This window comes from Amaranthus tricolor, chromosome 10 (assembly GCF_026212465.1).
Source record: "Amaranthus tricolor cultivar Red isolate AtriRed21 chromosome 10, ASM2621246v1, whole genome shotgun sequence".
NCBI lineage: Eukaryota > Viridiplantae > Streptophyta > Magnoliopsida > Caryophyllales > Amaranthaceae > Amaranthus > Amaranthus tricolor.
In genome coordinates, this window is record NC_080056.1 from 5,761,234 (window position 1) to 5,901,782 (window position 140,549).

The following is a 140,549-nucleotide window of genomic DNA, read 5'->3' on the forward strand; positions in this document are numbered from 1 at the left end:
TTGCTCTTGATTAGTTTTGTTTATTAATTTAAGAGCAGAGTTATTAGAAATGTATATGAAAATATTAATTAACGGTAATATTAGAATATTAATTAACAGTAGTTTAATTGATAGATTTAGGTTAACTGATATATACACATGATCATTAATAAGAAAAGGATTAAGAGGAATAAAGTACTTCCACCGTTTTCTAGCGGCACTTAAGTTTATTTTAGTACTTTTTTATTTTGAATTGTGGTTAGTCTATGAGAAAAAAAACATAGTTATGTGGGAGCTTATTTTATTCATTTATAATATCAAGCTTCTATAAATTTTAGTTGTGTATAACTCTAAATATAATGAATTGAAAAAAGCGTAAAAAGGTGATTGACTGCAAGTAAAAAAAACAGATGAAGTATATAATATACTACCATTTTATATAATATAAACTTAATCTTTTACTTAAAATGGTTAATTAACATTATTAGATGCGTTACTAATGTATTTAAATCTCATTTACCCTTAATTTGAAATGAAATATTAAGCGTTACGCATAAGAAAAACCAACAATATATTTTAAGGATATAATCATCATGTTAACTTTTTATTTGAAAGTCGGTTTACACAAAGATTTTTCGATTCTGAGATGGTAGTCTAATAATAGTGTGTTATATTTTTGATGAAAGTCTTCTTCTTCATGTTTGAAAGGTATAAATTATGCGAGGAATATTTACTTTTCCAGGTCTTTTAAAAATCAAACTTTTGTTGATTGAAAGATTATGAGTCATTGAGTCAACTAAAAAGTTGGCATACAAAATTACAAATATACAATGTGCATTTTGGATTCAAAACAGCCGTATTTAGAGGATAATTGGAACTTGCAAGTCAACTTGACTCCTCTTGTCGCTTTTTTCAATTCAATTTACGTAACTTCCAAGTTCCAATTCACGTATCAATAGGATTTGGTATAAATTAATATAAAAAATATAAATATTAATTAATAATCCAATTAAGTATTATCGTAATCTTATTCAAATATTTCTATTCAAATGTAGTTATCAATAAGATAATATTATAACAGGATAATTGCAGGCTTCACTCTCATTGAAGATTCTTTCTTGAGTTGAGGAACTCTTTAACCGCACTCTCTTTTATAGTATAAGTTGTCGTCTTTCTTCTCTCTCCAGACCCTGAACATAGTTTTTCTATATAAACGGGATGTATTGGGTATGATGATGATGATGATGACATATATAATTTACGTAAAATCTCTAAAAAAAACAAAAGGGAATAATATATTCCCTCGGTTCCTTTTTGTTTGTCTACTTTCAGTTTTTCCACTTTAGCAGAGGGAAATTTAAAATCGATTTTCAAAGTATAAATTGAAGATAAAATATATTCATTTGAGATTTTGTTGGATTTATCTTGATGCAAAGTTTTTTATTAATATATAATTTTTACAATTTTTATGATGCATACTTAAAAATATTACGACTCAAAATTTGCTTTGAAAAGCGTGTAAAAAATAAAGTGAACAAACAAAAAAAACGGAAAAGTATATAAAGTAACTCAAATTTTAATGTTAAACAACATTTAGGAGTTTTGAAAGACCTTATATGTACAATATTTTCAATAAGTAGACTGATTTCATCATTTTATTACTTATGAGAATATTCAGTCCTCTTTTGAGAATCACTCTAAAAATTGCGACATAAAATTATTAAACATGCTTAGTTTGGAATAAACCAACATGTGATATTGTGATAATTAATGACTGCCCTTGACTCTTATTAATCGTTATGGCAAAACACAAAGATACATGAAACCACCTTCTTTGGAGAGCAACAAGGAATTTAGGGGGCGTTTGGTATGTAATTTATCAATGCAGAAAGTGGAATCATTTAACCTTATCCTTTACAAGTTGTTTGGTATGAGCTGAAAGTAATTGTTTCCGTTTCTAATAGATTAGCGTTTCCACTCTATTGTTACCGCTCAAAAGTATACGGAAACAGTTAACGTTTTCAAGCCGAAACACAGTAAACTCTGGCTCTCACGCACTCATGCTTGTAAGAGAAGGAATAATGTTGGTAGTAGAAAGAGTTTGATTCTGAACTGAATATTCATATCTTAATCCACTTTTCAGCAATCGCAAATTTTCCATGGATACACGAAAGCTTATATACGCTATATGGCATTAACATATTAATTGCACAGTTTCCAATAATGCATATGATAATTTGGGAAATTTAAGTATTTAATAGGGTGTGATAATTAATGTAAAAGTGTATTACCCCTGAATTTCCGACCCCTTATACGAAATCAAAACCGTAAAGGACCAGAGGAAATTCGAGTGTCACATAAAAGAAAAGGAAAATAATTTGGATAAATGTTTAAATATTAACTTTAAAAAGGTGAGTGGAAATTTCGGCAACATCTACCCTAAAACTGTGCGCCTTTGTAAAAAAACAAAAGTTATTTAGAATCTAATAAAGTAAAGGCATCAACGGCCTATCAAAAATATATCACGGCGGAATGATTCGTCACTGGCTTCTGAAATCAACATGCCAAGCATGGATCGTGGTTCCAGTGTCAACGCTTATGTTTTAAAATGACTTAACTCCTTATACCATACAAAGTTATAAACTACGAAGCGAAAATACAAATATACAAGAGAGGACACGAGGCCTCATAACAAAATATATACAACCAAAGTTTACAAAAGATAAACAAGAGCTATAAAACAGTACTTATACCAAACAATAAGTAAGGGAAACGTAAATAAGTGTTTCCTTACAATGTTATACCAAACAACATATAACCATAACCCTTACCTTTACCCTTACCCCTCTTTATTAATTCCCTTTCCCTTACATTTTCTCTTTCCATACCAAACACCCCCTTAGAGTTATCTAAAGGTGTTAGTGTAACCTTGGAATGAAATTTTATCACAAATGTTAGATTCGAATATAACAGCTGCTTTTATAACTTGATCGTCCAAATGATCAACTAATTAATTAGCGTATACCATTGGATAAGCCAGCTAAATGATCTTTGTTTATGAGCATTATTGTTGGAGGCTGAAGCATCAAGTTTTAACAATAACTTATGTTTTGAGAAATCTATATGCACGTATTGAGTTGAGAAACTCAATTAAAATGCATCGTCGTTGCTATAACAGTTACAGTTAGAGTTGGATATTGAATCTGAACACACGTACAACCTATCTTTTCCTGAAAAAAGGGACACTACATGTTCATTATCCTTATCAACAATTCTATTTGTTGGTGCTTATACTGCCATCTCGTAAAAGTACGAACTGTCAATTGAGCCCTCACGAATTCCAAGATAAGCAAAATCGACAATTGCATCCATTTGATCATATGCATCTTTAATCAATAGATCTTCAGGTATGTAGATAGTTCTTATCCATTGTTAGGTCCTCCAAGCTTTCTATCTACATCTTTTTGAGAATCCAATATTCAAGATCTCGTAGTTCATAAACATTGTCTAATCCCGATCGTATTCTCATGGACGTAATACCTTGCAATCATTCCAAACCTTTGAAAAGTTAGCGCCGAAGACAATATCTTGTCTTGTACCCTTCGAAATGATTGACAAAATAGCCTAAAATCACCACCGAAAACAATGGCCTTGTATCTGAAGCTTAATTTGGATGCCTTGTCGTAGATAATGAATGTCATCGTGTACACTCATGTTTAGGGCTTTCAATGCAATGCTTATGAGTCATTGGAGCTTTGTTCTAAATGTTAAACTTGGTTCTTTAAGTAGGCCTATCAACTTACTATTAGGTTCTATGCTTCTACATATTAAATCTTTAGTAACATTAAGTGGTATTCTAAATATTGAATGTGTGGTCCTCCCCTTTAGAAATCACAAAGATGCAAAGCCACTTGAGCATATTTGATGAAAATATCACTTAGGCACATCTCAAGACATATATTCATCAAATAAATTTCATTCTTTCCAAGCATCTCCTTAATAGTAGAAATAGCATAATTCTTTAATTGATCATCCATGAGGTTCAAATTTATCATGTAAGTGCATAAATTTGATAAAAATTTATCATACAATTAACTTACATTTTAAGTAAACAATAAGCATAAAAGACCGTGAATATATATTACCTGGCATTTGTAATAAGCTTCTTTGTTTATTTAACATATATTCAGAATGTAACTTCCATGTGTGATCCCATACATATGCTAGCCTTGATATGCTACTGGACATAAAAAATATTATAAATAATTTCTTCAAATAGAATGTCGATCCTCAAAAGCTTGCTTTGGTGAATCCATCAATATATTTTTTATCATCATCAAGTAGAATCAAAAAATAGCAAGCATCCTTAAAAGTAGAATGAATGTCCATCAACAATTCTGATATCTTTAACTTAGTAGTTCAGTTAGCAAATCTTGAGTATTATTTCAAGTCTTGATTCTATTATGATTTATCTATTATTGCTATAATTATGGGGGTATTACCATCTATTATTTTATTATTATCCATCACTTTTTCTCATCCAGACTCTATTTACAAGAGGGATATTGGGTTGATGTTGATGTTGATGATGATAACAATAACAATAGTCTCTCTAAATCAAAAAATCCAATCTCATATATTAATTCATTAATCCCAAAAGGCTATACAATTTAACACCCACAAAAAGGGCAAATGCTTTCTCCACTTAAGAGGTTATATTAAGTCTTAATTAGATATATATAACATGAACGGATGTGTTTTTGTCATAAATCCACAAATCATTACTATAATAGAAAGTGCATTAATGCTTTTAGTTATATGTAGCCTCTCAACAAAACCTAAAAGGAAAACCAGATCGATGAAACATAGCAAACACTTAATACATGTAATTTGTCACACAATTTGACAGGTTGACTTAAAAAGGTAATACTTTGAATCCCATGTAAGCACAACTAAAGGAAAATTCACATTGGATTGTTTTAGTTAAGCTTATAACAAAAGCTACTATAGCATTAGCAACACTTAATACAATACCAAAGCCTTAGTCATAAAGATTTAGTTCGGCTAGATGAGTCCTAGACGTGATTCTCTTCCTAACTTCATTTCGATTTCCTACAATCTCGACCCAAAAGTCTAAACTTTCTAAAATCCTTTTCCACTCGTCCCCGTAGTGTAATAATGCAGTAACGATCCTGTCCGATTACAGTGATGTTGATGTGATTATCATAACGCCTAAATATCGGTTGAAACCCTAAAATATCCATTGATACAGACTAAAACGTAGTTTTTCTACACCTTTACAACACGGGAAATTTCGGTTCATTATAATAGATGAGATGCGGCCTTGTTTTTACATTACGCTTGTCCCCTCTGAATCACCTCTCATCTTCCTAGTCCTCTTTTATAATTGCAAAGTTCCAACTTTCTACTATAGCAACATTTAATACAACAATAGACTTTTGATGGATGCCAAAGTAAAATCCAGTTTCACAACAGTAACATAATCTATCAAGGATGGAAAACAATTGGAAGGAATCTTTTCAATTAAAACCAACTCTAAAGGATGTGAACATAGCAAAAAGTCAACAACAAAATGAAAAAACTTCAAAATAATTGAGAAAGATAGGTGAAAACCTTAGCATGAATTGATTGAGGGTTCCTCTTATGAGACCAAACGCTACCATTTTGATCAACAACAGTTCTAACACCACCAAAACTACTCCTCAGAGAAGAAAAACCAACTAATTTTCCTTGTTTTCCAACAGAAACTGAAAATTTCATGGGAAAATTTCTACATTTGTTATGATCATTATGATGATGGGAAATTGTAGAAGAGAAAACACTATACTTGCTAACAACTTTAGACATTGTCATGAACACTAAAAACCCAGAAAAAAATTGAAAACAAATATAGGGTTTATTCACAAAAGATGAAAAGGGTTGCAAATTGCTTTGAAAAAAATGAAAAGGGTGGAAATTAGATTTGGAAAAGAATACGAAAAAGTCTCAAATTGTAGAAGGGAAAATTGGGGAAATAGGGTTTTGTTTGTGTCTTTCAATTTTAGTTTTGCCATCGCATTTAAACTCTTTTTTGAAGAGAGAATTGTGATAATCGTTGGTTTGTGTGATGAGAAGGAAATCCTATGGTTAGATTAATGACACGTGCCATAAGTTATGTGATTTATTAGTTTTCAAATGTATTTGGATAAGATATTTTCAATATTTTGACAGTGGATAATGAGAGTTTCTTTTTTTTTTTTTTTTTTTTTTTTTTTTTTTTTTTTTGGAAAGGTGGATAATGAGAGTTTATTATTTTGTGTGTTCTAAATTTTTTTGGAGAAGGAAAAATACAAAACTTACAAGAAATAAAATCCAAATGTGGATGAAATCATATTATAATTTCTACATTTAGGATTTTGTGGCGACCTGGCTATGCACCTGACTTCCATTACAATTTCGTCCCTCCTTAAAATATTACACTGATAATTGACATAAGTATTAAAAAATCGATAAAAACATTCAATTGTATAATATATTTAAAAAGAAAAAATGTGTGAATAAAAAAATAAAACAAAACCGGTGGAGACACAAATATTACAAAGTAAAAGAGACAAATATTACAAAGTCAAGAAGAACCAACTTAAATATAAAGCGTGACTTATGGATAGAGGAATAGCAACACCTTTCATAAAGAATATTGTTATGTTAATGAGGAGAAGGTTTTAGTAAATAATAGTTATTTGTAAGATTAATAAATCAAACTTAAGTGATAGGATTTGATAGGGTGAGAGTTTTGTTATTTTAATTTATCTTTTTTAGTTTTGTTTATTTTATTATTATTTTTTTTTCTTTTTATGATGATTTACAAATCACGGTGATTGATTAAGAATTTTTGGTTAATGAGTAGGCATCAAGATTAAGGTGTCCTGAATCTTGATCTAAAGGTAAAGAATTGTGTCCATAATTTTTAGTGGTTTTATTTTATATGAAGGAAAAATTTAATAATGTCGATGTTTTCACTTTTCATCTTAAAATGTTGAGATTGCTGAAAATTATATAAAAGTACCGTTATAACCCCTAATTTGACCCACTTTTTATAGTATTTTCGGGTTTGGAGATTTTCATATTACATCAAAATTTCTAGATTATAACCCCTAATTTCTGGGTTTCAAGTTAAATTTAATAAGTCCAATCATAATAGCCAAACAACAACAATAATGTCAATCCTTAATCCCAACATATAGCAATTTTAACTTGTACAACGTAAAACAATATTTTCACGCCTACTTATTTATGGTAGTAGGCGTTGTTCTTGGATATGATGTGTCTCACATATGAGCGAGATCCCACATCGTTTGATTAATCCTCCTACTACCATATGATTTTTGTAAATAGTGAACTCCATCAAATATGTATGCAAGTCAATGCTCATTACCCGTGGATTTATGGCTCCAAGCCCACGAGTGCCCTGTGAGTGCGTCCACATGAGTAGATCCATAAGCTGATTATGTGACAAATTGTCATAGCATAACAACATTTCCTTTTTCTAACATACACAAAACATGTAGATATAGTACTTAGTACATTTGAAGTTGAAATTAAAAGGCTACATCAAAGTCACATGTATACATAAAAACATACATAAGTTTATGAGAATTTACACTACTAGTTTCTCATCTCCATAGCATTCTACAAGAGCTTGCACAACAGATTCCATGCTTGGCCTTTGGTTTCTATCTTCTTCCACACAAGAAAGTCCAATCTCAATCATTATAGCAGCTTGATTCCTGCTAAAATTTCCTACCAATCTTGAATCAACCAAGTCTTCCACCCAAGAATCTTCTTTCCTTTTAGCCATTCTCACAAATCTAACCAATTCCGGTATTTCCTCTAATTCAACCCAACTCGATAGTCGAATCCCTTTCACAAGCTCGAGGATAACAACCCCATAACTATACACATCAACCTTTGCCGTAATGGGAAGATTCATTGCCCATTCCGGAGCCATATACCCTTTTGTACCTCTAATTCTAGTCATTTCCGATGAACCATGACTCCCTCTTTGACATAACTTTGCTAGCCCAAAGTCGGAAATTTTTGCCTCATAATTCTCGTCTAGGAGTATATTTTCGGGTTTCACATCACAATGGATAACCCATTCGAGACATTCGTGGTGAAGATAAGCTAAACCTTTGGCTGTGCCTAACGCAATCTTGAATCTTTCTTTCCACCCAAGAAGGGTTGTGCTCGAGAACAGGTGTTTGTCTAATGATCCTTTTGGTACATATTCATACGCTAACAGTCTGTGTTTCCTTTCCGAACAAAAACCCCACATTCTAGCCAGATTCATATGGTTAATTTTACCAATCGTACTCACTTCTGCCCAAAATTCTTCCTCTCCTTGGACTACATCTCCGAGTTTTTTCACTGCAACAACTCTATCATCAACCAAAGTTCCCTTGTAAACAGCCCCAAACCCTCCTTTTCCAACTTCTTCCTTGAAATTGCCGGTTGCTTTCTTCAACTCTTTATAGCTATAACTCCTAAACTGATTCGAAAGCGCTTGATTCCCATCTTCCATCGGAGCCGAAAGATCGTGTTTCCTAAACAAAAACAACCACCCCGCTAACAATAAAACTACTTCAATCGTACCAATTACAATACCAAATGAGTACAAATAAACCCATTTGAATCTTTGATTCGTGATCTCATATTTTTTCGGAAATTCCAACACTTTCCCTTGACTACAATCAATTCGAGACACATTAAGCCCATCAACAGATTTCAATGATGTTTGTTTAGCACTTGGTAATCTAAGATACATACTCGCTGGAAATTCATCCGACCTATATCCATTAAAAAGGGGACTTTTTGTGAAACACATTACTTCACCAGTTACTCTATAACTAAATCCTTGACATCTACAATCTCCTACACAAAGTTCCTTACAAGCTTCAAAAGAAACATTACGGGTATAATTTAGGTCAAAACCCCAGTAATCAACATGGGTTATCTCAACAAACTCGGAATCAAAACAACTTCTTTTGAATTTCGGCTTACAACCTTTACTCAAATCGCTTGAATCCATCGGTTCATACAATGGTGGGCAACTACACATGGGTTTTGGTGTATAAACACAAATCCCATTCTTACCACAGAGACCATGAACATCACACAATTTTGAAATTGCTTCCCATCTTATATTCCATAACCCAGATGATTCATTCAAACTATAAACCCTAAAATTCCCATCATAATCCATGGTTAATCTTCTTTTAATCCCGATTCCTACATCTGAAGCACTAAATTGTAACCGATCACTTGAAGAAAATGTACCCAAATCATCAAATACAGCAATCCTACTACTATTATAATTTGTTCTACCATTTCGATAAACAGTAAATATTATATTAGGCCAATAAATGCTAGAAATTTCAGGACCATCATATATCATTCTAAGCACATTATCATTATCAAAAAAGAAACTAAAATACCCAGTTCCAATCATATCAGGACCAATACCAGAAACCAATTTATGGGTTTTTCTAAAAATTTGATTAGGAAGCAAAGTATGAGTAGGAAAATCAAAACTTTGCCAAAGAATATTACCAATTTGATCTCTAAGAACAAGATTTCCTGTATTGAGAAGCTCGGCTCTTTCAACATTTGATCCTGTTGTATTTGTTTGCCAAACAATTGACCTATCAATGTCTGTTAATACCATCACTCCATTTTTTCTTAATGTTAGGCGCGAGCCGCGGCCATTAACAGGATTATCTCTGTTAGATGTCCATACAACTGTTTTTTGTTTGGAATTTGTGAACCAAATAGAGAAGTAATATGCATTTGTTGTTCCTGTATTGAGGAATCCACAAGTGAAGGTTTTATCAGGAGAAATGAGAAGATTATCAGTGTTAGATGGATCTTTGACATTTAAGGAAGATCCTTTTGGAAGAAAATTTCTAGCAAAAGAGAGGGATGTTAGATTGGTATAAAGGAGGAGAAGGAAGAAAGTTGTTCGGGTTTTCATTGTTAATTATTGTTTGTATGTATTGTTGCTTCATGGGGATAATGTTAGTTATTAACAATTACTCATTATTTTTTGCACCATTTAATTTAAATTATTTTTATTTTTGATAATAGTTTATTATTTTATTTAATTTCATTTATATATCTTAACTCTCTTTTAATTTCATTCATAAAATTTATTGTCTCTCTTCGTTTATTACCACTTTCTTAAAAATTCTCTTTTTTGTCTTTGATTTAATTCTATTTGGACAAATGAATACTTCTTTCGTTCCATAATACGTTGCTATTGATAATGACATTTTTTCACATAATATATCACACTCAGTAATAAGTATTATTATCAATTCATTATTACTCGATACACATTGTCAGAACCCTCTTAAATAAATAATACTTTCTCCTATTCAGCTTATGTGTCCCATTTCCTTTTATGGTCAAGTCATCTTAATTGTCCCATTTCTATTTTTGATATGGGTTTTTGACTTTTATGTTCTTAGTAGCTTTATCCTATTTTCAATTATACCCTCAATTAGCCATACTAATTTTCCTCCCTTGCATTAAAAACCCATAATATTACACTCTTTCCTACCCTTAGGGTCTCACTTTTGACTCTCTTTAAAATCCGTGAAAAGTCAAATGAGACTCTTAAGGTGAATAAGAGGGAGTATTAATATTTAGAGGTATTCATTCGGGTGATTGGGTCGATTTCGGACGGGTGTCATTCGGTTCGAATCAGTTATTTTCCGGATGTGTGTTACGACGGGTCGCACTCGAGTCGGGTCGGTTAGTCACGGTTCAGTTGAAGATCAGTTATTCGAGCTATCAGGTTTGCATCGGTTCGGTGTCTGTTGAAGTTCGAGTCGAGTGTCAATCGGTCTTGGTTGTCATCGGTTAATAATTGGTTTGGTTTTAATAAGTACAGATCGGGTTCGGGTATTGTTCTCAAGTAGAATTCGGCTACAAGTTACTAATTAATATCGATCGAGTCAATGTCACATTAAGTTGATATGCTACCGCCGGACAAAAAAAATATTATAAATAATTTCCTCAAATAGAATGCCGATCCTCAAAAGCTTGCTTTGGTGAATCCATCAATATATTTTTTATCATCGTTAAGTAGACTCAGAAAATAGCAATCATCCTTAAAAGTAGAATGAATGTCCATCAACAATTCTGATATCTTTAACATAGTAGTTCAGTTAGCAAATCTTGAGTATAGTTTCAAGTCTTGATTCTATTATGATTTATCTATTATTGCTATAATTATGGGGGTATTACCATCTATTCTTTTATTATTTAGGTTATTTTTAAAATATGTTGTTGTTGGGGTGTCTAATGTTTCTTGTAGGAACATTTCAAAGAAGATCAATTCAAATTTAAAAGCTTAAAATTTGAAAGCATAATCGTTCATTGTATTAAGTAAGAGTTATTACTAAAGTCTCTTGTAAAACCTTATTAAAGTCTTGTTCTTTTTATTTCAAGAGTTGGGATTTTCCTTTCAATAAAGGAGAATTGTTAGATCGTTCTTCAAAAAATAATGGGATGTGTAGAAGATAATGAGATATTCTATAGTGATCTAAGATTTTAAAGTTAATAAAGAAGGTTTGAATCATACATGTTGAGAAAAACCACAGGCAAGGGCTAGGTTATTTATAGTCGAACATCAATAATATTCCCTTGCGTTTTGTCCAAGTTATTTTTGTGTTGGTCCTTTTTTTTCGAGTAATGAATATTTTACTTGAAAAAAAAGGAAGTACTACATTTTTTCTCCATCTTGTATTTGATTTATTACATCCTAAAAAATTTACATTAGTATATATTTGTATATCATATTATTGTAAAAATAATTTTATAAAATTATAATATCATGTTTATCACTAAAATGCGTATGAAAACGACGATGTATTAGAGTTCGAACAATGTGTTTCAAACTCCAATATTGCCAAGATCGAGTGTATAAAGTTTAGTGACGAACAAATTACGCTATCAATGATATCGATGTTTGTAGGAGAAAGTAAAGCAATAAAACGACACAAAGATTTAACGAGGTTCACCCAACTAAGGCTACATCCTCCGGTGTGTAGTATCTCTTATATTATCAAAGGAGTTCAAAGAACTCTCAAATATGGAGAATTACAATAGAGAAGAGATATAGGCTAGTGTTTGGCTTAAGGTGTATTTTGTGGATGTTTACAATGTGAATGAGAGCTCTCTATTTATAGGAGAGATCACACTAAGTAACATTAAGTATATTAAAGCTATGAATAAATGATAATGAAACATCCCCAAGAACTTGAAGAGTCAAAAACAGCATCTTAGGAGCATCAGAGACATCGCTCGACCAAAGTAGAGGCTCGCTCGGTCGAGCAGCCTGGTCGAGCGGACTACATGAAGTTTCTGGTTGCATTCTGTCTGCTCGCTCGACCCATTCTAAAGCTCGCTCGGTCGAGCGACCTGGTCGAGCGGCACTTCAGAGGGCTTCTGACAGTATTGCTCGACTTGCATAGTTGAGCATCTTGAATTAAACCTTTGAACTTCTTCACTAAGTCCCATAACTCCCTTGAATAACTCATTAATTCATACCTTAATCATCATCATAAACCACAAATATTAAGACTCATCTTAATACACCCATTCATGACAAACTTATGGGATTCCATTCCAAGAGTCACCACATGAATGCACACACCAAATGTGCACTCAAGTCACACCAATCATAACAGCGTATTTATTATTGGATTGAATGATTTTAATGTTTATAGTAGATTAATTTCCTTTGTATATAAAAAAGTCTTGTTATATATTTATTGTATGGATTAACATATATTCGCTCAATTAATATCAAAGATATACATAAATTATACTCTCTCTATTCCTATTGATGTTTCCATAAGAAATATTCACGAAAATTAATAAAAAGTGAATCTTTAGATGGTGTATATATTATTTTACTAAATAATAAAGTTAATAGAGAAAAAATTAAGACCATAAATATAAATTTTTTTAAAAAAAATTAGTGAAAAATATATGGAGATCACAATTATTAATTTAAAAATGTTTAAATAATGTTAGAGGAAAACATATGGTGACCATAACCTTAAACAATATAAAAGTGTTAAAGTGAAGTTATTAGAAGATATGTAGAGACAATAAGCATCAATAAAATATTAAAATGAGGAAGGACAAGGTTAATTATGTCTAAAATTTGTGATATGAATAGAAAATTTTTAAGAAATTCCACGTGGTGATCCAAAGCTTTTTGCTTTTCCACAAATGTTTTAAACCCACGTGGTGATATTGAGCTTTCAACTTTTCCATGTGTGGTAGACAAAATGTTAATTTTTTGGCTAAATTAAGTACTTATTTCGACTGGAGTTTAAAATATATGGTCAATTTGAGTGATTACTACGTTTGTTTTTTGAAAAAAAATGTCATTACACTAGGTAAAACTAGCTTAAAGTTAACACAAAAAACTTACGTTTTGTTTACCACGTGGAAAAATTGGAATGTCAAAGGTGGTACATGCCTACATGGATTAAAAAAAGGTACAACTATCATGTGGAAATGCCGAAAATTCAGTTACCACATGAAATTTCCCAAAATTTTTTAGGGGGAACAAATAAAACGGTTCCAAATAACAAATAAAAACATCATTAAAAAACAAAGGGAGTATTTTTTTAAAAAAAACTCTTGACTGGGTTCACTTGATCCCGATCCAATTCCGACAAGACTTGGGCAAACTGAATCGACAAAATCTGAGCCAATTTGAAAATAACCCAGACTTGAAATTGATTCAATTGAAAATGACCCACTAACAAATTCGATGGACGGTTTTAACACATGTACATGTAAGTTATGCTTTGTGTCAATTTCCTTTCTTTATAAAAAGTGTAGTTTTGCTGAGGTCAAATAAAAAGAAAATCCAATCCGTCACCTTTTTTCATTTTATTGCCACTCTTATTTTAATGAAATGACGGAAATGCCTTGAACTTAATATTTGTGTAACACACTTCAATCTCATTAATAATATTTTTATCATTCTAAAAGCACTAAATCAAAACGTAAAATTTTTAATCGAATTTCTTATGTAAATCGTAATTTATAAAAGAGTTGATGTTAAATTAATGGTTGGCAAATCCGCAAATGAAATTTGAGGCAATTGACGCGACTTTTGAGTTTTGCCCCCACTTTTCCTCTCCCTTTCAAATTTTGAAATGTCTTAACTTTGGACCATTTCATATTTATACGTCACATTAATTTAAATGGTGTCATTTTATGAACTATTGGAGTATAGCGTGTGAGGAAGAGAGAATGTAGAGGATTATTTAGCTTTTCATATTAAATTCAAAAATTTTTTATAGTATTTTTTAGTTACAAACTCAAAGAAATAAAAAGAGTAATTTATAAGGATGTTGTTTACGAATTAATTTAATTAAAGTAGCACTTTAATAATATATTTGTCAGATTCTTTTGTATAGACAATTTAAGTTCTCCCTAATTCATTGGTTTAACATTAATGAAAGAAAACATATTTAAAGACTAATTTTAATCGCGACGTCTATTTTTTTAAAAAAATTATTATGTTTGGGAAAATTAGCGTAAAAGTTAACAAAATATTTTTTTTCTTTGTCTACCATGTAGAAAAGTTGAAAGTTTAAGATCATCATGTAGATTAAAAAAATGCTTTGCTACCACATAAAAGAAAAGATCAAATGTAAAAACATTCTGAAACGAAGAAGTAGATCGATATATAGTCTCAAATTGTGTATAAATGTAAAGCATTGCCTTTTGTATCATTAAATTTGGCGTTTCACACAATAATTAATGCAAGTTATTATGATATGTTTTTCTTTCATGTTTTCAAATTAGAATTAGAATTTTAAGTTTTACTTTGAATGAGATTCATTTGTTTCTGATGTTGTTGTTTTTGTAAGCAATAATTACGAAAAATTAATTAACATTTTGCATTTTTTAATAAAGTTAATAGACCAATGAAATTGTTTTATTCATTTTCTCAACCAATAAAAAAAATAATTTATAAGAAGAAAGATTTCAAATGTAACCCAAATTATGAAATTAAGAAATACTTCCTATGTTCCTTAAAGAAGTTTTCATTTGTCATTTTGATGTGTACTATTTAATGTTCCCACAAAGAATATTTACATTTTATATCATAAATTTTAGATAAAAATAACCTTATTTATCTTCATTTTAATATTTAAATAATACTTTTGGTCCCTATATATCTTCCACTAACTTCATGTTAACATTTTTATATTCCTTATGGTGCCCACATGTTTCCCATTAATTTTATAAAAACATTTTTTTACTAGTGGTGTTCCCCATATTTTTTCACTAACCTTATTTTAATATTTTTATATTGTCTATAGTTTTTACTTTCTTCCATTAAATTATTGCTCAATAAAATAATATATTCATTATCTAAAATATTCTATTTTTCTTTATTTATGTAAACATTTCTGATGTGAACAGAGTGTACTATATTATTATTTGAAGTAGAATTAAGTTGAATAGGTTTGTATATATAAAATCTTAGTGTGAGATCATTTAGTGAAGAAGCATTAATAACACTATCTTACAAGTAAAACTTTCTTGAATTTTTAATGAATTAGGATAACATTTAATGTGTATGTAGTCGTTTGTTTATTGCAAAACTCACAATTCATTAAATACTTTTGATATCCATCCAAAATTTTTTTTTTTTGAAATTTATCTTTACCAATTAGGAATTTTTAAACCAACAATACTAAAAGTTTAATGTTAAAAATTTAAGTTGTCTACAATAACGCTTGTATTTTATGCCCTAATTACCTCTCATGAGAAAAGACACATCAATAAGGGTTGATTTTGATATCCGAGCCAAGGGAAAAGATCAATAATGAATTTTTCGGATAACGGTTTTCACCAATGTCAAGATGGATTTTGTTATCTTTTAGGTGTCCATACTCCGAGCTGACAAACTATTATAATTACAGTGACACCCTTTATTTAAGAGATATCTTACATTTTATTCAATGAACTATATTATTGTTTTTTAATCCTCATCATTTTGAAATCTAGCATTAATTATCCTTACCTTTATTAAAACATTTATTCACAAAAGACGTTACACCATAAACAAACCTTAATTACTCATCCAAATTAAAGATCATTGTGCAATTAGTGTGGAGTAAATTAGGTCTTTTTCTTGTATAAACATGCTTAAAGCCGGCTTAATTATATCTAGACTCAGACGACAGGAATAAGTTGAAACTTCAAGAAAAAAAATGCTCATTCTAGGGTTAATTTTTACTCACATTAGTTTGATTTTAAAAAATTACATTGCACTACACAAAATGTGTCAATTTGTACTATCAACTTGCTCTTGGCCATTTTGCATTCAATTAAAATCTAATAAGTCGGAAAAATTTGTCTTTCCCCATAAATTTTTTTGTCCGACCTTCCAAATTAACACAAAAACATGAAGTAATGTGTAAAACACGATCCTGCGATTAGGAAACAATTGAATAATAGTCATATTAAGGTAGCCTCATAACAACACTTACTGAGTGGTCCATTGCTGAAAGAGATGTGTAGGGTCAAGTTATTTGGTGCTCTACCTTTAACTGTTTAACCACCTCCCATCCATATAAGAGTTCACATATTCTTCTATGAGTCGGTCTCTATGAGACATGCTCAATACATGAGTTGAATAGCCCAGCCCAACTAATATAGATTATTAGCATACGTACTCATTATAAAATCGTCTCACCGTAAAACGACCTAGCTCTCACAAGAGTAACTCATAAGAGTTTAGCCGTTGAGGTGTACATTTGGGTTTTGATGGTTTCAGGAGCGGAGCAAAGATTTTGGAAGCCCTATCTATTTTTGCGATATCTTTTAAATGGGGCCCTTCATTATATCAAAAAATAAATTTTTTTTCTATTTCAAGAAAAATAATTCAAGAAAAAATTTATTACTCATAATATTATATTCTAAATTACTTCAAATATAAAAAAATTTTACTAACAAATCACTTAAAAAATATTGCTCGGATTCGAGCCTAAATAACACCATTTAATATTTAAGGCGTCTTATTGTTAGGGCTCTAGACGGTCGACTACCTGAATTGAAATAACCTTAGAATCGGCCTTGGATGGGTTTTAGATAGAGTGATTCTAGCTTGTCTGAATAGTTTAAGATCTTTGTGTATGTAAATATCTTCCTAATATAAATTTTTTATGTGGTCATTTTCATGTCAAGTCAAGTAAAACTCAATATCCGTTAATCAGACAAACTTGGACTAGTTGAAGCGGTTTCGCCCTTCGCTATTTCCCCCTTCAATATTGTGCGCTGATACATCTGGTCCACACTTCAATAGCTTTTAATTTGCTTTATTTTCTACTTTAGTTTGTCCTACAAATTATGTTCGATTTTCATTTAGAAACCTATCCTTACCACTTTTGCTATTTAAATTTTGTCTCCTATTTGTAAATGTTCACACCACTTTAACCTATTATAACCAATTTCTTAATTTTCGAGTCATTCTTAACTTTCTAGTCATATTAGAAGGGCGAGGAAATATTTTGTAATATTATCAATGACAAAAAAGTTGTTTTATTAGTCGTTAGAATTTTAAAAATAAGTATAAGCAATCCAAACAATGAAAGAGAAGAATTAATCCACTTACACGCTCAAAGAAGATGTAAAACTAATTAGTAACAGTAAGAGTTACTCTTCAATTTTACAATGTAGTATACTCTCTTATCTTTATTTGATAATAGACAACTAACATCAAATACAACTAAACACTCCCCTCAAGTTGGATTAAATGTCAAGTTTTAATGGTCCAATAATAACAAACCAGGCTAATAATAAGAATGTTATGGAGTACTTTATTACAATAATAATCCCTTACAAGATCTAAAATATCAATATAGATAATAATCACCCTTACTAATAACATTGCTCCTGACTTTTCATCTAAAAAATTTGCAACTCATTTTGTATGAGACTATCTCACAGTGAGACGACCTCAAACAATAAGTCTATAAGTTAAAATTTTTTATTATTGGGCTATTTAACCCAAGTATAAGACATATCTCACGGTGAAACTGTCTCATACAACAATTATTGCAAAATTTGATGTCTTTGCATCTTTCTTGATGAAACTTTGTTGATAATGTCACCTGATTGCTAGTTTAAATCTGCAAATTTGTTAGATGAATTTTTCAATCCTTAATCCAAAATCTAGCCCGAATGAGAAAATAAATAAAAGGCTTCCATAAAGGAGAGCAACAAAAACAACCATATAAAATTATGAGAGAATGTTATCACGAAGATGAGAAGCTGAAAACAAACACCTATTTTATTCAACAAAACTAAACCAAAAAAACACAGAGACGGTCATTTTGAGAGACCATCTCTAATTTGGATCGGCCTATTGTAATTCTTATAAATATTGTAAGTAGGCATTAAGAATGATGTAAGTAGACATTTAAGATATTAAAAATATCCTTAGAATAATATAAATAGGCATTAAAAATACGATAAATAGACATTAATCTTTAATGAGTTGAGTTTGATACACGTCTCTCAAACTTATTAGAACTTAAGTTTGATATACGGTAAGTAAGCGTTAAGGATAATATAAGTAGACATTAAGGATAATATGAGTTTGAACGCTTTAATAATACCATAATACTTCCTCCGTTCCAAATTAGTGGCAACATTGACGAAAATAACACTATTTCATCACTCTTAATTTGTGATTAGTTTTTAATCTATAGGTTAAAAATAATATTATTCTTACTTTATGGAAGATTTGCCTATATAGTGCTAAATAATATCAATTATAAGTTTTGACTTTACCTTTATTTAAATACTAGTATAAGTATTTATGTAAGTAAGGTTTGACACTGAGCTACTTTATTTTTGGTTTGGAACTTCCAAACATCAATATGAGCTAAAATATTAGTTGGAATATTTTTTTTGAGGGATTGAAGAACATTCAAAAGCATCTTCGATTTGCGATGAAAAAAGTAAAACTCACTTCTCTTAATATATAGCTAGCCATAAATACATAGCTAGCCATAAATACTTGATGCATTTGAGATTTGGATAGATCTGAGTAAAGCAATAGTAAAAAGCAAAAAAGAAAAGCTATAATAAACATTTGGATATAATATTATTGTTGAATGTTGATTTATTTTTAGATAGGAAATGTTGAATGTTGGATATATTGAACACTAAAATCACTTCTCTTACGTCTCTTTATCTTTCTCGAGCCGGGAGACTCCTTTGGCCGCGCTCTCCTTTATGGGTATAAGTTGTCGCTGTCCTTCCCTCCCCGGATCCTTTCCATAGTTTTTTCTATGAGCGGGACATACTGAGTAGAATGATGATGAATGTTGATTTATTTTTAGAAAAAATTATTAATAACAATTTTAACTGTCTTGTCAAATAAATCAAAATAATTTTTAGTATTAGTTAACTCAAAATTATCCTTATAATTGGTGTCCTCTTCTCATAAAGTAGATAAATTATAATTGATATTTTTATCAAATTTTCCTTGTTTTATTAGGAGCAATTTTTTTTAATAAAGTAGATACGTAAACTGATTAACGTCGTCCTACATATTTTACCCATGCAATCCTAACTTCTTTTTTCTAAATTCTCTAATCCATTTCATTAAATGATATGTTTAGACATATCTAAAGGAGAAAGTTGATTTTTAATTCTTTGTTGCGATTGTGTATCTATGTTATTGTATCATAATTGATTCTATGTATCATATGTTATTTGCAGGCCCGGCTCAATGACATGAGCACCATGTGCAACGGCTTAGAGCCCTGTTATTTTAAGGGCCCAATTTTTTTAAATATATACAATTTTTTAAATAAAAAGAATATTTTTATCTAGAAGAGTAACATATGCAAATCTTTATATAATTTATGTCAAAATTTTCCATTATTACGCAATGAGTATGTTTGTTTTCATTAATGATTTTGGGTTATACTTAGTGGTTATCGTTTGATTTTTTTTTTTTTTTACTTTTTAATTGACATTAATGGTAACTAAGTAGTGTTATTCTTAATTTGTTGTTTTTGTTCGTTAATTAGATTAATTGAGCAATTCAGTAATTAAGATAATTGAAATAAATTTGTAGTTTGTCGTTGTCATTTTTAAAGGTCATATTTTAACTTCACTCAGGGCGTAAAAAAGTTCAGAGACGACTCTGGTTATCTGATGTATATACCAATTATTTTGTCAGTCTAATTTTTATATTTGAAGTTTCCGAATCAAATACAGAAAAATTGGCTTAATTTCTTTCCTCTATAAAAGCTTTTTTAGAAAATAAATTTTAGTGAGGATTAGAAATTGTATTGTTTTCTTTTGTAATTCTACTTAGACCTATACTATTCTTATGGTTCACAATAAGCTTTGAAGACTTCAAACCAAAATCAAAATTGTTTAGTGACATAAATTTTATTTCGAGAAATATTTTTAAGCGAGTACCATAATAAGAATTTTATTTTTAACTCTATTTAGGCAAATTCTAATTTATGCCACAACAAAAGCTTTTCTTATGTATATAAGATGTTCATTTCAAATTCGATTGGCTAAAGTATAATCACTCATCTATCAAAAGTACACAATTTGATTATTTGTCGACAAAATCTAAAAGAAGCGGGAGGGAAGCCTTGCCCCAACTTTTTTTTACGTCTTATAAAAATTATGACTTATTGTTTAATATTCCTTCTATTTTTTTTCAAATGTATTATTTAGTCTCCGCACTTTTGTCAATATACTAATGCTATTCTTAATATCTATGGATTTCTGTATAATTAAAAATTATAAAAAATAGAAGTAGATATTAATAAATTTTATGTTGGGACAAATTAAATAAGATCTCATTCAACTATGTTTTAACTTATAAATTAAAAATAAAATATAAAATTAAGAGCGAATGATAAATAGTATCCAAAAACCAAATAAAACATTTTAAAAGAAATGAAGCGAATATAATACTTTATTGCCTTTCAAGTATAATGAAAGTTAAATATCACAAAATTATTATTGATTAGTGGTACAATTATAATTTTTACAATTAGGATTCGGAAGAAGGTTGTAGACACGTTATACTTGTGTCCCTCCAAAAAGGAGCAATGACAAATGCGTGTAGTCAATTCAACTCCAAAGAAAGAAAGCTATGTGAAAAGTCAAGAGATTACTATAATTAATTATCCAAAGCACTAACTAAAATGACTTTAAAACAAGTCTTTTACGAGATCCCCACGTCATGAAATAAGCTCATACAATTAGCTTATAATTAATTACTTTAAGTATTTAATTTATGCTTATAAGTGATCACTTTAAATCTATAAAAAGTAATTACTTTAAAAATAATTAATCACTTTAGGCCTATAATTGATTGTATTAAGATTGTAAGCTTGAAAACTATATAAAGTGATCACTTTAACATTTAACATTATAGTTGATTTTCTTTAAAATTGTAATTGGTCAATTTAAGATTATAACTAATCATTTTTATGTTTTAAGGTAAAGCTTCACTCAGTCCTATTAGTTGTGGGAACTTATCTTGATCTTTCTCGAGTAGAATCGAGAGACTTTTTTGCGCTCTTCTTTTTGGGTATGAGTTGCCATCTTCCTTCCCTCTGATCTATTTTTTTATAACGGAATACATTGAATATGATAACGTCAGCCTAAAACCGTCTTATTAGAGAATTTGTGATCTTTATTTGAAGGTTGCTAATACATAAGTTTTGATTAAACGATAAACGATAGGGCAAATGATAGAGGTCACTTGAATAGTGTTTGAGGTAATGATTGAAAAAGACATTTCAACTACACTTCGTTATTTTTGGTTTCTTCAGTTTGCCGCCAAACAAAAACATTCTTCATTACTTATGTCTTATGCTACTAATCATATTTAAAATGAGTCTATATTACACTTTGATTAAAATTAGGACAGCTTTTTAAGCAAAGTGTAATTAATAAGAAGTTGAAATCAAAGGAGTATATAATTATAATAAAGTATACATTAGAATATGATATTTTGAGGTTTTAATCATTAATTTAAGTTATTAAATGATTTAATCATTACTTTTTATGATATTAGGTTGATCATTCATAATCTTAATTAAATGGTTAATTATATTTATAATCTTTAAATATTTGATTAAAAAAATAAATTAATTATATGAATATGTCTTGCCTCATTTTAATACGATCTGATTATACAAGACTTGTTGTAGTTGAAAATGTTAAAAAATAATAAAAACTGAAGCTCGGATGGGTAAAAGTTTACATTAATAATCAACAGTTTAGATTAATTAAGTGATTGTGGTAGGTGCCTTTATAAGCCAATAATTTTGCTAAGTTAGATTTTGGTCAATCATTTAAATAGATTTTAATCATTATATAGAACGATGTCTTAACCAATTCAAAATATATAGGAAAATTATTACGAATAAATACAAATTTTAATTTTTTTTCCAACAATAAAACCAATTTTTATTAACTGTGAATAATACGAACTTAGATGATGATTTGCCTAGAATAATACAAAATATATAGGAAAACTCCTGCCTTAATTGGTATTTAAAGTTGATAAAAAATTAGATATTATTGTAGAAAAATTAGCAAAAATTTGTATTGTTCACGATAACTATATATATATATATATATATATATATATATATATATATATATATATATATATATATATATAGGGGAGGGATCCAATGAGAAGGGGTATGAAAATGAGAAGGGTGAGAAGGATTTTGAGCCGTCGATTTCTCAAAGATCTAATGGTCTAGATATCAAGCCGGAAAAAATAGGGCAAAAAAAAAAAAAAAGCTAATTCGGTTTTTTCTGAAGAACACAAGCGCCTTCTCTCTTCCAAGCTATACTCTTCGAAAAACCTTCAAAACCTTCGAAAAACCTTCGAAAAACCTTTGATTTCTTCTGCGAAATCTTCCTCTTCTATTGAATTAAGGTATGCAAATTAGAAATTTACCATTTTATAGTTTTTATTTTTCGATTTGTTTTGATTCATTTTTTAGTTTTCGTTTTCTTCTGCGAAAATGTTCCTCTTCTCTTGATTACTTAGTCTGTCAAAAATCTTTACTTGTTTTCGTTTTCTTATGTGTACCTTTTACAAATTCAGATTTGTTTTGATTGATTTCTTAGTTTTTCATTTTCGTTTTCGATTTAGTATCTTCAAAACTGAGAGTCAGATTTTCATTTTCGTTTTTCTTTGTTGATTTTGATTTACAGACTCAGATCTTGATGTGAATCTTCTTGTTGATTTTGATTAACAGACTCAGATTGAGATACTATGGAAGATTTACAAAAAGTGCTAAATGTGGAAGATTCACCAAAAACTTCCAACAATGAAAAAGAATTGTCAGAAGGTAATGTTATTATGTTCTTCAAAAAAAAAATACTAAGTTATGATTGTGCATATTTACTGTCTTTTTTTTGTAATATTGAAAATCTTTGTTGCCAAGGTGAATGCTACTATGTTCTTAGAAAAAGATACTATGTTGTGATTAAAAGTTACTATGACTGTGTATAGCTACTGTGTTCTGTTTTGAAATTTTGAAAAATATTTGTTGCCAAGGTGAAAGCTACTATGTTCTTAGAAAAAGATACTATGTTGTGATTAAAAGTTACTATGACAATGTATAGCTACTGTCTTCTCTTTTGAAAGTTTTGAAAATCTTTGTTGCCAAGGTGAATGCTACTATGTTCTTAGAAAAAGATACTATGTTATCATTAAAAGTTACTATGACTGTGTATAGCTACTGTGTTCTGTTTTGAAATTTTGAAAAATATTTGTTGCCAAGGTGAATGCTACTATGTTCTTAAAAAAAGATACTATGTTGTGATTAAAAGTTACTATGACGATGTATAGCTACTGCCTTCTTTTTTTAATTTTGGAAAAACTTTGGATTGTTATACAGGGACTCAAACTCCAAGAACTATTACACAAGTTACCCCAAATGGTTCAACCCTGTGGATTCCTCATTGTGAGTTTGATAAAAAGCCATTTGTTGGTATGGCTTTTGAAAACTTAGAGAAAGCCTTAGATTTTTATGGTAAATATGCTGAAATTTGCGGTTTTGATATACGTTCATCTACTACCTACAAAAAAAAGGGTATTGTTTTTTTAAAATATTTTGTTTGTAGTAGGGAGGGTATCATAAAACCTAACCCTAAGAAAAGTGCAGATGTTGTTGCACGTTATAAGAGATCAACCAAAAGAATTGGTTGTAAAGCTAGATTGATTTTGAAATATGACATAGCGAAGAGAACATACCATGTTTTAAAATTCGAAGAGGCGCACAATCATTGTCTAGTTAGCCCTACACCGCGTCAATTTTTATTGGGTAATAGGAAAATGACTTTGTTGCACAAAAATTTCATATCTAAGAATGCACGGGTTAATATAGGACCGGTCAAATCCTTTAGATTGTTTAAGGAAAATGTCGGGAGTTATGAGAATGTGGGAGTGACAATGCAAGATTTTAAGAATTTCCATAGGGATTTGAAAGCATATATCAAAGGAGATGATGGGAAGATGTTGATCGAGAATTTTATCAGAAAAAGAGATATTTACACGGGGTTTTATTTTGATTATGCTTTAGATGAGGAGGACCACATATCACGTTTATTTTGGGCCGATGCGATAAGTAGAAAGAATTATTGTTTATTTGGAGAAATGGTTACTTTTGATTGTACTTATAACACCAATAAGTATAGCATGGTTTTAGCCCCTTTTACCGGAGTAGATCATCATAAGTCTTGTATTACATTTGGTATAGGTTTATTAGCTAAGGAAGATAGTGAATCTTTTGAGTGGTTATTTAGAACTTTTTTACATTGTATGGGGGAGTGTATGCCAACATATTTGATAACTGATCAAGACCCTGCAATGAAAATTGCGATTAAAAATGTATTTCCACACACAATACACAAACTTTGCATGTGGCACATCATGAGTAAAGTGACTGATAAAGTTGGACCGGAATTGAACAAAAATGAAGATTTTTTGAAAGAATTAAATGGGTGTGTGTGGAATATTGATCAAGAAGAAGATGAATTTGAAGAAAAATGGGAGGGAATTATGACCAAATACAATCTTCAAACAGATAAATGGTTTACTAGTATATTTAGTATACGAGATCAATGGATACCCGCATATTTTAGGGATATCCCATTGGGGGGGATTTTGAGAACTACATCCCGATCGGAAAGTGTTAATAGTTTCTTCAACCACTTTTCAAACCCTCACATGACACTTGTTGAATTTTATATGAGTTATGAAAGTGCAATGGATGCACAGAGGTACAAACAAGATAAGCTCAATGCTGAATCACTTCACACAAACCCACAATATAAAACACCATTGCCGATTGAAAAACATGCCGGTGAAGTCTATACTAGAAAAATTTTTTTTCTTTTTCAAAATGAAGTTTATAAGTCTTGTTTCAAAACTTATATTCAAAGTATTGAAAAGAATGAAAGTGTGGAAAGTATAACTGTTTTGGACTCAACGGTAAGTAAGATGTACAAGGTGAATTTTATACTGGGAAGTTCGATTGACGAGTTGAAGGTAGATTGTGATTGCAAGTTATTTAAACGGATAGGAATATTATGTTCCCATGCGATTTGTGTTATGAGTGCAAGACAAATAACACAAATACCAAAGCAATATGTTTTAGATCGTTGGACGAAGCTAGCATTAAAGAAGCCTATTTTTGATTTGCATGGGAATCTGATTGAAGAGAGCAAAAAGTGTAACAACGTGGGGAAGTTGTTGGGGGAAGTTTGGTGTGAAATATTCAATTGTGTAGGTTTAGCTCAACGGAGTGAGAGTGATTTACAATCACTTTTACAAAACCTAAAAGATATTAGTAGAAAATTGGAGGAAAGTGATGATGTGAGGGTGGACATTACTAAAGAGCAACAAATCGAATTGTTAGTAGGCACAAGTTCATCTTCGACAATGGAAATACAAAACCCAATCCAATCAAAGAACAAAGGAAAAAGGCAAAGAATAATTGGGGAAAAGGAACAAACTATTGAGCAAAGCAAGAAGCCCAAAAGAAAGTGCAAAACTTGTGGTAAATTTGATTATCATGATAGTCGAAATTGCCCATCAACAAAAGATACCCCACTTAAGGTATAAAATATATATAATTTGCTTATATTTTATTGTATCCTTATTTAATAGTTTGATTATGTAAATGAAAGTGCAAAATTTTTGTTATGCAGGAAAATTGATGCTGAAGAACAGATAGATAAAGAGATTATATTAAGATGACTATGGATAGCTACTGTCTTTTGTTTTGTAATTTTGAAAAATCTTTTGTTGCAAAAATGAATGCTACTATGTTCTTAGGAAAAGATACTATGTTGTTATTAAAAGTTACTATGACAATGTATAGCTACTGTCTTCTGTTTTGTAATTTTGAAAAAACTTTTGTTGCAAAAGTGAATGATACTATGTTCTTAAGAAAAGATACTATGTTGTGATTAAAAGTTACTATGACAATGTATAGCTACTGTCTTCTGTACATTTGACTGGTTATGCACACGGATGTTCTGCTGGATTCATAGCATCCTCCTTACTAGTGGATGCACAAGGTTTAGGAACATCATCTGTTACTGCAATTTTAGGATTCCTACATGCTGCTAAATTTGCCCATTAAACATGGCGGTTTTCTGGTCAATTGATAAACCTTTATTTTTTCTCACCCACTTCGACTTTACCGGCCTGAAACCATCCTCATTTACCAACAGATTAGGCCGGTGATTGGTTTGCTTGATGCCAACCCGACACTCCAATTCATGTGCCCAAATTGTTTACATTTGGAGCACCATAACGGGAGCCAATCATACTCGACATGCTGAGTTACCAAATAGGCATTGTGGTTCATCTATTTTTTTTATATGACATCTTTGCATCCCACGGTTTGATAACGAATGCTTCTTTATCAAATAGAATTCCGGTCATACTACATGCTCTCTCTTGTTCCTCTTATGAATTGAGTCTAACCAAGAAAACTCCTTAGTTTACCATACAGGGGGGCGGTTAGCACCAACAACATAGCATACCACTTTGTAATTACAACTCCTTTGTAATTTTGAAAAAACTTTTGTTGCAAAAGTGAATGATACTATGTTCTTAAGAAAAGATACTATGTTGTGATTAAAAGTTACTATGACAATGTATAGCTACTGTCTTCTGTTTTGTAATTTTGAAAAAACTTTGTTGCAAAAATATCAGCCTTGTACTTCATCTTGTACAAACTAAAGCCTAAGCCTAAGTGCCTGATTATCTACTATGTTCCATCAAATGTTTGTACAACTTAAAAATTCACAACTTCATCTTGTACTTCACATTAACGAATCTTTAATCTTCTGATAGAAACTTGTTTGGCAATGGAGCGTCTTTTATCTTTAAAATTGGACAGCTCTTCTAAAACTTTGGATCTTTGTTTGTTCAAATCAGATAACAATAAAGATCCGGCAATCTTAACTCTTGCCACATGTCTCAATGGAGCCTACATAAAAAGAAAATACATTTAGTTTGAATCTTTTAATTAGAATGTCATTCAAAAAAATACATTTAAAGATAATATTAAGAAGAAAAATCGTAACTGCATTCAATATTGGACACTGGAAATCAACTGTTCCCTCGAAAAACAGCATGCTCATCATCATAAATACATCACTTTCAATATTCGTCCTAGCAGTCATTTTCCAATCGGTGGGAACTCGTTCCATTTTCCATAATGGAATAACATGAGTAGCTTGCATCTTATCATCAAAAATTGTTGACAACAAATCTTTCTACAAAAGTTTCATTTAAATATTTATTAATAAATATTTCATAATCTTAGCAACATAGGCAAAAGGTTTTTCAGGATAATAAAATGCTACACATACCATAGTGTCACCGAGCTTTCTAATTTCTTCTTCTGAAACAGCAGTATGGTTCACATTGTCTATCCATTGAACCATTCTTAACTTCATATTCAGAAGAAGTAAGAAGTACTGACTGCCTTTCAATATCGGGACAACAATCTGTATATTATATATCACTGAATCAATAAATATATCTAAAAAAAAGTGACTGCACAAGTACTAACTACCTATTAGTAGCTATAACAACTAAAATAGTGACTATATAAGCCAATCAATCATTAAAAAAATATCTTACCAGATCAAACTTAGTCAAATCAACTTGGTTGAAATCCACCCATTTGACCCAAGAATCACAAATTAAATCAATTTGTTCAGAACCACCATTATTATTAAAATCCAACAAAGCAAGCTGTAAAAAAAAAACAATGAAATAACTAAAAATAATTCAAAATAAAAGAAAAGTAATTTAGAATAAAAATAACTAAAAATAATTCAAAATAAAAGAAAAGTAATTTAGAATAAAAATGACAAAAAACGTACACTAGAACTAGCACTAAAGAAGAACTTTTTTGAAGATTGCTTGTTCTTTTCATTTTCATTGAGCAATAAACACCAACAATCCACAACAGAAACATGAGTAAACTTTGAGGGATCCCCAAGAGTATAAAACTCTTCCCTTTGAATCCTCAAATTGTCCTCATAATTAACGAGCAATTCACTGTCAAATAAAAAGGAATAAAATAAGTATAATAAAAAACAAAAATCACATAAAAAGAAAAACCAAAAAAAAAGACTCACCTATTGTCAAAACATTGATCAGAAACAAAACAATAGTCAACTGTTTCTTGAAGTAACGAACCAAGTGTTCTCATATATTTTTTGTTTGACTTCAGCAGATGTGAAACATATGTAAATTTATCATTCACACCTCTGAAAGGAATGGAACACTTAGCCCTGCCATGTATCAATACATTCTCATAACCATGGCTTTCAAAAACAGTGATATTATTTACAACATCATCATCACCCTCATCAGCAACATTATTTACAACTTGATCCAATTCAACCTCATCCACTACATCTACATCTACATCACCCTCATCAGCAACAAAAACCTCATTCACCATCCTGGGAATAGAGGTAACCCATTTAACCGTGTCAACTATCTCATCGATTGTATTGAGCACGGTAGGATTCATGAAAAAACTTTGGGTTTCAGAAAAAGGTGTGGATGAGGTAGAAGGAACATCAGGAAAAGGGACAGGAGGAGAAGAAAATGAACGTTTTTGTTCTAAAAACAACTTAATTTTCTGCATGTAAAACTCGGAGACAACTTGAGTGTCTCTCCTCATCAGCATCAGCAACTCACATATTTCCTACAAAAATAAGTAAAGATAAAGTTAAATGTTGTTCAAATTAAAAGTAACTATGTTCTTAAAATACTATGTTATGATTATTTTCCAAAAGTGAATGCTACTATGTTCTTAGAAAAAGATACTATGTTATCATTAAAAGTTACTATGACTGTGTATAGCTACTGTGTTCTGTTTTGAAATTTTGAAAAATATTTGTTGCCAAGGTGAATGCTACTATGTTCTTAGAAAAAGATACTATGTTGTGATTAAAAGTTACTATGACAATGTATAGCTACTGTGTTCTATTTTGAAAATTTGAAAAATGTTTGTTATACAGGAGAATGCTACTGTTTGATCATACTTACACTTACATACTTAAAATGCTACTGTGCATATCATTAAAATGTTATCATTAAAATGCTACTGTGTTTGATCATACTTAAAGATACAGGAGAATGCTACTGTGTTATCATACTTAAAATGTTTGTGATTAAAATGCTACTGTGTTTGATCATACTTAAAGATACAGGAGAATGCTACTGTGTTATCATTAAAATGTTTGTTATACATAAATAAGTAAGATCATACTTACATCCTCAGCTACTTGGTGTATTTCAGAATTACGCATTGCATTTAACGGCAAGTGAAACTCAATTTTATCATCGTCTTGCACTGTTTGATCTCTGAAGGGTTCTGCATTTACACTTGGTTGACCAATATCAACGTTGTTCACCTTTAACCCAACAGCTTGACCATACTCAAAAACCATCGTCTGACTCACGGGATATGTACTCAAAATTAAACCACTGCCAAAATGATTAGCAGATGTTTCCTCCTTAATTCTTTTTGACACATCCTTATCAGTCCAATGAGAGATAAGGGGTAAAGAGGATGGCAAAGAGATATTCTTGAATTTCAAACGATGAAAATAAATTATTTCCAACAAAACAATGCATCCAGAAAAAAATTGCACCTTTCCTTTACGATATCTAACAACAGAGTCACAAAACTGATCAAGCACATACTTACACCAATTAAAAGAACTAATCTTATTCGAATCTACTATAGACTTTACAATCTTAAGGTCTATTGTTCTGTTTTGGGTTGGGGCTAAGAAAGAAGAAATAGCATGCAACACAAAAAGTTGCTTGAACTCATCCCCACCATCAATCATCCTAGGGATCATTCGTTCAAGCAATTCTAAAGGAATTGCTGCATTTGTATCTTCATAACCAAAAAAGGATCTAAATTCTTGTTTCAAGGGAAAATCAGGATTATACTTGTTCGCACACCTTGAAACTATATCTACATCATTGTTTGGGTTCAGAGGTAGACAAAAAACATCATATACATCATATTCAGAAATGGGAAAGCACTTGAAAGAGTCTATCGAAAACATACAACTACCGGGATCAAAACAATCTACAAGCCAACCAAGCATTGCAGATGGATTTCTACATAACTTTAAATTAAGAAGGCCACCAAAACCAATCTCTCTCACTGAGATTTTTTGTTTCTCAGTGAATCCCTTCATCAATTTGATCAATTGAGAAGGTCTACTTTTTGTCTGGAATGTAGATCTCAACCTGCAACAACAAAAAAAATATACAATGTTCTTAGAAAAAGATACTATGTTATCAATAAAGGATACTATGACTATGAATAATTACAATGTTGATGACCTGGAATACTTTGTTGGAATTAAAATTTTGGAATTCAACATACCTTACAGACCTTTGTTGTACATTGTCAGTTTCCTCAGCTCTTCTCTTTCTTGTGTTGGAATTCAAATGTAAATTAGAAGTGGAGGGAATATCAACTGGAATACTGCGACCTCGTTGATGACCTGACTTCGAAGTTGACGAACCTCTTGTTTTTGCCATGACAACTAAAAAAAAAAGTGATAATCGAAGATTTAAAATACCAGAATTAAACCAAAAATAATATCAAAATGTCGAGACTAAAAAAATCAAAACATCGAAGTAAAGTCGCAGAACAAGATGAAGAAATTAACCCTAAAAATCGAATGAAAATGAAAAGTCGCAGAACAAGATGAAAATCGAAGTAAAGCAGAGTAATATCAAATAATATCAACAGAAATTAACCCTAAATATCAAATACCAGAGTAATATTCAAATAAACACCAAAAATCGAAGAAAATAAACCCTTAAATCAAGAACTGAAATACCTGAAATAAAATCCAAGAACGATTGAAGAACAATGAAAATGTCGAGATTCAAACGAAAGTAAAGCAGGATGGAACGGTTGAGATTCAAACGATTGAAGAACAAATAAAATCCAAGAAAAATGAACGGGAGGAAGACGAAAATTCTTGAGGATGGAACGCAAAGAAAATGTCGAGAAAGTAAAGTAGGAGAGAGAAAAAAAAAATTTCTTTATATATTGAACCGGTTAATCAATAAAAAACCGGTTCAAATTACATGAAAAATCCAAATTGAACCGCGTGCAACTATGAAAAAATGCTAATTAAATCTGTCCGTTGATCAAAAAAATGAATGGTTTAGATTACTTCTCACCATTCTCATTTTCATACCCCTTCTCATTTGATCCAAAATATATATATATATATATATATATATATATATATATATATATATATATATATATATATATATATATATATATATATATATATATATATATATATATATATATATATATATATATATATATATATATACATATATATATATATAAAGACATTGTAAACTATAATTTAAAAAAAAGCTTTGTTTTTTCGGCTCGTTTTATATGAGACCGTCGTATATGAGACGAGTTTGCCCATTGCTCTAAGTAATCACTTTGAAATTATAAGTGATCACTTTAAGGTTATACTAATAACTTTAAGACTATAAAAAGTCATCTTTTTAAAAATAAATGTATATTAAACCAACTCAATTTAAATGGTCTCACCGTGAGACTTCTCTTTTACGAAGTAGAAGTATATTGTTTAATGTGCTACAAACACAATTTTTGAAATATTTGCAAGCCTTCCTTTAGGAAAAAATTGTTCATATTGATCATAACATAAATAAGAACAAATATTTCACATTTTCACTACAATTCATACATTTACAAACCAAATTAATTACTATTAATTAAATTCATGTATTTCATCAAGCTAGCTAGGAAGAGTTGTTCTTAGAATGACAAAACTCAAAACAATTCTTATCCATCCTTTCCAATACAAAATGAGCAAGCATTCCATTATTTTCTACCATATTTTCCTTACACAAAAACTCTTCACTTGACATTCTTTGAGGTTCCAAGTTATAATCATGCACAAAAACATGAGTCTTCCCGCTTTGCGCAGAGGTCTTCTTGCTCCGGGCCAACACACCAGCTGTAAAAATCGTCGACATTCGTCCTGGGGCGGTTTTCCAATGGCCCCGAGGACCATCGACTAGGATTACATCCCAATCGATGTCGTAAAATTGGTTTGGCAAATCATTTATGCCTAATTTACAATCGGAAAAGAGTAAGTTTTGTACGGGTTTACACTCATTATGAGATTGTTCTTTAACCGATGATATTAATTCTTTGTAGTCACTTAATTTTGTTGTGTATTGTACGTCGTAGGCTTCAATTCCAGGGTGTTTTTCTTCCATATATGCAGCATAATACCTGCCAATAATTGTTTTTAACCACTACGTTACGTTGATTAATCATCATGTATTACTAAATCGTTACGTGACATCGACACTATATTAAGTGCGATAAGTGTAATTTATCAAACAATGCACTCCTTATCGAGTTAACTAGTTATGACAGGGTCGATTCCGAGATTTAAGAGGTTCAGAGCGAAACGTTAATTATTGGCCTTTAAAAACTAAATATATATGCTATTACTTGTGATATTCTTATGGAGAGATTATACCTTGGTTGACTTTGAAAATAGTAATAATTTTATTATAGCATGTGAGCCATTTGTTCATCTTACTCATTCAGATTTGATTACAATAAAAATAAAATAATTTTGAAAAATAAATGACTTAGACACAATATATAATTGTTTCCACAAGATTAATATCCGTTAATAAACTCAAACTTAATACTCCTATTTGGGAGTGATAAATATTTATTTAGTTAATTTTATTATATTGTGTAGTTTTAAAGTCAATTCTTCAATGCAATGCATTAATATCAAAAATTGACAAATGAAAGGTTGTTCGTTGGTTGATTTAGTTGGTTTATTTGAATAATCGGATTTTTTGGTGTGATCATTTTGTTATAAAGATGTTTTAATTTCCACAAATAATAAAAAATTATCCAAAACATCTAAAATTTCTTTCATCCGCCGCAAATAATTTTATCTTTAAATTATTATCTAATATTTCAACTTTTTTTATATATTTGCTCTCAACATAGTAATGATCTAAACCACCACAACCTCACCCCTTTTTCTCATAATGACTATGCTATGAGCAAATATATATTAAAGATGATATAATAAAAAATATCAATAAATAAATTATTTATAGTGGATGTGTGAAATATTAAATTATTTTAGACAATTATTTAAAAAAAAATAATTAAGTTGTGAAAGGTTATATATAAATTACCTATTCTCATCAATAAAAACAGTTCTTCCATGATTATTAAGAGCATGCCAAAGCAAAGATTCATGAGTAAGTCCAAAAACAAGAAAATTACAAGGAGAAGGACACCTTCTTATAACATCCGATATAGTCTTTATATCACCCAAATCCATTTTTTCCGTAGTATTTGCATTACATGAATAATGTATAAGTGTATTCATCACATTCTTAGGCAATGGGTAACCCCCCGTCGTGTGGGGCCCACCCATCGAACCCTCGAAAGAGGAAGAAGAAGAAGAAGAAGACGAGTTACGAGTGTAAATGATGAGAGTGAGGAGGAAAATGAGGGTGAAAAGAGATATAAAGGCTAAAAGCCATAGTTTATTTGAGTTGCCTTGTTTAAGAATGTAAGGGTGAAGAAGAATAAGTTTTGTGTTGGTGTTGTTGTTCTTCATTTTTATTTATTTCTTGCAAAAAAGGAGGGAAAATAATAAATATAGGTAGATGGGGTTGAGTTTATTTGGGATTTGTTAAGTTATATAAGTAGGGAAAAAGAGCATGAGGGGAATTAAATATAAGGGAGAAAAGGTAGGAAATTTGTCATAAATTAAACAAACTTGGAGTGGAAAAGATGGGTAGAAAGCTAGAGAATGATTATGACATTACAATGGAATGTATGTCATTTTTTTAATATTGCTTCATTAGTTAATTTAATTTTTATTTTAAATTGTTATAAGTAAGTAATACTCCTACCTCTTTGGTATATTTTGTTCACGGATACTTGAATGAGACGGTTTTATGGTGAGAGTAATTGTATTGGGCAATATTTAGTGTGTTGAGTAATTGGTTATAATTTATAATTTTAAAATGATTAATTAAAAAAATAAGCTAATTATATGACATGTTTCATGGTGAGACGGTCTCATACAAGACGAGCTTTTTTTTTAGTTTTTTTGTTGATTATTAATTTTAGACTTTTTAGTTGATAAGTTTTCTAAAAAGTGTTTACTAAATAACTGTTAAATCAGTTGAAAAATTAGTTTTTAAATGAAAATAAAAAAGATGCAATGTATTGGTTATTGAATTTTTGATCTCTATTATCTATAATAAACAACTAATAGTCAGCGATCATTATCAAATACTCTTAAGTCTCTTATTGGCTTAAAAAAATGATTTACTGTCCATTGATCAAATCAATTAATAACTTCAACTAACAATATTCAGAGTTTATATATATATATATATATATATATATATATATATATATATATATATATATATATATATATATATATAAAATGTATGAATATGATTACAAAAATTGATTAGTTTATGTTATCTTATAATTATAATTTGGGCTGTATATTTTAGTTTCACTTGATAAATTGTATTTATCTAAAACGTTAGAAGGAACAAACAATGGATTTATAGTCTAATTAACTTGTATGCATATTGAGTACGATGCTTTACTTACAAGTTGTAATAATAGACCGTTTCTTAGTGAGAAGCCAAAAATACAAATCGTTATGTTTTTGTAATGCAAAAATATAGTATTTGTGAAATACTGCAAGCAGCTTCTACTCCTATATATATATATATATATATATATATATATATATATATATATATATATATATTCCCGTTTATTATATGCAGAGTTGTTTTTGACTAGTTTTGGGCTCTAAGCAAAACATAAAAAAGAGTCTTTGTATAAGTAAAGTTAGATTAAGACTATGCATCACATATTTTCTTTTTTTTCATCACATTAATGCCAAATAAATATACAAATCTAAGATCATATGATAATAAAATACTTATCCACAAACTAAATTTAATAATAAGGATGAACTCAATTTAAGCCCCTTTATAAATTAGGCCAAAACTACCATTAGAAATGACCCTGATTATACGATATTTTTAATTATGATATAATTTTTTTTTTTCACCTGCACAATGCTAAATAGCAAATAATAAATAGTATAGATGAGTATACTAAACAAAATGTGAAGCTAGCTAGTCGTTGTCAAGATGTGTACGTGGAACCAGCAAACAGCTTAGTCTTGGCTAATAGGAACCTTTGTTTGTTGGAGGGTCCCACTCAGATATTACACCTAAGTGACCTAACTCTATTCATTTTTTTCAATCACCAAATCACCCACACCATTCAACATCATCTATCTATTGCTCGTTTTATGATTGGTTAAAAAGATAAACAATATTTTTATTATTTGCTAATTATAATATTTTGTGTATACGGGTTAATTATGTATGTAGTAAGGAAATCTCTGGATTATAAAGTATTTAGAGATCGAGTAAAAATATACTTCCTCCTATTCACCTTAAGAGTCTTATTTGATTTTTCACGGATTTTAAGGAGAGGTAAAAATGGGACCTTAAGGGTAGGAAAGAGAGTAGTATTATGGGTTTTTTAATGTAAGGAAGGAAAATTAGTATGGGTAATGGAGGGTATAATTGAAAATAGGATAAAACTACTAAGGGCATAAAAGTCAAAAACCCACATCAAAAATAGAAATGGGACAATTAAGGTGACTTGACCATAAAAGGAAATGGAACACATGAGCTGAATAGGAGGGAGTATATGATTTTTTAAACTTATTTATTTTATTTTTCTTTTATTAAGAAGACCTAAAAACAAGCAATTAGATTAAATCAAAAGTAGTATAAATTAATGTCAATTTTCAATTTAAATCCATTCCAAATCAGATCTAAAATTAAACAAACCAAATTGTAACCCAATGCACAACTATAATCATTTTGACCCGTAAAGAAGTCTTGCAACATCAAAATTCACAAACCAATACTTCGAAAATCAACAACACATTTTCAGTGTTCTATGCAAGGAGAATTTGTAGCTAAACGAAAAGAGAGATGAAGATTAGTATATTGATCTATGTGATCTTGATCTTGGCGATGACATCAGTCTCTCAAGGACAGCAACTCAACTCTAAGGATTGCGAGAATTTGGGATTTACGGGTCTAGCTCTATGTTCTGACTGCAAAACTTTGTCTGAGTATGTTAAAGACCAAGGTTCCCTTTCCTTCCATTTTCCTATCTTTATCTTTGAAATACTTATTGTTTACTTGCTTTGTTGAATTGATTTTTGTGGGTTTTACCTTGCCGGACTATTTTGTGTCATAAAGCATGAATCATTGTGATTAATTTTGATTTCATCAATTGTAGAAGAGTTATGGATTGAAAATTGAAATTAGCAATCTGGGTTTTGCCTGCAATGTTATGTGGGTTCAATTTATTGCATATCTTCTGCCTTCTGCTATCAAATGAAGTATACTGAATTGGGTTATATGAGAGCAATTAGATTTGTTATGGTTATCACTCAATACTGCCCTCACACAATTAATTTATTCAATTGAGGGAATACGCTTTGAAATTGAACCCTCTTTTGCCTTGCCTTGCTATTTGTGGCGTGTTCTGGACATATGTTTTCATTTGGCAGTCTTTCCCAAGTCAAGTGTCTCATTGACCGTAACATCGTGGTTTGTCGTCATTCAACACTCTCTTGATCATAACTTCTTGAGCGGATATGTTGGGTATGATGATGATGGTGGTGGTTAACTTGGTTTTTCATTGTTGAACCACTTTGCGGAAACTAGAACAAACCCGGAATCCTTGGTAGGAAGCTCTTGATGATTCTTGAAAACTAGCTTTTGCTTCCAATCTGTTGTGCGCTCAATGAATTGCTTATTTTATGCCTTCTTCTAGCTAATGAAGTATATTGAATTGGTTTTTTTATGTGAGAATTTGGATTTGTAATGGTTATCCTTTGAAACTGCTCTCAGCATAAATTAGTTCAATGTAGGAAATACACTTTGTAACTGACCTCATCTTGGGATGAAGGCTTTGAAGAGAAAGAAAATATATGTATATTTAGGTGATGGTGGTGAATCTAAGAGAGTTGTTTAAGCTATTGCATCTGCGTAGCTCAGCCGAAAGTGTTTTGGTTATGTCTACAGCGTGCTCCATCAATGATTGGTTGAAGCAAGATTCAACATCACTTTATTTGTATTGCTTTTTTTGTATTGTCAGAATGACCCTATACAAAAAGTTTCTTAGAGGATTTATACTGGTGAGTTTTGGAATGAAGTGTGGCACTTTTCTCTCTTACTGTCTACTTATTATCACGAGGGATACATACTCATCCTCCCGAAGAAAAAAGGGGCCCGAAAATTGTGGAGAGGTAAAAAAGGTGGGTGAGGGAGAAAAGGAGAGCTGAGCCCCTGGGAGAAGGGACACCGTTAGAGGAAAATAGAATGATGCTTAAAACCCGTTGGGCATGTCCGAGATGTTTCTTGCGAAAGAATAATGCTAGATGTTGTTTTTATTTATATCCTTTCTTAGAACGATGATTGAATTTCAAATTTTGAGATGATTGACAAAAATAGCCATATCAGCTCAAATCATAGTCCAAAATCTTGCATGCGATCACTGGAATGCTAATTTGTTCGCGTTCAATGTTGATGGTTTCACGGTTATCACAACTTATATTGCGTTGCGATTACCTGAATACCTTTACAATGCGGTCACAATGCGGCCAATGTTTTACACCAAGTTTTGTTTTGCTTATGTATGAAGCTCGGAAATAAAAATTTCTTCTACAGAATATCTATCTATTAATCACTTCTATGTCATGGAAGAAAGGAATGAAAAAGTGATGAAATACAAAGCGTAACAGAAAGGTCAACTTGATAAGATAATAAAGAGATCACTCTTCCTCCTTATCATGATGGAATTTAAAATTGTCTCCTTTATTTGCATTGTGAAGATAGAAGCTGTGTTGTGTGACAATGAGAACAGTAGGGAAAAAAAACATTAAGCTCTGCATGTTAAGAAAATGGCTGCTACATATTATAGTAGACTCCCTGCTATGATATGCATTTTCTTCCTCAACACAAATTGTTGTGAGAGACAGTCTTTGCGAGAGACGCATTAGATATATGGGCTTAATAGCCCAATTAATATAATTTAAAGAGAAAATAAGTTTGTGGGCTTCTTGTTTTGAGGTCGTCTCTTTGAGAGACGATCTCGCATAAGAGTAGTTGCTTCCTGAAGCATCTCTCCTCTGTCTCTGATGAGGGATTTTTCCATACCATTGTCTTCTAGTCCTCTTAGATATGTTTATCCGCTTTTGTTTTGATCTAAACTTCTAACTATTTTTTCAACTGAGCTGGCTTTAGTATCGTAATTAGAATTCTTGAACCATTGTGTGTATTATGCCTGAATGATGCTGGTGTTCACTGAATTTTGTTTCAGAACTGGTATCTGACTGCCTGAAGTGCTGTGTGGAGGATTCTGATGATTCAACGAGCAAGGTATTACTCAATGTAGAAAAATTTTTAAAATTAAAATTTAAAAGTCTAGAATTTTCTAAGTCCTTATATCTTATGAGTGTTCATTTTTGATAGAGCCAAAGATTTATGTTTTTGGTTTCAGATTATAATAAGCTGAAGTAAAATGGATCGTTTAATCATGTGCACTTCTTTTTATGTGAAGTTGAATACGATGTTTGTTATTATGGGTCATCGGAAATTATCTCGTTTGTTTTCTAAGGATAAGGTTATGTACACCCAACCCTTCGAAATTTCGCCTAGTTGGAATCCTAGATGAGAGCCACTTAGTGAAATAGGAGTAATGGAAAAAATCTAACGATTCTAAACCTGGTAGATTGATGCTTTATTAAAAATAAGTTTGGCATTATCGGAGTTTTACACTCACTCATACTCCATGTTTAATATTGCTGAATTAGTTATGTACGATCTAGAGGGGTCAATTTACCAAGTCATACATAAACTTTCCGAGTAATGTTTGTTTAATGGATTCATCTAAAAGCTTTCCGCTGCTTGCGATATTGTATGCCCTTGGTCATATACCTTTATGTGACAGTACACTGTCATTGATTATTAACTTCTTCAAGACATGATTGTCGATTTGTTATAGATTACATATGCTGGTGCACTGCTGGAGGTCTGTATGAGGAAACTGGTCTTCTATCCTGAGATTGTAGGTTTTATAGAAGAAGAGATGGACAAGTTTCCTTCTGTCAAAGTTCAATATTCTTTCAACTCGCCGCCAAAGATGATTATGTTGGATGACAATGGTGATCATGCTGAAACAATTAGGTCAGTTATATTCTGCTTTTTATATATTTAGTGTCTATCTACGTTACTCGGACTCATATACCCATAACCCATGTGGCACAAATACGTGTCTAAGTGTCTAAATTGACTATTTAATGAAAAATTCCCAAAATTTTGAACTAACATTGAAGGGTCAAAGTGTCTTACCCATGCCCGATTGTTAAGAAGCCGACATGGGTACTTGAGGTAAAGCAGTGGCAATATTGGGTTGTAAGTTGGTGGAGGCTGAGAGGTGTCCGATGAGAAAAATGTTGTATAATCTATGTCCTATTATGTATTAAGCAAACAAAATTTTTGAAATACTTTCCAATGCCCTTGTGAATTGGAAAAGTTTGACGACTTGATCTTTGAGCCAAGCCTTTCATTGTCGCTCTTTCTTTCTACATTTATCCCTTACACATACTTTATTCTATGTGCACCAAGTATGTGACTGTCTTTTTTACATGCCTTTCTTTTGCTTGTTTGCTGGTACAGAAAAACATAATCATTTCTGTTTTCTGTGTTGTAGAATTGATAACTGGAAGCGCGAACATGTCCTGCAGTTTCTACGCGGAAAGCTCAAATCTGCTACTAGCTAACTTGGGTGTCTCAGGATATCGGTTTGGCATGGCCTTTTTGTATTCCCCAAATGATAGATACTCTTTTACCCTTGTTACTAATTGGATCTTCTGTTAGATGATAACCCCCTATGTTCTAGTTTGGTTAAGCTCCTTCATGATCTGGAACTGGTTTGCCCTCTGAAAATTAATTGGGGTGTTGGAATTTGATGACTCCTTGCATTCGCTAAGTCGTAAACTTGTAATACGATTACCATTACACATTTAAACATATGTTTTAGATGTCATTCCTTACACATCTTAGTATGTCATCCATAACTAATGAGGAAGATGAAGGAAACAAGGAATTATTTCTCCATCATTTGGGGTTAGCTCCCCACCTCCCTATCATTTGGCAACTTCTACCTCTATCCCTCTCAAATCGCACAATTTCCAATTTAAGTATATTTGTTAATTTTGTACCTTATTTTTTGGGAAATGGTTCTACCTTATTTTTAATCTTATTTATAAATTTTTTCTGTATGCATCTTAAACGGTTATTTTTATCATTCATTTCTATCTTATTCTTCATCTGTCTAATTTTTTTCTACTAAATTTCACCAAAAATACAACTGGTGTATTCTTAAGTGACAAAAAAAATATCAATTTTGATGAACTAGGTCATCATAACTTATTTAAGATAAAAATTATTTCCCTCCCTTGATTTGAATCATATTCTAACTCTTGTATCAGTTCTTTTTTGTGATCCAATTTTGTTATACATAGTGTTGGTGTTCTAATGCTTGAAAAATATGGAGTCCCAAGTACTTTTGCTGGGTTCCAAGCAGAGGCGACAGAAGTCCTGACATGCAAGGATGTTACACTAAGCTATTTATGCATTTTCTATGTCAAATGAAAAATAAGTTTTTTTAAAGGTTGATTGTTAAAGGTGAAATTTTTAGAATTAAATTCTCCTTTAAAAAATGGTTCGTTCATTGACGAATATGGATGAACTTAAAATTAACATCACCTAATTTGGACCAAGGGAATAAAAGAACTTGTGTTCAATAAATTAGAATGACTTCGTTAATTAGAGGCTAGCTACACAGAGAAATGTGAAAGCACTCAGGTACTTTTTGGCCAAAAACAGATACGGCCTAATTATTGAAAATTTGAAACAATTAAGCAATTTTAACAAAAAAAATATAAAAAATAAGCTTTGGGTAAACTTAATTTAAAAAATAAGCGTCTTTATATCCGAGCTTAAGATTATGTATGTTCACAGTTACTAACAGCGAACAAAAAATTTTGACATTGTCTCCCTTAATTACTGCGAACAAACAATTTTGACTTTTTTAACCAATTTTTTTGTTCTTTGTTAATAACTACGAACATCTTAACCTTAGACTCAGACATGAAGATGCTTATTTTTAGAATTAAGTTTACCCGAAGCTCTTTTTTTTTTTTTTTGTTAAAATTGCTTAATTGATTCAAATTTTCCTAATCATTTAGGTACAACCCAAAAGGGAGGCAAATATTTGGGGATAGAAGTTACAAAGCAATTTAGCATAATTCTGTCAATTACACATACTAATACAGTAATACTTTAGCCACTCCTCGGCTCCTCCGTCTTCCGTCTCCACATCCACTTGGTCAGCTTCCGTTATCAAATATATATACAGAAAAACAGCAGATCAATTATCCAACAAGCTCTTATTCAACTTTAAGCTCTCGGTTTACCAGATAACTTCTCCCAGCTTCATCTGGCACATCGCTGAACTAAAAGATGATTTAGATGCAGCGTAACTGAATAATCCCATTTAAAGAAAAATTAACTGAATTAACAATATAGTACTAGAAAAATGACCCAGGGTACATTTGGAGGAAGAACCAAGAAATAGAGGAGTGAAGCGACAAATTAGAAACAAGTTAAGATTCGCAGGAAGATTAGAAATTAACCTGTCTGGGGCTTCTGTCTTTGTGATTAATGTCATCCCTTTTGAGCCGAGGAATTCACAAAAATCATGCAAGTCTTGTTCCTTGCAATATCTATTCAGATAGCCCAGAAAGTTGTTGAATTGTGCAGGTTCCTACAATAAACAAGCTTCAAGATTCAAAACAAGTGGATGGAATTTTAAATCACAAGTCCAATTAGTATATGGATCGTGGCAGTTTATATCAGTCGGGGCTCTCAATAGAAACCAAAAAAGACGCGTCATAGCGTAGAAAGTAGTATTTAATTTGCCAAAATCAAATATAGTGCCGATCTCAACACCAAATATCCCCCGAAACTTCAATCCAAGAAGCAATGTCAAGCAGAGGGTAAACATGAAATGCCATCAAGATTAAGCACATTTTGCCAGTCTTGAAAATTGATGAACAATCTTCTTTCAAACATTACAAGATGAGAAGCAACAGACAAAAAAGACAGGAGCCAATTTGCAACGAGAAATAGTTAGAGACACACCTGTTCAAGTACACAGCCTTTTCGAAGGGCAAAAAGACACGCTAAAGCTTTATCATAGTTATTTTGATCAATTGAGTCGTCCAAGAGGTCAAGAATTTTGGTTTTCAGACCTCTGATTGCTTTAACAACCCAATCGGGGCTATCTCTACGAGACAACATAGCTTCGAACTCCTGGATTGGGGCAATATTTTCAATACTCTCACAAACAGCCACAGTATTATTTGCCGGAGCATTAAAATGGGTCTTATTAGATTGTTTCTCATCCCTGTTCTCAACCTTAACCGCAGAATTATCACGAGTGGTCGTCAATGGTTTCCCCTCATCAAGGTTTTTTGGAGCCTCTTTCTCATCATCAGATCCAGATGGCCTCTCCCTAGTCGACCTAGTTGATTTCTTCTTCTGTCGAAAAAGAAAAAAGTTAGTGCCTGCAAAGAAAGTAACCAGGTTTACTATAAGACTATGATTAAGCCAACTCCCCACCTTTATATTCGCCTTTAATTCAAAGCATCTTTGAAATTCATCAATTACAGACTTGTTTTGAGAAACAAATTCTGCATCGGGTTCAGTTATGCTCTTCAAGGCTACATCAAGTGGAGGCACAGCGGCATCTGGGTTCTTTGCTTTTAGTTCTAGAAAGTGGTAAAACCGCTGTATGGACATAAAATGGTTAACCAGTCAGAGACACATCTTAATTTCTCAATTATCTCATCCATTATGCATATACAGTTGAAAGTCGCAACAACTTACCAACAAGAGATTACAAAAGCTTAGTGACTAGATAGCTCGATATTGCCATGGGTACAAAAGATTATATCAAGTATTAAAATTTAACATAGTATGGACATAAGCTCTAACTTTTCCTATCCTTGAGATGAGATACATCTATAAAATCAATCCTCTTACAAAATGAATCAAAATACAGATTCATTCAAATCCCTTCCGCATGTACAAATGAAAATGATTCATCAACAACATTCCATCACCCCAATGTCACTATGTGGCTCCTAACTAGGCGGGGTTTGAGGGATTGGTCGCAACATGCATAGAATAAAATAATCACCAAACACATTACTAATCAAGTCAAAGGACCAAACTTGAGAAATATAACAAAACAGTGGTATCAGCAGATAAAAATAAAGATGACAGTAGCTATAGCACTGCATTAATACCGGAATTTGTTACAATAAGCTTGGTGAAAAGTTAACTTGATAGATTAATAATGGCCAAGCTTTAGAAGAGGAAGACAACTTGCTATGCAATAATGCTCTCAACCCACACCCCAAGACACAATATAGAATGAAAACATTGAAGCAGACAATAAACAAGTACCTCCAAAACAGGATTTGGTGTGAGGTCAGGCTTCAGATTCTCCTCTTTGGCAGGTGGTGCAAGGTCAAACATTTTCACTAGATTATCAGCAGCCTCCTGCTGTTCTTCAGAGGGCTGAAATATTTCCGGAAGATTCTTGAAAGATGGAAACTGAAACTCGCGTACATCCTCAGCAAACGGCAGTACATTGAAATACAAGGAATCAGGCTTCTCGCATAACACATCCAGAAAACCACATGCAGGGGGAAATTAGACGACAAAAGAAACAGAGGAAAGATAGTGAAACAAGAACTAAGGAACAAAGAGATTCCTATGCAGAAAAACAAGAATGGCACTGAAACTGAATAGGAAAACTTACAATATTGTCCTTCACGGATATGTTTGGTGTCAAAACTCCAATCACAACACCAGCCTGCCCTTGCCTCCAAACACAACGAACTATGGCTACCTTATTCATTTCCTTCATTGCTTTAGCCAAAGCAGAAACAGCAATCATAGCTTCTCTTTTGCCAGGTTCAGCAGTGAATATATTGACATCCTTCATGTAATATTGCCTGCAAAAATGAGGAGCAATTTAAAAATTAATTTGCTAGACCTGAGTAATACAAATGAACATATGAGTAATAAGTTTTAGTTTAAACAAACAGCCAAACCGTCGAATGTTTTTAGCATCAGTGAATCCAAGGAGCTTCACACTCTTCTCCGTTGTGAACTTGACAGCTTCCCAAGCATCAGATGAGATGGGTACCACTTCTGGTCCATAACGATAACCTTTTATCCTTTGTTCTGGAGGCACTATTTTGTCAGGTTCATGAATGCTTCTATATTCGTAGTCAATCTTAATCTCACGAGTGGCGAACTTATCTGTTGCTGGTGCCTTATCTGAATATTTCTTTAGGGTTGGAAATTTTTCCTCGGAAGTTTTCTTGTACACCCAAATCTATTATTGTTGTGTATTTGAGAGAAAGTAGAAAAAGAGAATCAAACTGAGTTTTCTGTCTTTAAAAAAGCAAAAGAATATATCTTTCAAGAATTACATCCAGCTACATTCATCAGTTGACATTTCACCATGAATGCAAAAAAAAGAAAGAAAGAAACTAACCTTGATCTTTAGAGAAGAGCTTATTTCAAGATCACCCCTAAAAATCGTAACAGGGGCTACGCTCCGAGTCCTGAGAGCTCCTAACAGTGATGTTGCATTTTCAACATAAAGAGTCTTTGCACAAGTTCTCTTTGTGAAAAGGTCTAATAGCTGGTCATTTTCATCCATCACATTCTTATCAGCATCACCACTTAGCTCCCCTCTAACTACAATACATTCCAATTTCATGGCCTGCTCAGTCATCTGCCGAGCAATAGCGCAGACTTGATCTTCTTTTGTTCCTTCAAAAGGATCTCTCAAACGAGAGAGCGCATTGGTGATAAGACAAAGGCGTTTCTTTCCCTTGTTAGTGGGTCCATACTTCTTTATTAGCATATCCATCCCAACAACAATTGCGTCAAGAACTAAGAAAGGAGTCAAGGCATCAAATTTTAAATTAAAGAATGTAGGTAACAATACTATTAAATATAATAGCCTGAGTTTTAGAACACAAATAACATAATTTCACTACGGGCTATTGAAAGTACAAAAACAGCAGAGTAGAACCAAAACTTGCTCCAGTTGGGACTGGGGTCATCAGCTTCTAGATTTTTTAGCCAATCCCATGACATAATCCGATGAAATATCATTAGGGTCTACATCAAAAGTCCTACCCATTCCCCTCCATAGTAAATAGCATCTCCAACCTCTTTAAACTTACCACCAAACCAAAATCGCAGAGTAACATTACAATCACCTATCATCCAAAATTTTATAAAATAACAGAAAAAAAAACAATAATCACGATCAAACAAAGAAAATGGGGAAAAATTCATGAACAGAAGAATCAAACACGTAAACACAATCCATCAAAGAACAATCAAAGTAAAATTTATAAATTTTAACCTAAAATCAATTGCCAAGGTAAAAGGAAGCAGGAAAATGGTTGAGATAAGTGGTCCAGAGTAGCAGTAATAAAGGGGAAAGTGGAAGGAAGTTAATAGAGGGGAGTTGAAGTTGCAGTGTAGTTAATGGAGGGAAGCCCGACAGCCTTGATGATGAAGTTAAATATAACCGTGAAAATTTAAATTTGGGTTCAGGCCGTAAATGGGTAGATAGAGATGAATTAATTTCAACTGGTCACATGTAAAAATGTCCTTACAACAAAATCAAAGGTAATGTTCGGACCTTTGTAGGTTATATGAAGGATCGGACCTTTAAAAGACCCCCAGAGAAAGGTCGGACCTTTACAATTAAATTTTCCTATTTTTATATATAAGCAATAATATAAAATAATAGTTTCAAAAGGCATTCCAGCAAAAAATGGATCCAGGAAACCTTGCTTGTTGTCAAAAATGCATCTGTTGTAAAAGAAAAAATTCAAAAAGAAAAATAGAACTGATGAATCCACAAATCAAAATAAAAAGTGCATAAATAAGAACCCAAAAATGGTGTAAACATAGGTTATTCGCGGCTAAAAATAATTGCAATCTAGTTTTAGGTGACAAATATAAAACATAACACGTCAAGTGGCACTGATAGCATGTTGCAAACTCCACAGAATTTGACATAAAATTGCGTGAAAGTCAGCCGAAACGGCACAAATTTCACTCACTATCATTATGAATAATGACATTAACAATGACGCAGCACGCAATTGAGTTAAGCATATATTTAAGAGAAAGAAAACTTTTTCATGAAGTAAAAAACAAAGGCACAACAGCATTCAGCAAATGGATCAGCAAATAAACAGTTTTTGCTAAGGTTTCTTGAGGCAGGTCAAAACCTTGAAAAAATATATAATAAACATGAAACTGAAATCACAAAACAATAACAGCTAATAAAAAGATACAGTCACCAGGAACAGTCCCCTGTGGAAGCGATTCTAGAGCATCAACGAGATCTCCATCTACAACCTTAATGTTCCTCAGGACCACAATATTTTCGTATCCGCCAACTTCAACAGTGAGGTCATTCTTTGTTTCTGAAATAACAATACAAAGGCTCATCAATGCACCAAAAGCACACAAAAGAACAAAAACAATGTCAAAACCTTAATCCCAACATAAAGAATCAGCTACATGAACTAAAATAAATCAGTATGAAAAATTAATTGATGTAGTTTTATCTAATGTTAATCTAGAAATCAATCCCAATGGTCCCTTCTTTGCTCACTCCTATATATGGTCATGTTACCGCTAAGCGAGGAAACAAGGAAGGTAACTACAAAAGGGGTGTAATAGAGGTAAACCTTACCCTACATTTCGGCAAGAGACTACTTCAAAGACTCAAACCTATAAGCTTTCAGTCACACAACACTTGAATAAGTGCCCCTAGGCTCCCCTTCTTAACATAAGCATCTCATCCACCGATCTCTTTACAATGATCTCTTTTGAAAGACCAACATTTTCACCCATATGGTATTGATGGTATGATAAAAACATAATAAAAGTTAAATCTAAAAAAGTACAGCAAAAGACCAAACAGTCAACATATGATATACAAGTGACTAAGTTTCACTCTCATGCTAGCCTTTCTTCTTTCTACTTCCAAAAGTCGTTCCAATATAATATGAACTAAATCCCTTTTATATTATAATGTTTAACAAAGACACCGTTGACAAAAATTACTTAATACAAAAACTGAACGTATTACCATTTCTAAAGCATAAGTAGAACCATTTACACAATTCTGAAACGAGCTTGCAGGTAAGAAACTTTGGCTCAATGTTTCTGCGATGTAAACTTTTAGAGTAGGTGCAAAAGGAGAATTGCACCTTAAGGAATTGCATTGAGATAGTACAAGCAAAGATGAAGGCGGTGAGGCACTGAAGCATACGTAAATCGTGATAAATCATGTGTTGGTTATTGGCCAACACCCTTGATAAGGGATTTAAGCTTTCGTATTTTTGTTAAGGAGCATGATACAATAACAAACAATTACCTAAAAAGTCAACCAAAAATGAAGGTCCCTTCTAGGTTCAACTTAATGACAAGCTCAAACAATGTTGCTCATAAAACTACAGAGTTTGTTTTCAACACTCGTGATTGAGAAGCTAATTAATTTGTCTACTTCTTTACGGTGATAGGGTAGAAAGAATAGCATGAGATGGTTAATAAAAAGGTGTAAACTTCGATTTTACGAACCTAATAAACATGAAAGATACTTTAATAAAATGATTGATTCGAAAATTTACTAGTGGATCACGTACGATATGTAAAAGCACAACATATGAGATTTTAGTCATAAATTAGGTGCATAAACCAACAAAATTCACACAAGCATGAACACACGACCACTAACAATGTTGACGGTTCTAAGATGTGTTTCTCTTTACTCATTAACATCACACACACACGGTAACACGCCCTTCTATCTTTCTCCTACTTGCACTTCTAGATCATAAATGCAATTTGCAAAAGCAAACAACCACATAATTCTATGTGCAAAAAAATGAACTTGTGCAACAAAGAATGGAAGATAATGTACCTTTAGTTCCAAATAGGACTATTCCCACTTCATCAAATTTGTTGTAAAGTAGCTGCAGACACAGGAAAAATTATTTCAGAATAATTCTATACATTGATGACTAATCCACTATACACACATCGTTTTGCAAGAGTTATACAAAACTCAAATTGTCCGCATTCAAAGAAACAAATATAAATTGGACAATTTTGGTATTAGCATAAAGATATGGGACAGAATTTTAAAAGAGAGAGGGAGGAAGAACATAAAACAGAACCAGTAACCTTTTTCTCCAAAAGCATGGCACAAACTTTCTCAACTTGTAGAAGTACACCATGCATTTTCGGACCAACATCAAGCAATAAAACCAGCGATTCCTGTACCAAAAGGTAATGAAAATGGAAGTATTAGCAAAAGAATGTAATTCCAAATATTGTAACATTGTGTACTTATGTTATTTAAATTAATGAAAAATACGGTCGGAGGAGTTGGTCCAAGCTTACAACTCCCAGGCGAGTGACCTAAGACCGAACCTTGCTACACACATTCTTTGGAGGGATTTTCCATCCCCCTACGGCCCTACATACACAATAACACAATTTCGTGGGCCCAGTTCCCCACTTTTCCAAAATGTTGTTTAAATTATGTCTCCTCACACCTAATTATCACCCTCATGGTGAATCACATACTAAGAAAGCAGACAAGGGGGGCAGAAAAGCCATATCATCCCCATATTATCAATTTATTATACTCAAAATGATGTATAAACATTTAGTTTCACAAACTCTCTAAATTACTTCCCAAGTATTTTGTTATTCCTAGTTAGATCAAAAAGAACGTTAAAATATGCACCATTGGGCCCTAAGATCTAAAAAATCCCACATTTACATTTATATCCTTTGATCATTATTGGGTTATTGATAATTTGTCGAGTATTACATGGCAATGTTTGTAATTGTGTGGTATGACGTGCCACGTATTATGTTTTGATGGTCCATATTTTTTATTTTTTATATTTTGTAGAAAATCATATTAGAAATTTGCGTTTACATTACTTAATTCTACATCCTTCAAGTTATATACAATATCACTTTGGCCTAGTTTTAAATTTTATGATGAAATTACTATTGAATATCCAAAAAAGCTACAATCCACCATTTCACTTCATAATCAATAGTCTTCTTGTCCCCAATGGCGAAGCTACATTCCCCAACCCTTCTTGCCAAAAATGCAATCCTTTGAATTTTTAGATTTGGCCCCCTTTACTAATATATGATTTATAGTTTAAAGAGATAAAAAATATAACAAAAATAACTATAGCTTAATAGTTGGAATAACACATTTGTAACATAAGGTTAAGGGATCAAATTCTAATTCAAACTATTATATTTTAACAAACTAATAAATTTATATTATTATGTCATTACACTATATCTTTCATTTCCATTCATCCTTTTTAGTGTGGGTTATATTTTTGCTATAATTAATTTTAATAGTAATTTTTGAAGACTAAATAGGCGAATAATGGAGTCAAAAACACTTGGTTTTTCAAAAAAGATAATTATATGAAAACTTCAACTCTATTGGTTGAATATAATTTATACTATGATCTAAATTCATTAAAGTCTATATGATTTTAAAATTTTCATAATTTAACTAGGCTTTATATAATAAATAATAGGGACAGAGCAAAGATTTTAGAGGCACTATTTATTTTACGATGTCTTTTTAAAATAGGACCCTTTATTATATTAAAAGATAAAATTTTTTCCACTACAAAAAAAAATTTAAGACAAAATGTATTGTAACATTATATTATTTCAAATAAAAAAAAGTTTACAATCAAACAAATTACTTAAAATGTGTTGCCCAGAACCAAGTCTGAATGACACCATTTAATATTTGAGGTCTTACTGGGGGGCTCTAGGCAATCGACTACCCTAGATAGCATAATAACCGACACTGGTAAATAATTTTTAGTATATCGACTATTTGACCTCTCTAATTTAAAATCCTAACTTCCCCCTGCTTGTCCCTATGGGATAGTATCAAAGAGAAATTAAGTTGTTTCTAAGAAAAATGTAGATATTTGATAATAAAATAAAGATAGAAAATGAATTGTATAGATGATGTTAAAAAGAGTCAAAATATATAGATGAAATCAAAAGAAAGCGGTGGGCTATTTCTAAAAATAAAAATTTTGCAAAATGGAAGGGACAATTTAAAATGAAAAATAATTCTAAATGAAATGGAAGGAGGGAGTACATAACACCAAAACTTCTCACTTTTTTGCAGCTCCAACAAACCATAGTTTAAATTACATTTAAAAAGAAATGGTAAATAATTAAACCAACATATCCAAACATTCCTCTCTCAAACCCTAACTTTAAACATCTTCTACTCAATTAGGAGATACATATGCATGCTCTTATCAAAAATGTCATCCAGATCAAAGTATTACAATTTACAATCAAAACCCTGAATATTCTATTTGCCACAAGTTATCAGAAAATTAAAATTAAAAATTCATGTATATATTCTCCATACCTTAATTAAACAAAATTTATAAAAATGCTATAAAAAAGTGCATAGATGTCATGTAAAACGACTATAAAAACCTCAAATTTTCACAAATTAACAAAACTCAAGAATTACCCAAAAAAAATAAATAGTATAATTCGACCATTAAAGCAATGAAAATGAACTTATAGTGATGAATAGGTGTAGCACAACATAGATAGATAGATAAAATCAAATCGAGATCGTATTATGCAAGATGATGAAGAAATGGAGTAGATTTTACCTTGTTACGAGCCATTTTGGGAACGATAACGGGGAGGGAAGAGAGATTTTTGGTGGGGAGAAAGAGGGGCTGCCTTGCTGTGGTGGCTGCTCACGGTGGAGGGAAAAAGGCAGGCGGCCTGGTGGTGGTGGTGTTCGTGGTCAGCCGTGAGTGAGGGAGAAAGGAGAGAAGGAGAGAAGAAGAGAAGGAAGGTGAATCACGGCTTAAGGAAGGGTTTTGCCTCACTTAAAAATAAAACCCTCAACTCATTTAATTATTTTATTTATTTTCTAGTTTAATTTTCTCATGAGGTCCGACTAAGAAAAAACTTACATTCGTTTTGTTCATACATTTTAATAAAATAACAATTTTAATTCGAATCTCTTTGGTTTAGAAATCGTAATTGTATTTTTAATATATGTTAATATTTAAATTCGTATATGAAAGGATTTATTAAAACAACTTCTAAATTAATTTAATATAATTATAAGATCCCGAAAAGTTATTAGTTTAATATTAATTAATTTAATATGAATATTGATGTAATTAAATGTATACAAATTACGTTTCTGCATCATTCAACATTAGTGATAGCCATTGAAACCTATACATTGAAGGTTTCAATTTTTCAAGATAAAAGGAAAATAGTTTCCTTCCAATACTTTCCCTCCATCTTATTATTAACTTGATCAAAATTTCCACAAAATCATGGTTGATAAACTCATTTTCATTTCCATCCTAATTACTATTACTTCTATCCTACGAACACTTTCTTTCCTTTCCCTAAGCTCTCTTTCATTCCAACCCTTCCTTTGTAAGCCAAACAAACTGTAAGCGTCCAAATGTTTTGACAAACGCAAGGCAAGATCAAAAAAGACTGATGAAAAAAAAAAAAAAAAAAAAAAAAACACTTGCAATCCCTGCTTTTCCCTTTAAAATTCCTTGCTATTGAGTTCACAAAGATAATAAATTCAACACCAAGGAGTTTTTGTTACACTTAAATTTCAAGCAAAAGCAACAAAAAACCCATCACTTTTAACAAATATCTACTTCATTAATTTATCACTTTCTAAATATCAATTTGTACACTATTACTTGGATTTTAAATTAGTATCCGCTGCAAGATTCCTTGAATAATACTTTAAAGATGGGTCAAAATTTCTTATACAACCTTGCTCATTTCCACCCTTAGTAGGTGCCCAAGTAGGTCTTGCTGCAGTGGTCATTTTTCCTCACTACTCACCTAATATCTATAAATCAAAACTGAAAAAAAAAAGTACACAGCCTTATTAGTTATTACCAACAAACTAACGATGATAAAAACACAATGAAAATATAAATCATAGAGAACTAATTCGGAATCAAGACAACAAAATCATCCAGATTAGAAAACTAAAGACAATAAAAAGCAATCGATATAAACAAATGAAAATAAATAAGGAGACAAAAGTGCTAAAAAACCTTAATTACAAATTATCGAACTAAAACTCATTAAGAAAGCAATGATTATTTGTAAATTAACTTCATATAAAAGGTTGGTTGATGTTGCTGGATTACAACTTTAGATTAATATTTTAGTCTTAGATATTCTAATGTACAGTAAATTAATTAGGTTATTGAACTATAGAAAGATAGTTAGAATAAGGGTCCTCTTCTTACATGGTCTTTCATAAGAAAATAGATCAAAATACTAGCATTTATAAATTTGCACAAAACAATAGAAATTTTCTTCACACTCCAATCACTTCCACCAACCCCCTTTTCAATCTTCGTCATCTCAAAGATTACAAGTATAATATTCACATAATTTCCTCCAATAAAAACCCTAAATAAGCAAATTTGACATAACCAATATACCGATTGATGAAGATAGTACAATTAAAATCAATTAAAACAAGATTTTAGGCATAAGATGTAACATTCGGGAAAATTAATATTTTAAGACGAGTAAGTTTAAGAGAATTATCAGTGCGAGAATGATCCTAAATACACATGACATAAAATATTCTTAATTTAACTCCTTTTCTTTTCCTTTACATAAAAAAAATAATAATAATAATAATAAGAAACCAGTTACACGCGTTTCACTATTCATCATCATCTTCAACACAAAAGAAAAATCAAACCCTGCTTTGCCTTCTCAAAACCTTCGAAATCCATGCCTCTCATTCCGTCATTCCTTGCCTTCGATTTTCAGAGAAAAACGCAGCTCTACCCACCTTCTTCCTCTCCTTCCATCTATTATTCATCTTCTTCGTTTGCCTCTTTTTCCCAAAACCCTTACATTTTCGAAAACCTTCAATCATCTTCCTTCTCAAATGTTCGAACAACAGCAGAAATCAGGTGAATCGATTCTTTCCTCTTCTTTCGACATTTTCTATGGTATTAGGGCTGAAATTTCTTATTTTCTTGCTAAATACTTCTATACATGAACAAAACCTCTTTCCATGGTTCCTTTGACTTCGAATTTCAACAATAATCGAAGCCAACCATTTCGAAGCCAATAATCATCTTTCTTCCATTTGGTTCCTTGATTTTCGAAAATAACAAACAAAATAATAACAGGTATGATTCCCTCTTTCTCTGAATTTCAATTCTATAATTTCTGATCATGAAATTTCGATCTAACCCTTCTTTCCCTCCCAATTCATCTGATTTCTTTGAACCCAATAGCTGCACCATGAATGTCACCCTAACTTCTTGAGCATTTTCGAAGAATCATGCCTTCTTGCTATCTCTTCCTTCGGCACATCCCGGTACAGGGCAAGAAGGTAGTCAAGTTTCTTTTGTTAATTTTGTTATTTGATCTTGTTAGCCGCATCTTTCGGATATATGCAATTGGATTACCATTTCTTGATTATATTCAATTGTCATACTCTTACCAAATTATTCTTTTCAATCAAAACTTCATGAAATTAAGCATTTGAGATTCATTGTATAAGTTGCTCAATTAAAAGAAATGGACAATTGATAATTAGTAGTAAATTGTGGAATGTGGATTAAGATTGATGAATCTTGAGGATTAGTATGATATTTGTGAACATCAAATTTAAGAAATTGATGGAAAATGATTGTTGATGGTAAGGTTATGGATGATTTAATGTTCTTGAATAGGTTATTAAATTCTTTTGAGGACCTTTGGACTTTGAGTTTGTATGTTCACAATTGTGTTTGATTGAAATATAAGGAGAGTCCTAAAAGTGAGTAATATTGAGAAGAATGTTAAAGAAGTCTAGATCGTGTCTATAAATCTTGATGACATATTACAGCTTTGGTTAGAACACGCATAATTCTTTAAAGATTAGATATGCTAGAAAAGAAACCATGAGTAAGTTACGGTCTTAGGAGGAGATGCAATGAGCTATATGAACCTAGTTTGTAGTATCGAACGCTTTGTTGTGATGTTACGTTTGTTATGCTTCAGGAGGCGACGTCATCGAAGAACCTTTCTAGCTGATAGCTGTGAATCGAACCTGACTCTTTGAAGCATCTTGGGTGAGTAGTAGTAGTCCCTTAAAGGGTCTGATCAGACTGCATTCTTGAAAATAAACTTTACTAAAGCTCTTTTGAGATTGAAAATTGTTGAGACAAATGTTATTGTGAATGCTTATGCTGATATTATGATATGGTCAATGGATCGGGCTTGCGAGCTGGTCATTGACGGAGTTGAGGAACATGGTTCCCTGCTCCCTGTTTTTGAAGGAATTGTCATTTAGATATTGACTAGCTTCACCCGAGAGCGACATAGCCTTAGAGCTATGGGGCACCTCTCAAACTAGACTCCCTGTGCGCACATAGATCTAGGAAACTGATGTTGCTTTTAAACCTATGATTTGAATTACTATGTTTTGTTGTTTTGGATTGTTACTTCTCATTCAGTTTAATCTGACCTTTTGTTGTTTTCAACTTTTAGTTGTCTACAGATCGGAACCAGAAGGGAATAATGGATTAGCGGAGGTGATTAGTGGTTCCAAGGATGTATATGGAGCTGAGTACTTAGGAATTATAGATTTGTATTAGGAATTTTGGATAAATGTAAATTTGTTCTGGCTGTGCTGGTTATATCGGACTTGTAGAGAATTGTATGATTATCTTGTGTATTAGTTAGAAGTTGGTTTTGGGATTTAGCTGAGTTAGTCACGTTGAAGAGCTTGTGACCCCTTTGCTTGAGTTTTGGAAGTGTGATTTCAGTTTCTTGAGAAACGAACCCAGTGATGAACTTGTTTACCCAGTCAACGGTAAGTCGGGTTGTTACAGAGTTCAGATCTGAATTTGATTACCAGAAAAATGGATACCAGCTATGGTTTTGCTACTTGTTTCCGCTTCCGCTCTTCTCAGGCTGTTAAGTGTCCGTCTGATAGTTAGGGCTAAGGGGTGTTCCAGTGGTTAAATAAGGTAATTCCCACCCAAAATGTTTGATTTAATAAATACTAATTTTATATACTAGTTAGGATCTTGTCTTAGTTGCAGCAAACACCGTCTTTATCTAGATAAGGTACTATATTGAATTTTACTAGTCCATTTTTTCATCTTACCCCATAATTAAAAGGAAAAAATTACCGTGAATAATATAATATTTTCTTAATTTCCCTATAATAATACCAACCATTGATTAATTATGAATAATACCAACTTAAAGGGGTGTTTTCCTAGAAAATCCCTAACATGTTAAAAGCTAAACTATAGGTGATTATAAGACAAAAAAATAGTATATTAGTTAATAAATTAAAGTTAGTATTATTTTAGGAAAATACCCCTCTAAGTTGGTATTATTGTAGGAAATTAACAAAAGGTTGTATTATTCACGGTAATTTTTCTTAATTAAAAGAAATAATAATCAATTCATGTAAAAATTACTCTTAGCTAATTAGACAAAACGTTAATCAATAGGTGGTATTACTGTGAGAAAATTAACAAAAGGTTGTATTATTCACGGTAATTTTTCATAATTTAAAAGAAATAGTAATCAAATTCATGTAAAAACTACTCTTAGCTAATTAGACGATTTATAGTTTCTTTGTTCTAACAATTTATTCCATAACCAATTGGTGAAATGGATAAGTGGTAATTTATGTAAAGGTGAGAAAATGTGCAAATGAGACGAAAAGATATGATAAATATACAGATGAGAGTTAAAAAAATGTTAGTCATGGTCAAAAATAAAAATAGGGCAAATTTAGTAAGATGAAAAATTAGGACAAAATTAATAGGAAATAAAGAGTACCTAATACCTACAATTATACAATTATAATTACCCACATATACCAACTACTTGAAAAACTAACAACAATCTTACAAGCCACGACAACGTCGAACCGGACGAACATTCCGTCAAATTGAAGTTCTTTATAATAATTTTACTTTTACTTTTGCTATTGATGTTGGGAGTACTTGAAAATTGATCCATGATTATTATATGGTTTGTTAGCTTAACAATGCTTTTTAGTATTCAGTTAACTTAATTGTATAAGCTGCTAATAAAGTAATATTTGCTAAAATAGTTATCCATTGTTTTATTATTAATCATAGCTTCTCTTTTGCCAGGTTCAGCAATGAATATATTGACATCCTTCATGTAATATTGCCTGCAAAAATGAGGAGCAATTTATTAATTAATTTGCTACACCTGAGTAATACATATGAACATGAGGAGCAATAGCGCAGACTTGATCTTCTTTTGTTCCATCAAAGGGATCTCTCAAACGAGAGAGAGCGCATTGGTGATAAGACAAAGGGGTTTCTTTCCCTTGTTAGTGGGTCCATACTTCTTTATTAGCATATCCATCCTAACAACAATTGCGTCAAGAACTAAGAAAGGAGTCAAGGCATCAAATTTTAAATTAAAGAATGTAGGTAACAATACTATTAAATATAATAGCCTGAGTTTTAGTACACAAATCACATAATTTCACTACGGGCTATTGAAAGTACAAAAACAGCAGAGTAGAACCAAAACTTGCTCCAGTTGGGACTGGGGTCATCAGCTTCTAGATTTTTTAGCCAATCCCATGACATAATCCGATGAAATATCATTAGGGTCTACATCAAAAGTCCTATCCATTCCCCTCCATAGTAAATAGCATCTCCAACCTCTTTAAACTTACCACCAAACCAAAATCGCAGAGTAACATTATAATCACCTATCATCCAAAATTTTATAAAATAACAGAAAAAAAAACAATGATCACGATCAAACAAAGAAAATGGGGAAAAATTCATGAACAGAAGAATCAAACACGTAAACACGTAAACCTAAAATTTTACCTCAATTGCCAAGGTAAAGGAAGCAGGAAAATTCTTGAGATCAGTGGTCCAGAATAGCAGTAATAAAGGGGAAAGTGGATGGAAGTTAATAGATAGGAGTTGAAGTTGCAGTGTAGTTAATGGAGGGAAGCCCGAAAGCGTTGATGATGAAGTTAAATATAACCGTGAAAATTTAAATTTGGGTTCAGGTCGTAAATGGGTAGATAGAGATGAATTAGTTTCAACTGGTCACATGTAAAAATGTCCTTACAACAAAATCAAAGGTAATGTTCGGACCTTCGTAGGTTATATGAAGGATCGGACCTTTAAAAGACACCGAACCTTTACAATTAAATTTACCTATTTTTATATATGAGCAATAATATAAAATAATAGTTTAAAAGGTACTCTAACAAAAAATTGATCCAAGAAACCTTACTTGTTGTCAAAAATGCATCTGTTGTAAATGAAAAAATTCAAGAAGAAAAATAGAACTGAAGAACCCACAAATCAAAATAAAAAGTGCTTAAATAAGAACCCAAAAATGGTGTAAACATAGGTTATTCGCGGCTAAAAATAATTGCAATCTAGTTTTAGGTGACAAATATAAAACATAACACGTCAAGTGGTATTGATAGCTTGTTGCAAACTCCACAGAATTTGACATAAAATTACATAAAAGTCAGTAGAAACGACACAAATTTCACTCACTATCATTATGATTTATGATATTAACAATGACGCAGCACGCAATTGAGTTAAGCATATATTTAAGAGAAAGAAAATTTTTTTTCATGAAGTAAAAAAAAAAGGCACAACAGGATTCACCAAATGGATCTGCAAATAAACATTTTTTGCAAAGGATTCTTCAGGCAGGTCAAAACCTTGAAAAAATATATAATAAACAAGAAACTGAAATCACAAAACAATAACAGCTAATAAAAAAGATACAGTCACCAGGAACAGTCCCATGTGGAAATGATTCTAGAGCATCAACAAGATCTCCATCTACAACCTTAAGGCTCCTCAAGACCATAATATTTTCTTTTCCGCCGACTTCAACAGTGAGGTCATTCTTTGTTCCTGAAATAATAATACAAAGGCTCATCAATACACAAAAAGCACACACAAGAACATAAACAATGTCCAAACCAATATATGATTTCCAGTGATCGTCCACATGGAACAAAATAAAACAACCCATGTACATTTTTTAAAAGTAAACTTTCACCACCTTATCGTCTATATTTTTCATCATCAAGAAATTTTATACTAAAAGGTTATTTTGTAAATGAATTTTTAAAGTTTTTTTGTTCGCTATTGGATTTTAAGCATATAAAAAGGTATTTTAGTTAGTTTTTTATTGGCTTTAAGCCTATTTATTTTCAAAAAAATAATTAACAATTAAATTTCAATTTTACTAAATATATTTTAAAACAATTAGATTATTTGACCAACAAAAAAAATCAATACTTTAGAGTGACGGTTCAACAACCCAATAAAGAGGCAACAATTATTGACCAAATATACAAATTGTTATGAGAGACGATCTTTTTAAAAGACGCATCATATGTAGACCTAATAGTTTACTTAATACAATTTACGATTTAAAGACAAAATAGAAAAAAAAAATGTAGACTTCATATTTCTTAATTCTTACCGAGAAATTTCAGTAGCTAAATTGTTGGCTTTCTTCTCGTACTCTTAATCTTTCTCTCAAACTGGTAAGGTCATACAACTGATATCACAACCCAATTGTCACCCTTCAGTATATAGTAGAAGTACAAGCAATTCATCGGCTGACAACCCTATAACTCGCTAAAATTCCGCCATTTTTCTAAACTTCATTTGAAGTTTTTGTGATTTGTAATGGTGTTGCTATCAACTTGGTATTGATTTTTCAATTGGGGAAAAATCATCTTCAATGTTGTGTGCAATTTCAGCTGCATATACTCTCATTCAATATCCTAAAAATACCCATTTCAGAGCAAATCGGTTTGCCCCATCTACTTTTCGGGTTTCAGCTGTTGCTTCTTCATCTTCATTGGACTCAAAAGCTACAAACTTGGAGTACACCCCTTGGCTTATTGTGGGTTTGGGTAACCCTGGAAATAAGTATCATGGCACTCGACATAATGTAATTTATCTTTATTCCCTTTCTATTACTTTTACTATCAATTTTATGTTATTTAAACTTTAAAAATGTGATTTTTGTTATGGGTTGTTTGACAAACAACTGGAGGCTGATTACATGGGTGTATTTGACCGGTTGATTTTATTATCTGGCTTGATCAACTGATTTTGAACCTATTGTATGATCAACTTGTTCAAAAATAGCTTGCTAATAACAATAAGTTATTTCAACTAGCTGATTTGCCAAATGCTAGCATTTGATGCTTTGAGCAACCAACCCTCTATTTGTATTAAAATAAGCTAAAAGCTATTTTTCCAAATATCCCGTATTTGGGTTGTGTCTTAAATTTGTTTGCATATGATTATCTAGTTTTTGTTTTACCCAAGTGAGTTTTTGTTGTTGTTTTTGATAGAATGATACTCATGATGAATGGTGTGATGATTTACCCAACAAAGCTTAGATGGCATTCTTGCATGTCTATGATAGATTTTTTAGGTGCTTTTTGAATTAGTTGAACTTAAAATCAATTACAACACGACAACAACATTAAAATGCGAAGGTGACTCCGCGTAAGAGGTGTTAGATGTGCGCAACCTTTAAGAAACACTTACAATACATTACATTATCCAATTACCATCAAGGGGGGTCCACCTAGACTAATGCTTAGGCGGAGTCTTGAGGTTTGGGTGTACACAATCCTACCGTTTCTAGTGATGGCAAGGAGATTGTTTATACGAAACAAGTACTATTGAAAAATGAGATTGATGGTGAAGTATGATTATGTAAGTTGGCAGTTGGTGTTGGAAAGACCCAATTTTAATTTGCTTGATTGGGTTGGGGCGGTCGGGACTTGTGAGTGGCTGTGTTGCACATGAAATTTTCCTCTCCTGTAAATGGAGGCTGGAGAATTAGGTTAGAGTTGGTAGTAGTTGAACCATCTCATAAACCAACCCACACTATACAAAGCAAACAGGAATCTAAATCTTTAATATGGTACTGCAACCTAAATGGACAAAACCCGAATGACTGAAAAATTATACTTGAACCCTTCCTGTTCTAGATACTTCCATTTTTTTGGCACATCAAATGTAGATACAAGTGAAAGTAAAGGCTCCTGATATGTTTAACGTCTTTCTAAACTGTTTGTATGGTGAAAATTTAGTCAGTGATTCTTTTTAATAGCTGCATACTCGAACTTCAAACTCAATTGGCTTGAACATGCAGTTTCTGGACCAATTCCTTGCTTGCCGATAGATTGTCAAGCGTAAATCAGGATGTTGTTGGAAATTTTTCTTATTTATGTTTTAGTGTGTTAATAGTTAATATTAAACTATGTTACTGGGACTCGAGTACTGAAGTTGGATACTAGTACGTGTCCAAGTGTCGGGTACGTCTAAATATTCAATTTTATACCTAAATGAAGTGTCTGAGTGCCATACCAATGTCCGAACATAAAGGATCGGACACGGGTACGTGAAGCAAAATGAAGAGTCTGAGTAATATAGATACTAAATGATAGCCTTTTTAAAGCAGCTATATAATTGATAAGCTTTTATTTGCTTTTGTTGTTTTCTTACTAGGTGGGCTTTGAGATGATTGATAAAATTTCTCAGACAGAGGGGATTTTGTTGAACACTATACAATCAAAAGCCTTGATAGGAATAGGTGATTTGCTCAATTTTTGTTCAGTTTTCCTTTTGATATATTATGTGACCTTATATTGAGTTTGTCACTGTCTATATAGGTTACTTTGGTTCTCAAATTGTTCATCATATGGCCTAATCAATGCAGGTTCAATAGGAGATGTTCCAATTCTCCTGGCCAAACCTCAAGCATATATGAATTACAGTGGAGAATCGGTACTCTCTAGGACTTGTGGCATTTGTGTACTATTTATTGTGTTATACCTCTTTGAGTGTGAAAGAAAGCATGTTTCTTTGTTTTTCTTTATGGATCAAACTAGTTTCACATGATTCGCTAATCTCCTTATGAATCGCAAATAAAAAGAAACTGAATTATGGTCGGTTTTAGGCTATTTTTGGGACAATTTGAGAGAATCACGAATTCAAAAAACGATTCAGCAAACAAATTATGTTACGCTGTTTCAAACTTGAAAAAAATGGCCGAAGAATCTTGAAAATTGAAGCCTTTGGCATGATTTGAAAAGAAAAGAGCTCTAGCTATTATTAGGTTCATTCTCCAAAATATCCCTGCAAATGACCAGGAAATTTAAGTATGTAACAACAGAGAATGAAGGGAAAATCTACCAGTCTTGTTGTATCATTTCTCAATGTACAAAGGCCTGATGTGACTTTGGATTACTTCCTAGATATGAAAAATGATGTTTATGGGGGGCTGAGATTTACTCTCATTGTCCCTCTCTATTTTCCCTATATTCTATTTAGTGCGTCCCACTTAATTTGCCCCATTTCTATTTTAGGATATAACTCCACCACTTATAAGATGGTTTGGGCAAGTGCAACGACGAAGTATTAGCGAACCGGTAAGGAATATAGATAGTTGGAACTCAGGAGACTTAAAAACGGAGAAGAAGACATAAGATGACTTAGAGGATAGAAGTGGAAAAGTATATGAAAGATCTAGATGTACAAATTGAGATGGTAGAATCAAAATGAATAGAGAAGAAGAATCCAGAACTGATATATAGGTTCATGTAAACGACTCCAATCTTTTGGAATTAAGGCTCTGGCATTGTTGTTTTAGTTCTGATTCCACCACTTTTACTCTCTACATTCTGTTACTTCTAAATGTTCATTCCACTGTATCCAACTTCTAAATCTCCTTGCTATTCCCAATTGGGGCAAAATGACATGGACAACGGAGTAATGTTTTTAGTTTTACATACATACTTGAGCAATACTATGTTTAAACTGTAAAGATCTGTCATCCAATGTTACACACCATATTTTATTTATTCAAGCTCGTTTTCTCAATGTGATTCGATATGTTGCTATATTTTGTGTAAAGCTAATTGTTTTTCTATTTAAAATCTAAGATTTTCTTGTTGTTGCATCTCATTTCATGTCTAACTTGCAATTTGTATAATTTTTTAGGTTGGACCTCTGGCTGCATATTACAAAGTACCTTTGCGCCACATCTTATTGGTATGAAAAATGCTGCTGAGAAAGGATAACTTAATCAAAGTAATATAACATCGTCTTTATTTGGTTTCACTTAATACTTAAAGCTGTTTTATAGGTCTATGACGAGATGTGCTTGCCTAATGGTGTTTTAAGACTTCAGCTGAAAGGAGGACATGGTCATCACAATGGGTAAGTTGCTTTTATGGATGATCTGTATTAGTAGTCACTAACCACCATGTAATCTCGTCCGATATAGTTTTGAAACATTACAAACTGATAACTACATGCTGAATTTTAGTAAGCTCTGCTTGGATAGTTGGATGGGATTTACACGACGACAAAACTGCACTTTTGTGTACTCTGTATGAATTCTGGTTTTTTTTTCCTCCCCCAAAGCGGTGTGCGACATTGCTTGAATGTGGTGTCCAATGAGCAAAGACTTTATGCTTATAAGTATTAAGTATGAAAAGGTTGTTGGTCGCCGCCCACAAATGGCGTGCCACATTTCCGAAATTTGATAGGATCCTACTGCCATGCGAAATTCGATTCATTGATAAATTTCGTAGTTCTCTCCTGCCAATTGTTCATCATCTTCATCTCCATTTCACCAGCTTCCTCGATACTCATGGTAGGTAACCAAATGAGTAAAATGAAAAATTCACATAAATTCAGTTGCAAAAACCAAGTTGGGGCATACTAAGCTGAATCAGTCGACCACAACAGTTTCGAATTAAGCTTTGGCATTGTTATATTTTGTACATTAGTGAATTAATCTTTTCTTTTACGAGCTTTCAAGTTTTTTCCTATAATTCAGAATTTCAGTGGAAAAATATTAAAACCCCAAAAAGAATTCAAATGAATTGAACTTACAAAGGGGTTATTATAAGCTTTTTCACTCCAAGAAACAAGTAAGTGTAGCGAAGAATACCGCTAGGAAAATAGTATGGGCTATTTCAGAATTTCTCGACGAAGATTATATTGGAATATATTAATATTGGGTTTAGTTTTACAACACGGAAAAGGTATGGGGCTAATATGCGTCAATCAAAAGTTAAGAAGTTTTGATTTCATAATTGATAAAAGCTAAGGGGTTAATTAACTATATTCGCGCATATTCATATGACAAAAGACATGAATGTTGGAAAAGAATTTATCTGAATGATCATTGGAATGAATGTTTTTAGTTGTATATCCGCGTCCTTAAGCCGTTATCTTGCCAGTTTTCACCTTGTACCGGACCGATTATCATCATTATCATCATACCCAGTATATCCTGCTCATAGGAACTATGATCAGGGTCTGGGGAAGGAAGGAAGGAAGGTGGGAACTCATACCCATAAAGGAGAGTGCGGCTAAAGAGTCTCTCGGCTCGAGAAAGATGCATAAATGAATTCAGTAGTCAAAAACATAAAAGAAAATAATAACTAGGTAAAAACGAATAAAAGAATGCTATGTAACAGGGTTAAGGCCAAAACACAAACTCCAATCTTTCACAATATTGCTAATCTCATTCACTACTCACTAGTAAGTTTCTGATTTTGGATAGTTGCTATTGCAGAGTTAAGAGTATCATGGGACACTTAGACGGACGGAAGGAGTTCCCTCGGTTATGCATAGGTTGGTTTTCTGCAAAACAGTTTTTCGTCCTGTAAAAGAGAAAGGCTCAATAATTAAGTTGCAACCTTTTTATTCAAAAGCTCATTGCTTGCAGGTATTGGGAATCCACCGGGAAATATGGATATGAAAGCTTTTCTTTTACAAAAGTTCAGTTCTACTGAACGAAAACGGGTAATCAATCTTTCAATTTTCTCGCATGCAGATTTGAGAACTCGAGTAAGTGTTTAAAAGCGTGAAACACTGTTTATATGCTCAAGTCTTTGCTTCCTTCAGCCAAACAGCTTCACAATCTCACTGTGTTGTTTTAATTTGTTTATATGAAAGTATGAAACTACATTAAGGAGAGGAATCGATGTATAGAGTTCAAAAATTCTTAAATGAGATGGTCTCATGGTGAAGCCATCTCTATTGGCTAAACCATGTACATTTTCAATTTTAAAGTAATCATTTTTAATTTTAAAGTGATCAGTTTGAGAAATGGACTAATTATATGTCGTGATCCGTTAGAGAAATGGATTAATTATATGTGTCCGTATCATGATGAGACGGTCTCATACAAGACGAGTTGAGAGTTTGGGTTTAACCAACAAATTTCCATTACTGGTTTGTCCAAGTTGATCATGGGCACTTTGGCCCTTTTAGGTCCAGGACGTCAGGCTACGCCAAACCCGACAAAAACTTAGGTCAGACTAACTGAATTCAGGCCAAAATTTCCGTAAAACCCTTTTCTTCAAAACTTGAAACGCTGCCTAAATGGATCATGCCATAGTTGGTTAGACGGATTACATTTCATTCCAAGTGTTAGTTTTTTGTTTTGTTTTGTTTTGAGTGTTGGTGGTTGAATGGACAGATCGATGCTGCTTTGGAACAAGGTGTCGAGGCTGTGAGGACCCTCGTGCTTAGCGGATTCAGTGACAGTGTTACGAGATTTAATCTTGGCCAGAAATACAAGTATCACAAAGTCTAATTAAAGAAGATGGTCAATATCTCCGAATTATTTGCCGAATTATTTGCACAGCTGCCCAAGTCATAGTGACCAAGCCGTGAAGCAAACATAGATTTTGGTGCCTCGGCCAGTTCTCACAGGATATGTTCCTTGAATTTTACGTTGATCTTGGAAAAAGCTCGAATTATGTTGGTTTCAAATAACTATTGTCGAATAAACACATGAACGATGAAATATTCAGAGCATTTTATTTTAGCATGTTGGTTTGTCAATTACTGTTAATTGATACTTGACATAAAAAGAGCTAAAAATAGTAATGTAAAAAAAACATATAAAGAACATACAAAATGACAAAATTTATGTCGGGTTGTGCCTAGCAGATTGTCCCTTCATGTCACTCGTAGTGCATTGTGACGAATCGTGCCAAATTACATAATTAACGTCTGCGACACACTTATATGCCACATCTTTGTGCCTCGTGCCGTGGTAGTCATACCACCCACATTCTGAACCGGGCCGTGGCCAATTTTAGTCCCTAGTAGTTAATTCATGGTGCTTCACAATTTACAACTAATTATAAAGCCTTAACCAGTAGAGTTAACAAAACCTCATTTTACAATATGTCAATTTAACGAACAATGTCTTGAAGATCTTAGGAAGAAATGATAACAAGATTTGAGTACACATAAATCTAAAATCATGACATCAAAGGTGAAGTAATTTTGACACAAACATTACAGCGCATTCAAAAACAGAGCTTCACAATCGAACGAACATGATCAAGAAATTTAGTTTTTAAGGACATACTCATGGATACAGGAAAATCAGTTGTTACATCAAATGGAAATAAAAACAGTTTACTTCATGTACTTGTGTAGAAATTTCCTGTGGAAATCATTCCTGATGGTATCATTGATGAAGCGTTTAGCTGTTTTCGTCTCACCACGAGCTTGATTCTTGAATACAACATCATCATCCCACCTTCGTTTTACATTGAAATTGGTTGGACCGTTGATATTAAGTAAAGGGTTTCCCCTCATTAGTTCTGCTTCTTTGACTTTCAATTCTTCCTCTTGTTGCTGTCGTTCCTGCAAAGGGCGCAACAATGATGTAATCGAGTTTTCAACTCACCGTTATACAATGCATAACATTCATAATCAGCATGAATGAAGAGCTCGTGAAAATCAAAATGTGAAAGCCCCCCAAGCTGCGAAATCAAAGAAAAACCAGTTTAAGAATGAACAGTCTCACCATTCGTAACTTCTCCTCGGCCCTTTCCTTCTTTATTTGTTCAAGCTCTGCCAGAAGAGCTTCTGTGTCATCCTCCTCATCATCGTCATCGTCCTCATCACTGAAAAAGAAGGAAATATGGACTTTTAGAGCTGACATGAGAAATACACAGCAGGAAAATCTCTCAACAATTGATGAGGATTTTTGCGGATTGTCTATCCCATAATCATGAGCACATACAAGAGAATTGAGAACTTGAAATGAATCCATATGATATCGAGTTTTCTTCTTATTGAAGGGCCCTGACTCTTAATGAGGAACTAAAACAACTACCTCATCCATAAGTTCAGTACATGATGCTCACCACATGATATGCATCAATGGCCGAAAGGAACAGAAAACCTCGGGAGGAGGGAGAAACAGGAAAAACAAAATCTAAACCTTAAGCTTTCGATTTTAGCGATAGCGTTTCCACATGAGCTGGCTACAATTTCACATCCAAAGACACTGGTTTCCTAAATGCGATAGACGCTCAGATTCACCACCTTAAACACTAAAGAAAATAAGATTCATAACTGCCAACATTAGTATTCAATCCGCTCTGCTTCAACCTGTACTCTGTATTAAGAGAAGGCGGAAATGATACAGAGCAATTCACGTCCAATTCACGTCTTGAGTTATCACAGCAGGAATCAGTAAGCATCATAAGTCCATAATAGAATCATACTCCTCCTATTCTTGTCCCATTTCGTGTTATGATAATATTCATATTCATCGATTAATCTTTCGTATTTTATTGTTAATCTTTAAGTTAAAACATAATCAAGTGAGATCTTATTTGATTCGTTTCAATGAAAGTTTTTTCAATATCAATTTTTTATAATTTTTAATTACACACAATTTAAGAAACCTATGATTTAATATTTGCGTTGACAAACCTACAAAAACCAAAAACAATAATAGTGAATAGGAAGGAGTATATATTTTTATCTTCATTTGGCATATGCAAAGAAATGAATAAAAGTGGACATGAAAGAGCAAACGGGATCATAAGCCAGCTGGTGTAACAATTCAACACAGTTAAAAAGTTTAAGACGAGAGGTAGCAAAAATCAAGTTTGTCCAACAACCTTTCATCATCACTTTTTACATCAACATCAGAATCATCAGCATCCACACTTTTAGGAATAATGCGGTCTTCAGCTTCCCTCCTTGATCCTGCAAAAAATAATAAAAATTAAAAATAAATAAAAATAAGAAAATCGTATGCAACCAATAACTGAGGCATAATGTCGAAATTGTGAGTGGCATGCCGACATCTACCTTCCAGAAGAAGATGGCTTCCCTTTCTACGATCTCTATCCTCTGCACAACAAAAAATTAACAACTTTAAAATATAACGATGGGGAGAAGCAACAAGACACAAAACAAAAGGCAAGCACACAAAAGTTTGTTATAAAATATTTGCTTACCACCATATGATTTGTCTTTGGAAGAAAAATGTCTTCGCTCACGCTGTTCAAGTTCATCACGAAGGTTCCTCTTCTGAAGCTCCTCCTGAGTGTCTTGTCCATCCTTTCTGTAAGAGATAGGACCATGAGAAGATTACGACAACAGTTTTTTAAATCACATAGTCTAGCAAAAAGAAAATATATATGGAAGCTCAAACTATTCATCACATTATAGCACATTGTATTGTGACACAGAGGTTGGCTGAAGTAATTGCTTCATCCTCTCACAAAATTTTTTATTATTATTATTTGTCTATAGCTTTTATCACAACAAGGATGTTAAAGCCTTATTCCCAAGTATATGGGGTCGACTAGTTGAACTAAAGCAAATCAACATACGAAATCATTGCTAATAAAAATTATACTTTTTTCGACCTTTTAGAACCCATGACTTCCTTGAAAAGAATTGACTCTTCATCTTCCCTAACTAATATTGTCTCAGTAATTTCCCTTCATTTTCTTCAAAAATCAGACTTACTCCCTCCTCTCATCTTCGTTTTCTATATCTCTTTTTCTTTCCCTTTGATTATTCAAGCTTCAACTGGGTTTATTGAGATGGGAAAGAAGACAACTTTTGAAACTGCTTTAACGCCTTTCTTCTTCATTGCAAAACCGTGTTGTACCCATGTGAAATCCGGCATACCCGGCGCATATTTGGCACCGTACCGAACACCGATGAGCCGACAAATATGGGGAGTCCGAGTAACATAGCTTTTGCCCAATTACTTAATTATTGTATTAGTTTAGTCCAATTGATAAACACAACATTATTTTAGCCCAATTACTTATTTATTTTTTCTAGATTAAAGATGCCACCCAACCACAATAAAAACATCAAGTCTTGTATGAAATCGTCTTACCATGATTTATCACTTAATGATTGTAAGTGATCACTTTAAAATTATAAGTGATCACTTTAAGACTCCACTTTAAGGTTATAATTGGTCATTTTAAGATTACAAGTGACCTTTGACGGAACAAGTAATCACTTTAAGACTATAAATGTACATTGGACCAACCCAAAAGAGACGTTCTCAAACCCTTTATCATGCCTAATAAATAATATTATTTAATACAAAAATTTCATAATGTTACGCATATAATTTTTCTTAAACTACTCCCAAAGGCCGATAAGACAAAATATATCAATAATGTAAAACTCTTCCTAACTATATGGTTACTATTGCAAAAGGCTAGCACATGGTTGGATAGTTTGGTACAATTTTTCCAAAATCCATATAACAATCACTTGGTCTAAGAGTCGTGTCAATGACATAAAGGGGGCAAAATAGAAAATTGAGCGGTTGTTTCTCTATTTGTGTTTCATTATAGCAGACAGAAGTTCGATGAGAGAACTAATGAGTTGTACACTAATGTTGCATGTACCTTTACAAGGTTTTTATTTTTCTTTCAAATCTTATTAAGTTGAAGGTTTCAATTTTTCAAGATGAAAGGAAAATAGTTTCCTTCCAATTCTTTCCCTCCATCTTATTATTAACTTGATCAAAATTTCCATGGTTGATAAACCCATTTTCATTTCCATCCTAATTACTTTTACTTCTATCCTAGGTCCAAATCCCTACAACACTTCCTTTCCTTTCCTTTCCCTAAGCTCTCTTTCATTCCAACCCTTCCTTCTCACTAACTATATTGTAAGCCAAACAAACTGTAAGCGTCCAAATGTTTCGACAAACGCAAGGCAAGATCAAAAAAGACTGATGCAAAAAAAAAAAAAAAAAAAAAAAAAAAAAAACACTTGCAATCCCCCCTTTTTCCCTTAAAATTCCCTGCCATTGAGTTCACAAAGATAACAAATTCAACACCAAGGAGTTTTTGTTACACTTAAATTTCAAGCAAAAGCAACAAAAAACCCATCACTTTTAGCAAATATCTACTTCATTAATTTATCACTTTCTAAATATCAGTTTGTACACTATTACCTGGGTTTTAAATTAGTATGCGCTGCAAGATCCCTTGAAGAATACTTTTGAGATGGGCCAAAAATTCTTGTACCACCTTGCTCATTTCCACCCTTCGCAGGTGCCCAAGTAGGTCTTGCTGCAGTGGTCATTTTTTCTCACTACTCACCTAATATCTATAAATCAAGACTGAAAAAAAAAAAAGAAAGTACACAACCTTATATATTTATTACCAACAAACTAAACGATGATAAAAACACAACGAAAATATAAACCATAGAGAACTAATTCGGAATCAAGACAGCAAAATCATCCAGATTAGAAAACTAAAGACAATAAAAAGTAATCGATATAAACAAATGAAAACAAAAGTGCTAAAAAACCCTAATTACAAATTACCCTGTTTATCGAACTAAAACTCATTAAGAAAGCAATGAATATTTGTAAATTAACTTCATATAAAAGGTTGGTTGATGTTGCTGGATTAAACCTTTAGATTAATATTTTAGTCTTAGATATTCTAATGTACAGCAAAATAAATTAAGTTATTGAACTATAGGAAGATAATTAGAATAAGGGTCATCTTCTTACATGGTCTTTCATAAGAAAATAGGATCAAAATACTTGCATCTATAAATTTGCACAAAACAATAGAAATTTTCTTTACACTCCAATCACTTCCACCAACCCCTTTTCAATCTTCGTCATCTCAAAGATTACAAGTATAATTGTAACACCCCTGAATTTTCAACCCCTTAACGAAACCAAAAATCGTGAAGGAAGGGAGGAAATTCGGGTGTAACATAAAAAGAAAAGGAAAAATAATTAAATAAGCGCTAAAGATTAATTAAAAAGGTGAATGAATGAAAATTTCGGCAACATCTCAATTGAAAACTGAGTATGTGACAAGGATACATAACTGAATAACATACCTAAACTAATTTGAGGCCTTTAATGCCTTTCAAAAATATATCACGACGGAATGAATCATCGTCGGCTCCCCAAATCATCAACTCTAACGAGGATCGTGGTTCCAGTGTTAACACATCGGTTTGACGGATACTAAAAGGGTATTCTCACTACTATACATCCAAAAACTACACAGCGGAACTATGGATCATACAAGGAGTCACATGGCTCCTTACGAAAGAATTATACAATCCCAAAAAGAAAACTTTATGGGTAATGTAAAAGCTACAAGCAATAGGCAACTTGTACATAATTGCTACGATCTTACTCCACTCATTCCCCCAATGCAAAGCAAAAGAAGCTCCTATACCTGTCATGTCAAGCTATAATCCTCCTGCTGCTCAACATAATGACCATAGTCAAATGTGTCATAGCAGGAGCATCATAGGAAGTCATGAATAACAACAACAAACACATACACGTCGGTAATTAATGAACATATAACAATTAAAATCATTAAACAAGACTATAGACAACGATATAGCATAGTAATAACAAATCTACTCATCTGTCTAAACATCTCTATTTACTCATGATTTCTCTTTCAAGCTACTAATCTCTCGAAGTATATTCAAAGGTAGTAGATCTTTTTTCTATTCATGGCATAGTGACACGGCCAAGGGCGTTATCGAGCATCCGACGCCCATGGCAAAGTATGAGCTCATGCCCCCTCCAGCTGATCCTCTCGAGTCCTACCTTCGGGAAAAAACTAACACACTGGGGTACTAAACCAGTGAAGAGGCCACCATATTGGGGTTTGCAAGGCCCGCATGGTAACACCTCGGTCAAGGGGCGGTATCGGCCATCCGGCGCCCAGTGACAAAAGCATGCTCATACCCCCCTTACGGTGATCTCGTCGGATCTCACCTAGGAGACTATTAATCAATCGGACGTAATCCAGTTGAGTCACGCCAACTAATCATAATCACGGCTCAATAAGTAGGAAATCACTTCAATACCACACACAACCATGATGCGTTCTCTACTATATTGAAATCTGTTCTTATAGTCGTCCTAATGCTTCCATTCTACTTGCCTATATCACTATTATGACTATACGCTAGCATAATTTACTTTCTGGCGCTCTATAATTCTAATACGATGTATATAATCATGAAATATTGATAATACTTTGTAACGATAAACATGATAATAAAATACTGCGTGTACGTACCTGCAAGCGTCACTGCATGACCAAAAGTTATAAAAATCACCCAACTAAGGTTTTACCTTCCTCTTATGAAGTGGGCACCTATATAAGTTATGAGTAAAACTAATAAGTCCACTTATCTACTTTGTCATACCAACTAAATGTCAACTAATCACTATCATCTATATAAGATAAGTTTCCAATTACTTTAGCATACACACATCTCATTCACTACAAGTCGCAATCATGAGCTCAACAATAGCACAAGTCTTTCCATCAATTTAAGAGAAAGAGGATCGTGTGAATCGTTCCTTTACATCAAATTTATATCAATCCACGTTACTTCAAGATAACGTAGCAATTAACACTTAAATCTTACAATGTTAATGTAGTGCTAATATGACGACAAGGACGAGTCTTAAGGTTATCACGTCGCAATATCACTTATTATATTCTCCAAGGTTAGAAAGAACTAAAATCAAGACATCATAACAAGTAACTTTAATAATTCTCAACAAGTTGACACTATGTTCATAACCTTACTAATATTATTTATTTAATCTTCGATAGCTTAACAAGAGTACTTGTAATCAACATTAATAATTTCTTTTACTACAACAAGGCCAATTAAGATTACCATGGCTAACAAAACTCCCACGCTCAACACAATTAATGTTACTCAGGTACTAAGACACCATCAAAATAGCACAAAACCATTATTTTCATTCATACTTCAAACTCTAAGTCATAAATATGTTAAATTCATCAAACATATTCTTACTCACAAAAAGATTTAATGAAAATAATACAAAGTTCAACACTTTTCATTCATATTTCAAAAACCCAATTCATAAGTACATTCAAATCATCAATCAAATTCTTACCCATAACAAGATTCAATGACATCATAAAAATTAACACCAAACTCATAAACTTAGTAAAATTCTAATTAGATACTAGGAAGATTACTTAAAGTAAACTTGAGAGGCTTACTATGGGGCAATTAGAAAAGGAGTGACGACTAGGTGGTTGTTGTGGTGGTGTGGAGCACAAAATGGTGGAGGAAAGCTGCGTGGTGGTGCTATACTTGGCGTTACAGCAGCCTGCTGCTGTTGGGGGACAAAAAGGCAGCCGTGGCTGCTGCTAGGGGGGAGGAAATCGGGCTGCTGCTGCTGGTTGCCGTGACTGTGCGTGAAGGAGGGAGAAGGGAAGGTGTGTCTGGCTGCTGCAGGGGAAGGGAAACGTGGCCTGCTGGTGGTGCTGGTGGTCACGGAGGAGGCGGCAGCTGGTGGTTTGTGAGCCGTGAGGGAGAGGGGATTGAGAGAAGAGGAGAGGGAAGAGAAGGGATGGGAGTGACGGGAAGATTTAGGGTTTCATGGCTTTTTAGTCTTAGATATTCTAATGTACAGTAAATTAATTAGGTTATTGAACTATAGGAAGATAATTAGAATAAGGGTCCTCTTCTTACATGGTCTTTTATAAGAAAATAGGATCAAAATACCTGTATTTATAAATTTGCATAAAACAATAGAAATTTTCTTTACACTCCAATTACTTCCAACATATCCAAACATTCCCCTCTTAAACCCTAACTCTAAACATCTTCTACTCAATTAGGAGATACATATGCATGCTCTTATCAAAAATGTCATCCAGATCAAAGTATTACAATTTACAATCAAAACCCTGAATATTCTAGTTGCCACAAGTTATCAGAAAATTAAAATTAAAAATTCATGTATATATTCTCCATACCTTAATTAAACAAAATTAATAAAAATACTATAAAAAAGTGCATAGATGTCATGTAAAACGACTATAAAAACCTCAAATTTTCACAAATGAACAAAACTCAAGAATTACCCAAAAAAAATAAACAGTATAATTAAAGCAATGAAAATGAACTTATAGTGATGAATAGGTGTAGTACAACATAGATAGATAGATAAAATCAAATCGAGATAGTGATGAGTAGGTTTTACCTTGTTACGAGCCATTTTTGGGAACGATAACGGGGAGGGAAGAGAGATTTTTGGTGGGGAGAAAGAGGGGCTGCCTTGCTGTGGTGGCTGGTCACGGTAGAGGGAAAAAGGCAGGCGGCCTGGTGGTGGTGGTGTTCGTGGTCGGCCGTGAGTGAGGGAGAAAGGAGAGAAGAAGAGAAGGAAGGTGAATCACGGGTTAGGAAAGGGTTTTATTTTATTTAGGCAAAATGTTAAAAAACTATCTAGAATATGCCCCATTTTGCAAAAAACTACCTTAAATAAAAATTTTTGCAAAAAACTACCTTATATAATACAATTGTTTGCAAAACACTACCTTATAACGGATTGTGGCCTTTGACCGCTATCTTTAACCGTTGACCCGCATGTGAGACGCACGTGATGCATTACTGTATTTAATTTTTATTTTTATTTTTTTTATTTTTGTTTTAATTTTTATTTTTATTTTTATTTTTTTTATTATTATTTTTTTAAAAAAAATAAAAAAAATAATAATAATAAAATTTTAAAATAAAAAAAAAATAAAAACAAAAATAATAATAATAATAATAATAATAATAATAATAATAATAATAATAATAATAAAATAAAAACTTTAAAAAATTTAAAATAAAATTATTTTTTTTTATATTTTATATTTATTATTATTATTATTTAAAAATAAAAAAAATAATAATAAAAATTTAAAATAAAATAAAAATATAAAGAAAAGTAAAAATAAAAAAAAATAATAATAAATATAAAAATAAAAAAATTTTAAAAAAAACTAATTTTTTTATATTTTTTTTATTATTATTATAATTATTTATTTATTTTTATTTTTAATTTTAATTTTATTTTTATCATTATTATTATTATTATTATTTTTTTTTTTAATTTTAATTATTATTATTTTTTTTTAATTTTTGTTTTTATTTTTATTTATTATTATTATTATTATTATTATTATTTTTTTTTTTTTTTTTTTTTATTAATTTTTTTAAAAATAAAAAATAATAATAATAATAATAAAAATAATAAAAATAAATAATAATAATAATAATAATAATAATAATAATAATAATAATAATAACAATAAATAAAAAATAAAAAATATAATTTTATTTTAAATTTTTTTTAAAAAAATTTTTATTTATTTTATTGTTATTATTATTATTATTATTATTATTATTGTTATTTTTGTTTTCATTTTTATTTTATTTTAAATTTTTATTATTATTTTTTTTTATTTTTATTTTTTTAAAAAATAATAATAATAAAAAAAATAAAAATAAAAATAAAAATAAAAACAAAAATTAAAAAAAAATTAAAATTAAAATTAAATACAGTAATGTATCACGTGCGTCTCACATGCGGGTCAACGGTTAAAGATAGCGGTCAAAGGCCACAATCCGTTATAAGGTAGTGTTTTGCAAACAATTGTATTATATAAGGTAGTTTTTGCAAAAATTTTTATTTAAGGTAGTTTTTTGCAAAATGGGGTATATGCTAGGTAGTTTTTTAACATTTTGCCTTTTATTTATTTATTTTCTAGTTTAATTTTCTCACACCTCCCGACTAAGAAAAACTTACATTCGTTTTGTTCATACATTTTAATAAAATAACAATTTTAATTTGAACCTCTTTGGTTTAGAAATCGTAATTGTATTTTTAATATATGTTAATATTTAAATTCGTATTTAAAAAGATTTTACTAAAACTATTTCTAAATTATAAGATCCCCAAAAGTTATTACTTTAATATTAATTAATTTAATATGAATATTGATTTAATTAAGGGGGCGTTTGGTTCGCACAAGGGAATCGGAATGGAATGAGGAAAGGGAATGAAGGAGAAAGGAATGGATTCCCCTAATTTAGCCTAGTCGTTTGGTTGTGTTCAGGAAACGGAATGAACTGCTGAATGATTCCCTTTGTGACTGTTTGGTTCAAGTTAAAGTTTTTATTTACCTTGAAATATTTCCATCTTTCATCGTTGCAATCCTCTTATATTGGTGTTGGTTTCTTAAGAAGAATAGCATGTAACTTTAAGATTGCTAACAAACAAGCATGAAATTGTCTACTAATAGTTTCTCCACTTCTATAAAAATGTGCACCCATCATTCTATTTTTCTTATGGTGAGCTAATGTGTACAAGAAATCCGCAACCATCTCTTCCAAACATGTGTTTCTTATTTCATTTAATCCACCAATATCTCTAACCATCTCTAAAAGTACACCAAATGTGTATCGATTTATACGAAGATAGTTCCTACACAAAGTGTCACTTTCTCTAATCATTCTATTCAAGTTGTGCAATCTCATTTTTCTCCTAATTTTTTTATCAAGCTTAAGATAATGGGAATCGTATATAGTTTTTCTCATCGAGTACAACTTCAAATGTAGAAACACAACACAATTAATCATAGTAAATATGAACCGAATACAGTCCCAATTTCTCTTCCTTTTCAAAGAAGTACCAATGCTAGCCATTTTCTGTACAAATGAACATCAATAAGAACATCAAAGAAGTACCAAGTACCTTGTTTCCATGTATTCTTGAAAACCAAACAAACAACATACAAAAAAACCCAAATCCAAAAACAAACAGCATACATTATCAACAAACAGCATACATTAATCAGGATTATGTGAACTAATCATCATTATTAATCTAATTGAACAGAGATTCACCAGAACACCATAATCACTAGAACAATTAAATCAAGCAATTATCACCATAATCACCAAAATCTTTCAGGAAACAGAGAACATCAAATATTAAACAACCCAGTAAGTAATTGAACAGAGATTGAATCACCAAAATTAAACAACCCAGGAAACAGAGAACTTCAAACTTCAAACTTTAATCACCAAAATCTTTCACGCCAACAACCCAACATTAAATCCCAAGAACACGAATCTGATTCAACAGAGAATCAACTAGATTGAACAGAAATTGAACAGAGATTGAACACAAATTCAAAATCAAAAAATGGCGGTACAACAAAGAATCAACAAGAACAATGGCGCAGCAGCGAGTAATAGCAGCAGTGAAGGAAAGGGAGGGAATGGAAGATGAACTTGAGGAAGATGAACGAGGCGCGACGAATGGAAGGAGATGGCAACGATGGCGGCAGCACGCTAGTAGGGTTTGGAGAGGAGAGCTTGCTGAATGAGGGAGGGAATGGAATGGCAAAGTGACGGGGGAGGTGGGGAATGAGGTTTACCTCATTTGGGTAAACCTAAAACGTAAAAGGGGGAAACAAAATCATTCAAAATGGGAACCAAACAACATCAAAGGGAATGGGGTATTTCCATTCCCTTTCCCTAAGACCCCCAACCAAACGCCCCCTAAATGTATACAGATTACGTTTCTGCATCATTCAACATTAGTGATAGCCATTGAAACCTATACATTGAAGGTTTCAATTTTTCAAGATAAAAGGGAAATAGTTTCCTTCCAATACTTTCCCTCCATCTTATTATTAACTTGATCAAAATTTCCACAAAACCATGGTTGATAAACCCATTTTCATTTCGAAATTTTGAAAAAAATAAGATCATTTAACAACTTTATTCCAAAAGTAAGCTTCGTAAAAACTTTATTCCCAAAATAAGCGTCCGTACATCCAAACCTAAGCTTGGTGTAAGACGCTGTTACTAACAGCTAAAATCAAAAAAAAAAAATAGAAAAGCATTGGGTCGCTGTTAGTAACAGCGACTTAAGGAGTTGAACAACGACTTAAGGAGTTGACTGGTCAACTCCTTAAGCAACTCCTTAAGTCGCTGTTACTAACAACGACTTATACTCAAATTTATTTTTTTTGACTTTCTTGTACCAATTAAACTTGTCGTTGTTAATTTGAAAAATAGCCGTTACGAACTTAAAAATAGTCGTTGTAATTATGTTCTATAAATAACTCCATCATTTCCCTACTTCAATTTACCCAATCTACATCATTCTTGTACTAGTGAATCAATTTTTAAAGGTAACATAAGGTATTATGTTAGTCTTATTCTCAATTTATAAATGTTAATGTTATTTTTTAATGTTTAATTACTTACGTTACTATATTATATGTGTTCCGCAGATGTTAAAGGAACATTGTATTAAAGAGCTTTGTGATTGTGGTTATAAAGTTGAGATTGATATAGATTGGAGCGACTTCGATCTTGAGCGTGATTTTATTGCTTGTCCTTTCTACTTGATTGAAGGATTAGGATGCAAATACTTTAGATGGATTGATCCGGAGGGTACCAAATGGCAGAGACACCTAATAATACGGCTTGAAAAAGAAAAACAAGAGCTTAAAGATGAGGTTCTTAATCTCAAGAGACAAATAGATGATATGACACATAGGAAAGAAGAGACTGAAAGGATTATGAAAAAGTTTAAGAAGCAATCTTAGTTAGCGTCAGTGGTTTAACTTAACGAATGAACTATGTAATTTGATATGTATTCGTTGAACATGAATGAAATTCTGTTGAATTTTGGACAGCATTTTCCATATTTGAATATAATTGTCTTTTTATTTTTGATTTAATTCATACTGCATTCTTGGCGGAATGATTCATCGCCAAAAAATCTGAGTACTTAACATCATTTCATGCATAATAAACGCGTGATAATACGATTAAAATATATACATCTACATATATATTACAAATTATACACAAAAGTCCAAATATTACAAATACTAAATATGTACAAATGTTCAATATATACAAAATGTCACTAATGTTCAATATATACAAACACTATTCTAATGCTAATCCCCTCCTGTACCCTGTCTAATTGTGACGGTTTAAGACGCCTCCTACGATAGTAAGAGGCTGTCGCATGACGCTCGGGTAGGGGAGGTGATTGTAACTGTGATGATGTGGCACCCTGTGAGGATCCAGCACCGTAGTCGGGGCACGTTAAGTCAACCTCCTCAAGATGAACGTCGGCGTGATGAGGAGATGACCTGTACTCGTACATAGTGGTGTCGGGCACAGTCACTTCTGGAATAAAGTGCTGAAACTGCGTCCCTAGGAGTATGCCTTGGGTAATCTCCCGTACAGGCTCCTCTTGGCTGGAGCTGATGACAGATGCAATGCCCTGTACCTGCATTAAGACTTAAGTATTAATGAAATGTATAACGTGTAAGTTCTATGGATAATAATCAACGTTGAAGAATACTTACAAAGTGTGTCATCGTCGGTGCTGCGGGAGCGTACTGGGCTGCCGCGATGATACCTCATGGTGTCATCCATCGACGAGTGATGGAGAGGAACCACGGCATGTAATCCACCGAAGTAGGTGCGCCTACAGCCTCGATCGGCGCACCTTGGGCCAGCAGCTCTAGCCTGTGTTCCCAAGGAGCGACATGGCGCATGTTGATCTCGAGCCAGTTCTTGGGCTCCCGACCCTTGCGAGAGTGATGGAATTTGATGAGATTAGTTGAAGGATTGAAGTTGCTTTTAATGGTGGAAAGAAGAGGTGTCGTACCCTTTTGAAATTGTAATGAAGAATTGAACTGAAATGAGGAAGAAGGAATCTGGAAAATATAACGAGTATAAGTTGCTATTAGTAACAGCGACTTAAGGAGTTGACCAGTCAATTCCGCCAAAGACACAAGCCTGTCCTCAAATATACATTCAATTCTTTAGCAAAAACGGCAGCTCCAAAATCTCGCATTATATTGATTCAATAGAAAAACTGTTCAATAGATGGTAGCAAAATGGCAATCCTCTTAGCAAAACAAGAATTACTTCCGCAGTTGCCGAGCTTCATATAAGGATTCACTATAGAATCCGCTGAAATCATCCGTCATTATGTCCCGCATGCGATTAATGCCATAGCAGCATGTAACACGCATAAATTGCAGAATTCAGAGCGGTGAAAAACCGAATTCAGAATAATTAGGTCACAAGAAAACTTCCCCTCCAGCCTGGACAATTGATTCACTTAATGTTGAATCTTTGTCAGTTAAACAGTTCAACTTTTCTTTTCTTATTGGCTGTGAGATATCTGCTAAATGTAGCTAGTAATCAGGTATTCAAGTTAGTGTTATACTTTGAGTCAACAGGCAACATTCCAGCATCTATAGTTTATTTTGGTACAAAAGAAAGTCTGGTTTCAACTGCTACTTCAGATTAATCAAGCATCATTCTACTAGTACTAATACTGTAACTTCGTATCAAGCATCATTCAAGTGGTACTAATACCGAACTCCAGTGTTACAAAGCACAAAAGACCCCGAAAAGAAAACATCAGAGCTTAGAGAATAGAAAGAATCACCAGCTTTAATCTGTATGGTAGAAGATGACTCTGAACAAGTTTCAAGATGCCATCTACAATGTACCTATACCATAATGCCAAAAAAAGAAACCAATTTAAAATTATTTGTGTACTATAATATGAAACATGTATCAATCACAAACTGTGAATGTCATAGATCATAAGTAACATGCCTCAAAATAGGACCCAAATGGGACATCATGTGCCTGTTGCACCGTTTCAAACACCTAAAAACAGAGCACCCATAGCAATCAGTATAAAAAGGGAAAAAAAGTCTCAAATAGGTAAAAGTATAATGAACAAATTCACACCAATACTGTCTTATCAGGTGACAAAACTGCATGCTGCCACTCTGTCATCGCTGTATCAGGGGGGCACATGGGGCTCTTGCACACTGAGCGAAAAGCTAATTCTCTGACTAAACCCTCATATTCATCTGTCGGATGCCACTGCCCAATCTGAAGACAATGCAACAGGAATATGCATAAAATTTAAACCACCAAACATGCAAACAGATTCAAAGAATTCCAGAAACTACTTAGTTTCAGACCACTTTATGACTTATGTTCCACTGACTTGGACACACATATAAGGGTGTGACCGAGAGCTCAATCAGAAAGAGAAACAGAGATAAAGAAGGTTCCAAATGCTACTATTCTTTGGTTTAAGCCAAGACAAATTGATCTTGGAAACTAGTATTTACACTTTACCTACTTCCTATGACCTCACATAAAAATTTAGACTTGGCTAGAAAAACGGCTATGTACGTACTACAGAAAGGGAACAAAATGTGAGTGTGGAAAAAATATAATGTACCATAGTAATGACAAGACAGCAATTGTAAATATTCTCTATAATTCTAAGTTATAAAGTAAAAGCTTTAAATAAATAGCCACTATGGAACTTAAAGCTGATAACTTCGTACTTAAGTCTGAAACTAGCCAACATCAAGGTCCCCAATACAACCTAAAAACCTACAGCCAAAACACTGTCTCTGCTCTCAATCATCTCACTGGATTAGACTTAACTTAATCAAATGCAGGTGAAGAAATGTTTGACATAATAGGTCAAATTCATGGAATCAGAAATCATACATATTCAAGGCCAACCTAGTTTTAAGAGGCGCGAGGCACACCGAGGTACAAAAGGTCCTTTTTCCAAGGCGAGAGGCGCACATTTCTTTTCGCCTCAGTGTGTGCGTTGCGTTTGGAGTCTATGAGGCGTTTTGGCTGGCACCATGGTGCACCCTGCGCCTAAGCGCACTTTTTAAAACAAAGCGGTCAACTTAAATACAACATAATCGGTTACTTCTTCACTCATTAACATCGTTAGTAAATGAAAATCAAAATTGAATTGTAAGGATGAAGTACTCGGCAAGTTCTACAAAATTGAGATATACCTTAGGATGAAGAGCCTTGCAGCCTTCACATCAACAACTACCAACTGATCTCCTGCTTTTAGTAACGAATCCACTAGGTCTTCTGCAGAAGTTATTTCTTTCATATTTGGTTGAAGTTCTTTCTCCTGTGATTTGCCAATGCTAAGACCCAACTGCATTTATAACAAGGAAACGATAAATACTACAACGAAAAGGTATTTGCAGGAAGATAGACTTAGGTCCAAACATCAAACACACTGTATAAGAAAACCCGCCGCCAAACTGAAAGAGTGAACATATACAGCATATAAACCAAGAAACCTCACATATTAAAAAGAACATAAAGACAGTTTTGCTCTTGAGGCAACAGTGTCACTCATATTCTTCTCTATGCAAGGCTTTCACCTTTTGGAGATAAAATTGACCGTATTCTTCTGGAACTCTCTACTAGGGGGGGACAGGTATGTATTGCCCATCACCTTCTCTCATCCAGACTCTATTTTCAAGAGGGATATTTGGTTGATGTTGATGTTGATGATGATAACAATAGTCTCTCTAAATCAAAAAATCCAATCTCATATTAATTCATTAATCCCAAAAGGCTATTCAATTTCACACCCACAAAAAGGGCAAATGCTTTCTCCACTTAAGAGGTTAAGAGGTTATATTAAGTCTTAATTAGACATTTATAACACGAACGGATGTGTTTTTGTCATAAATCCACAAATTATTACTATAATAGAAAGTGCATTAATGCTTTTAGTTATATGTAGCCTCTCAACAAAACCCAAAAGGAAAACCAGATCGATGAAACATAGCAAACACTTAATACATGTAATTTGTCACACAATTTGACAGGTTGACTTAAAAAGGTACTACTTTGAATCCCATGTAAGCACAACTAAAGGAAAATTCACATTGGATTGTTTTAGTTAAGCTTATAACAAAAGCTACTATAGCATTAGCAACACTTTATACAATACCAAAGCCTTAGTCATAAAGATTTAGTTCGGCTAGATGAGTCCTAGACGTGATTCTCTTCCTAACTTCATTTGGATTTCCTACAATCTCGACCCAAAAGTCTAAACTTTCTAAAATCCTTTTCCACTCGTCCCCGTAGTGTAATAATGCAGTAACGATCCTGTCCGATTACAGTGATGTTGATGTGATTATCATACCGCCTAAATATCGGTTGAAACCCTAAAATATCCATTGATACAGACTAAAACGTAGTTTTTCTACACCTTTACAACACGGGGAATTTCGGTTCATTATAATAGATGAGATGCGGCCTTGTTTTTACATTATGCTTGTCCCCTCCGAATCACCTCTCATCTTCCTAGTCCTCTTTTATAATTGCAAAGTTCCAACTTTCTACTATAGCAACATTTAATACAACAATAGACTTTTGATGGATGCCAAAGTAAAATCCAGTTTCACAACAGTAACATAATCTATAAAGGATGGAAAACAATTGGGAGGAATCTTTTCAATTAAAACCAACTCTAAAGGATGTGAACATAGCAAAAAGTCAACAACAAAATCAAAAAACTTCAAAATAATTGAGAAAGATAGGTGAAAACCTTAGCATGAATTGATTGAGGGTTCCTCTTATGAGACCAAAGGCTACCATTTTGATCAACAACAGTTCTTACACCACCAAAACTACTCCTCAAAGAAGAAAACCAACTAATTTTCCTCGTTTTCCAACAGAAACTGAAAATTTCATGGGAAAATTTCTACTTTTGTTACGATCATTATGATGATGGGAAATTGTAGAAGAGAAAACACTATACTTGCTAACAACTTTAGACATTGTTATGAACACTAAAAACCCAGAAAAAAATTGAAAACAAATATAGGGTTTATTCACAAAAGATGAAAAGGGTTGCAAATTGCTTTGAAAAAAATGAAAAGGGTAGAAATTAGATTTGGGAAAGAATAAGAAAAAGTCTCAAATTGGAGAAGGAAAAATACAAAACTTACAAGAAATAAAATCCAAATGTGGATGAAATCATATTAAAAGAAACAAAACTTACAAGAAATAAAATCCATTACAATTTCGTCCCTCCCTGAAATATTACAACACTACAATTGACGTAAGTATTAAAAAATTGATAAAAATCATTAAATTGTATAAATATATTTAAAAACGAGAAAATGTGTGAATAAAAAAATAAAAAAAATTGGTGGAGACACAAATATTACAAAGTAAAAGAGACAAATATTACAAAGTCAAAAAGCTCGAACTTAAATAAAAAGTGTGACTTGTGGATAGAGGAGTAGCTACACCTTTCATAAAGAATATTATTATGTTAATGAGGAGAATGTTTTAGTAAATAACTCTTATTTGTAAGATTATTAAATCACACTTAAGTGGTAGGATTTTTAATAGGGTGAGAGTTTTATTATTTTAATTTATCTTTTTTAATTTATTTTATTTTATTATTATTCTTTTTTTCTTTTTATGATGATTTACAAATCACTGTGATTGATTAAGAATTTTTGGTTAATGAGTAAGCATCAAGATTAAGGTGTTCTGAATCTTGATCTAAAGGTAAAGAATTTTGTCCATAATTTTTAGTGGTTTTATTTTATATGTAGAAAAAATTTAATAATGTCGATATTTTCACTTTTTATCTTAAAATGTTGAGATTGCTGACAATTGTATAAAAGTACCGTTATAACCCCTAATTTGACCCACCTTTTATAGTATTTTCGGGTTTGGAGATTTTCATATTACATCAAAAATTCTAGATTATAACCCCTAATTTCTGAGTTTCAAGTTCAATTTGATAAGTTCAATCATAACAGCCAAACATCAATAATAATGTAAATCCTTAATCCCAACATATAGCAATTTTAACTTGTACAAGGTATTTCACGCCTAATTATTTATGGTAGTAGGCATTGTTCTTGGATATGATGTGTTCTCACATATGAGCATGATCTCACATCGTTAAAACAATATGTTATGGACTTGCATATAATGTTTGGTGAGTAATTCTCCTATTACCATATGATTTTTTGTAAATAGTGAACCCCATCAAATATGTATGCAAGTCAATGCTCATTATCCGTGGATTTATGACTCCAAGCCCACGAGTGCCCTGTGAGTGTGTCCACATAAATAGATCCATGAGGTGATTATGTGACAAATTGTCACAGCATAACATTTCCTTTTTCTAACATACACAAAACATGTGGATATAGTACTTAGTACATTTGAAGTTGAAATTAAAAGGCTACATCAAAATCACATGTATACATAAAAACATACATAAGTTTATGAGAATTTACACTACTAGTTTCTCATCTCCATAGCATTCTACAAGAGCTTGCACAACAGATTCCATGCTTGGCCTTTTGTTTCTATCTTCTTCCACACAAGAAAGTCCAATCTCAATCATTATAGCAGCTTGATTCCTGCTAAAATTTCCTACCAATCTTGAATCAACCAAGTCTTCCACCCAAGAATCTTCTTTCCTTTTAGCCATTCTCACAAATCTAACCAATTCGGGTATTTCCTCTAATTCAACCCAACTCGATAGTCGAATCCCTTTCACAAGCTCGAGGATAACAACCCCGTAACTATACACATCAACCTTTGCCGTAATGGGAAGATTCATTGCCCAATCCGGAGCCATATACCCTTTTGTACCTCTAATTCTAGTCATTTCCGATGAACCATGACTCCCTCTTTGACATAACTTCGCTAGCCCAAAGTCGGAAATTTTTGCTTCATAATTCTCGTCTAGGAGTATATTTTCGGGTTTCACATCACAATGGATAACCCATTCGAGACATTCGTGGTGAAGATAAGCTAAGCCTTTGGCCGTGCCTAATGCAATCTTGAATCTTTCTTTCCACCCAAGAAGGGTTGTGCTCGAGAACAGGTGTTTGTCTAATGATCCTTTTGGTACATATTCATACACTAACAGTCTGTGTTTCCTTTCCGAACAAAAACCCCACATTCTAGCCAGATTCATATGGTTAATTTTACCAATCGTACTCACTTCTGCCCAAAATTCTTCCTCTCCTTGGATTACATCTCCGAGTTTTTTCACTGCAACAACTCTATCATCAACCAAAGTTCCCTTGTAAACAGCCCCAAACCCTCCTTTTCCAACTTCTTCCTTGAAATTGCCGGTTGCTTTCTTCAACTCTTTATAGCTATAACTCCTAAACTGATTCGAAAGCGCTTGATACCCATCTTCCATCGGAGCTGAAAGATCGTGTTTCCTAAACAAAAACCACCACCCCGCTAACAATAAAACTACTTCAATCGTACCAATTGCAATACCAAATGAGTACAAATAAACCCATTTGAATCTTTGATTCGTGATCTCATATTTTTTCGGAAATTCCAACACTTTCCCTCGACTACAATCAATTCGTGACACATTAAGCCCATCAACAGATTTCAATGATGATTGTTTAGTACTTGGTAATCTAAGATACATACTCGCTTGAAATTCATCCGACCTATATCCATTAAAAAGGGCATTTTTTGTGAAACACATTCCTAGACCAGTTACTCTATAATTAAATGCTTGACATCTACAATCTCCTACACAAAGTTCCTTACAAACTTCAAATGAAACACCAAGACTAAAATTTAGGTCATAACCATAGTAATCAACATGAGGCATCTCAACAAACCTAGAATCTGAACAACTTCTTTTGAATTTCGGCTTACAACCTTTACTCGAATCGCTTGAATCAATCGGTTCATACAATGGTGGGCAACTACACATGGGTTTTGGTGTATAAACACAAATCCCATTCCTACCACAAAGACCATGAACAGCACACAATTTTGAAATTGCTTCCCATGTTATATTCCATAACCCAGATGATTCATTCAAACTGTAAACCCTAAAATTCCCATCATAATCCATGGTTAATCTTCTTTTAATCCCAATTCCTACATCTGAAGCACTAAATTGTAACTGATCACTTGAAGTAAATGTACCCGAATCATCAAATACAGCAATCCTACTACTATTATATGTTGTTCTACCATTTTCAAACGGAGATAAAGCGATATTTGGCCAATAAATGCTAGAAATTTCAGGACCATCATATATCATTCTAAGCACATTATCAGTATCAAAAAAGAAACTAAAATACCCAGTTCCAATCATATCAGGACCAATACCAGAAACCAATTTCTGGGTTTTTCTAAAAAATTGATTAGGAAGCAAAGTATGAGTAGGAAAATCAAAACTTTGCCAAAGAATATTACCAGTTTGATTTCTAAGAACAAGATTTCCTGTATTGAGAAGCTCGGCTCTTTCAACGTTTGATCCTGTTGTGTTTGTTTGCCAAACAATTGACCCATCAATGTCTGTTAATACCATCACACCATCTTTTCTTAATGTTAGCCGCGAGCGGCGGCCATTAACAGGATTATCTCTGTTAGATGTCCATACAACTGTTTTTTGTTTGGAATTTGTGAACCAAATAGAGAAGTAATATGCATTTGTTGTTCCTGTATTGAGGAATCCACAAGTGAAGGTTTTATCAGGAGAAATGAGAAGATTATCAGTGTTAGATGGATCTTTGACATTTAAGGAAGATCCTTTTGGAAGAAAATTTCTAGCAAAAGAGAGGGATGTTAGATTGGTATAAAGGAGGAGAAGGAAGAAAGTTGTTTGGGTTTTCATTGTTAATTACTGTTTGTATCAATGTATTGTTGCTTCATTGGGATGATGTTATTTATTAACAATTACTCTTATTATTTTTTGCATACTAGAACTACTGTTACGTTCTATTCAGTTTGAAGACTTTGAACTATTTTTTATTTTGAACCATTTAATTTAAATTATTTTTATTTTTGGATAATAATTTATTATTTTTTTAATTTCATTCATATATCTTAATTTTTTTTTAATTTCATTCATATATCTTAACTCTCTTTTAATTTCATCCATATATCTTAATTCTCTTTTAATAAATTTATTGTCTATTCTCTTCTTTGTCTTTGATTTAATTCTATCTGGACAAATGAATACTTTCTTCGTTTCATAATACTTTGCTATGATAGTGATATTTTCCACATAATATGTCACACTCAGTAACAAATATTATTATCAATTCGTTATTACTCGATACACATTGTCAGAACCCTCTTAAATAAATTATATTAATATAAATAATCATTTGAAATACAATTATTTTAATATTAATAATCATTTGAAATACAATTATTTTAACTAAAATTTCTTAGTTGTATGATTGTAACTTTTTACAGTTGCTCTATATATCGGTGTTTGAAGGTGTGCGAGTTTATTAATAAAAAAGTTAATAAAAAAAGAAATATGTTAAGTTTATTAATAAATTAAATATATTTACTATATAAATAAGGCGTAATATAAAAGTTTGCATAGGGTCCCTAATTCTTCAAGACGGCTTTGTTGCTCTGTTCATGTGTAATTTGCTCTTGATTAGTTTTGTTTATTAATTTAAGAGCAGAGTTATTAGAAATGTATATGAAAATATTAATTAACGGTAATATTAGAATATTAATTAACAGTAGTTTAATTGATAGATTTAGGTTAACTGATATATACACATGATCATTAATAAGAAAAGGATTAAGAGGAATAAAGTACTTCCACCGTTTTCTAGCGGCACTTAAGTTTATTTTAGTACTTTTTTATTTTGAATTGTGGTTAGTCTATGAGAAAAAAAACATAGTTATGTGGGAGCTTATTTTATTCATTTATAATATCAAGCTTCTATAAATTTTAGTTGTGTATAACTCTAAATATAATGAATTGAAAAAAGCGTAAAAAGGTGATTGACTGCAAGTAAAAAAAACAGATGAAGTATATAATATACTACCATTTTATATAATATAAACTTAATCTTTTACTTAAAATGGTTAATTAACATTATTAGATGCGTTACTAATGTATTTAAATCTCATTTACCCTTAATTTGAAATGAAATATTAAGCGTTACGCATAAGAAAAACCAGCAATATATTTTAAGGATATAATCATCATGTTAACTTTTTATTTGAAAGTCGGTTTACACAAAGAATTTTCGATTCTGAGATGGTAGTCTAATAATAGTGTGTTATATTTTTGATGAAAGTCTTCTTCTTCATGTTTGAAAGATATAAATTGTGCGAGGAATATTTACTTTTCCAGGTCTTTTAAAAAGTTGGCATACAAAATTACAAATATACAATGTGCATTTTGGATTCAAAACAGCCGTATTTAGAGGATAATTGGAACTTGCAAGTCAACTTGACTCCTCTTGTCGCTTTTTTCAATTCAATTTACGTAACTTCCAAGTTCCAACTCACGTATCAATAGGATTTGGTATAAATTAATATAAAAAATATAAATATTAATTAATAATCCAATTAAGTATTATCGTAATCTTATTCAAATATTTCTATTCAAATGTAGTTATCAATAAGATAATATTATAACAGGATAATTGCAGGCTTCACTCTCATTGAAGATTCTTTCTTGAGTTGAGGAACTCTTTAACCGCACTCTCTTTTATAGTATAAGTTGTCGTCTTTCTTCTCTCTCCAGACCCTGAACATAGTTTTTCTATATAAACGGGATGTATTGGGTATGATGATGATGATGACATATATAATTTACGTAAAATCTCTAAAAAAACAAAAGGGAATAATATATTCCCTCGGTTCCTTTTTGTTTGTCTACTTTCAGTTTTTCCACTTTAGCAGAGGGAAATTTAAAATCGATTTTCAAAGTATAAATTGAAGATAAAATATATTCATTTGGGATTTTGTTGGATTTGTCTTGATGCAAAGTTTTTTATTAATATATAATTTTTACAATTTTTATGATGCATACTTAAAAATATTACGACTCAAAATTTGCTTTGAAAAGCGTGTAAAAAATAAAGTGGACAAACAAAAAAAACAGAGAAGTATATAAAGTAACTCAAATTTTAATGTTAAATAACATTTAGGAGTTTTGAAAGACCTTATATGTACAATATTTTCAATAAGTAGACTGATTTCATCATTTTATTACTTATGAGAATATTCAGTCTTCTTTTGAGAATCACTCTAAAAATTACGACATAAAATTATTAAACATGCTTAGTTTGGAATAAACCAACATGTGATATTGTGATAATTAATGACTGCCCTTGACTCTTATTAATCGTTATGGCAAAACACAAAGATACATGAAACCACCTTCTTTGGAGAGCAACAAGGAATTTAGGGGGCGTTTGGTATGTAATTTATCAATGCAGAAAGTGGAATCATTTAACCTTATCCTTTACAAGTTGTTTGGTATGAGCTGAAAGTAATTGTTTCCGTTTCTAATAGATTAGCGTTTCCACTCTATTGTTACCGCTCAAAAGTATACGGAAACAGTTAACGTTTTCAAGCCGAAACACAGTAAACTCTGGCTCTCACGCACTCATGCTTGTAAGAGAAGGAATAATGTTGGTAGTAGAAAGAGTTTGATTCTGAACTGAATATTCATATCTTAATCCACTTTTCAGCAATTGCAAATTTTCCATGGATACACGAAAGCTTATATACGCTATATGGCATTAACATATTAATTGCACAGTTTCCAATAATGCATATGATAATTTGGGAAATTTAAGTATTTAATAGGGTGTGATAATTAATGTAAAAGTGTATTACCCCTGAATTTCCGACCCCTTATACGAAATCAAAACCGTAAAGGACCAGAGGAAATTCGAGTGTCACATAAAAGAAAAGGAAAATAATTTGGATAAATGTTTAAATATTAACTTTAAAAAGGTGAGTGGAAATTTCGGCAACATCTACCCTAAAACTGTGCGCCTTTGTAAAAAAACAAAAGTTATTTAGAATCTAATAAAGTAAAGGCATCAACGGCCTATCAAAAATATATCACGGCGGAATGATTCGTCACTGGCTTCTGAAATCAACATGCCAAGCATGGATCGTGGTTCCAGTGTCAACGCTTATGTTTTAAAATGACTTAACTCCTTATACCATACAAAGTTATAAACTACGAAGCGAAAATACAAATATACAAGAGAGGACACGAGGCCTCATAACAAAATATATACAACCAAAGTTTACAAAAGATAAACAAAAGCTATAAAACAGTACTTATACCAAACAATAAGTAAGGGAAACGTAAATAAGTGTTTCCTTACATTGTTATACCAAACAACATATAACCATAACCCTTACCTTTACCCTTACCCCTCTTTATTAATTCCCTTTCCCTTACATTTTCTCTTTCCATACCAAACACCCCCTTAGAGTTATCTAAAGGTGTTAGTGTAACCTTGGAATGAAATTTTATCACAAATGTTAGATTCGAATATAACAGCTGCTTTTATAACTTGATCGTCCAAATGATCAACTAATTAATTAGCGTATACCATTGGATAAGCCAGCTAAATGATCTTTGTTTATGAGCATTATTGTTGGAGGCTGAAGCATCAAGTTTTAACAATAACTTATGTTTTGGGAAATCTATATGCACGTATTGAGTTGAGAAACTCAATTAAAATGCATCGTCGTTGCTATAACAGTTACAGTTAGAGTTGGATATTGAATCTGAACACACGTACAACTTATCTTTTCCTGAAAAAAGGGACACTACATGTTCATTATCCTTATCAACAATTCTATTTGTTGGTGCTTATACTGCCATCTCGTAAAAGTACGAACTGTCAATTGAGCCCTCACAAATTCCAAGATAAGCAAAATCGACAATTGCATCCATTTGATCATATGCATCTTTAATCAATAGATCTTCAGGTATGTAGATAGTTCTTATCCATTGTTAGGTCCTCCAAGCTTTCTATCTACATCTTTTTGAGAATCCAATATTCAAGATCTCGTAGTTCATAAACATTGTCTAATCCCGATCGTATTCTCATGGACGTAATACCTTGCAATCATTCCAAACCTTTGAAAAGTTAGCGCCCAAGACAATATCTTGTCTTGTACCCTTCGAAATGATTGACAAAATAGCCTAAAATCACCACCGACAACAATGGCCTTGTATCTGAAGCTTAATTTGGATGCCTTGTCGTTTAGATAATGAATGTCATCGTGTACACTCAATTAGGAGATACATATGCATGCTCTTATCAAAAATGTCATCCACATCAAAGTATTACAATTTACAATCAAAACCCTGAATATTCTATTTGCCACAAGTTATCAGAAAATTAAAATTAAAAATTCATGTATATATTCTCCATACCTTAATTAAACAAAATTAATAAAAATGCTAAAAAAAAAGTGCATAAATGTCATGTAAAACGACTATAAAAACCTCAAATTTTCACAAATTAACAAAACTCAAAAATTACCCAAAAAAAATAAACAGTATAATTCGCCGATTAAAGCAATGAAAATGAACTTAGTTATAATTTATTAGGGGTGTTCATCACCAAGTACCCAGCAGTTCGGGTACCCGAAAAATCAGGTTCCTATTTTAATGCCCCGTTTCTCGACCCAATTTATCCGGATCAGGACACTGGATATCCAATTTTATTTTCAAAATGAATTTATTGGCAATTTTTCTACAGAATTTGTGAAATTGATATAATATTTTTGACAGCTTTTAATGGCAATTTAGAGCAATAACAATCAAACAAAAACGAAGCCAGAAAAAGAAATAACAATAAAAACAACGGAGGAATAACATTACAAAAAATTTAACGAGGCAATAAGGGTGAATAAGAGAGTATTTAGTACATTTTCTTTGTTGTGCGACAACGGAAGCAAATATCGAAAACAATAATGAAACAATAAAGATTCAAACAAACAATAAAGAAAGTCACACCGAGAAATTAACATGGTTCACTATCAACGTGATAGCTACATTCACCGGCACCGAGAATAAACTTTTCACTATAAACCGGGATATTACAAGATGAACACGAGAAACCACAACAATGGCTCTCTAAGCTTTTTCTCTCTTAGTTTTCCTCACTTTGTGTTTTGAATTGCATCTCATTCTAATTCTAATTACATGGGGCCTTTATATAGTATACCTCATAATAAAAAGAAATTAGGGTTAAGAAACTACAAAAAACCGTCAAAGACTAAGAGTAACCGGCCAAAAACGTGCCAAGAAACTGCCATTACGTGAGCCGCGAAACAGAGGCAGAATACACTCCGCGCCCCGCGGACCTTCCTCTACCTGGCAACTTGTTCGAGTCACTATATTTCAACACTCTTCCTTGGATATATAAACTATTTCAACTTTTATATATCCATGGAATATCATGTTTAAATTTATGCTCACGGAACATTTCAATTGTAACCAACAAAATAAAAACGACAACATCAACAATAACGCCAGAGCCTTAACAATAAAAGATTGTGGTTAGCTACAATATATGATTTCCGGTGATCGTCCACATGGAACAAAATAAAACAACCCATGTACATTTTTTAAAAGTAAACTTTCAACACCTTATCGTCTATATTTTTCATCATCAAGAAATTTTATACTAAAAGGTTATCTTGTAAATGAATTTTAAAAGTTTTTTTGTTCGCTATTGGATTTTAAGCATATGAAAAAGTATTTTAGTTTGTTTTTTATTGGCTTTAGGCTTATTTATTTTCAAAAAAATAATTAACAATCAAATTTCAATTTTACTAAATATATTTTAAAACAAATAGATTATTTGACCAATTAAAAAAAAATCAACATTTTAGGGTGACGGTTTAACAACCCAATAAACAAGCAACAATCATTAACCAAATATACAAATTGTTATGAGAGACGATCTTCTTAAAAAACGCATTATATATAGATCAAAAGCCTTGATAGGAATAGGTGATTTGCTCAATTTTGGTTCAGTTTTCCTTTTGATATATTTTGTGACCTTATATTGAGTTTGTCACTGTCTATATAGGTTACTTTGGTTCTCAAATTGTTCATCATATGTCCTAATCAAATGCAGGTTCAATAGGAGATGTTCCAATTCTCCTGGCCAAACCTCAAGCATATATGAATTACAGTGGAGAATCGGTACTCTCTATGTTCTTTAGCTATAATCACAAGAGCTCTAGGACTTGTGGCATTTGTGTAATATTTATTGTGTTATACCTCTTTGAGTGTGAAAGAAAGCATGTTTCTTTGTTTTTCTTTATGGATCAAACTAGTTTCACATGATTCGCTAATCTCCTTATGAATTGCAAATAAAAAGAAACTGAATTATGGTCGGTTTTAGGCTATTTTTGGGACAATTTGAGAGAATCGCGAATTCAAAAAACAATTCAGCAAACAAATTATGTTACACTGTTTCAAACTTGAAAAAAATGGCAGTAGAATCTTGAAAATTGAAGCCTTTGGCATGATTTGAAACGAAAAGAGCTCTTAGGCTATTATTAGGTTGATTCTCCAAAATATCCCTGCAAATGACCAGGAGATTGAAGTATGTAACAATAGAGAATGAAGGCAAAATCTACCAGTCTTGTTGTATCATTTCTCAATGTACAAAGGCATGATGTGTTTATACTTTGGATTACTTCCTAGATATGAAAAATGATGTTTATGGGGGGATGAGATTTACTCTCATTGTCCCTCTCTATTTTCCCTATATTCTATTTAGTGCGTCCCACTTAATTTGCCCTATTTCTATTTTAGGATATGACTCCACCACTTATAAGATGGTTTGGGCAAGTGCAACGACGGAGTATTAGCGAACCGGTAAGGAATATAGATAGTTGGAACTCAGGAGACTTAAAAACAGGGATAAGAAGACATAAGATGACTTAGAGGATAGAAGTGGAAAAGTATATGAAAGATCTAGAAGTACAAATTGAGATGGTAGAATCAAAATGAATAGAGAAGAAGAATCCAAAACTGATATATAGTTTCATGTAGACGACTCCAATCTTTTGGAATTAAGGCTCTGGCATTGTTGTTTAGTTCTGATTCCACACTTTTACTCTCTACATTCTGTTACTTCTAAATGTTCATTCCACTATATCCAACTTCTAAATCTCCTTGCTATTCCCAATTGGGGCAAAATGATATGGACAAAGGAGTAATGTTTTTAGTTTTACATACATACTTGGGCAATACTATGTTTAAACTGTAAAGATCTGTCATCCAATGTTACACAACCATATTTTATTTATTCATGCTCCTTTTCTCAATGTGATTCGATATGTTGCTATATTTTGTGTAAAGCTAATTGTTTTTCTATTTAAAATCTAAGATTTTCTTGTTGTTGCATCTCATTTCATGTCTAACTTGCAATTTGTATAATTTTTTAGGTTGGACCTCTGGCTGCATATTACAAAGTACCTTTGCGCCACATCTTATTGGTATGAAAAATGCTGCTGAGAAAGGATAACTTAATCAAAGTAATATAACATCGTCTTTATTTGGTTTCACTTAATACTTAAAGCTGTTTTATAGGTCTATGACGAGATGTGCTTGCCTAATGGTGTTTTAAGACTTCAGCCGAAAGGAGGACATGGTCATCACAATGGGTAAGTTGCTTTTATGGATGATCTGTATTAGTAGTCACTAACCACCATGTAATCTCGTCCGATATAGTTTTGAAACATTACAAACTGATAACTACATGCTGAATTTTAGTAAGCTCTGCTTGGATAGTTGGATGGGATTTACACGACGACAAAACTGCACTTTTGTGTACTCTGTATGAATTCTGGTTTTTTTTTCCTCCCCCAAAGCGGTGTGCGACATTGCTTGAATGTGGTGTCCAATGAGCAAAGACTTTATGCTTATAAGTATTAAGTATGAAAAGGTTGTTGGTCGCCGCCCACAAATGGCGTGCCACATTTCCGAAATTTGATAGGATCCTACTGCCATGCGAAATTCGATTCATTGATAAATTTCGTAGTTCTCTCCTGCCAATTGTTCATCATCTTCATCTCCATTTCACCAGCTTCCTCGATACTCATGGTAGGTAACCAAATGAGTAAAATGAAAAATTCACATAAATTCAGTTGCAAAAACCAAGTTGGGGCATACTAAGCTGAATCAGTCGACCACAACAGTTTCGAATTAAGCTTTGGCATTGTTATATTTTGTACATTAGTGAATTAATCTTTTCTTTTACGAGCTTTCAAGTTTTTTCCTATAATTCAGAATTTCAGTGGAAAAATATTAAAACCCCAAAAAGAATTCAAATGAATTGAACTTACAAAGGGGTTATTATAAGCTTTTTCACTCCAAGAAACAAGTAAGTGTAGCGAAGAATACCGCTAGGAAAATAGTATGGGCTATTTCAGAATTTCTCGACGAAGATTATATTGGAATATATTAATATTGGGTTTAGTTTTACAACACGGAAAAGGTATGGGGCTAATATGCGTCAATCAAAAGTTAAGAAGTTTTGATTTCATAATTGATAAAAGCTAAGGGGTTAATTAACTATATTTGCGCATATTCATATGACAAAAGACATGAATGTTGGAAAAGAATTTATCTGAATGATCATTGGAATGAATGTTTTTAGTTGTATATCCGCGTCCTTAAGCCGTTATCTTGCCAGTTTTCACCTTGTACCGGACCGATTATCATCATTATCATCATACCCAGTATATCCTGCTCATAGGAACTATGATCAGGGTCTGGGGAAGGAAGGAAGGAAGGTGGGAACTCATACCCATAAAGGAAAGTGCGGCTAAAGAGTCTCTCGGCTCGAGAAAGATGCATAAATGAATTCAGTAGTCAAAAACATAAAAGAAAATAATAACTAGGTAAAAACGAATAAAAGAATGCTATGTAACAGGGTTAAGGCCAAAACACAAACTCCAATCTTTCACAATATTGCTAATCTCATTCACTACTCACTAGTAAGTTTCTGATTTTGGATAGTTGCTATTGCAGAGTTAAGAGTATCATGGGACACTTAGACGGACGGAAGGAGTTCCCTCGGTTATGCATAGGTTGGTTTTCTGCAAAACAGTTTTTCGTCCTGTAAAAGAGAAAGGCTCAATAATTAAGTTGCAACCTTTTTATTCAAAAGCTCATTGCTTGCAGGTATTGGGAATCCACCGGGAAATATGGATATGAAAGCTTTTCTTTTACAAAAGTTCAGTTCTACTGAACGAAAACAGGTAATCAATCTTTCAATTTTCTCGCATGCAGATTTGAGAACTCGAGTAAGTGTTTAAAAGCGTGAAACACTGTTTATATGCTCAAGTCTTTGCTTCCTTCAGCCAAACAGCTTCACAATCTCACTGTGTTGTTTTAATTTGTTTATATGAAAGTATGAAACTACATTAAGGAGAGGAATCAATGTATAGAGCTCAAAAATTCTTAAATGAGATGGTCTCATGGTGAAGCGATCTCTATTGGCTAAACCATGTACATTTTCAATTTTAAAGTGATCATTTTTAATGTTAAAGTGATCAGTTTGAGAAATGGACTAATTATATGTCGTGATCCGTTAGAGAAATGGATTAATTATATGTGTCCGTATCATGATGAGACGGTCTCATACAAGACGAGTTGAGAGTTTGGGTTTAACCAACAAATTTCCATTACTGGTTTGTCCAAGTTGATCATGGGCACTTTGGCCCTTTTAGGTCCAGGACGTCAGGCTACGCCAAACCCGACAAAAACTTAGGTCAGACCAACTGAATTCAGGCCAAAATTTCCGTAAAACCCTTTTCTTCAAAACTTGAAACGCTGCCTAAATGGATCATGCCATAGTTGGTTAGACGGATTACATTTCATTCCAAGTGTTAGTTTTTTGTTTTGTTTTGTTTTGAGTGTTGGTGGTTGAATGGACAGATCGATGCTGCTTTGGAACAAGGTGTCGAGGCTGTGAGGACCCTCGTGCTTAGCGGATTCAGTGACAGTGTTACGAGATTTAATCTTGGCCAGAAATACAAGTATCACAAAGTCTAATTAAAGAAGATGGTCAATATCTCCGAATTATTTGCCGAATTATTTGCACAGCTGCCCAAGTCATAGTGACCAAGCCGTGAAGCAAACATAGATTTTGGTGCCTCGGCCAGTTCTCACAGGATATGTTCCTTGAATTTTACGTTGATCTTGGAAAAAGCTCGAATTATGTTGGTTTCAAATAACTATTGTCGAATAAACACATGAACGATGAAATATTCAGAGCATTTTATTTTAGCATGTTGGTTTGTCAATTACTGTTAATTGATACTTGACATAAAAAGAGCTAAAAATAGTAATGTAAAAAAAACATATAAAGAACATACAAAATGACAAAATTTATGTCGGGTTGTGCCTAGCAGATTGTCCCTTCATGTCACTCGTAGTGCATTGTGACGAATCGTGCCAAATTACATAATTAACGTCTGCGACACACTTATATGCCACATCTTTGTGCCTCGTGCCGTGGTAGTCATACCACCCACATTCTGAACCGGGCCGTGGCCAATTTTAGTCCCTAGTAGTTAATTCATGGTGCTTCACAATTTACAACTAATTATAAAGCCTTAACCAGTAGAGTTAACAAAACCTCATTTTACAATATGTCAATTTAACGAACAATGTCTTGAAGATCTTAGGAAGAAATGATAACAAGATTTGAGTACACATAAATCTAAAATCATGACATCAAAGGTGAAGTAATTTTGACACAAACATTACAGCGCATTCAAAAACAGAGCTTCACAATCGAACGAACATGATCAAGAAATTTAGTTTTTAAGGACATACTCATGGATACAGGAAAATCAGTTGTTACATCAAATGGAAATAAAAACAGTTTACTTCATGTACTTGTGTAGAAATTTCCTGTGGAAATCATTCCTGATGGTATCATTGATGAAGCGTTTAGCTGTTTTCGTCTCACCACGAGCTTGATTCTTGAATACAACATCATCATCCCACCTTCGTTTTACATTGAAATTGGTTGGACCGTTGATATTAAGTAAAGGGTTTCCCCTCATTAGTTCTGCTTCTTTGACTTTCAATTCTTCCTCTTGTTGCTGTCGTTCCTGCAAAGGGCGCAACAATGATGTAATCGAGTTTTCAACTCACCGTTATACAATGCATAACATTCATAATCAGCATGAATGAAGAGCTCGTGAAAATCAAAATGTGAAAGCCCCCCAAGCTGCGAAATCAAAGAAAAACCAGTTTAAGAATGAACAGTCTCACCATTCGTAACTTCTCCTCGGCCCTTTCCTTCTTTATTTGTTCAAGCTCTGCCAGAAGAGCTTCTGTGTCATCCTCCTCATCATCGTCATCGTCCTCATCACTGAAAAAGAAGGAAATATGGACTTTTAGAGCTGACATGAGAAATACACAGCAGGAAAATCTCTCAACAATTGATGAGGATTTTTGCGGATTGTCTATCCCATAATCATGAGCACATACAAGAGAATTGAGAACTTGAAATGAATCCATATGATATCGAGTTTTCTTCTTATTGAAGGGCCCTGACTCTTAATGAGGAACTAAAACAACTACCTCATCCATAAGTTCAGTACATGATGCTCACCACATGATATGCATCAATGGCCGAAAGGAACAGAAAACCTCGGGAGGAGGGAGAAACAGGAAAAACAAAATCTAAACCTTAAGCTTTCGATTTTAGCGATAGCGTTTCCACATGAGCTGGCTACAATTTCACATCCAAAGACACTGGTTTCCTAAATGCGATAGACGCTCAGATTCACCACCTTAAACACTAAAGAAAATAAGATTCATAACTGCCAACATTAGTATTCAATCCGCTCTGCTTCAACCTGTACTCTGTATTAAGAGAAGGCGGAAATGATACAGAGCAATTCACGTCCAATTCACGTCTTGAGTTATCACAGCAGGAATCAGTAAGCATCATAAGTCCATAATAGAATCATACTCCTCCTATTCTTGTCCCATTTCGTGTTATGATAATATTCATATTCATCGATTAATCTTTCGTATTTTATTGTTAATCTTTAAGTTAAAACATAATCAAGTGAGATCTTATTTGATTCGTTTCAATGAAAGTTTTTTCAATATCAATTTTTTATAATTTTTAATTACACACAATTTAAGAAACCTATGATTTAATATTTGCGTTGACAAACCTACAAAAACCAAAAACAATAATAGTGAATAGGAAGGAGTATATATTTTTATCTTCATTTGGCATATGCAAAGAAATGAATAAAAGTGGACATGAAAGAGCAAACGGGATCATAAGCCAGCTGGTGTAACAATTCAACACAGTTAAAAAGTTTAAGACGAGAGGTAGCAAAAATCAAGTTTGTCCAACAACCTTTCATCATCACTTTTTACATCAACATCAGAATCATCAGCATCCACACTTTTAGGAATAATGCGGTCTTCAGCTTCCCTCCTTGATCCTGCAAAAAATAATAAAAATTAAAAATAAATAAAAATAAGAAAATCGTATGCAACCAATAACTGAGGCATAATGTCGAAATTGTGAGTGGCATGCCGACATCTACCTTCCAGAAGAAGATGGCTTCCCTTTCTACGATCTCTATCCTCTGCACAACAAAAAATTAACAACTTTAAAATATAACGATGGGGAGAAGCAACAAGACACAAAACAAAAGGCAAGCACACAAAAGTTTGTTATAAAATATTTGCTTACCACCATATGATTTGTCTTTGGAAGAAAAATGTCTTCGCTCACGCTGTTCAAGTTCATCACGAAGGTTCCTCTTCTGAAGCTCCTCCTGAGTGTCTTGTCCATCCTTTCTGTAAGAGATAGGACCATGAGAAGATTACGACAACAGTTTTTTAAATCACATAGTCTAGCAAAAAGAAAATATATATGGAAGCTCAAACTATTCATCACATTATAGCACATTGTATTGTGACACAGAGGTTGGCTGAAGTAATTGCTTCATCCTCTCACAAAATTTATTATTATTATTTGTCTATAGCTTTTATCACAACAAGGATGTTAAAGCCTTATTCCCAAGTATATGGGGTTGACTAGTTGAACTAAAGCAAATCAACATACAAAATCAAAATTATACTTTTTTCGACCTTTTAGAACCCATGACTTCCTTGAAAAGAATTGACTCTTCATCTTCCCTAACTAATATTGTCTCAGTAATTTCCCTTCATTTTCTTCAAAAATCAGACTTACTCCCTCCTCTCATCTTCGTTTTCTATATCTCTATTTTCTTTCCCTTTGATTATTCAAGCTTCAACTGGGTTTATTGAGATGGGAAAGAAGACAACTTTTGACACTGCTTTAACGCCTTTCTTCTTCATTGCAAAACCGTGTTGTACCCATGTGCAATCCGGTATACCCAGCGCATATTTGGCACCAATAACGGCCGTACCGAACACCGATGAGCCGACAAATATGGAGAGTCCGAGTAACATAGCTTTTGCCCAATTACTTAATTATTGTATTAGTTTAGTCCAATTGATAAACACAACATTATTTTAGCCCAATTACTTGTTTATTTTTTCTAGATTAAAGATGCCACCCAACCACAATAAAAACATCAAGTCTTGTATGAAATCGTCTTACCATGAGACGAACCTATATAATCAACTTATATCTATGATTTATCACTTAATAATTGTAAGTGATCACTTTAAGATTATAAGTGATCACTTTAAGAAACCACTTTAAGGTTATAATTGGTCATTTTAAGATTGCAATTTGCAAGTGACCTTTAACGGAACAAGTAATCACTTTAAGACTATAAATGTACATTGGACCAACCCAAAAGAGACGTTCTCAAACCCTTTATCATGCCTAATAAATAATATTGTTTAATACAAAAATTTCATAATCTTACGCATATAATTTTTCTTAAACTACTCCCAAAGGCCGATAAGACAAAATATATCAATAATGTAAAACTCTTCCTAACTATATGGTTACTATTGCAAAAGGCTAGCACATGGTTGGATAGTTTGGTACAATTTTTCCAAAATCCAGATAACAATCACTTGGTCTAAGAGTCGTGTCATTGACATAAAGGGGGCAAAATAGAAAATTGAGCGGTTGTTTCTCTATTTGTGTTTCATTATAGCAGACGGAAGTTCAATGACATAACTAATGAGTTTTACACTAATGTTGCATGTACCTCTACAAGGTTTTTATTTTTTTTTCAAATCTTACCAAGTTGAAGGTTTCAATTTTTCAAGATGAAAGGAAAATAGTTTCCTTCCAATTCTTTCCCTCCATCTTATTATTAACTTGATCAAAATTTCAACAAAACCATGGTTGATAAACCCATTTTCATTTCCATCCTAATTACTATTACTTCTATCCTAGGTCCGAATCCCTACAACACTTCCTTTCCTTTCCCTAAGCTCTCTTTCATTCCAACCCTTCCTTTTCACTAACTATATTGTAAGCCAAACAAACTATAAGCGTCCAAATGTTTCGACAAACGCAAGGCAAGATCAAAAAAGACTATGATGCAACAAAAAAAAAAAAAAAAATCACTTGCAATCCCCGCTTTTCCCGTTACAATTCCCTGACATTGAGTTCACAAAAATAACAAATTCAACACCAAGGAATTTTTGTTGCACTTAAATTTCAAGCAAAAGCAACAAAAAACCCATCACTTTTAGCAAATATCTACTTCATTAATTTATCACTTTCTAAATATCAGTTGTACACTAGTACCTGGGTTTTAAATTAGTATGCGCTGCAAGATCCCTTGAAGAATACTTTTGAGATGGGCCAAAAATTCTTGTACCACCTTGCTCATTTCCACCCTTCGCAGGTGCCCAAGTAGGTCTTGCTGCAGTGGTCATTTTTTCTCACTACTCACCTAATATCTATAAATCAAGACTGAAAAAGAAAAAGAAAGTACACAACCTTATTAGTTATTACCAACTAACTAAACGATGATAAAAACACAACGAAAATATAAACCATAGAGAACTAATTCGGAATCAAGACAACAAAATCATCCAGATTAGAAAACTAAAGACAATAAAAAGTAATCGATATAAACAAATGAAAACAAATAAGGAAACAAAAGTGCTAAAAAACCCTAATTACAAATTACCCTGTTTATCAAACTAAAACTCATTAAGAAAGCAATGAATATTTGTAAATTAACTTCATATAAAAGGTTGGTTGATGTTGCTGGATTACAATTTTAGATTAATATTTTAGTCTTAGATATTCTAATGTACAGCAAAACAAATTAGGTTATTGAACTATAGGAAGATAATTAGAATAAAGGTCCTCTTCTTACATGGTCTTTCATAAGAAAATAGGATCAAAATACTTGCATCTATAAATTTGCACAAAACAATAGAAATTTTCTTTACACTCCAATCACTTCCACCAACCCCTTTTCAATCTTCGTCATCTCAAAGATTACAAGTATAATTGTAACACCCCTGAATTTCCAACCCCTTAACAAAGCCAAAAATCGTGAAGGAAGGGAGGAAATTCGGGTGTAACATAAAAAGAAAAGGAAAAATAATTAAAATAAGCGCTAAAGATTAATTAAAAAGGTGAGTGAGTGGAAATTTCGGCAACATCTCAGTTGAAAACTGAGTATGTGACAAGGATACATAACTGAATAACATAACTAAACTAATCTAAAGCCTTTAATGCCTTTCAAAAATATATCACGACGGAATGAATCATCGTCGGCTCCCCAAATCATCAACTCTAACGAGGATCGTGGTTCCAGTGTTAACACATCGGTTTGACGGATACTAAAAGGGTATTCTCACAACTATACATCCAAAAACTACGCAGCGGAACTATGGATCATACAAGGAGTCACTTAGCTCCATACGAAAGAATTATACAATCCCAAAAAGAAAACTTTACGGGTAATGTAAAAGCTACAAGCAATAGACAACTTGTACATTATTGCTACGATCGTACTCCACTCTTTCCCCCAATGCAAAGCAAAAAAAGCTCATATACCTGTCATGTCAAGCTATGATCCTCCTACTGCTCAACATAATGACCATAGTAAGATGTGTCATAGCAGGAGCATCATAGGAAGTCATGAATAACAACAACAAACACATACACGTCCGTAATTAATAAACTTATAACAATTAAAATCATTAAACAAGACTATAGACAACGATATAGCATAGTAATAACAAATCTACTCATCTGTCTAAACATCTCTATTTACTCATGATTTCTCTTTCAAGCTACTAATCCCTCGAAGTATATTCAAAGGTAGTAGATCTTTTTTCTATTCATGGCATAGTGACACGGCCAAGGGCGTTATCGAGCATCCGGCGCCCATGGAAAAGTATGAGCTCATGCCCCCTCCAACTGATCCTCTCGAGTCCTACCTTCAGGAAAAAACTAACACACTGGGGTACTAAATTAGTGAAGAGGCCACCATATTGGGGTTTGCAAGGCCTGCATGGTAACACCTCGGTCAAGAGGCGGTATCGGCCATCCGGCGCTCAGTGACAAAAGCATGCTCATACCCCCTTACGGTGATCCCGTCGGATCTCACCTAGGGGATTATTAAATCAATCGGACGTAATCCAGTTGGGTCACGCCAACTAATCATAATCACGACTCAATAAGTAGGAAATCACTTCAATACCACACACAACCATGATGCGTTCTCTACTATATTGAAATCTGTTCTCATAGTCTCTTAATGCTTCCATTCTACTTGCCTATATCACTATTATGACTATACGCTAGCATAGTTTACTTTCTGGCGCTCTATAATTCTAATACGATGTATATAATCATGAAATATTGATAATACTTTGTATCGATAAACATGATAATAAAATACTGCATGTACGTACCTGCAAGCGTCACTGCACGGCCAAAAGTTACAAAAATCATCCAACTAAGGTTCTACCTTCCTCTTATGAAGTGGGCACCTATATAAGTTATGAGTAAAACTAATAAGTCCACTTATCTACTTTGTCATACCAACTAAATGTCAACTAATCACTATCATCTATATAAGATAAATTTCCAATTACTTTAGCATACACAAATCTCATTCACTACAAGTCGCAATCACGAGCTCAACAATAGCATAAGTCTTTCCATCAATTTAAGAGAAAGAGGATCGTGTGAATCGTTCCTTTACATCAAACAAATTTGAGTTATATCAATCCACGTTACTTCAAGATAACGTAGCAATTAACACTTAAATCTTACAATGTTAACGTAGTGCTAATATGACGACAAGGACGAGTCTTAAGGTTATCACGTCGCAATATCATTTATTATATTCTCCAAGGTTAGAAAGAACTAAAATCAAGACATCATAACAAGTAACTTTAATAATTCTCAACAAGTTGACACTGTGTTCATAGCCTTACTAATATTATTTATTTAAACTTCAATAGCTTAACAAGAGTACTTGTAATCAACATTAATAATTTCTTTTACTACAACAAGGCCAATTAAGATTACCATGGCTAACAAAACTCCCACGCTCAACACAATTAATGTTACTCATGTACTAAGACACCATCAAAATAGCACAAAACCATTATTTTCATTCATACTTCAAACTCTAAGTCATAAATATGTTAAATTCATCAAACACACTCTTACCAACAAAAAGATTCAATGAAAATAATACAAAGTTCAACACTTTTCATTCAAATCATCAATCAAATTCTAACCCATAACAAGATTCAATGACAATCATAAAAATTAACACCAAACTCATAAACTTAGTAAAATTCTAATTAGATACTAGGAAGATTACTTAAAGTAAACTTGAGAGGCTTACTATGGGGCAATTAGAAAAAGAGTGACGACTAGGTGGTTGTTGTGGTGGTGTGGAGCACAAAATGGTGGAGGAAAGCTGCGTGGTGGTGCTATACTTGGCGTTACAGCAGCCTGCTGCTGTTGGGGGACAAAAAGGCAGCCGTGGCCCATGGCTGCTGCTAGGGGGAGGAAATCGGGCTGCTGCTGCTGGTTGCCATGACTGTGCGTGAAGGAGGGAGAAGGGAAGGCGTGTCTGGCTGCTGCAGGGGAAGGGAAACGTGGCCTGCTGGTGGTGCTGGTGGTCATGGAGGAGGCGGCAGCTGGTGGTTTGTGAGCCTTGAGGGAGAGGGGATTGAGAGAAGAGGAGAGGGAAGAGAAGGGATGGGAGTGATGGGAAGATTTAGGGTTTCATGGCTTTTTAGTCTTAGATATTCTAATGTACAGTAAATTAATTAGGTTATTGAACTATAGGAAGATAATTAGAATAAGGGACCTCTTCTTACATGGTCTTTTATAAGAAAATAGGATCAAAATACCTGTATTTATAAATTTGCATAAAACAATAGAAATTTTGTTTACACTCCAATTACTTCCAACATATCCAAACATTCCCCTCTCAAACCCTAACTCTAAACATCTTCTACTCAATTAGGAGATACATATGCATGCTCTTATCAAAAATGTCATCCAGATCAAAGTATTACAATTTACAATCAAAACCCTGAATATTCTAGTTGCAACAAGTTATCAGAAAATTAAAATTAAAAATTCATGTATATATTCTCCATACCTTAATTAAACAAAATTAATAAAAATGCTATAAAAAAGTGCATAGATGTCATGTAAAACGACTATAAAAACCTCAAATTTTCACAAATGAACAAAACTCAAGAATTACCCAAAAAAAAATAAACAGTATAATTCGACGATTAAAGCAATGAAAATGAACTTATAGTGATGAATAGGTGTAGTACAACATAGATAGATAGATAAAATCAAATCGAGATAGTGATGAGTAGGTTTTACCTTGTTACGAGCCATTTTTGGGAACGATAACGGGGAGGGAAGAGAGATTTTTGGTGGGGAGAAAGAGGGGCTGCCTTGCTGTGGTGGCTGCTCACGGTAGAGGGAAAAAGGCAGGCGGCCTGGTGGTGGTGGTGTTCGTGGTCGAGTGAGGGAGAAAGGAGAGAAGAAAAGAAGGAAGGTGAATCACGGGTTAGGAAAGGGTTTTATTTTTTATATTTTTTTTTTTCTAGTTTAATTTTCTTAGAACGCCCGACTAAGAAAAACTTACATTTGTTTTGTTTATACATTTTAATAAAATAACAATTTTAATTCGAACTTTTTTGGTTTAGAAATTGTAATTGTATTTTTAATATATGTTAATATTTAAATTCGCATATGAAAAGATTTTACTAAAACTACTTCTAAATTAATTTAATATAATAAAAAGATCCCAAAAGTTATTACTTAAATGTATACATATTGATTTAATTAAATGTATACAGATTACGTTTCTGCATCATTCAACATTAGTGATAGCCATTGAAACCTATACATTGAAGGTTTCAATTTTTCAAGATAAAAGGAAAATAGTTTCCTTCCAATACTTTCCCTCCATCTTATTATTAACTTGATCAAAATTTCTACAAAACCATGGTTGATAAACCCATTTTCATTTCGAAATTTTGAAAAAAATAAGATCATTTAACAACTTTATTCCAAAAGTAAGCTTCGTGAAAACTTTATTCCCAAAATAAGCGTCTGTACATACAGACGCTGTTACTAACAGCGAAAATTAAAAAAAAAATAGAAAAGCATTGGGTCGTTGTTAGTAACAGCGACTTAAGGAGTTGACTGGTCAACTCAAGTCAACTCCTTAAATCGCTGTTACTAACAACGACTTATACTCAAATTTATTTTTTTTTTACTTTCATGTACCAATTAAACTAGCCGTTGTTAATTTGAAAAATAGCCGTTACGAACTTAAAAATAGCCGTTGTAATTATGTTCTATAAATAACTCCATCATTTCCTTACTTCAATTTACCCAATCTACATCATTCTTGTACTAGTGAATCAATTTTTAAAGGTAACATAAGGTATTATGTTAATCTTATTCTCAATTTATAAATGTTAATGTTATTTTTTAATGTTTAATTACTTACGTTACTATATTATATGTGTTCCGTAGATGTCAAAGGAACATTGTATTGAAGAGCTTTGTGATTGTGGTTATGAAGTTGAGATTAATACAGATTGGAGCGACTTCGATCTTGGGCGTGATTTTGTTACTTGTCCTTTCTACTTGGTTGAAGGATTAGGATGCAGATACTTTAGATGGATTGATCCGAAGGGTACCAAATGACAGAGACACCTAAAATTACGACTTGAAAAAGAAAAACAAGAGCTTAAAGATGAGGTTCTTAATCTCAAGAGACAAATAGATGATATGACACATAGGAAAGAAGATACTGAAAGGATTATGAGAAAGTTTAAGAAGCAATCTTAGTTAGCATCGGTGGTTTAACTTAACGAATGAACTATGTAATTTGATATGTGGTTTAAGTGTTTATTTTATTATTATTCTTTTTTTCTTTTTATGATGATTTACAAATCACTGTGATTGATTAAGAATTTTCGGTTAATGAGTGGGCATCAAGATTAAGGTGTTCTGAATCTTGATCTAAAGGTAAAGAATTGTGTCCATAATTTTTAGTGGTTTTATTTTATATGTAGAAAAAATTTAATAATGACGATGTTTTCACTTGTCATCTTAAAATGTTGAGATTGCTGACAATTGTATAAAAGTACCATTATAACCCATAATTTGACCCACCTTTTATAGTATTTTCGGGTTTGTAGATTTTCATATTACATCAAAAATTCTAGATTATAACCCCTAATTTCTAGGTTTCAAATTAAATTTGATAAGTTCAATCATAACAGCCAAATAGCAACAATAATGTCAATCCTTAATCCCAGCATATAGCAATTTTAACTTGTACAAGGTAAAACAATATTTTTACGCCTAATTATTTATGGTAGTAGGCATTGTTCTTGGATATGATGTGTCTCACATATGAGCATGATCTCACATCGTTAAAACAGTATGTTATGGACTTGCATATAATGTTTGGTGAGTAATCCTCCTACTACCATATGATTTTTTGTAAATAGCGAACCGGCTGAACCCTATTAAATATGTATGCAAGTCAATGCTCATTACCCGTGGATTTATGACTCCAAGCCCACGAGTGCCCTGTGAATATGTCCACATAAATAGATCCATGAGGTGATTATGTGACAAATTGTCACAGCATAACAACATTTCCTTTTTCTAACCTACACAAAACATGTGGATATATTACTTAGTACATTAGAAGTTGAAATTAAAAGGCTACATCAAAATCACATGTATACATAAAAACATACATAAGTTACGAGAATTTACACAACTAGTTTCTCATCTCCATAGCATTCTACAAGAGCTTGCACAACAGATTCCATGCTTGGCCTTTTGTTTCTATCTTCTTCCACACAAGAAAGTCCAATCTCAATCATTATAGCAGCTTGATTCCTGCTAAAATTTCCTACCAATCTTGAATCAACCAAGTCTTCCACCCAAGAATCTTCTTTCCTTTTAGCCATTCTCACAAATCTAACCAATTCGGGTATTTCCTCTAATTCAACCCAACTCGATAGTCGAATCCCTTTCACAAGCTCGAGGATAACAACCCCGTAACTATACACATCAACCTTTGCCGTAATGGGAAGATTCATTGCCCAATCCGGAGCCATATACCCTTTTGTACCTCTAATTCTAGTCGTTTCCGATGAACCATGACTCCCTCTTTGACGTAACTTTGCTAGCCCAAAGTCGGAAATTTTTGCCTCATAATTCTCGTCTAGGAGTATATTTTCGGGTTTCACATCACAATGGATAACCCATTCGAGACATTCGTGGTGAAGATAAGCTAAGCCTTTGGCCGTGCCTAACGCAATCTTGAATCTTTCTTTCCACCCAAGAAGGGTTGTGCTCGAGAACAGGTGTTTGTCTAATGATCCTTTTGGTACATATTCATACACTAACATTCTGTGTTTCCTTTCCGAACAAAAACCCCACATTCTAGCCAGATTCATATGGTTAATTTTACCAATCGTACTCACTTCTGCCCAAAATTCTTCCTCTCCTTGGACTACATCTCCGAGTTTTTTCACTGCAACAACTCTATCATCAACCAAAGTTCCCTTGTAAACAGCCCCAAACCCTCCTTTTCCAACTTCTTCCTTGAAATTCCCGGTTGCTTTCTTCAACTCTTTATAGCTATAACTCCTAAACTGATTCGAAAGCGCTTGATACCCATCTTCCATCGGAGCTGAAAGATCGTGTTTCCTAAACAAAAACCACCACCCCGCTAACAATAAAACTACTTCAATCGTACCAATTGCAATACCAAATGAGTACAAATAAACCCATTTGAATCTTTGATTCGTGATCTCATATTTTTTCGGAAATTCCAACACTTTCCCTCGACTACAATCAATTCGAGACACATTAAGCCCATCAACAGATTTCAATGATGTTTCTTTAGCACTTGGTAATCTAAGATACATACTCGCTTGAAATTCATCCGACCTAAATCCATTAAAAAGGGCACCTTTTGTGAAACACAATCCATCACCGGTTACTCTATAACTAAATGCTTGACATCTACAATCTCCTACACAAAGTTCCTTACAAGCTTCAAAAGAAACACTAGGTCTATAATTTAGGTCAAAACCATAGTAATCAACATGGGTTATCTCAACAAACTCGGAATCAAAACAACTTCTTTTGAATTTCGGCGTACAACCTTTACTCAAATCGCTTGAGTTGATCAGTTCATACAATGGTGGGCAACTACACATGGGTTTTGGTGTATAAACACAAATCCCATTCCTACCACAAAGACCATGAACATCACACAATTTTGAAATTGCTTCCCATGTTATATTCCATAACCCAGATGATTCATTCAAACTATAAACCCTAAAATTCCCATCATAATCCATGGTTAATCTTCTTTTAATCCCAATTCCAACATCTGAAGCACTAAATTGGAAATGATCACTTGAAGAAAATGTGCCCAAATCATCAAATACAGCAACCCTACTACTATTATAATTTGCTCTACCATTTTGATAAATATTAAGCCCTATATTAGGCCAATAAACGCCAGAAATTTCAGGACCATCATAAACCATTGTAAGCATATTATCAGTATCAAAAAAGAAACTAAAATACCCAGTTCCAATCATATCAGGACCAATACCAGAAACCAATTTCTGGGTTTTTGTAAAAAATTGATTAGGAAGCAAAGTATGAGTAGGAAAATCAAAACTCTGCCAAAGAATATTACTAGTTTGATCTCTAAGAACAAGATTTCCTGTATTGAGAAGCTCGGCTCTTTCAACATTTGATCCTGTTGTGTTTGTTTTCCAAACAATTGACCCTTCAATGTCTGTTAATACCATCACACCATCTTTTCTTAATGTTAGCCGCGAGCGGCGGCCATTAACAGGATTATCTCTGTTAGATGTCCATACAACTGTTTTTTGTTTGGAATTTGTGAACCAAATAGAGAAGTAATATGCATTTGTTGTTCCTGTATTTAGGAATCCACAAGTGAAGGTTTTATCAGGAGAAATGAGAAGATTATCAGTGTTAGATGGATCTTTGACATTTAAGGAAGATCCTTTTGGAAGAAAATTTCTAGCAAAAGAGAGGGATGTTAGATTGGTATAAAGGAGGAGAAGGAAGAAAGTTGTTTGGGTTTTCATTGTTAATTATTGTTTGCATGTATTGTTGCTTCATGGGGATAATGTTATTTATAAACAATTACTGTTATCGTTGTGTTAGTTTGAACTATTTTTCATTTTGAACCATTTAATTTAAATTATTTTTATTTTTAGATAATAATTTATTATTTTTTTAATTTCATCCATATATCTTAACTCGCTTTTAATTTTATATATGAAATTCATTGTCTCTCTTCATTTATTACCACTTTCTTAAAAATTCTCTTCTTTGTCTTTGATTTAATTCTATCTGGAGAAATAAATACTTCCTTCGCTCCATAATACTTTGCTATTGATAGTGACATTTTTCTACATAATATGTCACACTCAGTAACAAGTATTATTATCAATTCGTTATTACTCGATACACATTGTCAGAACCCTCTTAAATAAATAATATTAATATTTAGAGGTGTTCATTCAGGTGATTGGGTCGGTTTCGGACGGGTGTCATTCGGTCGGTTGAATTTCAGATTAGTTATTTTCCGGATGTGTGTTACGACGGGTCACACTCGAATCGGGTCGGTTAGTCACGGTTCAGTTGAAGATCAGTTATTCGAGCTATCGGGTTTGCATCGGTTCGGTGTCGGTTGAAGTTCGAGTCGAGTGTTAATCGGTCTTGGTTGTCATCGGTTAATAATTGGTTCGGTTTTAACATGTACAGATCGGGTTCGGGTACTGTTTTCAAGTAGAATTCGGCTACAAGTTACAAATTACTATCGATCGAGTCAATGTCACATTAAATTACAAGTCATTTTTTAATTGATAAAAGATTCTCTTTACTTAAGGGAAATAGTTAAAATCAAATCAATTAGTGATTATTACTTTGTTACTTTTACTTGTTTGACTGTAAATTAAAATTAAAGTTCTATCATATTCATTTTTCATCTAATTTGATTAAAAATAGATTAATAAATATTGACCATTGCTTATTAACTCTAAATATATAAAACCATGTATTTTTAAAATTTAATTTATGGAAATATCTATCACTTTATTAGATTAACTAATAGGATGATTGAATATGAGTTGATCATAAATCTATGTTAAAAATTGGTTCAGGTTTACAGCAGTTCGATTAAAATTTCGTTCAGGTTAAGTCGGTTTTAGCCGGGTCGAGTTTGATTTCAAGCATGATACGAGTCGGGTATGATTCGGTTCGATCACTATTAGGTTGGGGTAATCTCGGTTAATGGTTATATGTCGGTTATAAAATCGGACGCATTTCAGGTTCAGTTTTTTCATTTTCGATTGTCAATTGGTTCGGGAGCCACTTCGGTTCGGTTCAGGCCGGATAACTTTCGGTTTCGGGTCGGGTCACATTTGAACAACTCTAATCATTTGAAATACAATTATTTTAAGTAAAAATACTTAGTTGTAACTTTTTACAGTTGCTCTGTAGATGGGTGTTTAAGGGTGTGCGAGGTTATTAATAAAAAAAGTTAATAAAAAAGAAATATGTTAAGTTTATTAATAAATTAAATATATTTACTATATAAATAAGGCGCAATATAAAAATTTTGTACAGGATTCCTAATTCTTCAAGACGGCTCTGTTGCTCTGTTCACTTGTAATTTGCTCTTGATTAGTTTTGTTTATTAATTTAAAAGCAGAGTTATTAGAAATGTATATTAAAATATTAATTAACGGTAATATTAGAATATTAATTAACAGTTGTTCAATTGATAGATTTAGGTTAACTGATATTATACATGATCATTAATAAGAAAAGGATCAAGTTATCCTGTAAGAGTAATAAAGTACTTCCTCCGTTTTTCTAGCGGCACTCAAGTTTATTTTAGCACCTTTTTATTTAGAATTGCGGTTAGTTTAGGAGAAAAAAAACATAGTTATGTTAGAGCTTGTTTTATTCGTTTATAATATCAAACTTTTATAAATTTTAGTTGTGTATAACTCTAAATATAATCAATTGAAAAAAGCGTAAAAAGGTGATTGGTTGCAAGTAAAAAAAAAAAAACAGATGAAGTATATAATATACTACCATTTTATATAATATAAACTTAATCTTTTACTTAAAATGGTTAATTAACATTATTAGATCTGTTACTATCATCATGTTAACTTTTTATTTGAAAGTCGATTCACACAAAGATTTTTCGAATTTCGAGATGGTAGTCTGATAATAGTGTGTTATATTTTTGATGAAAGTCTTCTTCATGTTTGATTGAAAGACTTTTCCAGGTCTTTTAAGCATCAAACTTTTGTTGATTGAAAGATTATGAGTCATTGAGTCAACTGAAAAGTTGGCATACAATGTGCATTTTGGATTCTAACTCATTTTCATACATTCAAAACAGCCGTGTTTAGAGGATAATTGGAACTTGCAAGTCAACTTAACTCCTCTTGTTGCTTTTTTCAATTTCGATTTCCAACAATCTCGGACCTTTAAAAGACACCTAGAGAAAGGTCGGACCTATTTTTATATATGAGCAATAATATAAAATAATAGTTTCAAAAGGCACTCTAGCAAAAAATGGATCCAAGAAACCTTGCTTGTTGTCAAAAATGCATTTGTTGTAAAAGAAAAAATTCAAGAAGAAAAATAGAACTAATGAATCCACAAATCAAAATAAAAAGTGCATAAATAAGAACCCAGAAATGGTGTAAACATAGGTTATTCGCGGCTAAAAATAACTGCAATCTAGTTTTAGGTGACAAATATAAAACATAACACGTCATGTGGCACTGATAGCATTTGCAAACTCCACAGAATTTGACATAAAATTGCGTGAAAATCAGCAGAAACGGCACAAAGTTCACTCACTATCATTATGAATAATGACATTAACAATGACGCAGCACGCAATTGAGTTAAGCATATATTTAAGAGAAAGAAAACTTTTTCATGAAGTAAAAAAAAAAGGCACAACAACATTCAGCAAATGGATCAGCAAATAAACAGTTTTTGCTAAGGTTTCTTGAGGCAGGTCAAAATCTTGAAAAAATATAGAATCAGCTACATGAACTAAAATAAATCAGTATGAAAAATTAATTAATGTAGTTTTATCTAATGTTAATCTAGAAATCAATCCCAATGGTCCTTTCTTTGCTCACTCCAATATATGGTCATGTTACCGCTGAGCGAGGAAACAGGGAAGGTAACTACAAAAGGGGTGTAATAGAGGTAAATCTTACCCTACATTTAGGCAAGAGACTACTTCAAAGACTCAAACTTATAAGCTTTCAGTCACACAACAATACTTGAATAAGTGCCCCTAGGCTCCCCTTCTTAACATAAGCATCTCATCCACCGATCTCTTTACAATGATCTCTTTTGAAAGACCAATATTTTCACCCATATGGTATTGATGGTATGATAAAACCACAATAAAAGTTAAATCTAAAAAAGTACAGCAAAAGACCAAACAGTCAACATATGATATACAAGTGACTAAGTTTTACTCTCATGCTAGCCTTTCTTCTTTCTACTTCCGAAATTCGTTCCAATATAATATGAACTAAATCCCTTTTATATTATAATGTTTAACAAAGACATCGTTGACAAAAATTACATAATACAAAAACTGAACGTATTACCATTTCTAAAGCATAAGTACGACAATTTACACAATTCTGAAACGAGCTTGCATGTAAGATACTTTGGCTCAACATTTCTATGATGTTAACTTTTAGAGTAGGTGCAAAAGGAGAATTGCACCTTAAGGAATTGCATTAGATAGTACAAGCAAAGATGAAGGTGATGAGGCACTGAAGCATACGTGAATCGTGATAAATCATATGTGTTGGTTATTGGGGAACACCCTTGATATGGGATTAAAGCTTTTGTATTTTTGTTAAGGAGCGTGATACAATAACAAACAATTACCTAAAAATCCAAAACCAAAAATGAAGGTTCCTTCTGTGTTCAACTTAATGACAAGCTCAAACAATGTTGCTCATAAAACTACAGAGTTTGTTTTCAACACTCATGATTGAGCAGCTAATTAATTTGTCTACTTCTTTACGGTGATAGGGTAGAAAGAATAGCATGAGATGGTTAATAAAAAGGTGTAAACTTCGATTTTACGAACCTAATAAACATGAAAGATACTTTAATAAAATGATTGATTCGAAAATTTACTAGTGGATCACGTACGATATGTAAAAGCACAACATATGAGATTTTAGTCATAAATTAGGTGCACAAACTAACAAAATTCACACAAGCATGAACACACGACCACTAACAATGTCGACAGTTCTAAGATGTGTTTCTCTTTACTCATCAACATCATCAACATCATAAATGCAATTTGCAAAAGCAAACAACCACATAATTCTATGTGCAAAAAAATAAACTTGTGCAACAAAGAATGGAAGAAACAAATATAAATTGGACAATTTTGGCATTAGCATAAAGATATGGGACACAATTTTAGAAAAGAGATGGAGGAAGGAGAACATAAAACAGAACTAGTAACCTTTTTCTCCAAAAGCATGGCACAAACTTTCTTAACTTGTAGAAGTACACCATGCGTGGCACAAACAATTTTGACCTGTTCGCAGTTAGTAACTGCGAACAACAATAGGACAAAATAACTGTTCCCAGTTACTAAGTGGAAACAACTATTTTTATCTTTTTTGACCTGTTCGCAGTTACTAACTGCGAACAGACCCAAACCTCAGATTTAAAATTTTCAAGCTTACTTTAGAATAAATTTAGAACTTAATTTATTTAATTAATTTTTTTTTTCTTAAGTATTTCAAAAATTCCATTTACATTTATATCCTTTGATCATTATTGGGTGATTGATAATTTATTGAGTATTACATGGCAATGTTTGTAACTGTGTGGTATGACGTGCCACGTATTATGTTTTGATGGTCCATATTTTTTTTATATATTTTGTAGAAAATCTAATTAGAAATTTGCGTCTTCACTTCATAATCAATAGTCTTCTTGTCCCCAGTGGCGAAGCTACATTCCCCCGCCCCCCACCGAAAATGCAATTCTTTGTATTTTTAACTTTGGCTCCCCTTACATATATGATTTATAGTTTAATGAGATAAAAAATATAACAAAAATAACTATAGCTAAATGGTTGGAATAACACTTTTATAACATAAGGTTAAGGGATCAAATCCTAATTCAAACTATTATATTTTAACAAACTAAATTTATATTATTATGTCATTACACTATATCTTTCATAATTTTCATTCATCCTTTTTAGTGTGGGTTATATTTTTGCTATAATTAATTTTAATAGTATTATTATAGAGTAAAAAATACTTGGTTTTTCAAAAGAGATAATCATATGAAAATTTCAACTCTATTTGTTGAATATAATTTATACTATGATCCGAATTCATTAAAGTCTTTATGATTTTAAAATTTTTATAATCTAACTAGGCTTTATATAATAAATAATAGAGACGGAGCAAAGATTTTAGAGGTGCTATTTATTTTACGATTTGTTTTTAAAATAGGACCCTTTATTATATTAAAAGATAAAATTTTTTCCACTACAAAAAATTAATCTAAGACAAAATGTATTGTAACATTATATTATTTCAAATATAAAAAAAGTTTTCAATCAAACAGATTACTTAAAATGTGTTGCCTAGAACCAAGTCTGAGTGACACCATTTAAAATTTGAGGTCTCTTATTTCTGGGGGCTCTAGGCAATCGACTACCCCGAATATCATAATAACCGATACTGGTAAATAATTTCTAGTATATCGACTATTTGGCCTCTCTAATTTAAAATCCTGACTTCACCCCTGCTTGTCCCAATGGGATAGTATCAAAAAGAAATTAAGTTGTTTCTAAGAAAAATGTAGATATTTGATAATAAAATAAAGATAGAAAATGAATTGTATAGATGAAGTTAAAAAGAGTTAAAATATACTCCCACCTATTCAGCTTATGTGTCTCATTTCTTTTTATGGTCAAGTCACCTTAATTGTCCCATTTCTATTTTTGGTATGGGTTTTTTACTTTTATGCCCTTAGTAGTTTTATCCTATTTTTAATTATACCCTCCATTACCCATATTAATTTTCCTCCCTTACATTAAAAACCCATAATACCACTCTCTTTCCTACCCTTAGGGTCTCACTTTTGACTCTCCTTAAAATCCGTTAAAAGTCAAATGGGACTTTTAAGGTGAATAGGAGGGAGTATAGATAAAATCAAAAGAAAGCGGTGGTCTATTTCTAAAAATAAAAATTTTGCAAAATGGGAGGGACAATTTAAAATGAAAAATAATTCTAAATGAAATGGAAGGAGGGAGTACATAACACCAAAACTTCTCACTTTTTTGCAGCTCCAACAAATCATAGTTTAAATTACATTTAAAAAGAAAAGGTAAATAATTAAACCAACATATCCAAACATTCCTCTCTCAAACCCTAACTCTAAACATCTTCTACTCAATTAGGAGATACATATGCATGCTCTTATCAAAAATGTCATCCACATCAAAGTATTACAATTTACAATCAAAACCCTGAATATTCTATTTGCCACAAGTTATCAGAAAATTAAAATTAAAAATTCATGTATATATTCTCCATACCTTAATTAAACAAAATTAATAAAAATGCTAAAAAAAAGTGCATAAATGTCATGTAAAACGACTATAAAAACCTCAAATTTTCACAAATTAACAAAACTCAAGAATTACCCAAAAAAAATAAACAGTATAATTCGCCGATTAAAGCAATGAAAATGAACTTAGTTATAATTTATTAGGGGTGTTCATCACCAAGTACCCAGCAGTTCGGGTACCCGAAAAATCAGGTTCCTATTTTAATGCCCCGTTTCTCGACCCAATTTATCCGGATCAGGACACTGGATATCCAATTTTATTTTCAAAATGAATTTATTGGCAATTTTTCTACAGAATTTGTGAAATTGATATAATATTTTTGACAGCTTTTAATGGCAATTTAGAGCAATAACAATCAAACAAAAACGAAGCCAGAAAAAGAAATAATAAAAACAACGGAGGAATAACATTACAAAAAATTTAACGAGGCAATAAGGGTGAATAAGAGAGTATTTAGTACATTTTCTTTGTTGTGCGACAACGGAAGCAAATATCGAAAACAATAATGAAACAATAAAGATTCAAACAAACAATAAAGAAAGTCACACCGAGAAATTAACATGGTTCACTATCAACGTGATAGCTACATTCACCGGCACCGAGAATAAACTTTTCACTATAAACCGGGATATTACAAGATGAACACGAGAAACCACAACAATGGCTCTCTAAGCTTTTTCTCTCTTAGTTTTCCTCACTTTGTGTTTTGAATTGCATCTCATTCTAATTCTAATTACATGGGGCCTTTATATAGTATACCTCATAATAAAAAGAAATTAGGGTTAAGAAAATACAAAAAACCGTCAAAGACTAAGAGTAACCGGCCAAAAACGTGCCAAGAAACTGCCATTACGCGAGCCGTGTAAAACTACGCGAGCCGCGAAACAGAGGCAGAACACACTCCGCGCTCCGCGGACTGAGACAGCAGATTCTCCGCGCCCCGCGGACCTTCCTCTGCCTGGCAACTTGTTCGAGTCACTATATTTCAACACTCTTCCTTGGATATATAAACTATTTCAACTTTTATATATCCATAATATATAAACTATTTCAACTTTTATATATCCATAAAATATCATGTTTAAATTTATGCTCATAGAACATTTCTATTGTAACCAACAAAATAAAAACGATAACATCAACAATAATGTCAGAGCCTTAACAATAAAAGATTATTGTTAGCTACAATATATGATTTCCAGTGATCGTCCACATAGAACAAAATAAAACAACTCATGTACATTTTTTAAAAGTAAACTTTCAACACCTTATCGTCTATATTTTTCATCATCAAGAAATTTTATACTAAATGGTTATCTTGTAAATGAATTTTAAAAGTTTTTTTGTTCGCTATTGGATTTTAAGCATATGAAAAAGTATTTTAGTTTGTTTTTTATTGGCTTTAGGCCTATTTATTTTCAAAAAAAAATTAACAATCAAATTTCAATTTTACTAAATATATTTTAAAACAAATAGATTATTTGACCAATTAAAAAAAATCAACACTTTAGGGTGACGGTTCAACAACCCAATAAACAAGCAACAATCATTAATCAAATATACAAATTGTTATGAGAGACGATCTTCTTAAAAAACGCATTATATATAATAGACCTAATAGTTTACTTAATACAATTTAACTTAATACAATTTAAAGAGAAAATAAAAACATAAACTTTATATTTTAAGTTCGTTTCTTATAAAGACATTTCAGTAGCTAAATTGTTGGCTTTCTTCTCGTACTCTTAAGCTTTTCTCAAACTGGTAAGGTCATACAACTGATATCACAACCCAATTGTCACCCTTCATTATATAGTAGAAGTACAAGCAATTCATCGGCTGACAACCCTATAACTCGCTGAAATTCCGCCATTTTTCTAAACTTCATTTGAAGTTTTTGTGATTTGTAATGGTGTTGCTATCAACTTGGTATTGATTTTTCAATTGGGGAAAATCATCTTCAATGTTGTGTGCAATTTCAGCTCCATATACTCTCATTCAATATCCTAAAAATACCCATTTCAGAGCAAATCGGTTTGCCCCATCTACTTTTCGGGTTTCAGCTGTTGCTTCTTCATCTTCATTGGACTCAAAAGCTACAAACTTGGAGTATACCCCTTGGCTTATTGTGGGTTTGGGTAACCCTGGAAATAAGTATCATGGCACTCGACATAATGTAATTTATCTTTATTCCCTTTCTATTACTTTTACTATCAATTTTATGTCATTTAAACTTTAAAAATGTGATTTTTGTTATGGGTTGTTTGACAAACAACTGGAGGCTGATTTCATGGGTGTATTTGACCGGTTGATTTTATTATCAACTGATTTTGAATCAACTTGTTCAAAAATAGCTTGTTAATAACAGTAAGTTATTTCAACTAGCTAATTTGTCAAACGCTAGAATTTGATGCGTTGAGCAACCAACCCTCTATTTGTATTAAAATAAGCTAAAAGCTATTTTTCCAAATATCCCGTATTTGGGTTGTCTTAAATTTGTTTGCATATGATTATCTAGTTTTTGTTTTACCCAAGTGAGTTTTTGTTGTTGTTTTTGATAGAATGATACTCATGATGAATGGTGTGATGATTTACCCAACAAAGCTTAGATAGCATTCTTGCATGTCTATGATAGAATTTTTTAGGTGCTTTTTGAATTGGCTGAACTTAAAATCAATTACAACACGACAACAACATTAAAAATGCGAAGGTGACTCCGCGTAAGAGGTGTTAGATGTGCGCAACCTTTAAGAAACACTTATAATACATTACATTATCCAATTACCATCAAGGGGGATCCACCTAGACTAACGCTTAGGCGGAGTCTGGGGTTTGGGTGTACACAATCCTACCGTTTCTAGTGATGGCAAGGAGATTGTTTATACGAAACAAGTACTATTGAAAAATGAGATTGATGGTGAAGTATGATTATGTAAGTTGGCAGTTGGTGTTGGAAAGACCCAATTTTAATTTGCTTGATTGGGTTGGGGCGGTCGGGACTTGTGAGTGGCTGTGTTGCACATGAAATTTTACTCTCTTGTAAATAGAGGCTGGAGAATTAGGTTAGAGTTGGTAGTAGTTGAACCATCTCATAAACCAACCCACACTATACAAAGCAAACAGGACTCTAAATCTTTAATATGGTACTGCAACCTAAATGGACAAAACCCGAATGACTGAAAAATTATACTTGAACCCTTCCTGTTCTGGATACTTCCATTTTTTTGGCACATCCAATGTAGATACAAGTGAAAGTAAAGGCTCCTGATATGTTTAACGTCTTTCTAAACTGTTTAAATGGTGAAAATTTAGTCAGTGATTCTTTTTAATAGCTGCATACTCGAACTTCAAACTCAATTTGCCTGAACATGCAGTTTCTGGACTAATTCCTTGCTTGCCGATAGATTGTCAAGCGTAAATCAGGATGTTGTTGGAAATTTGTCTTATTTATGTTTTAGTGTGTTAATAGTTAATATTAAAATATGTTACTGAGACTCGAGTACTGATGTTGGATACTAGGATACTAGTATGTGTCCAAGTGTCGGGTACGTCTAAATATTAAATTTTATACCTAAATGAAGTGTCTAAGTGCCATACCAATGTCCGAGCATTAAGGATCGGACACGGGTACGTGAAGCAAAATGAAGAGTCCGAGTAATATAGATACTAAAGGATAGCCTTTTTAAAGAAGCTATATAATTGATAAGCTTTTATTTCCTTTTGTTGTTTTCTTACTAGGTGGGCTTTGAGATGATTGATAAAATTTCTCAGACAGAGGGGATTTTGTTGAACACTATACAATCAAAAGCCTTGATAGGAATAGGTGATTTGCTCAATTTTGGTTCAGTTTTCCTTTTGATATATTTTGTGACCTTATATTGAGTTTGTCACTGTCTATATAGGTTACTTTGGTTCTCAAATTGTTCATCATATGTCCTAATCAATGCAGGTTCAATAGGAGATGTTCCAATTCTCCTGGCCAAACCTCAAGCATATATGAATTACAGTGGAGAATCGGTACTCTCTATGTTCTTTAGCTATAATCACAAGAGCTCTAGGACTTGTGGCATTTGTGTAATATTTATTGTGTTATACCTCTTTGAGTGTGAAAGAAAGCATGTTTCTTTGTTTTTCTTTATGGATCAAACTAGTTTCACATGATTCGCTAATCTCCTTATGAATTGCAAATAAAAAGAAACTGAATTATGGTCGGTTTTAGGCTATTTTTGGGACAATTTGAGAGAATCGCGAATTCAAAAAACAATTCAGCAAACAAATTATGTTACACTGTTTCAAACTTGAAAAAAATGGCAGTAGAATCTTGAAAATTGAAGCCTTTGGCATGATTTGAAACGAAAAGAGCTCTTAGGCTATTATTAGGTTGATTCTCCAAAATATCCCTGCAAATGACCAGGAGATTGAAGTATGTAACAATAGAGAATGAAGGCAAAATCTACCAGTCTTGTTGTATCATTTCTCAATGTACAAAGGCATGATGTGTTTATACTTTGGATTACTTCCTAGATATGAAAAATGATGTTTATGGGGGGCTGAGATTTACTCTCATTGTCCCTCTCTATTTTCCCTATATTCTATTTAGTGCGTCCCACTTAATTTGCCCTATTTCTATTTTAGGATATGACTCCACCACTTATAAGATGGTTTGGGCAAGTGCAACGACGGAGTATTAGCGAACCGGTAAGGAATATAGATAGTTGGAACTCAGGAGACTTAAAAACAGGGATAAGAAGACATAAGATGACTTAGAGGATAGAAGTGGAAAAGTATATGAAAGATCTAGATGTACAAATTGAGATGGTAGAATCAAAATGAATAGAGAAGAAGAATCCAGAACTGATATATAGTTTCATGTAGACGACTCCAATCTTTTGGAATTAAGGCTCTGGCATTGTTGTTTAGTTCTGATTCCACACTTTTACTCTCTACATTCTGTTACTTCTAAATGTTCATTCCACTATATCCAACTTCTAAATCTCCTTGCTATTCCCAATTGGGGCAAAATGATATGGACAAAGGAGTAATGTTTTTAGTTTTACATACATACTTGGGCAATACTATGTTTAAACTGTAAAGATCTGTCATCCAATGTTACACAACCATATTTTATTTATTCATGCTCCTTTTCTCAATGTGATTCGATATGTTGCTATATTTTGTGTAAAGCTAATTGTTTTTCTATTTAAAATCTAAGATTTTCTTGTTGTTGCATCTCATTTCATGTCTAACTTGCAATTTGTATAATTTTTTAGGTTGGACCTCTGGCTGCATATTACAAAGTACCTTTGCGCCACATCTTATTGGTATGAAAAATGCTGCTGAGAAAGGATAACTTAATCAAAGTAATATAACATCGTCTTTATTTGGTTTCACTTAATACTTAAAGCTGTTTTATAGGTCTATGACGAGATGTGCTTGCCTAATGGTGTTTTAAGACTTCAGCCGAAAGGAGGACATGGTCATCACAATGGGTAAGTTGCTTTTATGGATGATCTGTATACCTGATGTTTCGTGTTTAGTTGTCACTAACCACCATGTAATCTCGTCCGATATAGTTTTTAAACATTACAAACTGATAACTACATGCTGAATTCTAGTAAGCTCTGCTTGGATAGTTGGATGGGATTTACACGACGACAAAACTGCACTTTTGTGTACTCTGTATGAATTCTGTTTTTTTTTTCCTCCCCCAAAGCGGTGTGCGACATTGCTTGAATGTGGTGTCCAATGAGCAAAGACTTTATGCTTATAAGTATTAAGTATGAAAAGGTTGTGGGTCGCTGCCCACAAATGGCGTGCCACATTTCCGAAATTTGATAGGATCCTACTGCCATGCGAAATTCGATTCATTGATAAATTTCGTAGTTCTCTCCTGCCAATTGTTCATCATCTTCATCTCCATTTCACCAGCTTCCTCGATACTCATGGTAGGTAACCAAATGAGTAAAATGAAAAATTCACATAAATTCAGTTGCAAAAACCAAGTTGGGGCATACTAAGCTGAATCAGTCGACCACAACAGTTTCGAATTAAGCTTTGGCATTGTTATATTTTGTACATTAGTGAATTAATCTTTTCTTTTACGAGCTTTCAAGTTTTTTCCTATAATTCAGAATTTCAGTGGAAAAATATTAAAACCCCAAAAAGAATTCAAATGAATTGAACTTACAAAGGGGTTATTATAAGCTTTTTCACTCCAAGAAACAAGTAAGTGTAGCGAAGAATACCGCTAGGAAAATAGTATGGGCTATTTCAGAATTTCTCGACGAAGATTATATTGGAATATATTAATATTGGGTTTAGTTTTACAACACGGAAAAGGTATGGGGCTAATATGCGTCAATCAAAAGTTAAGAAGTTTTGATTTCATAATTGATAAAAGCTAAGGGGTTAATTAACTATATTTGCGCATATTCATATGACAAAAGACATGAATGTTGGAAAAGAATTTATCTGAATGATCATTGGAATGAATGTTTTTAGTTGTATATCCGCGTCCTTAAGCCGTTATCTTGCCAGTTTTCACCTTGTACCGGACCGATTATCATCATTATCATCATACCCAGTATATCCTGCTCATAGGAACTATGATCAGGGTCTGGGGAAGGAAGGAAGGAAGGTGGGAACTCATACCCATAAAGGAAAGTGCGGCTAAAGAGTCTCTCGGCTCGAGAAAGATGCATAAATGAATTCAGTAGTCAAAAACATAAAAGAAAATAATAACTAGGTAAAAACGAATAAAAGAATGCTATGTAACAGGGTTAAGGCCAAAACACAAACTCCAATCTTTCACAATATTGCTAATCTCATTCACTACTCACTAGTAAGTTTCTGATTTTGGATAGTTGCTATTGCAGAGTTAAGAGTATCATGGGACACTTAGACGGACGGAAGGAGTTCCCTCGGTTATGCATAGGTTGGTTTTCTGCAAAACAGTTTTTCGTCCTGTAAAAGAGAAAGGCTCAATAATTAAGTTGCAACCTTTTTATTCAAAAGCTCATTGCTTGCAGGTATTGGGAATCCACCGGGAAATATGGATATGAAAGCTTTTCTTTTACAAAAGTTCAGTTCTACTGAACGAAAACAGGTAATCAATCTTTCAATTTTCTCGCATGCAGATTTGAGAACTCGAGTAAGTGTTTAAAAGCGTGAAACACTGTTTATATGCTCAAGTCTTTGCTTCCTTCAGCCAAACAGCTTCACAATCTCACTGTGTTGTTTTAATTTGTTTATATGAAAGTATGAAACTACATTAAGGAGAGGAATCAATGTATAGAGCTCAAAAATTCTTAAATGAGATGGTCTCATGGTGAAGCGATCTCTATTGGCTAAACCATGTACATTTTCAATTTTAAAGTGATCATTTTTAATGTTAAAGTGATCAGTTTGAGAAATGGACTAATTATATGTCGTGATCCGTTAGAGAAATGGATTAATTATATGTGTCCGTATCATGATGAGACGGTCTCATACAAGACGAGTTGAGAGTTTGGGTTTAACCAACAAATTTCCATTACTGGTTTGTCCAAGTTGATCATGGGCACTTTGGCCCTTTTAGGTCCAGGACGTCAGGCTACGCCAAACCCGACAAAAACTTAGGTCAGACCAACTGAATTCAGGCCAAAATTTCCGTAAAACCCTTTTCTTCAAAACTTGAAACGCTGCCTAAATGGATCATGCCATAGTTGGTTAGACGGATTACATTTCATTCCAAGTGTTAGTTTTTTGTTTTGTTTTGTTTTGAGTGTTGGTGGTTGAATGGACAGATCGATGCTGCTTTGGAACAAGGTGTCGAGGCTGTGAGGACCCTCGTGCTTAGCGGATTCAGTGACAGTGTTACGAGATTTAATCTTGGCCAGAAATACAAGTATCACAAAGTCTAATTAAAGAAGATGGTCAATATCTCCGAATTATTTGCCGAATTATTTGCACAGCTGCCCAAGTCATAGTGACCAAGCCGTGAAGCAAACATAGATTTTGGTGCCTCGGCCAGTTCTCACAGGATATGTTCCTTGAATTTTACGTTGATCTTGGAAAAAGCTCGAATTATGTTGGTTTCAAATAACTATTGTCGAATAAACACATGAACGATGAAATATTCAGAGCATTTTATTTTAGCATGTTGGTTTGTCAATTACTGTTAATTGATACTTGACATAAAAAGAGCTAAAAATAGTAATGTAAAAAAAACATATAAAGAACATACAAAATGACAAAATTTATGTCGGGTTGTGCCTAGCAGATTGTCCCTTCATGTCACTCGTAGTGCATTGTGACGAATCGTGCCAAATTACATAATTAACGTCTGCGACACACTTATATGCCACATCTTTGTGCCTCGTGCCGTGGTAGTCATACCACCCACATTCTGAACCGGGCCGTGGCCAATTTTAGTCCCTAGTAGTTAATTCATGGTGCTTCACAATTTACAACTAATTATAAAGCCTTAACCAGTAGAGTTAACAAAACCTCATTTTACAATATGTCAATTTAACGAACAATGTCTTGAAGATCTTAGGAAGAAATGATAACAAGATTTGAGTACACATAAATCTAAAATCATGACATCAAAGGTGAAGTAATTTTGACACAAACATTACAGCGCATTCAAAAACAGAGCTTCACAATCGAACGAACATGATCAAGAAATTTAGTTTTTAAGGACATACTCATGGATACAGGAAAATCAGTTGTTACATCAAATGGAAATAAAAACAGTTTACTTCATGTACTTGTGTAGAAATTTCCTGTGGAAATCATTCCTGATGGTATCATTGATGAAGCGTTTAGCTGTTTTCGTCTCACCACGAGCTTGATTCTTGAATACAACATCATCATCCCACCTTCGTTTTACATTGAAATTGGTTGGACCGTTGATATTAAGTAAAGGGTTTCCCCTCATTAGTTCTGCTTCTTTGACTTTCAATTCTTCCTCTTGTTGCTGTCGTTCCTGCAAAGGGCGCAACAATGATGTAATCGAGTTTTCAACTCACCGTTATACAATGCATAACATTCATAATCAGCATGAATGAAGAGCTCGTGAAAATCAAAATGTGAAAGCCCCCCAAGCTGCGAAATCAAAGAAAAACCAGTTTAAGAATGAACAGTCTCACCATTCGTAACTTCTCCTCGGCCCTTTCCTTCTTTATTTGTTCAAGCTCTGCCAGAAGAGCTTCTGTGTCATCCTCCTCATCATCGTCATCGTCCTCATCACTGAAAAAGAAGGAAATATGGACTTTTAGAGCTGACATGAGAAATACACAGCAGGAAAATCTCTCAACAATTGATGCGGATTTTTGCAGATTGTCTATTCCATAATCATGAGCACATATAAGAGAATTGAGAACTTGAAATGAATCCATATGATATCGAGTTTTCTTCTTATTGAAGGGCCCTGACTCTTAATGAGGAACTAAAACAACTACCTCATCCATAAGTTCAGTACATGATGCTCACCACATGATATGCATCAATGGCCGAAAGGAACAGAAAACCTCGGGAGGAGGGAGAAACAGGAAAAATAAAATCTAAAGCTTAAGCTTTTGATTTTAGTGATAGCATTTCCACATGAGCTGGCTACAATTTCACATCTAAAGACACTGGTTTCCTAAATGCGATAGACGCTCAGATTCACCACCTTAAACACTAAAGAAAATAAGATTCATAATTGCCAACATTAGTATTCAATCCGCTCTGCTTCAACCTATACTCTGTATTAAGAGAAGGCGGAAATGATGCAGAGCAATTCACGTCCAATTCACGTCTTGAGTTATCACAGCAGGAATCTGTAAACATCATAAGTCCATAATAGAATCATACTCCTATTCTTGTCCCATTTCATGTTATGATAATATTCATATTCATCGATCAATCTTTTGTATTTTATTGTTAATCTTTAAGTTAAAACATAATCAAGTGAAATCTTATTTGATTCGTTTCAATGAAGGTTTTTTCAATATTAATTTTTTATAATTTTTAATTACACACAATTTAAGAAACCTACGATTTAATATTTGCGTTGACAAACCTACAAAAACCAAAAACAATAATAGTGAATAGGAAGGAGTATATATTTTTATCTTCATTTGGCATATGCAAAGAAATGAATAAAAGTGGACATGAAAGAGCAAACGGGATCATAAGCCAGCTGGTGTAACAATTCAACACAGTTAAAAAGTTTAAGACGAGAGGTAGCAAAAATCAAGTTTGTATAACAACCTTTCATCATCACTTTTTACATCAACATCAGAATCATCAGCATCCACACTTTTAGGAATAATGCGGTCTTCAGCTTCCCTCCTTGATCCTGCAAAAAAATAATTAAAATTAAAAATAAATAAAAATAAGAAAATCGTATGCAACCAACAACTGAGGCATAATGTCGAAATTGTGAGTGGCATGCCGACAACTACCTTCCAGAAAAAGATGGCTTCCCTTTCTACGATCTCTATCCTCTACACAACAAAAAATTAACTTCAAAATATAACGATGGGGAGAAGCAACAAGAGACAAAACAAAAGGCAAGCACACAAATATAATTTAAAGTTTGTTATAAAATATTTGCTTACCACCATATGATTTGTCTTTGGAAGAAAAATGTCTTCGCTCACGCTGTTCAAGTTCATCACGAAGGTTCCTCTTCTGAAGCTCCTCCTGAGTGTCTTGTCCATCCTTTCTGTAAGAGATAGGACCATGAGAAGATTACGACAACAGTTTTTTAAATCACATAGTATAGCAAAAAGAAAATATATATGGAAGCTCAAACTATTCATCACATTATAGCACATTGTATTGTGACACAGAGGTTGGCTGAAGTAATTGCTTCATCCTCTCACAAAATTTATTATTATTATTTGTCTATAGCTTTTATCACAACAAGGATGTTAAAGCCTTATTCCCAAGTATATGGGGTCGACTAGTTGAACTAAAGCAAATCAACATACAAAATCAAAATTATACTTTTTTCGACCTTTTAGAACCCATGACTTCCTTGAAAAGAATTGACTCTTCATCTTCCCTAACTAATATTGTCTCAGTAATTTCCCTTCATTTTCTTCAAAAATCAGACTTACTCCCTCCTCTCATCTTCGTTTTCTATATCTCTATTTTCTTTCCCTTTGATTATTCAAGCTTCAACTGGGTTTATTGAGATGGGAAAGAAGACAACTTTTGACACTGCTTTAACGCCTTTCTTCTTCATTGCAAAACCGTGTTGTACCCATGTGCAATCCGGTATACCCAGCGCATATTTGGCACCAATAACGGCCGTACCGAACACCGATGAGCCGACAAATATGGAGAGTCCGAGTAACATAGCTTTTGCCCAATTACTTAATTATTGTATTAGTTTAGTCCAATGGATAAACACAACATTATTTTAGCCCAATTACTTATTTATTTTTTCTAGATTAAAGATGCCACCCAACCACAATAAAAACATCAAGTCTTGTATGAAATCGTCTTACCATGAGACGAACCCATATAATCAACTTCTATCTATGATTTATCACTTAATAATTGCAAGTGATCACTTTAAGATTATAAGTGATTACTTTAAGACTCCACTTTAAGTTTATAATTGGTCATTTTAATATTGCAAGTGACCTTTGACGGAACAAGTAATCACTTAAACACTATAAATGTACATTGGACCAACCCAAAAGAGACGTTCTTAAACCCTTTATCATGCCTAATAAATAATATTATTTAATACAAAAATTTCATAATCTTACGCATATAATTTTTCTTAAACTACTCCCAAAGGCCGATAAGACAAAATATATCAATAATGTAAAACTCTTCCTAACTATATGGTTACTATTGCAAAAGGCTAGCACATGGTTGGATAGTTTGGTACAATTTTTCCAAAATCCAGATAACAATCACTTGGTCTAAGAGTCGTGTCATAGACATAAAGGGGGCAAAATAGAAAATTGAGCGGTTGTTTCTCTATTTGTGTTTCATTATAGTAGACGGAAGTTCGATGACATAACTACTGAGTTGTACACTAATGTTGCATGTACCTCTACAAGGTTTTTATTTTTCTTTCAAATCTTACCATGTTGAAGGTTTCGATTTTTCAAGATGAAAGGAAAATAGTTTCCTTCCAATTCTTTCCCTCCATCTTATTATTAACTTGATCGAAATTTCCATAAAACCATGGTTGATAAACCCATTTTCATTTCCATCCTAATTACTATTACTTCTATCCTAGGTCCAAATCCCTACAACACTTCCTTTCCTTTCCCTAAGCTCTCTTTCATTCCAACCCTTCCTTTTCACTAACTATATTGTAAGCCAAACAAACTATAAGCGTCCAAATGTTTTGACAAACGCAAGGCAAGATCAAAAAAGACTATGATGCAAAAAAAAAAAACACTTGCAATCCCCGCTTTTCCCCTTAAAATTCCCTGCCATTGAGTTCATAAAGATAATAAATTCAACACCAAGGAGTTTTTGTTACACTTAAATTTCAAGCAAAAGCAACAAAAAACCCATCACTTTTAGCAAATATCTACTTCATTAATTTATCACTTTCTAAATATAGTTTGTACACTATTACCTGGGTTTTAAATTAGTATGCGCTGCAAGATCCCTTGAAGAATACTTTTGAGATGGGCCAAAAATTCTTGTACCACCTTGCTCATTTCCACCCTTCGCAGGTGCCCAAGTAGGTCTTGCTGCAGTGGTCATTTTTTCTCACTACTCACCTAATATCTATAAATCAAGACTGAAAAAAAAAAGTACACCACCTAATTAGTTATTACCAACAAACTAAACGATGATAAAAACACAACGAAAATATAAACCATAGAGAACTAATTCGGAATCAAGACAGCAAAATCATCCAGATTAGGAAACTAAAGACAATAAAATGTAATCGATATAAACAAATGAAAACAAATAAGGAAACAAAAGTGCTAAAAAACCCTAATTACAAATTACCCTGTTTATCGAACTAAAACTCATTAAGAAAGCAATCATTATTTGTAAATTAACTTCATATAAAAGGTTGGTTGATGTTGCTGGATTACAACTTTTAGATTAATATTTTAGTCTTAGATATTCTAATGTACAGTAAATTAATTAGGTTATTGAACGATAGGAAGATAATTAGAATAAGGGTCCTCTTCTTACATGGTCTTTCATAAGAAAATAGGATCAAAATGCTTGCATCTATAAATTTGCACAAAACAATTGAAATTTTCTTTACACTCCACCAACCCCTTTTCAATCTTCGTCATCTCAAAGATTACAAGTATAATTGTAACACCCCTAAATTTCCAACCCCTTAATGAAACCAAAAATCGTGAAGGATGGGAGGAAATTCGGATGCTACATAAAAAGAAAAGGAAAAATATTTAAAATAAGCGCTAAAGATTAATTAAAAAGGTGAGTGACTGAAAATTTAGGTAACATCTCAGTTGAAAACCGAGTATGTGACAAGGATACATAACTGAATAACATAACTAAACTAATCTGAGGCCTTTAATGCCTTTCAAAAATATATCACGACGGAATGAATCATCGTCGGCTCCCCAAATCATCAACTCTAACGAGGATCGCGGTTCCAGTGTTAACACATCGGTTTGACGGATACTAAAAAGGTATTCTCACTACTATACATCCAAAAACTACGCAGCGGAACTATGGATCATACAAGGAGTCACATGGCTCCATACGAAAGAATTATACAATCCCAAAAAGAAAACTTTATGGGTAATGTAAAAGCTACAAGCAATAGGCAACTTGTACATAATTGCTACGATCTTACTCCACTCTTTCCCCCAATGCAAAGCAAAAGAAGCTCCTATACCTGCCATGTCAAGCTATAATCCTCCTGCTGCTCAACATAATGACCATAGTCAAATGTGTCATAGCAGGAGCATCATAGGAAGTCATGAATAACAACAACAAACACATACACGTCGGTAATTAATGAACATATAACAATTAAAATCATTAAACAAGACTATAGACAACGATATAGCATAGTAATAACAAATCTACTCATCTGTCTAAACATCTCTATTTACTCATGATTTCTCTTTCAAGCTACTAATCCCTCGAAGTATATTCAAAGGTAGTAGATCTTTTTTCTATTCATGGCATAGTGACACGGCCAAGGGCGTTATCGAGCATCCGATGCCCATGGCAAAGTATGAGCTCATGCCCCCTCCAGCTGATCCTCTCGAGTCCTACCTTCGGGAAAAAACTAACACACTGGGGTACTAAACCAGTGAAGAGGCCACCATATTGGGGTTTGCAAGGCCCGCATGGTAACATCTCGGTCAAGGGGCGGTATCGGCCATTCGGCGCCCAGTGACAAAAGCATGCTCATACCCCCCTTACGGTGATCTCGTCGGATCTCACCTAGGAGACTATTAAATCAATCGGACGTAATCCAGTTGAGTCACGCCAACTAATCATAATCACGGCTCAATAAGTAGGAAATCACTTCAATACCACACACAACCATGATGCGTTCTCTACTATATTGAAATCTGTTCTTATAGTCATCCTAATGCTTCCATTCTACTTGCCTATATCACTATTATGACTATACGCTAGCATAATTTACTTTCTGGCGCTCTATAATTCTAATACGATGTATATAATCATGAAATATTGATAATACTTTGTAACGATAAACATGATAATAAAATACTGCGTGTACGTACCTGCAAGCGTCACTGCACGACCAAAAGTTACAAAAATCACCCAACTAAGGTTCTACCTTCCTCTTATGAAGTGGGCACCTATATAAGTTATGAGTAAAACTAATAAGTCTATTTATCTACTTTGTCATACAAACTAAATGTCAACTAATCACTATCATCTATATAAGATAAGTTTCCAATTTCTTTAGCATACACACATCTCATTCACTACAAGTCACAATCACGAGCTCAACAATAACATAAGTCTTTCCATCAATTTAAGAGAAAGAGGATCGTGTGAATCGTTCCTTTACATCAACCAAATTTGAGTTATATCGATCCACGTTAATTCAAGATAACGTAGCAATTAACACTTAAATCTTACAATGTTAATGTAGTGCTAATATGACGACAAGGACGAGTCTTAAGGTTATCACATCGCAATATCATTTATTATATTCTCCAAGGTTAAAAAGAACTAAAATCAAGACATCATAACAAGTAACTTTAATAATTCTCAACAAGTTGACACTATGTTCATAACCTTACTAATATTATTTATTTATAACTTCGATATCTTAACAAGAGTATTTGTAATCAACATTAATAATTTCTTTTACTACAACAAGGCCAATTAAGATTACCATGGCTAACAAAACTCCCACGCTTAACACAATTAAAGTTACTCATGTACTAAGACACCATCAAAATAGCACAAAACCATTATTTTCATTCATACTTCAAACACTAAGTCATAAATATGTTAAATTTATCAAACACACTCTTACCCACAAAAAGATTCAATGAAAATAATACAAAGTTCAACACTTTTCATTCATATTTCAAAAACCCAATTCATAAGTATATTCAAATCATCAATTAAATTCTTACCCATAACAAGATTCAATGACAATTATACAAAATTAACACCAAACTCATAAAGTTAGTAAAATTCTAATTAGATACTAGCAAGATTACTTAAAGTAAACTTGAGAGGCTTACTATGGAGCAATTAGAAAAGGAGTGAAGACTAGGTGGTTCTTGAGGTGGTGCGGAGCACAAAATGGCGGAGGAAAGCTGCGTGGTGGTGCTATACTTGGCGTTACAGCAGCCTCCTGCTGTTGGGGGACAAAAAGGAAGCCGTGGCTGCTGCTAAGGGGGAGGAAATCGGGCTGCTGCTGCTGGTTACCGTGACTGTGCGTGAAGGAGGGAGAAGGGAAGGCGTGTCTGGCTGCTGCAGGGGAAGGGAAACGTGGCCTGCTGGTGGTCACGGAGGAGGCGGCAGCTGGTGGTTTGTGAGCCGTGAGGGAGAGGGGATTGAGAGAAGAGGAGTGGGAAGAGAAGGGATGGGAGTGACGGGAAGATTTAGGGTTTCATGGCTTTTTAGTCTTAGATATTCTAATATACAGTAAATTAATTAGGTTATTGAACTATAGGAAGATAATTAGAATAAGGGTTTTTTTTACATGGTCTTTTATAAGAAAATAGGATCAAAATACATGTATTTATAAAATTACATAAAACAATAGAAATTTTCTTTACACTCCAATTACTTCCACCAACCCCTTTTCAATCTTCGTCATCTCAAAAATTATAAGTATAATATTCACATAATTTCCTCCAATTAAAACCCTAAATAAGCAAATTCGACATAACCAAAAAACCGGTTGATGAAGATAGTACAATTAAAATCAATTAAAACAAAATTTTAGGCATAAGAGCTCATGTAACAACCGTTTTTTTTTTAATAATAATAATAATAATAATAAATAAATAAATTTCAGAAAAAAAAAAAAGAAAACATAACTCCCCATTAACAATAACTTCCCACTTCTCCCTCTAAATCTTATAACCAACCTCACATAACTATTATAAATTAAACCGATTACTCTTAATTTCATTCACATTATTACTCACACTTCTTTTTTCTCCTACAAACTCTTCCTCCATCTCCCATTTGCTTAAAATTTAAGTCAAGAAAACGCAAGATTTCGATATTAACGACAGTGAATTCTTAGACCGAGATTATGAGGAGCGTACGTTGTCTAGGATCGCGTGACAAGGTAATTCTCAATGTCCATCTAATTAGGACTATCCCGTTAGTATTATGTACTAAGTGATAATTAATGTGTTTAATAGGATGCATAATTTTATATGACATTATTTTATATGATGTTATGTTTTATATATTCTCAAATTATAGTTACTATTAATTTTTTTATCAAAGTTGAATTTATAATTACTATTTTGATGGAATTTATATTATTATTTTGATAACGAAATTTGATATGATTTAGTTGAAAGAGAAATATTTATATTTTTACTTTGATGAAAGTTATATTATTATTTTAATGATGTTTTTTTAAATGCCATTGAATTTTGGAGAAAAATATTATGATATTTAATATTGCAATTGAATATTCTTGAGATATATTTTTCTTGGGAAAACCTATGATCATAAAATAAAATAAATAATGTATGTTTGATTATATGTTTCCGTGATCGCGACTAATTATAAAAATCTATCAAATCACGTAAAGTGTAACTCGAGGGAAATGAAGCTCTTATATTTGTTGTGATCCAAGTATAAGGGTGATGAACGGGTTGCCCTGTTTGGTTAGTATAGCTGCCGACAGGTATTATTATTATTATTTCTGATACTTGATACGATGTTTGGTCTTCCTTCTATTTGTTGTGATCCAAGTAGAAGGGGTGTGCACACTAGGGTTCCCTGAGACTACTCTGCTAGCCTTGAATTATTTGGGGTGACGACCTCTTGATGAAGTAGGTATAGGGGTAAAGCCTCGGCCTACTGGCGTTCTCGTTCCCTCAAATTAAAAAAAAATTGATTATGTGTTTGTCATTATTAAATATCAAATTAATAAATTGGTTTATGTGATATTATATATATTGTTTTCTCAAATTGTTTTTCTTTTAAACTCAGCTATTAATTATTTTCTAAAATTATTTTCAATTTGGTTATATTTAATTTTTTTTAAATCATTTTCAAACTTAATCGTTTTACGGGATGGAGTTGGAATTACTCAATTTCCTGATTTTGGGAGTTTTTCCCTTGTTTTTCTTGCATATGCAGGCTATTGATTGCGTGGGAATCGTGGAGTGAGGATCACCTAGAAACATAGCTTTTGTTAAAGTCGTATTTCAGTTTAAATTTTACCTTAGATTGTTTAAATTTTATATGGACACAAATTACGTTTCAGTCTTTTCTTATGTTGTAAGACCCTTTGTTGGATTTAAAATTATTAAGTTATTTCTTAGTCGTTAAGCCTTACATTTATTTTATTAGAAATAGATGTGGCGGTAACGCTCCCATGAGTAGGTTTTGGTTCATGTTTTTCATTAAAGGTGTTTTCAAAAGTTCGACCTATTCTGGGGGTGTTACAGCTCAGATCTGAATTTGATTACCAGAAAAATGGGTACCAGCTATGGTTTTGTTACTTGCTTCCGCTTCCGCTCTTCTCAGGCTGTCAAGTGTCCGCCTGATAGTCAGGGCTAAGGGGTGTTCCAGCGGTTAAATAAGGTAAATCCTACCCAAAATGTTTGATTTAATAAATACTAATTTTATATACTAGTTGGGATCTTGTCTTAGTTACAACAAACACCGTCTTTATCTAGATAAGGTACTGTATTGAATTTTACTAGTCCATTTTTTCATCCTACCCCATAATTAAAAGGAAAACCCACTGAAATTAGCCATGAAGGTCAGCCACTCAGCAAGAAGTACAGATCAGAACAAAACTCAGTTGCACGCTTGATCTGACCAGCTGACCTAGCACGCGTTGCCCAAATCGTGTTTCATGGTATCTTGTGTCACCAAGGGTAGAAATGGAATCTCTACACTAGGAACTTGTTATCAAGGTCCTAAAACCATTCTAACAATCCACGTGGAGGCCTAGAAGCTGAGCTGAAGGAGGGCTGCTCAACAAGCTGTGAAGAGTAGAATTTGTCTAAGTGTTTTTCTTCTGTTTTGCATTCTGTTTTAGTTAGGAACACGTGTAATAATTGTGTGCATTATTGTAACGGCTAGTTCTAGATTCAAAGCCTATATATACATAGGTTCTCATTGTAAAAAGGGACGTTGAACATTGTTTTTAATCTCAATAATACTTGAAGTATTTTTCAGAAAAGGATTTTCTGAGTTTGAAGTTTGTTTGCAAACTTCTTCACGGAGGTTGTGGAGCAACTTCTGGCCGGAGGGAAGATAAACTACGGAGTGGTTTTGAATCCTAAGGGCACCTTGCAATCAAGGCCTGGAAGTCCTTGCATTGTGCTTATCGTAGGAAGATTATAAGGGTGGCAACGTTCACCAGTCACCACCATCAAAAAAATAAGAAGTCTTTTCTTTGTATGTTTTGTGTGCCTGAGCGTCTGTTTGGGGATTGATTGGGGATTGTGAGTGTGTCGTTGATTGGAGTTGTGGAACAACATTAATCTTTGCGTCACAAAGTCCATATTCAGCCTTTGTTACGCATCAACTTGGTATCAGAGCACGGTTCACGAAGGGGACAAGGTACGCACAGAGGAACCATTGTTCAGAATCTGTCAGTTTTCGGGGTTTGAAACGTGATCGATTTGGAGGACCTTTTGAGGTTATTTTTCAAAACCGTTTTTGAACCATATTCTTCATTAAGTTGGTGAACTTTTGGCTTTGGAAGTATTGGATTTGATGGAGTATTGAAGGAGATATGCATGATTCTTTACAGACTGCGCATCATCGATCAGTTCTGTACATGTGCGGTAAGTTGTCTTCGAAAAGCTATCAAGATTTTTTCCTTTGGTCTTCATTTTCCGTCACATTATCAATCACTATCCTATATTCATCAAACCATATCATTTTTGCACTTTTACATACGTTTTATAGGATTCTTGAATAACCCATTCAGTGTGTTTTTGCAAAAATACAGAATAGATCAAGTTTCTTTAGTCTTCTGTATTTTGTCTTTTCATCCTTCATTTTTGAGTCTTTTTCATTGTCTCTTTTGAATAATACAACTTTTTGTTAATTTCTCTATAATAATACCAACTATTAATTAATTATGAACAATACCAACTTAAAGGGGTGTTTTCCTAGAAAATCCCTAACATGTTAAAAGCTAAACTATAGGTGATTATAAGACAAAAAAATTGGTATATTAGTTAATAAATTAAAATTGGTATTATTCTAGGAAAATACCCCTCTAAGTTGGTATTATTGTAGGAAAATTAACAAAAAGTTGTATTATTCACGGTAATTTTTCTTAATTTAAAAGAAATAGTAATCAATTCATGTAAAAATTACTCTTAGCTAAGTAGACAAAAGGTCAATCAATAGGTGGTATTATTGTGAGAAAATTAACAAAAAGTTGTATTATTCACGGTAACTTTTCTTAATTTAAAAGAAATAGTAATCAATTCATGTAAATAGTACTCTTAGCTAATTAGACGATTTATAGTTTCTTTGTTCTAACAAATTTATTCTCAAATGTTCGAACAACAGCAGAAATCAGGTGAATCGATTCTTTCCTCTTCTTTCGACATTTTCTATGGTATTAGGGCTGAAATTTCTTATTTTCTTGCTAAATACTTCTATACATGAACAAAACCTCTTTCCATGGTTCCTTTGACTTCGAATTTCAACAATAATCGAAGCCAACCATTTCGAAGCCAATAATCATCTTTCTTCCATTTGGTTCCTTGATTTTCGAAAATAACAAACAAAATAATAACAGGTATGATTCCCTCTTTCTCTGAATTTCAATTCTATAATTTCTGATCATGAAATTTCGATCTAACCCTTCTTTCCCTCCCAATTCATCTGATTTCTTTGAACCCAATAGCTGCACCATGAATGTCACCCTAACTTCTTGAGCATTTTCGAAGAATCATGCCTTCTTGCTATCTCTTCCTTCGGCACATCCCGGTACAGGGCAAGAAGGTAGTCAAGTTTCTTTTGTTAATTTTGTTATTTGATCTTGTTAGCCGCATCTTTCGGATATATGCAATTGGATTACCATTTCTTGATTATATTCAATTGTCATACTCTTACCAAATTATTCTTTTCAATCAAAACTTCATGAAATTAAGCATTTGAGATTCATTGTATAAGTTGCTCAATTAAAAGAAATGGACAATTGATAATTAGTAGTAAATTGTGGAATGTGGATTAAGATTGATGAATCTTGAGGATTAGTATGATATTTGTGAACATCAAATAAGAAATTGATGGAAAATGATTGTTGATGGTAAGGTTATGGATGATTTAATGTTCTTGAATAGGTTATTAAATTCTTTTGAGGACCTTTGGGCTTTGAGTTTGTATGTTCACAATTGTGTTTGATTGAAATATAAGGAGAGTCCTAAAAGTGAGTAATATTGAGAAGAATGTTAAAGAAGTCCAGATCGTGTCTATAAATCTTGATGACATATTACAGCTTTGGTTAGAACACGCATAATTCTTTAAAGATTAGATATGCTAGAAAAGAAACCATGAGTAAGTTACGGTCTTAGGAGGAGATGCAATGAGCTATATGAACCTAGTTTGTAGTATCGAACGCTTTATTGTGATGTTACGTTTGTTATGCTTCAGGAGGCGACGTCATCGAAGAACCTTTCTAGCTGATAGCTGTGAATCGAACCTGACTCTTTGAAGCGTCTTGGGTGAGTAGTAGTAGTCCCTTAAAGGGTCTGATCAGACTGCATTCTTGAAAATAAACTTTACTAAAGCTCTTTTGAGATTGAAAATTGTTGAGACAAATGTTATTGTGAATGCTTATGCTGATATTATGATATGGTCAATGGATCGGGCTTGCGAGCTGGTCATTGACGGAGTTGAGGAACATGGTTCCCTGCTCCCTGTTTTTGAAGGAATTGTCATTTAGATATTGACTAGCTTCACCCGAGAGCGACATAGCCTTAGAGCTATGGGGCACCTCTCAAACTAGACTCCATGTGCGCACATAGATCTAGGAAACTGATGTTGCTTTTAAACCTATGATTTGAATTACTATGTTTTGTTGTTTTGGATTGTTACTTCTCATTCAGTTTAATCTGACCTTTTGTTGTTTTCAACTTTTAGTTGTCTACAGATCGGAACCAGACGGGAATAATGGATTAGCAGAGGTGATTAGTGGTTCCAAGGATGTATATGGAGCTGAGTACTTAGGAATTATAGATTTGTATTAGGAATTTTGGATAAATGTAAATTTGTTCTGGCTGTGCTGGTTATATCGGACTTGTAGAGAATTGTATGATTATCTTGTGTATTAATTAGAAGTTGGTTTTGGGATTTAGCTGAGTTAGTCACGTTGAAGAGCTTGTGACCCCTTTGCTTGAGTTTTGGAAGTGTGATTTCAGTTTCTTGAGAAACGAACCCAGTGATGAACTTGTTTACCCAGTCAACGGTAAGTCGGGTTGTTACAGAGTTCAGATCTGAATTTGATTACCAGAAAAATGGATACCAGCTATGGTTTTGCTACTTGTTTCCGCTTCCGCTCTTCTCAGGCTGTTAAGTGTCCGTCTGATAGTTAGGGCTAAGGGGTGTTCCAGTGGTTAAATAAGGTAATTCCCACCCAAAATGTTTGATTTAATAAATACTAATTTTATATACTAGTTAGGATCTTGTCTTAGTTGCAGCAAACACCGTCTTTATCTAGA

The 140,549-nt window shown here is 32.8% G+C and overlaps 14 protein-coding genes and 1 long non-coding RNA gene across 24 annotated transcripts; 4 read left to right on the forward strand and 11 right to left on the reverse strand.

Moving 5' to 3' along the window:
- Positions 1 to 2,644: 2,644 nt before the first annotated feature.
- On the reverse strand, positions 2,645 to 6,181 carry LOC130825168 (uncharacterized). Of its 2 annotated transcripts, none has more exons than XR_009046857.1 (2): positions 5,614 to 6,181; positions 2,645 to 4,216 (listed from the first exon to the last, which is right to left on the reverse strand). It is a non-coding gene; the product is annotated as an uncharacterized LOC130825168 (long non-coding RNA). The 2 variants fall into 2 exon arrangements; XR_009046858.1 differs by having other exon boundaries at positions 2,645 to 4,219.
- A 1,363-nt stretch (positions 6,182 to 7,544) lies between these two features.
- Positions 7,545 to 10,030, reverse strand: LOC130825500 (putative receptor protein kinase ZmPK1). The gene has a single exon (XM_057690756.1). The coding sequence runs from the start codon at positions 10,007 to 10,009 to the stop codon at positions 7,637 to 7,639; it is 2,373 nt and encodes a 790-aa protein (XP_057546739.1). The 5' UTR covers positions 10,010 to 10,030; the 3' UTR covers positions 7,545 to 7,636.
- Positions 10,031 to 32,402: 22,372 nt separating this feature from the next.
- LOC130825504 (protein IRX15-LIKE-like) lies at positions 32,403 to 34,406 on the reverse strand. Its single transcript, XM_057690761.1, has 2 exons — positions 33,908 to 34,406; positions 32,403 to 32,969 (listed from the first exon to the last, which is right to left on the reverse strand). The coding sequence occupies exons 1-2, from the start codon at positions 34,336 to 34,338 to the stop codon at positions 32,471 to 32,473; spliced, it is 930 nt and encodes a 309-aa protein (XP_057546744.1). The 5' UTR covers positions 34,339 to 34,406; the 3' UTR covers positions 32,403 to 32,470.
- A 2,125-nt stretch (positions 34,407 to 36,531) lies between these two features.
- Positions 36,532 to 41,110, forward strand: LOC130825505 (uncharacterized). The gene is made up of 4 exons (XM_057690762.1): positions 36,532 to 36,932; positions 39,174 to 39,232; positions 39,858 to 40,039; positions 40,566 to 41,110. Exons 1-4 carry the CDS (start codon positions 36,773 to 36,775, stop codon positions 40,633 to 40,635), a joined length of 471 nt encoding a protein of 156 aa, XP_057546745.1. The 5' UTR covers positions 36,532 to 36,772; the 3' UTR covers positions 40,636 to 41,110.
- Positions 41,111 to 41,642: 532 nt separating this feature from the next.
- LOC130825501 (ATP-dependent DNA helicase 2 subunit KU80) lies at positions 41,643 to 51,966 on the reverse strand. 4 transcript variants are annotated; one of them, XM_057690759.1, is made up of 12 exons: positions 51,742 to 51,965; positions 49,223 to 49,315; positions 48,960 to 49,011; positions 47,323 to 47,454; positions 45,492 to 45,895; positions 45,043 to 45,329; positions 44,748 to 44,943; positions 44,390 to 44,596; positions 43,541 to 43,708; positions 43,061 to 43,459; positions 42,553 to 42,683; positions 41,643 to 42,367 (listed from the first exon to the last, which is right to left on the reverse strand). In XM_057690759.1, exons 1-12 carry the CDS (start codon positions 51,754 to 51,756, stop codon positions 42,307 to 42,309), a joined length of 2,145 nt encoding a protein of 714 aa, XP_057546742.1. In that variant the 5' UTR covers positions 51,757 to 51,965; the 3' UTR covers positions 41,643 to 42,306. The 4 variants fall into 4 exon arrangements, with proteins under 4 accessions (XP_057546742.1, XP_057546743.1, XP_057546741.1 ...); XM_057690760.1 differs by having other exon boundaries at positions 41,643 to 42,372; XM_057690758.1 differs by having other exon boundaries at positions 41,643 to 42,399.
- Positions 51,967 to 59,599: 7,633 nt separating this feature from the next.
- LOC130825506 (chloroplastic group IIB intron splicing facilitator CRS2-B, chloroplastic-like) lies at positions 59,600 to 66,161 on the forward strand. 2 transcript variants are annotated; one of them, XM_057690763.1, is made up of 8 exons: positions 59,600 to 60,100; positions 61,678 to 61,762; positions 61,889 to 61,956; positions 63,172 to 63,222; positions 63,317 to 63,390; positions 64,760 to 64,818; positions 64,913 to 65,034; positions 65,669 to 66,161. In XM_057690763.1, the coding sequence occupies exons 1-8, from the start codon at positions 59,888 to 59,890 to the stop codon at positions 65,783 to 65,785; spliced, it is 789 nt and encodes a 262-aa protein (XP_057546746.1). In that variant the 5' UTR covers positions 59,600 to 59,887; the 3' UTR covers positions 65,786 to 66,161. The 2 variants fall into 2 exon arrangements, with proteins under 2 accessions (XP_057546746.1, XP_057546748.1); XM_057690765.1 differs by having other exon boundaries at positions 59,603 to 60,100; positions 64,913 to 64,989.
- A 195-nt stretch (positions 66,162 to 66,356) lies between these two features.
- On the reverse strand, positions 66,357 to 74,729 carry LOC130825507 (uncharacterized). 2 transcript variants are annotated; one of them, XM_057690766.1, is made up of 8 exons: positions 74,525 to 74,714; positions 72,567 to 72,644; positions 70,445 to 70,612; positions 68,466 to 68,572; positions 68,317 to 68,358; positions 68,124 to 68,211; positions 67,016 to 67,115; positions 66,357 to 66,852 (listed from the first exon to the last, which is right to left on the reverse strand). In XM_057690766.1, the coding sequence occupies exons 3-8, from the start codon at positions 70,573 to 70,575 to the stop codon at positions 66,622 to 66,624; spliced, it is 699 nt and encodes a 232-aa protein (XP_057546749.1). In that variant the 5' UTR covers positions 70,576 to 70,612; positions 72,567 to 72,644; positions 74,525 to 74,714; the 3' UTR covers positions 66,357 to 66,621. The 2 variants fall into 2 exon arrangements, with proteins under 2 accessions (XP_057546749.1, XP_057546750.1); XM_057690767.1 differs by lacking the exon at positions 72,567 to 72,644 and having other exon boundaries at positions 74,525 to 74,729.
- Positions 74,730 to 78,894: 4,165 nt separating this feature from the next.
- Positions 78,895 to 84,174, reverse strand: LOC130825508 (uncharacterized). The gene is made up of 8 exons (XM_057690768.1): positions 83,768 to 84,174; positions 82,206 to 82,357; positions 81,118 to 81,264; positions 80,980 to 81,033; positions 80,807 to 80,870; positions 80,015 to 80,063; positions 79,710 to 79,934; positions 78,895 to 79,630 (listed from the first exon to the last, which is right to left on the reverse strand). Exons 3-8 carry the CDS (start codon positions 81,147 to 81,149, stop codon positions 79,458 to 79,460), a joined length of 597 nt encoding a protein of 198 aa, XP_057546751.1. The 5' UTR covers positions 81,150 to 81,264; positions 82,206 to 82,357; positions 83,768 to 84,174; the 3' UTR covers positions 78,895 to 79,457.
- LOC130824765 (uncharacterized) lies at positions 81,744 to 84,000 on the reverse strand. Its single transcript, XM_057689784.1, has 5 exons — positions 83,871 to 84,000; positions 83,604 to 83,689; positions 82,443 to 82,466; positions 82,206 to 82,357; positions 81,744 to 81,780 (listed from the first exon to the last, which is right to left on the reverse strand). The coding sequence occupies exons 1-5, from the start codon at positions 83,998 to 84,000 to the stop codon at positions 81,744 to 81,746; spliced, it is 429 nt and encodes a 142-aa protein (XP_057545767.1).
- Positions 84,175 to 85,204: 1,030 nt separating the features above from the next.
- Positions 85,205 to 87,939, reverse strand: LOC130825509 (putative receptor protein kinase ZmPK1). The gene has a single exon (XM_057690769.1). It carries the CDS (start codon positions 87,851 to 87,853, stop codon positions 85,481 to 85,483), a length of 2,373 nt encoding a protein of 790 aa, XP_057546752.1. The 5' UTR covers positions 87,854 to 87,939; the 3' UTR covers positions 85,205 to 85,480.
- Positions 87,940 to 93,933: 5,994 nt separating this feature from the next.
- LOC130824766 (chloroplastic group IIB intron splicing facilitator CRS2-B, chloroplastic-like) lies at positions 93,934 to 98,432 on the forward strand. Its single transcript, XM_057689785.1, has 8 exons — positions 93,934 to 93,994; positions 94,122 to 94,189; positions 94,808 to 94,870; positions 95,443 to 95,493; positions 95,588 to 95,661; positions 97,031 to 97,089; positions 97,184 to 97,260; positions 97,940 to 98,432. The coding sequence occupies exons 1-8, from the start codon at positions 93,934 to 93,936 to the stop codon at positions 98,054 to 98,056; spliced, it is 570 nt and encodes a 189-aa protein (XP_057545768.1). The 3' UTR covers positions 98,057 to 98,432.
- A 195-nt stretch (positions 98,433 to 98,627) lies between these two features.
- Positions 98,628 to 107,012, reverse strand: LOC130825510 (uncharacterized). 2 transcript variants are annotated; one of them, XM_057690770.1, is made up of 8 exons: positions 106,830 to 107,011; positions 104,879 to 104,956; positions 102,747 to 102,914; positions 100,737 to 100,843; positions 100,588 to 100,629; positions 100,395 to 100,482; positions 99,287 to 99,386; positions 98,628 to 99,123 (listed from the first exon to the last, which is right to left on the reverse strand). In XM_057690770.1, the coding sequence occupies exons 3-8, from the start codon at positions 102,875 to 102,877 to the stop codon at positions 98,893 to 98,895; spliced, it is 699 nt and encodes a 232-aa protein (XP_057546753.1). In that variant the 5' UTR covers positions 102,878 to 102,914; positions 104,879 to 104,956; positions 106,830 to 107,011; the 3' UTR covers positions 98,628 to 98,892. The 2 variants fall into 2 exon arrangements, with proteins under 2 accessions (XP_057546753.1, XP_057546754.1); XM_057690771.1 differs by lacking the exon at positions 104,879 to 104,956 and having other exon boundaries at positions 106,830 to 107,012.
- Positions 107,013 to 108,820: 1,808 nt separating this feature from the next.
- On the reverse strand, positions 108,821 to 111,631 carry LOC130825511 (putative receptor protein kinase ZmPK1). The gene has a single exon (XM_057690772.1). The coding sequence runs from the start codon at positions 111,623 to 111,625 to the stop codon at positions 109,253 to 109,255; it is 2,373 nt and encodes a 790-aa protein (XP_057546755.1). The 5' UTR covers positions 111,626 to 111,631; the 3' UTR covers positions 108,821 to 109,252.
- An 8,304-nt stretch (positions 111,632 to 119,935) lies between these two features.
- LOC130825513 (chloroplastic group IIB intron splicing facilitator CRS2-B, chloroplastic-like) lies at positions 119,936 to 126,474 on the forward strand. 2 transcript variants are annotated; one of them, XM_057690773.1, is made up of 9 exons: positions 119,942 to 120,394; positions 121,957 to 122,041; positions 122,168 to 122,235; positions 122,854 to 122,916; positions 123,489 to 123,539; positions 123,634 to 123,707; positions 125,094 to 125,152; positions 125,247 to 125,323; positions 126,003 to 126,474. In XM_057690773.1, exons 1-9 carry the CDS (start codon positions 120,182 to 120,184, stop codon positions 126,117 to 126,119), a joined length of 807 nt encoding a protein of 268 aa, XP_057546756.1. In that variant the 5' UTR covers positions 119,942 to 120,181; the 3' UTR covers positions 126,120 to 126,474. The 2 variants fall into 2 exon arrangements, with proteins under 2 accessions (XP_057546757.1, XP_057546756.1); XM_057690774.1 differs by lacking the exon at positions 122,854 to 122,916 and having other exon boundaries at positions 119,936 to 120,394.
- A 216-nt stretch (positions 126,475 to 126,690) lies between these two features.
- Positions 126,691 to 134,333, reverse strand: LOC130825514 (uncharacterized). 2 transcript variants are annotated; one of them, XM_057690775.1, is made up of 8 exons: positions 133,899 to 134,333; positions 132,918 to 132,995; positions 130,799 to 130,966; positions 128,805 to 128,911; positions 128,649 to 128,690; positions 128,455 to 128,542; positions 127,350 to 127,449; positions 126,691 to 127,186 (listed from the first exon to the last, which is right to left on the reverse strand). In XM_057690775.1, exons 3-8 carry the CDS (start codon positions 130,927 to 130,929, stop codon positions 126,956 to 126,958), a joined length of 699 nt encoding a protein of 232 aa, XP_057546758.1. In that variant the 5' UTR covers positions 130,930 to 130,966; positions 132,918 to 132,995; positions 133,899 to 134,333; the 3' UTR covers positions 126,691 to 126,955. The 2 variants fall into 2 exon arrangements, with proteins under 2 accessions (XP_057546758.1, XP_057546759.1); XM_057690776.1 differs by lacking the exon at positions 132,918 to 132,995 and having other exon boundaries at positions 133,899 to 134,284.
- Between the last annotated feature and the right edge of the window lie 6,216 nt (positions 134,334 to 140,549).

Bases quoted from the DNA above. Each gene is read 5' to 3' on its own strand.
- LOC130825500 (XM_057690756.1), bottom strand. From the start codon at position 10,009: ATGAAAACCCGAACAACTTTCTTCCTTCTCCTCCTTTATACCAATCTA.
- LOC130825504 (XM_057690761.1), bottom strand. From the start codon at position 34,338: ATGAAGAACAACAACACCAACACAAAACTTATTCTTCTTCACCCTTAC. The intron at 32,970-33,907 runs GTAATTTATATA...AATTATTGGCAG, and splicing joins GTTTTTATTGATGAGAATAG to GTATTATGCTGCATATATGG.
- LOC130825505 (XM_057690762.1), top strand. From the start codon at position 36,773: ATGAAGATTAGTATATTGATCTATGTGATCTTGATCTTGGCGATGACA. The intron at 36,933-39,173 runs GTTCCCTTTCCT...ATTTTGTTTCAG, and splicing joins TGAGTATGTTAAAGACCAAG to AACTGGTATCTGACTGCCTG. The intron at 39,233-39,857 runs GTATTACTCAAT...GATTTGTTATAG, and splicing joins CTGATGATTCAACGAGCAAG to ATTACATATGCTGGTGCACT.
- LOC130825501 (XM_057690757.1), bottom strand. The intron at 49,012-49,222 runs GTTACTGGTTCT...CTGTGTCTGCAG, and splicing joins CCATGCTTTTGGAGAAAAAG to CTACTTTACAACAAATTTGA. The intron at 45,896-47,322 runs GTATCTTTTTAT...CTCCTTTCTTAG, and splicing joins GGGGACTGTTCCTGGTGACT to TTCTTGACGCAATTGTTGTT.
- LOC130825506 (XM_057690763.1), top strand. From the start codon at position 59,888: ATGTTGTGTGCAATTTCAGCTGCATATACTCTCATTCAATATCCTAAA. The intron at 63,391-64,759 runs GTAAGTTGCTTT...TTGCTATTGCAG, and splicing joins GGACATGGTCATCACAATGG to AGTTAAGAGTATCATGGGAC. The intron at 64,819-64,912 runs GTTGGTTTTCTG...CATTGCTTGCAG, and splicing joins GTTCCCTCGGTTATGCATAG to GTATTGGGAATCCACCGGGA.
- LOC130825507 (XM_057690767.1), bottom strand. From the start codon at position 70,575: ATGACCACTGCAGCAAGACCTACTTGGGCACCTGCGAAGGGTGGAAAT. The intron at 67,116-68,123 runs GTTGTTGGACAA...CTTCTTTTTCAG, and splicing joins GTAAAAAGTGATGATGAAAG to TGATGAGGACGATGACGATG. The intron at 66,853-67,015 runs GTGAGACTGTTC...CGCCCTTTGCAG, and splicing joins CCGAGGAGAAGTTACGAATG to GAACGACAGCAACAAGAGGA.
- LOC130825508 (XM_057690768.1), bottom strand. From the start codon at position 81,149: ATGCAGTTTTGTCACCTGATAAGACAGTATTG. The intron at 80,064-80,806 runs GTGATTCTTTCT...TATATTTTCCAG, and splicing joins TACCATACAGATTAAAGCTG to ATTCCTTCTTCCTCATTTCA. The intron at 79,935-80,014 runs GTACGACACCTC...CACTCTCGCAAG, and splicing joins TTCATTACAATTTCAAAAGG to GGTCGGGAGCCCAAGAACTG.
- LOC130824765 (XM_057689784.1), bottom strand. From the start codon at position 84,000: ATGTCTAAAGTTGTTAGCAAGTATAGTGTTTTCTCTTCTACAATTTCC. The intron at 83,690-83,870 runs GTTTTCTTCTTT...CACATCCTTTAG, and splicing joins AAAACGAGGAAAATTAGTTG to AGTTGGTTTTAATTGAAAAG. The intron at 81,781-82,205 runs GTATATCTCAAT...TTTTGGCTGTAG, and splicing joins GCAAGGCTCTTCATCCTAAG to GTTTTTAGGTTGTATTGGGG.
- LOC130825509 (XM_057690769.1), bottom strand. From the start codon at position 87,853: ATGAAAACCCAAACAACTTTCTTCCTTCTCCTCCTTTATACCAATCTA.
- LOC130824766 (XM_057689785.1), top strand. From the start codon at position 93,934: ATGAGAGACGATCTTCTTAAAAAACGCATTATATATAGATCAAAAGCC. The intron at 94,190-94,807 runs GTACTCTCTATG...TTTCTATTTTAG, and splicing joins TGAATTACAGTGGAGAATCG to GATATGACTCCACCACTTAT. The intron at 95,662-97,030 runs GTAAGTTGCTTT...TTGCTATTGCAG, and splicing joins GGACATGGTCATCACAATGG to AGTTAAGAGTATCATGGGAC.
- LOC130825510 (XM_057690771.1), bottom strand. From the start codon at position 102,877: ATGACCACTGCAGCAAGACCTACTTGGGCACCTGCGAAGGGTGGAAAT. The intron at 100,844-102,746 runs GTACTAGTGTAC...TATCTCTTACAG, and splicing joins CATACTAATTTAAAACCCAG to AAAGGATGGACAAGACACTC. The intron at 99,387-100,394 runs GTTGTTGGACAA...CTTCTTTTTCAG, and splicing joins GTAAAAAGTGATGATGAAAG to TGATGAGGACGATGACGATG.
- LOC130825511 (XM_057690772.1), bottom strand. From the start codon at position 111,625: ATGAAAACCCAAACAACTTTCTTCCTTCTCCTCCTTTATACCAATCTA.
- LOC130825513 (XM_057690773.1), top strand. From the start codon at position 120,182: ATGTTGTGTGCAATTTCAGCTCCATATACTCTCATTCAATATCCTAAA. The intron at 122,917-123,488 runs GTAAGGAATATA...ATAATTTTTTAG, and splicing joins GACGGAGTATTAGCGAACCG to GTTGGACCTCTGGCTGCATA. The intron at 125,153-125,246 runs GTTGGTTTTCTG...CATTGCTTGCAG, and splicing joins GTTCCCTCGGTTATGCATAG to GTATTGGGAATCCACCGGGA.
- LOC130825514 (XM_057690775.1), bottom strand. From the start codon at position 130,929: ATGACCACTGCAGCAAGACCTACTTGGGCACCTGCGAAGGGTGGAAAT. The intron at 128,691-128,804 runs GTAAGCAAATAT...TTTGTTGTGTAG, and splicing joins CAAAGACAAATCATATGGTG to AGGATAGAGATCGTAGAAAG. The intron at 127,450-128,454 runs GTTGTTATACAA...CTTCTTTTTCAG, and splicing joins GTAAAAAGTGATGATGAAAG to TGATGAGGACGATGACGATG.